Here is a 143934-nt window from a genome sequence, read left to right as displayed (position 1 = left end):
GATAAATTATATTTGATCAATTCTCTCGTCCCTGTTGTTCGTTGTTAAATTACTTTCTCCTATGCCGAATAATATGCAGAGACAACTATAAGTAAACCATTTGTAGACTCAAACAAACTGAGTAATAATTTAACATTTGTTTGAGTGTCCCAAAACCGCATCACTGCCATGATTTTGGGGCAGGACCCTCCACTAAGCAATGTCAGACAGAGAGAAACAGTTATTTTGGTTTATCTCTAGCTCAAAAATTACACACTCCACCTTTAATTAACTGGAATGAACTTCGTGAGCTACACAGGCAGTCATTTGTTCTGTAAATCTTAGAAAGTGAGCTCTTTGTATAAGTAAAAATATAAATACTGTCCTGTAAGCAGCAGTTAATTCTTTAAAGGTATAGCTAAAATAAAATAAAAATTTAAAAAATAAAAATTTCATTTTGGGGGTGAACTATCCCTTTAAGATTCAAATTATTATCAGGGGCCTCAACCATCACTGCTGCTTTGAGGCAGCCACACTAAACATCCACTAGGTGGGGCTAGAGTATAAATATGGATCTAAATTCATTGAAGGAGAGGAAATCTTTGTTGGAAATCTCAGGGCATTGCTGGACATTTTTTATTGGGTCATGAGCCCCAGTGAAATACCGCTATGTTCAGGTAAAAAAAAAAAAAAAAAAATTATATATATAGTGTAACAAAAGATGCAAACCCCAATTGAGACGGAAGATTGCGTTCATGTTATGCACTGAACACTAAAGTAAGAGAAAAAAATCATGACAAAGGAAGATGAAGGAAAAGAGAGTCTTTCTAGGTCATCATGGCAGGAATTTGATCTTTTGTTCTCTTTTGTAACCTCAGGGCCTTAAAATCCTCTGTATGATTTCTACAAGTGCATTTCAACAACAGCACATAAATAAGCCAGAAAGACAGTCTGAATAAACTTGGCTGATTTACTGCCACATTGTCGACTCCAAATATAATGCTATACACTGAACGCTGTATATTTTAAACACACAACCAAAAGAAATCTTGTATACAACAGAGATCCTTTCAGATAGGCTATATAATACATAATCTGACAGATGAAGATAACATCAGCAGCATGATATCAAGTCATTTAAACTTACCTGATATGCCAAAGTCGAATATAGCTAGATTCAGCGTCATGAATTCTGGCGGCTTTAACTTGCTCTTGCGTTTGGCGGTCTGGTATATGACATAACCATTTCCAGTGGCTGACAAGATACCTGTAAAAACATAAGACAAACAGTAATACTGTGAGTTTGACCAGATGCTGTTTTTAAAAGTGTCTTAAGAAAGTCTTGGACCTTAATGAAGGCTTCCTTATACTTTCCATTATATTGAGTCCTTTGCCACCCGGGTGTTGGGGTTGTGTATTTGTTGAAATACAAAGACAGCACATTAAGACTCCTGTTATAACATTTCTGTTATTTGTAGAGAACTAATAAGAGTCAAAGCTTACTGGATATCCCATTTCTCAGTGAAAGGATGAAAAAAGGTCACCATAATGAAAGAGCAGTGTGACAATTAGTCTTTCCTGGTTACAGCCACATACATTCAAATGACACAATGATTTCACTCGAGTTATTAGTTTTTCCTCTCTTTATGACCTAGATTATTTGCTGCAAATATGTTCCTTCTGTATTTATTAAGCCAGAAAAGGCTTTGAAAGTGTCATACATCTTACAGTATGTTCGATTCAGAACACATTCAAGTCCATGAACACATTTTGAACATCAGCTTTCCAAAGTGGAGATCATCATGTGCTCCACATCATTTCAAATCCTGGCCTGTTGCGTCAGCTGACTGATGCACCATTTCCGAGAAGACACTTTATTTCATGTGACTATTCAGTGAACTCTCCTCATATGATCATGAATCAATGTGAACGGATCACACACATTAATATTACTAACAGATACATTGTTTCTCCAGTTTTAGTTCTTAAAGAGACAGTCCATCCATAAATGAAAACACTGTTGTTGTTACATACCAAATGTGAACTAAAAACTGAACTGAAATACTGTAATTGATATTTGTTGATTGTATGTGTTTGAGACTGTTCCCTTAACATGAGTGGAGGAGAACAGACTTGAAAATTGCAGTGAGGAAGAACTATTGATTCAGTCTTTTGATTGAAACACACATCTTTCAGGTCAAATGAGACACAATGTCCCCATGAGGAAAGAGGAAACATCCTTTTGACCATCTCCTTGATAACATAGTTACTGATGGACACCTGTGGAATAAATAATGTTGTGCTGAAGCAAAAATGTATTTTCTAATTATATTTTTCAAAAGCGTATTACATAAAGACACATCAACTTGGCAAAACATCTGAATTGTTTCTAAAAAATGCAATACTATGCAGAACGGACATAGCTAGCATTCTCTTGGAGAGGTCATGTCGGTATTATAAACAATTAAATAATGGACAAAATGTTAAAAATGTTCATCCTGGTTTGGAGAGATATTTAATATAAGTCCAAAAGAATATGCAGCCTTGTACATTTTACATTACAGTTTCATTCATTATTTTGAATTTCATTATTTTTTTATTACACTGTTTATATTTTCATGAAAAGCGTTTAATAAACTAAAACAATTTTTTTCTGCTGCGACGGTGGTCAAAATGTTTTTATAATGTTCCAATATAATATTTTTCTGGTAGGGTAACCAATACTTATACATGTGCCTACAGAGAAACTGACCTGAAAAATGTACCGTGGAGCCACAGTATCCCCAACATGTCATATATTAGTTCTATTAAAATGCACTAGATGACACCGCTCAACACAAACTCTTCTATATGATGGAGGATGTCATCTCAATGACAACATGAGTGGATTGAACATGTCATCCTCGGTGACAACAGCATGGCAATACGGTATCTGTCAGGCTTTGTACATTAAGGGGAAAGCAGGTTTTTACGCGAGTCAATTTTTGGTTCTTGCTTAGAACCAAAGGAATTAAACACAAGAAGGCAAATGCTACATTTATAACCAGGGCTGTTGCTAGAGAAGCGACAGCTTTCGGGGGTCCCCCCTGATATTTCAACCACAATAGCAACCTGCACCGGTGACCCGTATACCCTAGCTACGGCCCTGTTCATAACATGTATTACGTTCACACTGTGAGTCCAATTATTTGTCTATCCTATTGGAATCTGATCTAAATTATTGACTATCCACATTATGTATCGCAACTGTTCAGATCCGATTTGTGTGTCCCATGCCACTTTTTCGTTTCCCAGAATATCTGCATTGGTTTTTATGGCAAAGATGTTGCATTGGTAGGTATGCGCCAAAAACAACAACAACAACCTCAACATGTAAGGGTTTGCAATACAGATGTTGTCTACTTGCCGTGTTGGACTACTGCGCGAGGCAGCGGCAGAAACATAGGAGGCTGGTATGCTGGGGCAGTCGTGGCATAATGGTTAGAAAGTCAAACTGGTAACCTGGAAATTACTGAGGTGCCATTGAGCAAGGCACCTAACCCCCCAATCGCTCCCCGGGCGCCACAGCAAAGATGGCTGCCCACTGCTCCGGGTGTGTGTGTGTATTCACGGTTTGCAGTGTGTGTGTTCACTACTCACTGCTCCTAATGTGTGTACACTAACTTGGATGGGTTAAATGCAGAGGACTGATTCTGAGTATGGGTTACAATACTTGGCCTTCACATGTCACTTTTATTACATGTCTCCACCGGTTTTAAAGCATATCTCTGTTATGTTATCTGTTATGTCTGTCTACTCGTCCGGCACTTTGCAACAACGCAACCTTGTTTCTGCAACAACTTTCAGCATGTTTCCTATAACAACGTCTGATGCATTTTACGTGGCATGAGAAAGCCACAAACCACGGGAAATCCGAACAGAGCAGTCAGACTGAAATGGATTTACAGAAATCCCATTTAAATAGGATTTCAAACCACATATGAATGTAGCTCGAAACGGATTTGTAAAGATCGCATTTCACGTGATTTTTGCCGTTCACACTTGCTAAATATGATCGGATTATCACTCTGATTATTCATAACATCAGAGCACATTAACACACCACAAACAAAACAAATAAGCTGATATGGTAATATATGGAGTTTTAAATAAAAGAGAGGTGTTCATTCTTCAGATACACTTGACTTGCTGGACAATAAGGGCAATAATGAATATTTGAGAGTTAAAGGTCCAAAAACATACAAGATTCTCATTAAAATACACAATAATGAGATTTTTTTCTTTTTTTTTCCGTCTAGGTTTCTCTGTGAATGGTCAAGTGAAATCCAACAATTCATAAAGAAAACAAAGAAGAATCTTTTTTTCTGGTGCACACACATATTTACAAAAACAGTCTCCTTAAATCAATATTCAGTTATGATAGTCTTTGTGCATCATTCATAATCAACAATCAGGGTTTGGACCCATTGCTTTAAAGATTATTAGTTTGTAATATAAAGTTTGTGATCGTTAAGATTTATAATGTTTTTAAAAGTCTCTTATGCTCACCAAGGCTGCATTTACTTGATTACAAATACAAAAAAACAGTAATACTGTTAAATATTATGACAATTTAAAATAACTGTTTTCTATTTTAATATATTTTAAAATATAATTTATTCCTGTGATGCAAAGCTGTATTTTCAGCATCATTACTCTAGTCTTCAGTGTCACATGATCCTTCAGAAATCATTCTAATATGCTAATTTGATACTCAAAAAACATTCATTGTTATTATCAATGTTGAAAACAGTTGTGGACAATTTTTTTTCAGGATTCTTTGATGAATAGAAAGAACTATTGCATTTATTTGAAACAGAATCTTTTGTAACATTATAAATGTCTTTACTGTAACTTTTGATCAATTTAATGCATTGCTGAATAAAAGTATTGAAATAAAACTTTTGAACGACAGTGTATAACGTTCCAAAAGCTTTCTATTTCAGAAAAATGCTGTTGTCTTGAACAACAGCATTGTTCAAATGCTGTTGTCTGTTGTTCTATTCATCAAAGAATCCTGAAAAAAATTATACATAACTGTTTTCAACATTGATAATAATAATAATAATAAACGTTTCTTGACTAGCAAATCAGCATTTTAAGAATGATTTCTGAAGGATCATGTGACACTGAAGACTGGAGTAATGATGCTGAAAATTCAGCTTTGCATTACAGGAATAAATGACTTTTTTTTTTTTATCAAATAATTGCAGCCTTGGTGAGCATAAGAGACTTATTTTAAAAATATAAAAAATCGTACCGATCCCAAACTTTTGAACGGCAGTGTAAGTACAATAACGGCCTCTAAAAATTCCAGACATTCTGCTATAACTTAATTTAAATATTTGAATTCAAATTTATCACTGATCTTATCAATGACAATTCACATGATGCTTGCAAAGAACTCTTCCACATGATCGTCCACATTGTACACTTACCAATGATAAGGATGTAGAACGCCGCCACTATGTCTGCCTCCTTGGACAGCTTGGAGGCGAAGGGATCCCCTCGAAGAAGGTAATGTGGGACGTAGCCCGAGGGGATGGAGGTGTCATTCTCCATTAGGGCCTTACTGAGGAGTGTGATTACTTTCCTGCAGAATAAAAATAAATAAATTAAAGGCTTAAACAGAAAAGTCTTTGAACTCAGTTTAAGACAAGCTGAAGGGCAGTCACATCCAACAGCTTTATGATTCAAAAACCTCATGCCAATGTTCTGACGCTTCAGACTAAGCTCTACAAACTCTGTCATCTCTTATCGGCTACTGGATGTCAAGACACTCCCTTCATATCTGTAATCAATACATGCTGAGTCCCTGCGCACTGCCATGCAAAATGTTCTTGCGGAAGGAAAATAATGAAAGACAACAGAGCATGAAGATTTAAAATAATCACATAAATGATTCTTCAAAAGCCTGATGCCTTTGAGATAGAGGTGAAATAATGGCATAGAGCTAAGATATGAGTCAGACCTGCTAGCATGTCATTTTCAGCAGGTCCTCACCAGGAACTTGAGCGATTTTCAAGGGTTAACGACAGGTTGTCTAATGATGTGCAATTTAGTGCCACATCAGACACGTCTCACTACCATAGATATGTTCTACATACATTTACAGAGATATTACTGAGCATTGCTGTAACTGATGCATGTGTTAATGATTATCATTAACGATTTAGCAAAAGCTTCTCTTTCCTTTTTAGGTCATTTAATTGGACATAGTTCTGGAATAAATGGTGATTTTGTGTTTGTGATATTTGCACCTCCATCTGTCCTACTTACACTAGACATGTGCCGATAGGCTATATGGTAATACAATATATCACGATAATGCACGGTACTGTTATCGTGGACACTTTAAAATACAGTGAATAGTTATTTATTGCGAATTATTCTGATTTTTAGAATGCATTTGAAGAATATTGTTCCATCAACAGTTAAAATGCACAACACCGCTGTATGCTACGTAAAAGAGGCACATGCACTCTGATGCAAACAAGCCCAACACTCAATGTTAAGTCTATTAGGACTACAAAATTGAATTTGGAAATGTTTTGATTCTTTATTATTCTTCAGTAGTAAACATTAGTTAGTTCATTAGTTAACATAAACTGACAATAACAAATACTTCTAAAGCATTTATTAATCTCAGTTAATGTTAGTTTCTGCATTTAATAATACATTATTAAAATCAAAACCTGAGCTAACATTAATCAGTTGTATTTTTTACTAACGTTATCATGTTCATTGTTAATGTTGTTAGTTAATGCATTATTAGCTGAAGTTAACTAATGAGATCTTATTGTAAAGGGTTATCTATTGTTCTTTATAATTCTTAAACACTTTCATCTGTTTGAAACATTGTTTACTTTATACACTTTTTGAGTATTATTATTGTATTTAAATATTCAGTTATTTTTGTTTTAAGTTATTGAACCTGTTATAGTATGACAACACTTTTTTTTGCAACTTATTTCAATATTGTGATAATGTGCATACCATGAAAAAAAACTTCAGCAAATATGCAACATGAAAATTTGACAGTCACATGCCTAACTTACACAAGTTGTCACAGTAAATCACTTCAGAATGCTAATTACTATAACAGCAGGGGGTTCATTACAGACATTTATTTGTCAGTTCCAATGATAACTGTAAAAAAAAAAAAACTGATCTAGATGGAGGAGGTTGACCCCAATTGTCCAGAAAAAAAAAGGTTTTATTTTACAGAAATATTATTTGGTTTGGCATTTTGAGATTATTATATTTATTTTGGTGCTGTGAAATTGATTAATCGCATCTAACATACAAGTTTTTGTTTACATAATATATGTTTGTGTGTGTATATACCGTATGCCAGGGTTCTGTCACTTCTGTCTAGTGTATTTCTTGGTTCTATGGTTTTGTCATGTCTTTGTGTGGTCGCGCGTGCGCTCTCTTGTCTGTATGCCTTGTTACATGTGCGGGGCGTGGTGTTTGGATCCCGGCACATCTGTCCAGTTTGGTTTCGGTTCTGTGTCAGGATCATAGGTCAGGATTCGGACATTCATGCTCTGCGTTTTTGTCCTCTGTTGTGAGCGCACGTAATGGGCTTTCGCTTGTTTTCGCGCGCTCAGTCTTGTCGTGTGAGCGTCACAGCGTGCGGTTTCGAGTTCGCTCGGGCCATACGCTCTCCTTTCTGTATCTGTTGTTGTGTTTTGTGTAGCACGCGGTTCATGTTTTCATCGGCCGCGTGCTTTCATCTCATGTTAAGTCTTGTACTGTGCAGCACACAGCTTGTGTTTTCCACTAGCTGTATGCTTTCATGTTGTCATGTTTTGTGTGAACACGTGGCTTATGAGTGTTCTCATTGGTTAATCGCATCTAATTTTTAATTGCGTTGTGTTCATGTCTCATTTTGTGTGAGCACATGGCTTGTGATTTGTTTTACTGGCCATGTTTTTGTGTTTTTGTCATGTTTGGTGTGAGCACATGGCTTGTCATTTGTTTCCTTGTGCCCTGTGCCCTCCTGTCCATTGTCTAACCCCGCCGACCTTGTTACCTGATTATTGATTAATTTGCCCCACCTGTCCTCCCTCGTTTTACCTGCTTTGTTTGCTCTCCCTATTTATTCTCCCTGTATTGTGCTGATTTTGCAGTCCTGTGCTGGTTCGTTGTCATATGTATGTCGTATGTTTACCCTTGTGTGTTCTTAGTCAAGTCGAGTCGAGTCTTCCCCCTCAGGTTAGTTTTGTTTGTATTTTGTTTTATTTTTTGCTTAATAAAAGCCTTTATTTCTTCTGTGTTTGGGTCCTCGTCTCATTTCCTCAACCACAAACCGTGACACCTTATGTTCACACATTCGTTTTATTCAGATAAAACGGAGGTATTACTTATTGGCCCAAAAAACCTCTTGCAATACAACTTTAATTTAGAAGGATGTCCTGTTACTTTATCCACTACAGTAAAAGACCTGGGTGTTATATTAGACCGCAACCTGTCTTTCGAAAATCATATTTCATGTGTTACAAGAACAGCCCTTTTCCACCTTAGAAACATTGCTAAGCTACGTAACATGCTATCTGTTTCTGATGCAGAAAAGTTAGTTCATGCATTCATGACCTCAAGACTAGATTACTGTAATGCTTTATTAGCTGGTTGTCCTGCATCCTCAATAAACAAGCTACAGTTAGTCCAAAATGCAGCTGCTAGAGTTCTTACTAGGTCAAGGAAATATGATCATATAACACCAATTCTATCATCTCTACACTGGTTACCTATTAAGTTCTGTATAAATTACAAAGTATTACTACTGACCTATAAAGCCCTAAATGGTTTAGCTCCTGGGTATTTAACGGAACTTCTATCGCCCTACAATCCATTGCGCTCTTTAAGATCACTAAATTCGAGGCTTCTGGTCATTCCTAGGATATCTAAGTCCACTAAAGGAGGGAGGGCGTTTTCACATTTAGCTCCTAAACTGTGGAATGGCCTTCCTGATATTGTTCGAGGCTCAGACTCGCTGTCCCAGTTTAAAACTAGATTAAAGACGCATCTCTTTAGCCAAGCATTCGCATAATACTACCTTTTATACTACAGTTGAATCATATCGAATGCATTAATATTATGAACAGCAGCTATGCTAATTATTTCCCATCTGCTTTTCTGCCGTTATCTCGGGACACTAGAGTTCGTCAGTTCCAGTTTGTATCCAGCCTCTCATGGAACCTTCAGATGCCCCAACACCCGTGAAGAGACGACTCAACGCTGGCGATATATTATGCCCTAAATGAATACATGATTAACTAACTGTATTTTTCTATGTACATTTCTGAAATGCACTTTCTGTAAAGCTGCTTTGAGACGATATGTATTGTGAAAAGCGCTATACAAATAAATTTGAATTGAATTTGAATTGAATTGAATTCACTACTAAAGTCCCCATAGACTGCTTAAGTGTTGTCCTTGAGATGTTGACTTTTTTAGAATTTTATTTAACATTGTTAAAATCGTAATTTTGGGAATAAACAAATCAAAGACAAATGTCAATACATTTACATTTTCTTTAGAAGGGGGGTTTGAAGAAGTAGGCTACATCTGGGAACACAATTGCTTTTGTAGAGAAGACCTTTCCCACCAGGTATTTTAGGAGAAAAGCAGAACCAATAGTACAAGAGACACACTTCACAATAACTACTTCCCAGTGCAGTAACATTTGATTTTATAGCCATATTTTGTAAGTCTGGTACCTGCTTCCAATATTGTTTTTCCAGAATGGTGAAGACAAATCAAAATAATGATATTACTAGGCAGAGTGGCAAATAATACCTTCCAAAGCTTTCAAAACAAACCTTTATACAGCTGAAGACATTGAATCTAAAACTGAGAATGAGCTCAAAAGGACACAGTAAAGAATTGAGTTTCCGATCAACACACTGTTAGTCACTTTAACGCTTCTAGTGGATTTATGGATAACAAACATGGCTTAACTTAATGAGCATTCACTACACTCTCTGGTGACACAGCTTTTGAATTCATCTCCCGCGAGATCAGAGATGATGCTGCATCCTGCCACTTCATACTCGAGTTATGAAAATGTGTGAGGTTACTAAACCCTCAGTCTCCTCCCCCAGATAGGTTATCTAAATAATGCAATTTCTAAAAATAGACTTAAGTTCTAAGAGTTGATCACTTGATGCATGCAACAATCATTTCAATGCTGTAGTCAGTTTTTGAGATCCATTCATTTAAAAAAAAAGAAAGAAAGAATAAAAAGAGTCAAATGTGAAATGCCCTAACAAGAGAAGTGTGACTTGCTATCAAAGGAATAACCATTCCTTTGTTGCAGTCATCAAAGTGGGTTGCTATAGATGTGCACATCTGTCTGATTCAATGGCTAGTCCGGCAGCACGTCAAACATTTAATGCTTTTATCAAAGAATATTTCAAGAACATTGAGACATTGTTAACAGATGTTGTTCATTTGATGTCGATGTCTTGCCCCTAAATATATTTCAAACTAATTGTAATGCAACGTAGCCTACTGTATTGAGCATCTCAAAACAGAATGTCTGGGATCCATCTGTTACCAAACCAAAGCTGTCAGTCATCCAATCAGGTTTGTATAATTCTCCTTTATTAATAAACATGCACTATTTACAACTATTACTATTACTATTACAACGAAGAACCCAATATTAAACATGACATTGTACATGAGACTGTATAGCTAATTTGAAAAATAAAAACAAAATATATATATATATATATATATATATATTTAATAATGGTATTATTTTAACAACAATGCTAAGGATTTATTTGCAACTTTTAAAATTATTTAGGGATTTTGTTTCACAACATTATTCAGTCCTCACCTACACACGATTGTAAGCAAATAAATAAACTACAACAGACGCAACATGTGCAGGCAACGTATTAACAAACCCACGGAAAGCGCTCATAATGATGTTTACTGAAAAACAAATGCTTACCTTGCTGTGATTCTTCAACCATCCCGAGGGATTTGAGCACTTTTCTCCCGTCTTGAAATGATCTTAAAATTGAGTTGGCAACTTCTCCATAATCCACGTTTGTAAACCACAGACTGCAACCGGTGTTGTTTCCGTCTGTTATTAAACGCTTCAGTTGAGGTGCTGTCGTCCGTCTCTCTCTCTCTCTCTCTCTCTCTCTCTCTCTCTCTCTCTCTCTCTCTCTCTCTCTCTCTCTCTCTCAGGTTATTCAGATGGAGTGTCTGGTCAAAGTCGCCTCAGAAATCCATAACGCACTGACCACTGACTGTTCTATAAGGTAAAGCTCCGCCCCTTTATGTAATAGATCTGTCAATCAAGCAATCATGTGGTAATAACACACGTAGATAAATCATGCTATGGATTGGACACCAATATATAATAATTTATAGTGTCCATAATCAGAATATTAATGTCATTAATGTAATCATTACATTTCCAATAAATTCATATAGGCCTAATTAATTACAATAACAATGTGTAAGCAATAATTGGAGAACCATAAAATAATACTCATCTAATACAACAGAATAATAAACCCTAACAAGTCTCCTAACATTGTCACTTTTCTCAAAATACATGAAACAATTCTGACATTTACTCTTCAAATTAAGTCTCATGCAAAACCTGTTGGGAACTGAAATCCCCAGGCCAGATTTAAACCTGAACAGAAATGAAACAAGTCATTTTAGTGTAAATTAAACATTCTTTAAGTTTAAACAGTCCTCAAATGATCAACTCTGCTCTTATAGCCACTAGTCTAAGCCAAAGAAAGAGAGTGGTGTTAGAAATCAAGAATGGTGAGAGAACATTGTGCTTGGTGCGTTTTTCGCATTCAAACCAAACTTGGGTCCCCAGCCAGCAAGGTTTAAATCCCATCAGGCTAGCGTGCTTCCCATAATGTTTATGCATTAAGTCAGTAGGCAGAGAGTAGGCGGTCTTTTGTGGCTGTTCTAACACATTCGACCACATGAGCGTCTACAAAAGCAATCCTGTCAAATGCGTTTTCGACTAGGGCTGCGTTCCAGTCCACTTTTAGACACGCGCTTGCGAACTTCCCTAAGCACTTCCCCTCGGGGGAATTCCTGCCGCCATTTTGAAGTGCGTTCCACTTAGTGAAGTGGACAAGGAAAGTTTATGGACAGACCCTCGTTCCCTCGATTTTGACCGAGGGAGCGAGTCTACTTCATATGTACACTTCAGGCACCTATATGTCCCACAATGCAGTACGATTGTGACGTCACCACAGATCTTGTCTAATCACCACCACAACAAACAACTCTATGATATGAATTATATATATATATATATATATATTTATTTAAAACAACCCAAACACACATATATACATTTGGATGCTGCATTAAACAAATTCTTAAAAGGAAAAATATTTTAAATAATAAATCAACTCTATAGCTGATTCCAAGTGATCAAGGGCTTATGCCGCGTTCCAGGCAACCTGTAACCCGTGTTTTTCCACCCTTATATCCGTGAAAGTGCACTGGAACGGCAGTCAAACCTGTGACTTCCCATCCGTGAACTCGTACTAGATTGATGTACTCCCAGTTACGAGTTGGAAAAACACGGGTTACAGGTTGCCTGGAACATTAGGACGTTCCAATTCAGCCCAGTGCAGTTTCCGCCAGTAGTTGGCACTCGTGCAAGGTAAGCAATGACGTCCATCCGTGTGAACGAGATGGAGGGAAGTTAGTGAGTGAAGGGCATGACAATTTTGGACTGGAACGCAGCCTAGGTTACCTCTGGAAGTGGTCGAAAGTGGACAAGCTCAAAACCATTTAGACCCCATTTACATCTGTATTTAGCATCGTCCACTTGTGATCGGATCGACCAAAACGCATCTTAATAGCAGGTGTAAACAGGGCCTAAGCTCTGTTCAGGGACTCATTATTCTGTTTCTGTTTGTCAAATGTCTGTGAAACTTGTTTAGTTTATGTCTCAGTTGTTGAATCTTTTTGTGGACAAATATTTACACGTTAAGACATTTTATACTTGTTAGACATTATACTTTTCACATGATTTCATATTTTATTGATTCTGCTCTTATAGCCGCTAGTCTAAGCCAAAGAAAGAGAGTGATGTTAGAAATCAGGAATGGTGAGAGAACATTGTGCTTGGTGCGTTTTTTGCATTCAAACCAAACTTGGGTCCCCAGCCAGCAAGGTTTAAATCCCATCAGGCTAGCGTGCTTCCCATAATGTTTATGCATTGTCAGTAGGCGGAGAGTAGGCGGTCTTTTGTGGCTGTTCTAACACATTCGACCACATGAGCGTCTACAAAAGCAGCACTATATCCCATGCTGAATGATTTTGCTTAGCTTTACTGCAAACACTTAATTTCAACAATAATTATGTAATGGCTTTGGAATGACAGTTTTCCACCCAACAAGCCCATTGACTGTCAAGACACTCTAGTTTCATTGTTGGTCTTTGCAGAGAGACTTCAAAAGAGAAGACTATTTTGTATGAAACCTGGAGAAGCACCCAGAGCACAAAGCCACAAGACACTGCATGCAGATGTACTTTGTTTTTTGGGTGCATGCAGCATCATGGCACCTGTTCCGCCAAACCGGATCTCGGAGGGTACCTTGGACACTGCTCTGTGCTTCACCGGTGGTGGGGTGGCATTGGGTCTTCCTCTTGTGTGTATCTTGGTGGAACTTGCATTCAGTAGTGCACAAGCTACTGATGCTTTGAAGTGCAGAAGGTCCTTCTTTTCTAAGCCAGACATTCTGTAGAGGTGCCAGGCATTGACAATGGCAACATCCAAGAAGTGGAAGAACACTCGGATGTACCATTGTTTGTTCTTGCGTCTGTGGGGGTGCATTGCCACACACTGATCCATGAGGTCCACTCCGCCCTTGTGCTGATTGTACAGCTTTACAGAATATGGCCTCTCGATGTTGAGCATCCTCTTTTCTTTTTTGCTCCATCTCTAGGCCACATCTATTGGGGACTTGCCAGTGCAGGACAAGGCCATGTGGATCACTGAACTATCTAACCAACATTTGATGGTGATGTTTTGACCATTGCTGACAGCAGAGCAGGCTCCTCTTCCTTCTTTCTTGAGTTGCTTTTCACTCTTTTCTCTTGTGCTCCATGGAGCCTGTTGATCCTTATTGCTCTCACCCACACTTTAAAACCTCAGGGTTTGGTTTTTTTGGGAATATACTGCTTAAGAGACAGTCTGCCCTTGAAGGGAATGATTTGCTCATCTATTGAAATTCTTCAGGATCAACTGCTGAATGGAAGGTTTTCTCAAGAGCATCCAACACTGGTCTAATTTTGAACAGCTTATCAGCATTTCCGGCCTCCTGTGAATAGTTATCAACAAAGTGAATGTACCTCAGAATCTCCTCAAATCTGTTCACTGGCATAGCATTTTCTATCAAATAAACGAAGACCTTCCTCTGACATTTTTGATCTTGGGTATTTGAGGTATGACATGACCATATTTATTCCTAGGAAGGTCTTCATTTCAGCATTTGTCAAGGCCAGATTTTCCTATCCTTTTTGGAGTGCATACAGGTTTGTATTGTGCACAATCTCATCAATCAGATCTTCTGGAAATAGGTGAATACAAATTTTTTATTGGTTCTGTTCCCTGGACATTCACTTTCCACTCTCCTAAAAAAGGAGGCAACTCTCCCTCAAACTGGTTGTCTTTGGCTTTCCAGATAAGTCTGCTTTTGTTTTCTGCCTTTCTCCCTTGACCTCTGTTAGGTGACACATTTTTGGCTCCATCCTTGGCTCCTTCATCCTCATCTCCCTCATCCTCAGCATCCTTAGATCCCTCAGTACCCTCGACTCAACTGTCACTACTGCTAGCATTAGCTAATCCTCCTCTTTCTGGCTGCCATTCCTCTTCACTACCACTAGCATCATCCTCACTTGACTCAGATGGTATTTCCTCCACAATCCTGTGGGCCTTCCTATCATGCCCTGCTCTTGAGCTCTACACATATGCAAATATATATATATATACATTTATTTATAGCCAAAAAATAAAAAGTTACTGCAGATAGCATTTTCAAGAACAACAGTCACAGTAATAGTATGAATTGTAGCTGAAATATAGTGATGCATTATGTCCAATTTAGTGGACAGATGATTAATCAGAGTTTACCACAATCTAAAATCAATACTTGGAAAATTTAACAATGACAATTTTTTTTTATTTTTTTTTACTGTACCTGCATGAGTTTCCTAGAATAGAAGGATCTGACAGATATTCCAGAGGAACTTAGCATTTCTGGCTGGCTGTCAGCCTTCTTGGTTTGGAGTAAAAAAAATCCACATACAAGGGCTTGCCACTGGGTGGCAATGTATAGGATGATGCACAAGAGTCCACTGTAGAGGTTGATGTGCAACTTGCCATAAAAATCCATGCATTTGCAAAAAAAAAAAAAAAAAAAAAAAAAAAAATCTGTAGTGACCACTATGCGTGAAAGGGTTAATCATAAAATATTCTGCATCACTGAAAGTTCATGTCCGTCCAGCTGCTGATAAAACGGAAACAACACATGGCTGCACACTGTGAAATGATGCATATTTCTGAACATGCTCAGGGGATTCAGACCACAGATGCAGCGTCCTGTAAAATTTTACGCAAGCATCGGTCAGTTGCTGCCGTTCCTATTTTAGTTAGACTTATAAATTCACACAACCTTTGCTCTTTTTCCATGTTCAGCCAAAAATGATCTTAGAGCCAATAAAAACATGTTTTTCTCTCGGCTGCCTCTTAATAAACAGATTTTTTTACGTTTCTAGACCATGCACAATGATTAATTTTCAACTGTTAAAAAGGACTGAAATGTTTTTGTTGTCTAGGAGAGCTTTTCCACTGATGAAAGTCTAAAAATGAATGCTAATGCATACACATTTTATATTAAATAATTATATACATTTGTAGATAAAAGCAAAAAGCCAAATAGAAAATGTAAAAGCCTCTTATATCTAGTTATATCTCAGAGGGGAAACAACTCCACACATCCTACTCGAATACCTAACCTATTCACTCCTCTCATGCATTTTCATACTCTTTAAAGCACACATCCTGACATGAGCCCGAAAGGAAAGTTTATCTAATTGAAATTTATATGTTATAAAATGTTGAATGTACAAAATATAAATAGGCTATAAAATGTATTGTCGTTTTTATTTGCTTCCTGACAGCCATAAACCCATTAAGTTTAGAAGAAAGCCCAAAAAATTCAGTTAATATAAGCAATGCACTTTCATAGGATTAGGGTAATAATGGCTTCACATCCAGTTAGTTGATTCAGTGGCTACAGGCTGAGAGGATTTGAAAAAACATATTTGGCACTTAGTGTGTTCAAGTTACTATCTCACTTACATGCATAAATGAAAGCAATGTATGTCATTATATGTGTTAATTTGCATTATAATTGGCTGATGGTTTTATAAGGAAGGCAGTATTACATGAACAGCAATGAAAAGATAGGGAGAAGATCAGAAAGACAGAACGCATGCATGCACTATCAGAGAAAGATGTTGATATTCCCCACTTCAGAGGTCTGATGATCAGATGACTGATTGTTTTGATGATATGGATGAAAATTCCTTGTCGCAGCTGGAATGCAAAAATACATTTAACAGCTTACTGAGATCTTTTCCCTTATTTGGTGCAGGGCCGAAATTCAACTTCAGAGAAACAGCCCCTCATCTGTCAGCATGCACAACCATCTAAAGCCATAATCTACATGCTATACTGTAGTTTAAAAGAAGAGGATGAGTAGATTAACTTTTACCAAAACTAAAGGTAAACGTGGAGGACCACAACGTTCTGTATAAGTGAGATCAAATGCAAATACAGATCTGTCTGACATAATAGATCTGTCTGATCTTAGATCTGTCTGAAACTTAGACGCTTGACATCTCACCTTTGAAATGAGGTGAATGAAACTGAAAAGCTGAGATGACAGGAAACACAAAAACATCTACAGCTGATATCTGAAATCAGTGTTTATCTGTGTCAGTTAATATAGATATATCAGTGTTTATCTAGGCCTATACACTGAAACGTGTGACCCCGCCTTTCAAATACTGTATTATTTGAAAGCATCCATTTTCTTCACAATTCATGTTCATTTATCCAAACACATTGTGTTAGTGAAATGCAATTTAAAGCTTGGTGCAACTGATTATAAAATGTCAGAGCCAGAGGACAGAGTGCTTTTTGTGGAACAAGGTCCATTAGCACCTTTAATAGTGGCTTAGAAAGCCCAAAAACTGTTGGCAGCACATCAGAGAAATGCATTAGCAGATTCACACATATATTACAGTATTTGGAAGTAGTTGGCTGTAACGTCATGACACGTGAAAAGGCAGAATAAAGAGCAGACCTGTAGCATTTCTCCACAAAAAGATGAAAATCACAACAATTTCCATGGGGATAAAAGAGATTCACTCTTTAATGCTCTTTTAAACTTGACTTTCTTCACTAATGGATGAAACACAGAGATATCATTTCATATGTATAGGCTTGAAATAGTAGAACTAATGCACTATTACGCATGATTCCATTTAATCAGTGACTATTAAAAAGTATCTAGAACACAAAAACACATTCTTTGCAATGAAATAAAAAAGTCTGAGAATCCGGGAGGTTTATTTTTATTTTTTTTTAAACCTGGAAATAAATAGAACTGTTGATTTTTTTCAAACAAAGTAAAGTTATGGTGTAACATGAAGAAAAATGAATTACTTTGTACAGACGGTCAGATTTTCTTTCTTCCATTAAATTAAAAGTAGGACAAACCAAATTATGCTGTTATGCTGATAATACATTTATATTAGAAAAACTGAATTAATTTAGAAAAGTCTAGTGGTCTCAGACCTTGGACTGTATTGAATAGTCACTTATCTACCAATTTAAAATGCATGTAATAAGGAATCCTGCCAAAATAATTAACTGATATGGATAAGACCCTGAAACCCAAGTTGCATAAATGAGAAATACGACATAAATAACCAGCCAAAGAACAAGATAACCATACAACATCCTGTGGGTAAAAACAATAAGGCATTTTAGATATTACATATTGTACCTACCTGGCATCTTGTTTAAAAATATAAACTGGCTATTATATGTCATCAAATGTTCATTTTCAAAGTCATTGCAAATAACTAATTATTGTTCAAATCACCAGGCATGATGGCCAGCATTGAATCATTTTATGGAAATAAGCAATAGGTCAGTAGGTTGATGCTTGTATTATACTGCATCTGTATGTGCTTGCTTTAGCATATTGTGTTCTCCACTATTTAAAGACAGATGAATAGAAATTGCAGGACAAGAATCTTCAAGGTCAGCACTGCAGTCCATCTGGCAAAACATTTGAGAGTCTGTGGATGAAAAACCTGTGCTTGCTATGTAATTTCTAACCCCAGTGTGAGGGGTTAATAAGCAAGACCACATGAAAAGGAACTAGGTGTGATGCTCTCTATTGTTTTTTATTTTTTAAAAGCAGTTACCTTTCAGGCACAGACAAAGAATTTCTTTCAAACATTCAATTTTCAGAAGACCATTAAACCTCAAGCCACGTTGTATTTCATTATCAGGTTACCTATAAACCTTCTTCAAAGCATCGCCATGACAGGTGGCTGTGAGGGATAGACTAGTTTTCAAAGGCGAAAGATGTAAAAAGCTCCTATATCACTTATACACTGAACAAAATTATAAACGCAACACTTTTGTTTTTGCCCCCATTTTTCATGAACTGAACTCAAAGATCTAAGACTTTTTCTATGTACACAAAAGGCCTCTAAATCTGTGTTAGTGAGCACTTCTCCTTTGCCGAGATAATCCATCCACCTCACAGGTGTGGCATATCAAGATGCTAGTCTTGATATGATCAGATGCTAGTAACCTGATAAGTTCTATAAGGGCCATTTCTGACGTGGTTTCTCTGTGACTGTGGATTAAGGGCTTTCGAAAGATTTCAAATCACTGTGTTCAATTGTGACTGAAGCACTTTGAGGGTGCAATAATTTCACAATAATGACTACAGATGACTGTGCATTATTCCTTTTATTTCATGCTAATAAAATCACCAAATAAAAAAATAAGTGGACATAAAATTCTGATTTGAGAAATCATTTAATCTTACCCTGAATTGTCCGACAGATGGATTGCTCAAATTCCGAGTGTGGGTTACTTGGCCTTCATGTCACATTTAAAAACGTTTTGTAACTGTGCACCCAGCTTTTGCAGTGATCACTGCCAGAAAGGGTTCATTTTAGTTTACTGACAGCAGAGCTGTGATGTATGATCAGACACTTGTGTAGCAAGAGTGTAGTCAAGCATAATGAATAATGGATGAGCTTAATTCCATTATCCAGTATACAGTACTTAATAAAGTAGTATACAATCATCTCCTATCTATCAGCAACCTTCACTTGTTATAAACGACATAATTTGAAAATCCAATAATGTAATCATATGTTCCTGTTTCTGAGACTTTTAAATTGTGACTAGTTTAAGGGTGCCAGTCAGAAAAAAAAGAAAAACAGAAACAAACAAACAAAGGGCTGAATCCATCACTATGGATGTGATCTTGACTATAGAATTTAAAAAAGGGTTGCACATTACTACACAAATGAATGGACACCATTGATAGTCACAAGTCTGGTTGAAGAAGGCTCTCTAGGAAAGAGCACAAAACAACTCTATGAGAATGACAAGACTCCAGTTAATGAATTGTCAGCTGACTTATAAATGAAACTAGTTTTTCTGCACTTATTTGCCTCATTCTCGGAAACTTGGAATGAAAAAAAAAAAAACTTTTACTTACGATAAATGGCCAATGATCCTTCAGAAATCATTCTAAGATTTGGAGCCCAATAAACTTTTATTATTATTATTATTATCAATGTGGAAAATTATTTTTTGTGGAAACTATAATACATTTTTCAGGATTCTTTGATGCATATAATGTTCAAAAGAACATACTCTATAGCATGTATTTGTTGTTATAAAAAATATTTTTGAATTTTTTTGTAATCTTTGTCACTTTTGAAAATGTAATACATCCTTGGTGGATAATAATAATAAAACAATGTTAATGACTCCAAACTTTTGTATATTCTTATTGTATTATCATATCATATCATATCATATCATATAAATTAATTAATTAACATTAATTAATTACTTATAATGTTAGTTTCTACATAGTTGTGAAGTTGTATCAATTAAGTTAATGTTCCCAATCAAATAACAGTAACTGGTGTAGCTTCACTGATCCAGTGTCAGGAGGCTGCATCAATTATTAAATTAATTTTATTTAAAAAGTTGTTTCTTTAAGGCAATAAGTAGATTTTAGTTGCTAAAGGCACAAAGTTCACATTCTCACAAATTGTGTGCATTACTGTGGTGGCAGCAGTTAAATTACAGGGCTGTCTTTTTTTTTTTTTGGCAAAAGTAAGTGCAAAGCCTGTAGTCTCATAAATAATAGTGCTAGTGTCTGAATAGCTGCAGCTTTTGAAGGGGGAATATTGTAGACCTGACAAAGACACGTGATTAAACATGATCTTGACATCTGACTGGCTTTGATAAAGATCAGTGATGGATTGGACTGAGCATCTCATGTGTTCTGGTAGGACACGTCATGGTGCTGCAGAGAAGATGTACACTGGCTCTGAGCAGCTCAGCAGATGGAAAAGTGTGTCTCTCACAGCATGGATCTCTGCGTATGGATCTTTCTGAGTCCAGCTCTGCTGATTGGAGACTTTCCAAGAGTTCCCTGCCTTTTGTAACTTGTTAAAGTGTATAATTATAACATCTCAAAATGCCCTAATTCTCTGATTGAATTTGTCAATACAAGAGCAAAAAGGCTGTATGCATATGACCTCCAGACATTAAGAATGGATTTGTAGATCTTCTAAAAGGGAAAGATTAATTGGCACTGAGTGAGATGTGAATTTAATCATCATTCTTTTAGTAAAACATTTCAATTCCTTAAGTGAATCACCATCCAATTTGCATGTCCTTATTTACCACCATTATAATCAATGAGGGCTATATAGAATGAATTCTAACAAAATTGCACTTTTATTGATTGAAATTAAAATATGCTTTCATTTCACGTAGTGTTCTAAAATCATCTCAAGCGTAACTGTCACACACACACACACACGCGTATTCATCACTGATGATAAGAAATGTTTCTTGAGCAGCAAATCAGCACATTAGAATAATTTCTGAAGGATCATGTGACACTGGAGTGGAGATGCTGAAAATTCAGCTTTGATCACAGGAATAAACATTTTACAATATATTAAAATAGAAAACAGTTATTTTAAATTGTAATATTTAATAATATTACTATTTATTTTTGAAAAAATAAAGCAGCCTTGGTATAGGCATAAGTACGGAAGAGGATTAGGGCCAGGCAATAATAAAAAAAAATAAAACCATCTCGAGATTAAAGTCATTATAATGCGAGATTAAACTCATTAAATTTCGAGAAAAAAAGTCGAAATACAATCTTGAGAATAAACTCATTAAATATTGAGAATAAAGTCGTTGTGTTTCGAGAAAAAACTCGTTAAATTTCGAGAAAAAAGTCGAAATACAATCTTGAGAATAAACTCATTACATTTCGAGAATAAAGTCGTGTTTCGAGAAAAAAACTCGTTAAATTTCGAGAAAAAAACTCGAAATACAATATTGAGAATAAACTCATTAAATTTCGAGAATAAAGTCGTTGTGTTTCGAGAAAAAAACTCGTTAAATTTCGAGAAAAAAGTCGAAGTAATTGTGAGAATAAACTCCATAGAGGACATGGCAGAGTTAGATCACTTAGTCAATCTATATTTTTGACTTTCTTTCAGTAACAAAGAATAGAACATGGTCTAGGTCGGCTAGGTGTTTTTAGAAGAAAGAATCAGTCCAATTTGCGCGATGTACTCGCTTTTGTCCAACATGAAATTCATCGAGGTTTCGTGGTTTCCCAGGATACCATAAGACGCATTATTAAACTGTTGATCCTCAAGGTGTGGAATTTTGACGAAGGAGACGCTTGAGAAGACGCCAGTACACTTGCGCTGGCCCAAATACACTCTGGCATATGGACAGCTATGATAAATTAAAACCGTACAGCATTGCCATTAATGGCTGTATAGATGGTTACAGTCGTTACATTCTGTGGATGGAGGCGTACACAACCAACAACGATTAATAATGCGTCTTATGGTATCCTGGGAAACCACGAAACCTTGATGAGGTTGATATCAGTAGGCTATGCAATGAACACTACTCGAGTGCGTTATTCTTTACATTTCATTTCGACTTTTTTTCTCGAAACACAATGACTTTATTCTCGAAATTTAATGAGTTTATTCTCAAGATTATATTTCGAGTTTTTTTCTCGAAATTTAACGAGTTTTTTCTTGCAACACAACGACTTTATTCTCGATATTTAATGAGTTTATTCTCGAGATTGTATTTCAACTTTTTTTCTCGAAATTGAACGAGTTTTTTCTCGAAACACAACGACTTTATTCTCGATATTTAATGAGTTTATTCTCAAGATTGTATTTCGACTTTTTTCTCGAAATTTAACGAGTTTTTTCTCGCAACACAACGACTTTATTCTCGATATTTAATGAGTTTATTCTCAAGATTGTATTTCGACTTTTTTCTCGAAATTTAACGAGTTTTTTCTCGCAACACAACGACTTTATTCTCGATATTTAATGAGTTTATTCTCAAGATTGTATTTCGACTTTTTTTCTCGAAATTTAACGAGTTTAATCTCGCATTATAATGACTTTAATCTCGAGATGGTTTTATTTTTTTATTATTGCCTGGCCCTAATCCTCTTCCGTACATAAGAGACTTATCCTTTAAAATCTTTAAAAAAAAAAGAAAAAAAAAAAGAAATCTTACTGACCCCAAAAAGAAAACAATTTCAGATATTTCTGGAGAAAAAACAAAAAGAAAAAAAATCTTGAACAACTAAATAATCACAACAATCTCAGTAAATAAACATTTATTTTGTTTGGAAAATCTCAGCTCATGCAATTCAGTTTTAAATCATGTAAACAAGATCATTTTGATAGATGTTGTATGTGCACAACAGATCTTAAGAAATAAAATAATAAAATGGAATGTGTTCTACCCAATTTCAGACAACACAGATGACAAATTTTTCATGTACTTTCATGGGAGATCCTGTAAAGTTAGAGCATCAGAACATGAACATACTCATTAAACATGAAGAAATGGAAACCAAAAAGATTTGTCTGTTTATTGCTTTAGAGATCAACCTGTCATTCTACTGTATCAGCAACTCCCGCACACTCTCACAGAGACAAACGAACAATCCCTGGTCAGGAATGCTTTTAAAAATGTATTTTCAGCGTAAGGGTTAAGAGGCCCGAGAAATGGACACACTCCAGTGTACCTGAGAGTGTTTTATTGATTGCATAATTCTAGGATCGGAACCAATTCAATAAAATATCAATTTTGGTCAGCAGTACTCACTTCTACTGCACAGTTGTTAATAATGAGGTGAAAAAATACAAAAAATAATCCTCAGAGAGCCACTCATTCCCTCTGTGCCAATAACCTGAGGTGTTCATTGCTCAACATCTATATTTAATCATGCCAGATGTTTTATCTAGCCAACCATCCATGTAGAAACAGCAGTCAGAGAGGTTTATGCCAAAAAAAAGAAAATGGATCTTTCCAATTTCAGCATGGTTTTTGCAAGGGGGCGTAAATGCAGAACAAAACCACCGGTATTCTATGCCATTAAACCGAAGCCTAAATTGCAAAATGGATTTCTGCCATTTGTATGGTGAAATGGCACCGCTTGTCAAAGCCACATTTTCTTGTGTTGGGTGTTTTAAACCAAAACACAAGTACACAATCCCAGTCAATCAGTAGACCATAAAAAATATATCATGCTGTAGATCTAAGTATACACATATATATTTATATATATTTATATTGTATGAGAGCTCCCAGTATTAACACTTGTAAAAATCTTAACAGGCACGATAGTGTTACCCTGGATAGGAATGTTAGAGAAAAAAAACAAACAGAAATCTTCTCCCTTTTGAAACAACAACAGAATACATCATCACTAAGGAACCAAGAGTACGTCATACATTTGATAATCATCTAATGAGGCTAATATAGACAGAATGTTGCTGAGATCATGATAGTTTTCTTTAAAAACTAACCCGTCATAAAAAAAACAAGGAAACAAGATAATCCCCCAACATTTATACAGACTCAGTAGTATTAAATGCATAATCTCCTGCACTTTTCAATAAGTGACCAGAGTGCATATCCAGCACAGTAGTAAAGTAAGGCCTCAATCATTTTTTTGTTGGCAAAAAGAAAAAAAGAGAGGAAAACAACCATATACATATGTCATAATTACACTTTTCTAAACCTAGAAAAAACCTAATGTGCAAATATGTGAATCTTACAATTTGTGGAGTAAGTCAGAGTGTAATGATGACGTGAATGATATCGTCCCTCCATCTGGAGGTCGCTTTCCACTCGTGATGTGACAGCGGAGCCATCAGTCCAGTTCAGGAAGCCAGATTTCATGTTGACTGTACAAGCTTCTTCAGTTTATCTATCTCCATCTGGAAACAAGCACACAAACACTTTAACATGGTGAAGTGCTGTTTGCATTATAAACCTGTTTTAACTCTTTTCCCATCAGCGTTTCAGCACAGGCATTTTTGATCATTTTCACAAACCTTTTATGTACCCAGAATATGTTGTTGTATTCAAAGATTGCAAAGTCCTATACCTCGTCCTGGGTCGACATTTCATTCGTTTACGTTAGGCAGTTTTAATTTATATGCTGTTTAATGTTTGATGATCGCGTTAGCTTACATGTGCGTGAGCAATGCTTCTATCGCTTGTTTCTGCTTCTTCTTCACCCGTGTTTTGATCCAAAGATTCTGTACTATTTCAGATGATGTATAATAGTGCAGCCTACCATATAAAAGTGAAAACATGGATTGCCGGAAAAGTTCGTCAATGGTGGGAAAGCGTTGTGACATAAATTAGTTGATGTTTAACAGCAAGGTGAACATGTACAGTGAGGAAAATAAGTATTTGAACACCCTGCTATTTTGCAAGTTCTCCCACTTGGAAATCATGGAGGGGTCTGAAATTGTCATCGTAGGTGCATGTCCACTGTGAGAGACATAATCTAAAAAAAAAAAATCCAGAAATCACAATGTATGATTTTTTTAACTCTTTATTTGTATGATACAGCTGCAAATAAGTATTTGAACACCTGTCTATCAGCTAGAATTCTGACCCTCAAAGACCTGTTAGTCTGCCTTTAAAATGTCCACCTCCACTCCATTTATTATCCTAAATTAGATGCACCTGTTTGAGGTCGTAAGCTGCATAAAGACACCTGTCCACCCCATACAATCAGTAAGAATCCAACTACTAACATGGCCAAGACCAAAGAGCTGTCCAAAGACACTAGAGACAAAATTGTACACCTCCACAAGGCTGGAAAGGGCTACGGGGAAATTGCCAAGCAGCTTGGTGAAAAAAGGTCCACTGTTGGAGCAATCATTAGAAAATGGAAGAAGCTAAACATGACTGTCAATCTCCCTCGGACTGGGGCTTCATGCAAGATCTCACCTCGTGGGGTCTCAATGATCCTAAGAAAGGTGAGAAATCAGCCCAGAACTACACGGGAGGAGCTGGTCAATGACCTGAAAAGAGCTGGGACCACCGTTTCCAAGGTTACTGTTGGTAATACACTAAGACGTCATGGTTTGAAATCATGCATGGCACGGAAGGTTCCCCTGCTTAAACCAGCACATGTCAAGGCCCGTCTTAAGTTTGCCAATGACCATTTGGATGATCCAGAGGAGTCATGGGAGAAAGTCATGTGGTCAGATGAGACCAAAATAGAACTTTTTGGTCATAATTCCACTAAACGTGTTTGCAGGAAGAAGAATGATGAGTACCATCCCAAGAACACCATCCCTACTGTGAAGCATGGGGGTGGTAGCATCATGCTTTGGGGGTGTTTTTCTGCACATGGGACAGGGCGACTGCACTGTATTAAGGAGAGGATGACCGGGGCCATGTATTGCGAGATTTTGGGGAACAACCTCCTTCCCTCAGTTAGAGCATTGAAGATGGGTCGAGGCTGGGTCTTCCAACATGACAATGACCCGAAGCACACAGCCAGGATAACCAAGGAGTGGCTCTGTAAGAAGCATATCAAGGTTCTGGCGTGGCCTAGCCAGTCTCCAGACCTAAACCCAATAGAGAATCTTTGGAGGGAGCTCAAACTCCGTGTTTCTCAGCGACAGCCCAGAAACCTGACTGATCTAGAGTAGATCTGTGTGGAGGAGTGGGCCAAAATCCCTCCTGCAGTGTGTGCAAACCTGGTGAAAAACTACAGGAAACGTTTGACCTCTGTAATTGCAAACAAAGGCTACTGTACCAAATATTAACATTGATTTTCTCAGGTGTTCAAATACTTATTTGCAGCTGTATCATACAAATAAAGAGTTAAAAAATCATACATTGTGATTTCTGGATTTTTTTTTTTTTTAGATTATGTCTCGCACAGTGGACATGCACCTACGATGACAATTTCAGACCCCTCCATGATTTCCAAGTGGGAGAACTTGCAAAATAGCAGGGTGTTCAAATACTTATTTTCCTCACTGTATGTAACAAAGTCCAACACAAAATATCTATAAAAACATTTAACCAGCAGAAATAAAGTACAGATTACTTCTTTTCCAAAATAATTTTGTTGACTGATGCGTTATACAAAGTAGTCTTCCTTTTAAAGTTGTTAGCTTGTTCAAAGGCTGTTTCAGTTAAGGAAACTTGGACAAAGTGTCATTTCATAATCATTTTATAAAATGTCTAACATTGCATATTAAGCAAACAGATTGCTACAGAACATTTTACAAAGCATCTCTTACAATGATCTTACAAGAAAAAGCTCAATGAATTGCAAACATGTCAATTTTGAAGAACTAAGATTTTACATTTTCTAAAGAAAATGAAAGCTTGCCCATGTCTTTGGTTACTTCAAATGAATTTAAATTCAAATTGTAAGTCTGATTGCTTAAAAAGTAATAGCACACAAACTGTGTGGGATACATAAGGTGGTTAAGAAAAATAATATAAAAAGTATGTAACAAGATGTCGCTATCGAGCAGAAACCTTGTTTCTTCGCATTCCGTCGTTTTTATTTCCTTTCAGAAATCAATACTATTGGTCAGCCTTCATATCTTTCTGTGGGTTTTGCAAAAATGTAAACCAATGAAAAGTATTAAAAAGAACTTGTGACTAAACCTCGTAACTCCGTTGGATCCTCAAACTGTCAGTCAGTTGTGAACAATAACAGGAAAGACCGATTGACCGCGTAACTACAGTACACTTTATAACCTGTAAGTTGATGAAAAAGTAATGCAATTAATCATATGTTATTATACTATGGTGCTGTTGAATGCTTGATTCTGATTGGTTGACGAACAATCAAAGGTGTGCAATTATTTTCAGGGAAACGCATGGCTAAAGTAGATCCAGGCAGGTCTTTACAGTTCCGCATTACAGACCGCATTACAGTTCCATATAACTTCGCCAAATGATTTCAGTTACACACCGACACTGACAAAGCAAATAAATATAGCAAACAATAGGATAAAACCGACAAATTATTTTTTTTAACCGACAAAGAGTTTTTTTTGCCACAAAATTATGTTTTATTATGTATTATGCATTTATTATGGAAAAGCACATCTCTCTTTCTCGCGCTCTCTGTCCCACTCAAACACACATACATACAGTAAGGATACACGTGTGCTGTCAGCGCTGCTCTGACGATTTTATCAGTAGAATATTAGCAACTTAAAATCTAAATGATGTTTCTCACTAGCGAGCGCAGTTTCGCTATTAGTAGAGGCTGGTGCCGAACACTGTTGAGAGACGCACAGACTGAGGTAATTCACATGTGCTTAATCTCTCTCTCTCTCTCTCTCTCTCATAACTGCATTAGTCTACCATCAGTGGCTCAAGTATTTGTTACTAGCTCTAAAATTACATTTTGAAATTAGCAACGAGGCTTTTTCAAAAGAGTTTTATTGACAGAAACCTGACAAATGTCTTGAAATACATCATCTGAACAATGTTTGGAGGCGTGGTAACCATAGTATAAGCAGAATAATTGATTGACTGTTGGATTATTAGAAAAATATTGCACACCCAACGTGTAACGGCCACTCCGCTTCGTGGTCACATTACCACCTCGGGTGTGCATTATTTTTCAAACAATTCAACGGCCCGGAGTCAATTTTTCCTTACATAATATTATAATGACGCATGCAAGTATCTGACTATTTATAAAGCCACAATATCAGCTTTGACAACAAGGTGTTTAATTGTAAAACACAGTGTTTTTTCCATTTCCTGAAAAGTAACGTTTTTGGAGATTTTCACCAGACAGCGGCAAAGAGGTATATAACATTTTAAATCACCTCAATCACCTCTTGCCACAATCGATACCTTGTCCTAATTTGATGCCGTACCCCTTGGTGGCTAGTAGAGGTGGAATTCTGATTCAGTATAGTTAGTTTTGTGGTCAGTAAGTGGAAGAAACGCTCAGCATGAGATTCAGAGCTGAGTCAGACCCTTTGTGTTCACCCTGCTGAGTGTGGAGGCAAACTCATGGTATCCCGCCTACATTTCATTGCCCTCAGAAACCACACTCTTGACATCCATTCACATCAAACTAACCGAATCGGACAAGCCGTAAAGAGAAATTCTGATTTAAAGATCGCTTTACCTGCAGGGCCACCCGCTTGAGTCGCTCATCGTCCAGCTCTTTTCGGAGTTCGTTAAGCTCTCTCCTGCAAAGTTATGAAAGAAGTTACAGAATTACAAAAGAAAACAGAGGTTCTAAACATTAAGGTCGCGGGTGATTTCTATGTACTTTATCTTCACTGAGACGGAATGATCTTCCCAACCCTATCCAGACAGCAGAATCCCTGACAATATTCAAACAGCTGAAAACTCATCTCTTCTGAGAGCACTTATCTTCTTCTATGTTTTCACTACTTCTTGTATCCCTCCCTGTAGCGGTCCCTGTTATCGGCCTTGGCGATATATCGGCCAATATGTAGCATTTTTTTAAATATTGGCATCGGCCGATAAGGTTTTCTGATTGGCCGATGTGTTGGAAGCGGGACTTTTATTTTGACGGCGCTCCGGACTTTTATTTTGACGGGTGGCACTGAGAACACCAGCACCTAATCACACAGCGATCACCAGTGTTGCCAGATGTACGATAATTATCGTATTTGTACAATAATTTTGACCTCTGTACGATGTACGATCAATAATGGAAAAAATCCTATAATGTACGATAATTTCAGAACTGTGTGACCCTTCAAATGATGGTCGTTGTAATCATAGGGTTTCTCATTGATCTAGCTGTTGATTCTACGTCTACCAGGATAAGAACGTATAGAGAGAGGGAGCGAGAGACCTTGCGTGTGTGTGCTAGTGTGCCTCACAACCCCCCTCACAACGATCAATAATGGAAAAAATCCTATAATGTACGATAATTTCAGAACTGTGTGACACTTCAAATGATGGTCGTTGTAATCATAGGGTTTCTCATTGATCTAGCTGTTGATTCTACGTCTACCGGGATAAGAACGTATAGAGAGAGGGAGCGAGAGACCTTGCGTGTGTGTGCTAGTGTGCCTCACAACCCCTAATACGCAGCGTTGCTACTTACGTCTGTTGTGTCTTTAGTAACCCTACAGACAGAATTAGCTCCTTCATCTGAGCCTTCAGGTCATCTAGTTCAGATCCTTTCTCCTCTTCCTTGTCAGGTTTTGGTTTGGGCTCAGGCGTAACATGGATGGATGAAATTGCTTTAGGTGCCGTAGATGGTAAGGACGATGAGACGGACGTCTGCAAGAAAAACAAAAAGTGTCTCAATAGTGTGAAGTAGCAAAATATATATTTTTTTTTTAATGAATGCTTATATGTGTGTTTAGTGGTGTACGCATTTCCTTTTCAAACAATACAACTGTTGCATCCTTTTACTGAAATACCCTTATCTTTTATCTGTTCAAATTTCTAGTTCCCTTATAGTCTGATGTACAAGGATGATTTCACTTGATTTGAGAACTTTAAACAACAGCAGGTGACTTTGAACCAACCAGCTGAGGTGTTTCCAGCTGAGAGGCTGATGTAATTTTCAAAATTGCTAGAAACCCCAGATTAGGAGGAACATTAATCACTACTCCACTTTAAATGTAATGAAATGAAATTGCTAAAAATTAGATATAACCAAACCACAAGAAAAAGTCACACAAACTCACAAGGTGGTCTGAGTTCATTTGTCCAAAGTTTGATTCGCTTATAATTTCCATTAATCAAAATGTTTTTGATTTTTTAAGTTTAAGTTAAGTGCTGTCAAACAATAATGAAAAAACGAAATCGCACATTTATCTGTAATTAATCATGATTAATTGGGAGCTCAAGCATGTTTGTTTTACGCAGCAAGTTTGAGCTTCCGCAAGAACCAATGAGGTTCGTTCTCGCATGTCAAGCAGGTTTGGTTGAGCTTCTGTTTATGTTTGCTGATCAATGTTGTGTAATTGAATAGCTAACCAAAAGATCTGGTCTGATTATCTGTGGCTCCCTGAAAATAATACATTCCATGAAATTACGTTCTCAAGGGATTGTGAACAATCAACAACTCTGATACGATCTCGACTAAATGCCTGGCTCTTTATATGTTCATCATATAAAGCGATCGAGCCTCTTCAGTAAATCTGGACTAAACCACTCAATTCAAATGGATTAGTTTAGCAGATAAATGCCAAATTAGGACAAAGCTGCGGTTTCAATTACATTTCTTTTAGCTTTTATATCTAAGCTTACCTAAAAAGCAGCAATAACGACAAAACATATCACTGATCAAACTACAACCACATTATTTGCCAAAATTAATTTCAATATTATTTTATTCATTTTTTTGGTTTCATTCCAAAAACTACCAGACACCCATTCACGACTACCGTACAATCAATAGTTCTCTTTTTTGACTGAGAGATTTTGACTGAATGACCAAATATGAGAACCATCTGTGTGAAACCAGACAGTGTTTCAGTCCACTTTACATAAGCTTAATGTAAAGAACACTACATACTAAAATACCAAGTCCTCAGGGCTGAAACCTCATTGAAAAAGAAGAGCCAGGCATTCAGTCGAGATCGTATCAAGAGTTGTTGATTGTTCACAAACCCCTGAGAATGTAATTTCATGGGATTTATTATTCTCAAGGAGCCACAGATAATCAGACCAGATCTTTTGGCTAGCTATTCAATTACTTGACTCAGATATTAGAGAAAGGCACATAAGATTCTTGCATTAAAGGGATAGTTCAACCAAAAATGAAAAATTCTGCTTTCATTCTAAACATGTATGTAATTTACAGAATCTTCTTTTTTTGTGTACTATATATTCGAGATAAAAAACAGATTTACCTTAAGCGAATTCTGTGCGGAAGGCACGGGGTCAACTTCATCCACTTCCTCGATTTTCTCAGCTTTCTCGCCAATCTCCTTGCTCGGCTGTAAGGTGTTACAGAGCGTTTTAGAAAAACATGTGAAGAGCAAAGTGCAAATAGTGCTATACTTGACAAGCATCCCATCTGGGCTTTCATTAGCAAAGCTTTTTTTGATCCAGACTGGAGAACTGCATGATCCCTTCTCTATGCCACCCTTCAACATCGCAAAAACTGCTCAAAATAGATGCATAAATCTAAAAACAAATGTTAGTGCTTATGGTAGTATAAAGAGATTTAGCAGATACTGGTTAGAGATTGTGGTTTATGTGACATCTGTGATTTCACCCATGACATTTATTGAACAAAAAAAAAAAAAAAATAATAAAAAAAAAATACTAACACAAACTAGCACAACAATTCTGTGAACCAAGAACTTGAAAATGTATTTATTGAAGATTATAAAACTGTTATGGATGCTGATTGGTTGATATAAATAATTATTTTGTGTTTTTCTTCTATCAAAAATGGCATTTAATGAATTTTCTTAATGAAATAATACAAATTATAGTTCAAATTATCTCCAAGTGGAAGCATGGCACTTAATGAATGTGTTAAACAAAAGAATGTCTTAATGAAATGTTATAATTCAAATGTTTTGCTTAAAAAAATATATACTTTTTATGTCAATTTCTATGACTTTTGCATTAGTATATTACTGAGAGAACAGAGCTCAAGCTTCTACTCACCGATTGGCCTCTGTGAGCAGGCGGTCTTCTCCCAGGCATCTTTGGTCGCTGTGTGGTAGGGTGGGTTAACTTCTCAGAGTTAGAGGAGACATCATCAAAACTCATGAGATTAACTATGGGAATAAGACACACAAAATATTTACTTCAAACGTGAGAACAGTCTTCAGTCACAAAAGTCAAACACGATCCATCTAAGCTGAATTATAATTGAGAAGTTATATTTGAGCCAAAAAATGAGTTTGGAGCCAATTTAAAAGTCATATGAGGTAATAAAGTAAGTTTACACCCTGTCTAGATCAAAACCCAACAGAGCAGGAAATTACAATCATGACTGAGTGATGGGTATATAAAGACTGTCATGTTTGAAAATTTTTCAATCGATCATCTTGGTTTAGCTGTCAGTTTGATATCTTTAAATCTGGCACTTAAAATTCGGATTGTATATGCCCGCCATTAACTACTTAACAATTTTATCACATCAGCCAGCCTCTGAATGGTATCTCAGAGATTACAGACACAAATCACTTGCCCTTGTAAATACTGAAAAAGCAGTGGCCTTATAAAAAGATTTCCATGAAGTGGAAAGACATAACCTGACTTTCTGATTTTCTCTTTCTGAAGGTCTGCTGCATTGAAATGCTCATGGCCTTTCGTGAAGATGCGATTATACCAATTGTGGTGCTACTTTGGTCAACCTTTTAGAAAAAACGCTTTTATTCCAAAACAGTGAATCTGCTCTTTTTGATGTTATCATCTTTCTCGTTGTTTCCTTTTCATCAATTGCCTACTTTGAAGCAATTTTAACACATTTTCCAAGCAAAATATGGTGCCTTAGATAAAAAAAAGTCTTTAAATGCAGTGGCACACTGGAAGACTTTTAATTTTGTCTTCATCACAGTATTACAAATTAATGCCAAAGAACTAATTTAATACAGACAGCTAGACTTAATTGAAACTTGTTATCAGAATAAGCATGAGCCGAGAGTTTAGTTGCACTAATCAGCCAATTAAACACATTTTGATTACCCTGCAGTGAATATAATAGTTTATCAAATGCCTAAAATGTACCTCTAACTAAGATTCCTAAATTACGTCATCAAAAAAAAAAAAGCAATTTAATTATATGAAATATTCTTTTTAAAGCCAATATCTTTTAACAGCCAAAAAGACTATCATCTCCAGCTCAGGAAATGATTAATTTGCGATTACCACAAAGCAGAGACAAAGCATTCCAAGATTCAAAACTTGGTAAACCTTGAGAAATAACTTGCCAAAGACTTCTAAAGATATCCTTAAAAAAATTACACCCAAAAAGCCTACATAAATAATAAACAAGTTCTTCCTTTGCTGTGGCTCCTTGAGAATAATAAATCCCATGAAATTATGTTCTCAAGGGTTTGTGAACAATCAACAACTCTGACACGATCTCGACTGAATGTCTGGCTCTTTATATGTTCATCATATAAAGCGATCGAGCCTCTTCAGTAAATTTGGACTAAACCGCTCAATTCATATGGATTAGATTTACAATCTCTTTATGAACTTTTTGAAGCATCACAGGTAATTTTTAACATGAAACTAAAATCTTTGAAAAGGTGGCTGGTGCAGTATTAAGCACAAGATGGGGTGACAAATGGATAGAAGTAGGGCATGAAATCATGGAGATTACTGAGGATTTAGAACATGCCCTTTCTGTGCAAGAGGAATAATTCTGCTCCCATTTAGTGATCCGCAGTGCTTATCAACAAACAGAGCTAGGATTCACCCACACCACAGCAAAACACACACTGAGCTGAGAAAAAAAAAAAAAACACTGAGAGAGCCATGTTATGATCAATGAATATCAAAACCAGCAAAGAACAACTTACCCGTTTCTGAATTCTTCTCGGCACTGTCCACAACAGTGGATTTTGGCTTGGTTGATACAGGTTCGGTCTCTGACTTTGTTCGTGAGAGGGGAACTTCTCCATTGTGCCTGTGGGATTTAAGAGGCATCACAGTCACACTCTAAATGCAAAGCTATGTTGCCATATAGACCTTATGCCATTATAATAATATTAAATCCTTATATAATATTAAATATTATAATATTTGGGTTAATAATAATAATAAATATTTGGCTTTTCCATATTTCAAATTAATATTTTTATACTTGGGACAAATTATACTTTAATATTTTATATAATACAAATATGAATATAATAATTTTAATATACTTTTTAACACCTGGGAATCTTCTGAAATAAAAAAAAAAGCATTATAATAAAGCTTGTGACACCAACACTTGCTTGGCGGCTGATGATGGAGTGAGAGGCAAGTCAGGTCGTTTTGTGTGGATGGAAGGACGCAGCAGTCCCTTGCTTGGAGGCACAGGCTTTTTCGGGGGGACGATGGGGCCAGCAGGTTTGGCTGGTTTCTCTGGCAAGGGCTTGACAACTTTAAAGACACAAATGACAAAAATATATGTTTTGAGACAATAAATGTCTACCTAATCATTGTTCTAATTTGGCTTATTAATTCATGTATGTCTCTTATAAGCTTCTGATAGTTTAGAGATCATTTATCTAAATGCAGGATATTACTATAAGGTTAATTCTGCAATATTATTAGCCCCCCTCAACTGGTTTTAGCATTTCATATAACTCTCAATCCTTTGAAACATGCTAATTGCATGTCTATTGATACTTGGCACACAATCGCAAAAATCAGTGGAAACCCATGAGAATTATTTAAGTAGTGGTGTAATGCATGTAATGTACTGAACTTCTCCTAATGACATGAGGAACTTTCATGAGCGTTCACACTGACATATATGTCTCAAAGTAGGTCAGGGGAGATTTTGGCAGGATGTTTTCACCACATCGATCTGCTTCCATCTTCTCAAATCGATGCATTTTTTTATGTAATCACACTTTCCAATATTCACATTCACAGTCTATCGTTCAATTTGTAACACTTGGTCTAAATAAGAGAGTCCAGCTTTCAAACACCACAGAGTTAATCAGATATACGTTCCAGTAGAGTGACATTCATATGAATAGAAAGTACTCGGCAGGAAGTCCTTGAGGCAAACACAACAGCAGATCCTCAGACATCCTGGTGCTCAAAGTGCATGACAGTTTTCCTACAAAGTCAACACTTACACAAAGTACTTCATTAACAGTATTCAGAGTGCACACACTAGATGACTTTGATGATGCCCATCCACCTTGAGCTATATTATCAACTTCGTAAATAGGGATGGTCTCGATACAGATTTCCTGCTTCAACTTTATTCCATTTCATTAGCTTTCCATTTAATTTCTATTATTAATTTTCAATATCTGGGTATATTTCAGGTATAATGCACATTTTGCTTATATATGATAGAGCTGCATGATTAAACGTTTCTAACATTCACACAATCTTATTCCTAAATTCAATTCAATTCAAAGCAGCTTTACAGAAAATGCAGGTTTCTACATCAAAGTAATGTTCATGTGTCAAAAACAGTTCTATAATCATCATAAAAAACAAATCATACAGTTAGCTAATATCATGTATTAATTTAGGCAGAAACAATGAGTTCATTAAAGCAATTGATACAACAATTTGGCAGTTGTGCATGTTGCAACGATTTGCCTGTCACTGTGCCAGAACATTCAAACCTGCGTTGTTGCTACCGCTGAGCCAGGGAGAGCAGTGAATTTATAATACGGCTTCACAAACAGCCTTTTCAATCACACAGTATTGTTATTCCTCTATTACAATAATTCAGATTATCATAGAAGTACTGGCTAAAAGTTTATATAAACACTGATGTCTACTTATGGCGCTTTTCCACTACACAGTACCAGCTCGCCTCGACTCGCCTTGGCTTTGTTTGGTTTTCCACTGTGTAAAAGTTGTACCTGTACCTGTACCTGCTTCCAGGTACTTTTTTTCATACCACCTCCGGCGAGGTCCTAAGCGAGCTGAGGCGTTACTAAAATGTGACGTGAAAACACGGCAGACTGCTGATTGGTCAGAGAGAATCGTCACTATTCACTGCGTCATCATTGCACGCGCCAGACAGAGTATCCTGAATAAAAAACAGCAAAAACAAAAATATCCAAAAACAGCATACACTCGATTTCCTCCATTGTCCTGTGTGTGTGTGTCTCGCGTAGAAGATTAAGTCACGGCAGTTTCCTGTGGCGTCGCTATGACGTCCAGGTACTATTGTGGAGGTACTATCTGCAATGGAAAACGGAGCGAAAAGCGAGCCGAGGCGAGGCGAGTCGCGTCGAGTCGAGTTGGTACTGGTAATGGAAAAGCGCCATTAGTGATCAAAATAGAGAAAATCACCTTTTGAAAGTAACTCCCATCAATTTCATCGTTACACAAGTAGGTTGCGACAACCACCTTAAATGTTTTAAATATTAAATTGTTTTATTTTGTCATTGGACGTTCAAAAATGCAGTTTCATCAGAGTAGCAACAACACAACGATAAAACACTGACAGCCAATCAGAATCCTGCAGAATGACATCGTCCACTGGTGTGGATGCTTTACGGTTATTGTTCTTGGTGTGAAGAAAAGTTATTGTTCTTTATGCCCACCCAGACTGATAAATCCTGAAATAGGATTTTTTTTCGATAATATTAGAAATGACTTTAAAGGGATTTCGGGATTTCTTCGCTGTATTCTGGCTTTTTGCTCGCAGGTTTCTCTCTAGAGCTCCCCCTACAGCTTCGGAATAGATATTTGACAACGCTGTTGTAAAAACTCGTTGGCGATTCTCAGACGCCAGAGGCTGGTAGATCAACGACATCAAAGCGGATGGGACATTCTTAAAACGTCTTCTTCATTCGGGTTCGAACAGCGTGAGGGAGCGCAATAATGACAGCATTTTAGCAGATTTCTTTTGGCCTTAAAGCAATTGTTTACATCGCGAGACCTGATATCCGCTCACGGGCACCAGGGGGGTGCGAAACGACCACCATTCAACCCGAAATAAGTAATATAACCATTCCAATGACTCCGAAGCTGTTCAGTTAAGGTAAAAAAGTTACTTAGTTCACCTTTAATGCCACTTTTGATCAATTTAATGAATCCTTGCTGAATAAAAGTATATCTTTTTTTGTAATAAAAATATACTGACCCCAAACTTTTGAATGGTAATGTTTAAAATAATAATCCAAATAATTATAAATTATCAAAATCAACAAAGACGACTACATTGTAAGTGTGGTGATGTCGGGTTCTTGCAGTGCACATAGACAGCTTACGCTTTAGCAATCTAGTTGCATTGAGACTGCTTATCTGCAGTGAAGATTGGGTATGAAAGTGAAATGTCTGAAGGCATGAAAGCAAGAATGATTCTCTCCTCAGGTTACACAGACTCTTAATAGGCGCTCGGCAAATAATTGAATGAATAAAAAGAAAAAAGAACAAATAAGGGCAATGGTGATTTTTGGGTCTGTTAAAATGGGAATAAAACTGAGACCACAGTCAGCAAGGTCAATTTCAATTTGTGGTATAACAGAAACTGGGCAGCGAACCCTCTCTTACCTTTATCTTCAGGCCGTGGCTGCGGTTGCTTCTTGTCCACACTGGGGGCCTCTGGTTTCAGGACTGAGAAACGAAGCATATTGTCTGAGTTAACAATATGTTTTTAGGTACTACAATGCAGATACAGCGGCTCTAGATCCGGCAGATAAAAAAACAAAACGACTTCTGAGACAGGCACTTGAACAGAATAGGAAACATACAGTCTATGACTTGCATTTCCTGTGTGGGTTGGAAAGACAGATGAAATCTTTGCAACCCTCTGCAAGCTTTCTATAAAGCAATTGGTATAATGCGGTCACCTTTGATGCACATTCGCTTTTATTGTTTGCATGTTTCGCAGACAAGAGCTGTGAGGGACTGACTGACTGACTGTTACAGCTGCCTTATCAGACTTCACATCTGCATTGCCAGATCATTTGATTTTGACACTCTAACAATAGTCAACTACAAGTTGTTGCATCAGTCTTAGAGGCCGTTTACACAACACTGTTTTCAACGGCATTATAAACAATGTTATAAATGACAATGTTTTCTAGAAAATGTGTTTATGAATATATAGCTGCCATGAAGTTATATTAAAGCTGTAAATTAAATCAATTCAAATACATTATATTGAATTTAATCAATTTAATAAAATACTGTTAATTATTTTATTAATTTAAAAAAAAAAATATTTTTTTTTTTATACATCTTTTTTTTGTGTGTGATGGTGTCAATAAAAATATGATGATGACACGCATCCGATTTCTTTCCCAGTTGTTTATTCACTTAAGACATAACTGACTGTCTTTATGTAAATACTCGGCAAGACGGTCATTTTGACACATTTTGTGTATATTTGACTGCATTGCGCACACAGAAACCGAGTGGGGATCAGTCTCTTTTCGCAATTTAATGCGCTTTTAATAACAGCAGCTTTTAATAATAGCAGTAGACTGCATTTTACTACAACTTGGACATTAAGTTTAGACTTTTAAGCATGCGGCACAATGATCATTTATCAGGTTTTCATAATCGGTGGAAGCACTCACGTCGCTTCATAAATTTGAGGTTAAACCACTGGAGTCACATGGATTACCTTATTGATGTATTTACTACCTTTCTGGGGCTTGAACGGGGTAGTTGCGTAGGCTGTCAATGGAGGGACAGAAAGCTCTCAGATTTCATTAAAAATATCTTAATTTGTGTTCCGAAGCTGAACGAATGACTTACAGGTTTAGAACGACATGAGGGTGAGTAATTAATGACAGAATTTTCATTTTTGGATGTACTATCCCTTTAAGCTAAAAAATTATGATTTTCAAAATGCATCCGTGAGTGTGTGGGCACGCATGGTCTCTGTGTTCAATGCCATAATTAAATGTGCCAAATTATCTTGCATCACCTCTAATCTTCTCACCATACACCAGCATACTTCTCTGAAAACCACAGAGGAAGCAGCTCAAATCAATATGCCATCTTCCACCAGTTATTATCCACTCACATACTGATGCAGACATATTGGCATGTTCCCTTCAAGTACCACTGTCAAGGCCCATCAAATCATGTCAGCTGCCTGCAGCTAACAACTGAATATCAACTAGCATCTTTTGAATCTTAAAGGTCAATGACAGGCAAAAACAAGCGAAAGATGTTTGAAGACAATGACCTTTAAACTTATCAAAGGGATTTTGTGGCTCTTATCACATATGATTGCGAGAGTTATTGAGCATTATCTCAGCAACCAGAATACGTTTGATGACACTTTAAGCTCTTTTTATACCTCAGAGATCTCACAGCAGCTTGAAATGAAAAGAGAAGAGTAAAGTGATGTAATCAAATTCATGCAATCAGTGAGATGTGAAACGGTATATTAAAAATGTGACATACCTGTGGTTTTGGATGGTGGTGGGGGCTTCTTTGGCTTCTGTGGAGAAACAACAAAATATGAGAATGCGTTGAAAATCAGGGATTTCAAATCTAATTTAAACCTGGAAATAAACTTTTAGGTCTGTGAAAAATGACAATTTGTGACTGCTAATGAGAACTGACAGACTGTCACATGATTTTGCTTCCATTGAAGCACAACATGCTCTTTGCATCATTCTCAAATTATGCTGGAGAACATAGTTTTACCCAAACACAATAGTTCATGGAACTTATAATAATAATAATAATAATAATTTGTTACATTTATATAGGGCTTTTCTGGGTGCTCAAAGCGCTTTACATATGGAAGGGGGAAATCTCCTCAACCACCACCAATGTGCAGTATCCACCTGGATGATTCGACGGCAGCCATATTGCGCCAGAACACCGACACTGCTTACTGGTGGAAGAGAGACAGAGTGATGAAGCCAATCAGTATATATGGGGGAGGCCATGATGGACAGAGGCCAATGGGCAAATTTTGGCCAGGATGCCGGGGTTTAACCCCAACTCTTTTTCCAAAGGACATCCTGGGATTTTTAATGACCATAGAGAGTCAGGTCCTCGGTTTAACGTCTCATCTGTAGGACAGAACTTGAGTGCTGCTGTCATTAAAGTCAGCATGAAATGAAAATTCACCCTCAAGTTTTTTTTTCTTAATGGATGTAATCCACATCTTCCACCAGTTATTATCCACTCAAACACCAACGCAGAAATATTGGCATGTTCCCTTTAAGTACCACTGTCAAGGCCCTTCAAATCATGTCAGCTGCCTATAGCAAATAATCGGACATCAACTAGCATATTTTGAATCTTGAAGGTCACTGACAGGAAAAAAGCGCAAAGAAGTTGTGAAAAAGAACTCAATTCAGTATCCATCCACTACTTTTCTGCATCTTCTTGTGCTTGAGGGGTTTAAAACCACATTAAAATTTGCGCACAGGAATCGATAGGCGTAATCTAAATTTAAATTTTATAACAAATATCTGATTCCTGACCTTGAGTATCCGATTTTAGAACTGGAATCGATTTCCGATTCCCAACCCTAGTCTCTTCACAGGTCAGGCTAACATAACCCATAGCGGCATTACTCTGCATAACATAACTAAAACTGGATCTTAAAAAGCCCAACAACCCAAAATCAGCAGGAACTGAAACATGAAATGGCTGAGGCCTGAAATCCCCCAGCCTCCTCTTTGATGGAGGATTTGATGACTTGTCAGTGCCAATGAATCGGCTGCACTGATTACCAGAATAAAATCACCTCACTTGTATCACAGCATAAGTGAAAGTTCAAACAACAACACAGGCATAGATCAACATTTGCAACTGACATAGATATGTATCGTTTATGAGAAGGTCAGCATGATAACCTCTGTCATGTACATGATTCTGGTGTTCATTCACTAATGCATGAATGCAGATTAAGATGATTATGCAAGTGCTCTGCCACACTTGAATTGATGAATTGTTCACAATAAGACCAGGAACATGTAATAACTAAGTAAACACGGTCAATTTTGATTTAATTTTGACTGTCAAAATTCTGGTTCATAAGTTCAGTTATTCATATGACGTCTACAAAAAACAAAGAAAAACAGCAGCATATATAGTTTCTAGCGCTAGCAAAAAGATGCTTATATGCCACTATGTTCTGGATAATCATCATGAGGGAGAAGAAAGGAAAATCTGAATGGATATCTGGCTTATAAGAATAAAGAGGGATTCAAAACACAGGGCAAGAAATGGCCTTCCAATAATTCAGAGAGACGATGAACAAGAATTTGTAAAAAAAATAAATCAAAACAAAGCCAACTAAATTGGACTGCTCACCTTAAAGTGCCCCTATTATGCAATTTTAAAGATTAAAAGTTTTGTATGGAAGCCCTGAACCACAACGTAAAAAATAAATAAAATAATAATAATAATAATAATAATAATAATAATCCGTAACAATTTCCCCCCCTAAAATTACAAGAATAAAGTCGTGGCGTTTCGAGAATAAAGTCGAAACATTTCAAGATTAAAGTCTAAACATTTCAAGATTAAAGTCCAAACATTTCGAGAACATTTCGCTTGTTAAGTCGAACTGCCTCGGACATGGATCTAAACATAATAGTAGCTTTTTACTTTTATCTGGGCTTTCAACAAAAGGAAATTCTACAGGTGCTAATCTACCAACATGGTATTACCATTTGTTTTAGGACGTTACAAAATATACTGCGCCGGAATAAACTTTACAGGCAAAAACACTTTTCAGACTGGATGGAGGTAGCCAGCTTTATACCTGAGGAAATCAGGGGATCCGGGCAAATGACTGGATACAGAATGCACTTAAAATGTATCCAGAAAGGATTTACAGTGAAGAGGGAGACAGTACGGTTACTGTTATGCCTGGTTCAGATTACACGATTTTAGCCCGATTTTGGCACGACCCGTTTGACGTAGGGTGTCGTGGGGATTAGTAAAGTGTTCTCAATCTCGACCCAGATGGTGGGGTCAATAGGTAACGCCATCTGGGTCGAGAACACCCACCGAGAACAGAAATAATATCAAAATATTTTGACTTTATTCTCGAAATATTTGACTTTATTCTCAAAATATTTCGACTTTATTCTCAAAATATTTCGACTTTATTCTCAAAATAAAAATAATAATATATTTTTACGTTGCAGTTAAGGGCTTCCGTAGTTTTGCATCCAGGGTAATTTTCTCATAACATACATTTTACATCACCTAATTTCTCAAAGAACCTGAAAAATTTTCGTATGAAGATTCTCTCTAAACCCCTCCTTTCTGCGAGCCTACTCAGCTCTGATTTGGTCAGATGGCAGAGTCTGTTGTGATTGCTTGCAGCGCATGTCGGAAATGAAACGGCCATTATTTTATCTGAATTTCAGCTCTGGAGACTTCCTCAGTGTTTGACACACAGCCTTCCAGGCATCAGCTAGGAGCACAATATCCACTTCTTTTAGGAGACAATATATTTTTATTTGAACTGCACTTTGATCTTTAAAACTGTAGTCATTTTACATTCACAAACAGCTATACTACACACTGCATGAAAGGTAATATTCGAAAAAATACAATGGGGCACTTTAACAGTCACACTTATGTTAAACTAAAAAGAGAGAAGTCTCACTGGTCAAATTGGGGGGGAAACTAAAGAAAAATGTGGAGCAAATAAAACAAATGATGGCACCTCTCTGTAAATCAGATGCAGCTTAAATGCCAATTTACTACAGTAATTGCACTGGAGTAAGATCTTAGTGAAGTGAGACAGTAATACATTTGGTTAAATTACCGTCACAGGAAGCTCAAGCAACCTCAACAGCTCACAATTTAGAAGAAATTAGACTTTAGACCGTCTCTAACCAACCCTATCTGTGAAGAAATCTGTTTGGGGCCAAAGAAAAGCAAAACAATTTCCTCTCCCTCAACATCAGAGACATACCTGGAAATCAAGGGCTGAGGGGTTATGTTCAATCACTCACAACAAACAGAGAAAAGCAGTCAAATCCTGCAGATTGGAACTCTTTGTTCAAATGCAAAATTACAAAAAAACTGTTTATTCAAATTTTAATTTCATTAAAAAAAAAAAAATCAATTTCCAGTTCAACACAGAGGCTGATGTGTGTAAACCAGTCAATTTATGCAATATATATACCAAGTTCTATCATGAAACTCTAGATAGCTAAGGCTGATTGGTCCTTATCACAACCTGCTGACAATTACATTGTTAACTACATGGGACAAGCTGACTGGTTTCTGTTGCATCTGTAGCCAATGAGCTTGCTGCTCAACATTTAAATAGTTGGTCAGTGTTTGCCGTAGGCAGCAGCTTGCAATGCGCTTTCAAGGTTCCTCTGAAAACCTCCGCCTTCCCCAGCTCCACCTGTATAGATCTGCTACGGGTAATTTCATAGATGCTAGTCTCTGTACTTGCTAGGGCAGTGCGATTAATCGTATTTCAATTTCGGCATCCATCCAACGATTATGAAAACAAGATAATCAAAGTAAAATGATTATTGTTCCGCTGCTGCATTCAGTCTAGCGCACTTTCCTTTCCTTCAAAGTGGTGTGCTTTCGTTCCTCCCCGAGTCAAACTTAACATCCAAATCAGCCGAATAAGTGAGTGATGTAAAATGCAGTCTACTGTTGCTAAACCGCGGGACGTGCTTGATATTAGACAGTGTTATTAAAAGAGCATGAAGCCGTGAAAGAGTTACATCTATGTTCCCTAGATGGCCTCCTGTGCTCGCGCTCCAAGACGGGGCGGAACCACATGCATAAGCGAAGTACACCGTGGGCTTCAGATAAGCGCCTAAACGGTCAAATAGCCAACACACAAATATGTCGAAATGCCGTTTTGGTAAGTATCTTTGTAAACACAGTCATTTATGCCTTAAGTGAATGTAAACATTTGATAAAGAGTGTTTGAATTGTGTGTGTAACAGTATATTGGATCCGTGCAGCTCTTATTAAAGTGACAGCAGCCAACATTTATGACTCACTCACTGCTCTTGAATGAATAATTCAAATAATAAGGATTCGTCTATATTTAATGTATACAGCAGTGTTATTTTTCATTTGATTTCTTTATTCAATTTCTTTTGTAGGCTATTACTCTATCTGAATACCACTGTGAGTTCATCTTCCTGAAAGTGAAAAACCTTCAGAAAGTTTTTTTGTTCTTATTTTATTGCTGACTGTTTACTTGCCTTCTGTGTTTTGAATTATTTTTACTCGCATTAATTAACCTAGTATTAGTTTTTGCTGAAGTATCGATAACTGTGAACTGACGTTTAAAATTACTTGTATCATGAAATAAGACGTTCTTGTTAAATAATCGTGATTTCAATATTGACCAAAATAATCACGATTATGATTTTTGCCATAATCGAGCAGCCCTAGTACTTGCTCTGCAGTAGCAGCAACAGCTGGAGCGTAGCAGCTCTTCCGCCAACAACAAATACATTAACATTGTCCATCTCAGTTACCATGCTAAACTCTTCCAAAAGTTGCCTTGCCATGATAGTCATTTAAATATAAGGCAATGCATGCAAATACAACTCAATCATAAAATAATTCAAATATTTTTTGATAATATATAAATGCATTATTAATAAATGATTAAAAAAACAATAGATTAAAATGCCCAATATTGTGGTATTACCACAGCTTGCGTACTGTGTTTATTTGAATGCTCTATAATATGAGTCAACAACAATTTACAGAAACTGCCTTTGTGTAAATGCCCTCTGTCCCCTTATTTCCTGATACAGAGATCACGTCTTATCATCTGACAGGATGCTTATAGGATAATGGATTGATCATGGGCTGCCTAGAGTCCGTTGGAGGAATGAACACTTTCACATCTTCATGAACTGCTCGCTGACCTCCACAAGTCATCACATGAGCTTCAGCTCATCACATTCTCACTGCAGTAGCACAAAGACAATCATTCAGGCCAATCAGGTTGAAAATGAAAATGTTTAGAAAAAAGAAAGAAAAACACTTATGCCGAGAGCATATCAAACCATGACCCAAGTCAGTGGAGGGATTCACAGAATTTCTCCAGAAAATGGATGTGGCAGAGAATAACTTTTGCATGCACAAAACTCTGTTTGTTCTCTAGTGATGGTAGCTGGTGCTTTGAACAAATAATGTGCTCCTCACAATAAAAAGGGGGCCTTTTGTTCCACAGTTTGCCAAAAAGAGGTTAAACATGCACCCTCGGGCTAAAGACCTCAGAAGCTAGAATGAAGCTGTGTTTGTGAAACACATGGTGAAGATAAGTGGCTCCAATTGATTTAAATGCTTATTTCAAGCTCAAATCCCCAACAGTGAATCAAGAAAATCACATGTTATTTGATATCGTCGGATATTGTCTGGACTGCTGTTTATTTTTGTTCTTAAAGTCTTTGATCAAAAGGTTTAGTACAGGGGATTCATTGAAAAACAGGGATAGGAGATTTAGCTAAAAAAAAAAAAAAAATCTCTCAATATTTTTGATGACACTCGATATACACTACCAGTCAGAAGTAAAAGGGATAGTTCACCCCAAAATGAAAATTCAAAACCTGTATGAGTTTCTTTCTTCTGTTGAACACAAAAGGAGATATTTTAAAGAATATTGACTTCAATGATAGAAAAAACCCCCCAAAAAAACATGGAAGTCAATGGGTGCCGTCAACTGTCTGGTTACCAACATTCTTTAAAATATCTTCTTTTTGTGTTCAACAACAGAAAGAAGAAGCTCATACAGGTTTGAAACAACATAAGGGTGAGCAAATGGTGAAAAATTCATTTTTGGGTGAACTATCCCTTTAAGACACAATTGACCGAATTCATACTTCTTATGATCTTAAAAACCTTGAGATCAATGGTAAAATGCTTGGATTTAGTTTTGTATAAGATTGTGCCTACATATAAATATCTTAACAATAAAGTAAGTTAAGTAACTTTACGGTGGCATCTTTGGAAAAAGTAAATAATCAGTCACTAAATAATTCCCATACTGCCATTTCTATTATAGTTTTTAATGATTTTATTATAGTAAACACAAAGGATGAGAAGGTGAAGCTGTATTTTGAAATGTAACAAATTGATACGTGACATTTTTCCATTTAAAAAAGAAGTGTATTCCAATAAGCAATTTTCCGACAAAATAATATGCATTGCTTACCTCCTCTGCTTCCTGTTTAGGAGATACTTTAAAGGAGCCTTTGGATGTTAGTGTCTGTATAAACAAAGAAAATAATAACTTTTGATTAGAGATTATTTTAAAAGAAGATTTTACTTAGACTGGTAGTTTTGAGGTAATAACTTTCCTTTCTGCAATCTTTAAATTGCACGTCTGCACTGGGTTGTTCAATTTCCTTTCCGGATAATGAAGACTCCTAAGGTAGACATAAATAACAGCATCAATGAATGTAAATTTACCTCTTTGTCTGTCTCAGGAAGCAGAGCAACAAAGTTGTCTGGAAAAACTCCCTCTCTGCCGTTGATCTCTCCTCTCCACCAGCCCGGCTCTCCTGTGTCCTAAAACATCAAAACCATCAACTACTCTGAACATAAATGGATTATTTCATGAAATACTACACAACAGTTTCTGAATAGTAGCTTAGGGTGCTTTCACACCTGCCTCGTTTAGTTCGGTTGAACCGCACTAGAGTTCGTTTTTGCCCATTGGTGCGGTTCTTTTGGGCAGGTGTGAATGCGGCAATCGCACTTGGGTGCGCACCAAAAGCAGACCAAACAAGCGAGGAGGTCTCGGTACGCTTTCAAATGAACTCTGGAGCGGTTCGTTTGTGGTGAGAACGTGATCCGACCTCGAACAGGACCAACTGCGCATTTTTGGACTAAACCAGTTGCCGTAGTCAGCTGCGCTGTGATTATGGGATGAGGAGAAATGTTTGTTGACAGTTTGCACTTTAAGCATGGCAGCTCACGGACAAACTTGGAGTTGTGAGGAGGTGCGGAGCCTGATAGAAATTTGACCATATGTCCCAACTGTCAAAAACAATTTTAAAGAGAGAAAGGGCACAACATTATTACCTGGATGGATCGTTGGAATTTTTTTTGGATGATGAGAATGTCACTGTTTAGCAACATTAATGCATGCCTCCTCCTGAAGTGACTTGCGATGCGCCTTCGCCGCGTGCAGTGCATTAACACATTATTTTCGAGCCGCATATCGCTTCATTCTCAAATATTATTGTTGGTCTAAAGTGGTGTAGACAAACTATATAATAAAATATGACCAGGGATACAATCAGCCCACGCAGTCGTCTCTCCATAGTAAACAGCGGCGTGTTGTCTGCCGGATTACTTCTTGGAGTTCTGTTGGAATTTTCCCCCACGTTAATTCTGACCAATCGAAGTGCAGTTATGGGAATGCGTTCAAGACACATCTGGCCACAATGTATCATTTTTCCGGACCAAATGAACCGAACTACAGATGTGAAAGCACCCTTAAATACACATCATTATGAATGGAAAATGTAGATATATCCCTTGCCACTAGATGGTGGTCATGTATAAAACATTTTCCAGCTTTGATCTGCTTCCTGCTCAAGGCATTTGACAAACAAAAGGTGAATGTGTGAAACGGTCTCCATGTGTCTTAACTTAAATAAAGCAAACACATCCTCGGGTTTCTAACAGAACAGAAGTCATTAGTATGATATACAACAGCTACATTCTCATATAAACTTTCAAAGTGTCAGCAGATAGCATCAAACACACACACTGGGGAATAGTCTCTGATCACTGTAGAATGATTTCACATCAGAATCCCCATCTGAGGGCTCTGTAATAGCAAAAATTGCATTATAGGTCATATACATGTTTAGATTATTTTCATCTTTGTGTGAACTTTTCCTTTAAATCATTAACAAGGGTGATTTCAATGCATAAGATATCAATATTCTTCATAATTAGTGTATAAATATGTAATTCTAACATGTACCATTGAATATACTTCTCCAGCATAGTTTGCACAAATCTAACCTAACTCACACACCAGACTAAAATACAGTACATGATATAGAATAACTGGTCTAAATGAAGCGATCAGAATTAACTGGTTTGAACGCCTTTGCAAAAGGTGGAGCCCTTCTGCCCAAACTGGTTTACACTGCTCCACGATAACTTAACACTAAAAGTAAAAGTGTTTATTGCCTTTTTATTTACCCATGTTCCTAATGCTGATGCTTTGCATTAAAAATGCTCCTTGATTGTGTGTCGTTTATTTAGAGATCCCTGTGGTTAAGACATTTTATCTGTCTGTTACATACCTTACTCAGTACGTGGATGATGTCACCGTCCTTTAAATCCAACTCATCTTGGTTAGTTGCTTCATAGGGGAAAGTGGCCTTGCAGTATTCTTTTACTACAGAAAGACAAGAAAAATAAAAGAATATACCCATGACATGAGTTACAATGATTTCTTATGTGCCTACAGCAGTCTCTTTACTAAAAACTGGTGTTGTAAAAAGCTGTGGAGTGCCTGAAGTGCCACACTGCCAAGTTATTTGCTCTGCTTGTGTTGTACAGACATCATTTAATGTTTAAAGTAATGGCAGCGCATATTGAAACTTCCCCCGAAGGGATCTATAATGGCTGGTGAAAGCTATCTGTTGGCATTCCTACTTCCCCTTGAGATCTGATGGTGTTCGCATAAGAAAATGCACTTCGCAACTCATTATATATTCATAAAGCACAGGCACTTTCAAAAACAGATAGGTATGCCAATCTATAATTTGGGCTTCTATTTCCCGAGAGGAGGAAAACTCATGTCAACTAGTCATAATCACTGCAGTCGGATTCAGGCATTCATGTCTGGTCCATTTCCATAAATCTCCTATCATTATTTTGATTATCATATACAGCTTTGTGTCAACCTCCCCATGAACTCACCTTTTCCTTTGCTCTCTGCCTCTTTTTCTCCTTTAGGGGGTTCAGGAGAGCTCAAAGGGGTGGGTTTTGTGGCAGATGGTAATGATGGAATTGGCTAAAATGAAGCAGAACCACATATGGATTTACTGACACGGCAGCCACACAAACACATGCAGTTGCACACTGGAAGGTACAGACTGAGACAGATCAGCCATGCCTGGATGAAAGGAATGCTGGGTAAACAACAACCGCTGTTGCCTGTTACATATGTACAGAGTAAATGGGAAAGCATGCCAAATTTAGTCTTGAATTTTGCAGTGCACCTGCGCAAGGACACAAAACCCAATGTTTTTTTTTGTTTGTTTGTTTTTTAGTAAGCAAATAGTGAATAAGAAACCTACAGGTATTTAGTAAATCCTCGGACCGTTACATCACATGATGGCAAGTTATAAATGACCTCTGAGCTCTTGATAATAGAAGTAGTAGAAGATTACTACGTCTATTACTACGCGAGTCATTCAGAACTAATCTGAATGACATAATGGGATGCAAAATGTGATTAAAAAGGGAAAGAGGAAGTATTGGTTAAATGCATTAATGCTGTAAACAGAACTAAATTACTTAAAAATAAAATGGAAGGTAATTTGTGGTGCATTTAACAACTTAAATATGATGTACACTACAGTTCAAAAGTTTGGGATCAGTACGATTAAAAAAAAAGAAGAATACTTGTAGTTAGCAATGATGTAATAAATTGATCAAAAGTGACAGAAATATTTTATAACATGATACATGTCTAAAATATTTCAAATAAATGCAGTTCCTTTGAACTTTCAATTTATAATAGAATCCAGAAAAAAGTATCACTATTTAAAATATTATGCATTACAACTGTTTTCAACATAATATAAAGAAATGTTTCTTGAGCAGCATATCAGAATGATTTCTGATGGATCATGTGACACTGAAGACTGGAATAATGAAGCTGAAAAATCAGCTTTGCCATCACAGGAATAAATTATATTTTAAAATATATTAAAATAGAAAACAGCCATTTTACATTGCAATATTTCATCATATTGCAGTATTATTGTTTTGTTTTTTTTATCAAATAAATGTAGCCTGGGTGAGCATAAGAGAGTTCTTTCAAAAACATTTTATCTTCTGAAAAGAATTATTCCTAAGTGAAAATTCAGCGAGAAATGTAACTAATCGTTATTTATATTAGGTTAATAACACTTTTTAATGCAAAGGACTCTCAAATATAAAGGCAGCTATACATATTCATTTATATAGATCTACTTATAATGTGTGCAGAAAAATAAAAATAAAGTATGATATTATGAAGAAAACATATTATATACACAAAACACATACACAAAAATTCAATAATAAAAATAACTATTTGAACACATTCCTGGACATTATCTGAAAAATACTTTGTATCTTGTTTTCTACAAAACATTTTTATACTCAATATCAGAATATGAGAGAAACATTTTCAAATCAATTTAGATTTACATCTATAGCACTTTTCAAAATATATATAATTTCAAAGAAAATGGACTTTCATTATATCCTAATACATTCAATTTTGCTGGTTTTTTTTTTTTTTTTTTTTTACCAAACCCTATTGTATACTCCCTGATTATACGACATATTGCATGGGACCATTCTGTGATGCTTTTAATTCTTTTTTTAAAAAAGCATGACGCTGGTCGCTGTTTACTGCCATTAAATTGATGAGTGCGAGCGGGAAATGTTTTTTAAATTTCTCCTTTTGTGGTCCCAAAAAAAGAAAGAAGGACATATGGCATTAAAACAACACCATGGTGAGTAAATTATGAAATTTTCATTTTAGGGTTAACTATTCCTTTAACAAAATGCACTTTTCACTTCTAGAAACTAAAAAAAAGTGCTGCATTCCAGCTATTTGCAGATGTAACAAAAGGCCAGACAGGGATATACCGCTCTCAGTTTGAGCTGTGCAGAGCACAAATGATAATAAGAGAACTAATGCATGCCAGAATGCTTCAAAAATCAGCCACCCAAAATAATGAAGTCCAAAAATAGAGGCATATTGCCTAAAAAGGAAGGTCTCACCATGAGACTGTCTGCCTATATGTAATGTCTTGAGCAATCACTGGAAAAACTTGTATAGCAGTTAGACATGTAATTACCCTTCATTGCTCCATTGCTTATGGCTATGGGAATGGGCAGAACACATTTTCATACATGCCAAGACAATGATATAATTTTATATGGCACTATTTTGTGAAAATGAAGCAGTAAGTCAAGTTAGCATTATTTAGTAAATGGATTTCCACTCTAATCCAAAATTATATAACAAACACAATATATGTAACCATTTAAAAGAAAAAAGATGATGTTTTGTTATGGCTAGAAAAGGCGCTGCCATCTTGCTGTACTACAACCTGTGATGTCACAGGGTTAGTTTTCTTGCCTGAGATAAACGGATACAACGGTAGAAAGACAGACAATGAAGGACAGATAGTGAAAGATTAAGACAGAAAGTGTGAAAGGTAGAAACTGGAAAGCCATAGGGCATCAGAAGAAAAAAGGGAGGCCATGATCGCATTGCTCCTGAATATAAAAAATTGGGTTTTACTTTATTTTGATGGTCTCTTTAACACATTAACACATTTTTAACACACAGTATTAGTAGACTGGTAGGGTTAGAATAAGTTGACATGTACTTGCAAAGTTACTTATAGTCAGTAGCATGTCTGCTGGAGGAGCATCACAATAAAGAGTCAGCAGATATTAAGCATACAGTCTACTAATACTCAATACTAATGAGAGTTTTAGTATTCGAAAAACTACACAAGTGTCGAAACTACACTCTCGCGTTTAGGAGTCGGGACATGACGGAATCGGGCCAGCATTGCATCGTAACTAAAGTTGATCATTTTCACTTCTTTTTAACTTATCAGACCGCTACCATTTTGTCTGTTTAAATGGGTAAAAATCGAAGATAACGTCAGTAAACTATGGAGTGCCGCAAGGATCTGTGTTAGGCCCTCTGCTATTCTCAATATATATGCTGCCACTTGGTAATATTATAAGAAAACATGGAATTAATTTCCACTGTTATGCTGATGACACTCAATTATATATTTCATCACGACCAGATGAAAACAATAAATTATCTAAATTGACAGAGTGTGTTAAAGATATAAACGGAGGTATTACTTATTGGTCAAAAAAACTGCCCACAAAACCTCTTACAACTTTAATTTAGAAGGATGTCCTGTTACTTTATCCACTACAGTAAAAGACCTGGGTGTTATATTAGACCGCAACTTGTCTTTCGAAAATCATATTTCATATGTTACAAGAACAGCCTTTTTCCACCTTAGAAACATTGCTAAGCTACGTAACATGCTATCTGTTTCTGATGCAGAAAAGTTAGTTCATGCATTCATGACCTCGAGACTAGATTACTGTAATGCTTTATTAGCTGGTTGTCCTGCATCCTCAATAAACAAGCTACAGTTAGTCCAAAATGCAGCTGCTAGAGTTCTTACTAGGTCAAGGAAATATGATCATATAACACCAATTCTATCATCTCTACATTGGTTACCTATTAAGTTCCGTATCAATTACAAAGTATTACTAATGACCTATAAAGCCCTAAATGATTTAGCTCCTGGGTATTTAACGGAACTTCTATCGCCCTACAATCCATCGTGCTCTTTAAGATCACTAAATTCTTGGCTTCTGGTCATTCCTAGGATATCTAAGTCCAGGAGGGAGGAGGGAGGGCGTTTTCACATTTAGCTCCTAAACTGTGGAATGGCCTTCCTGATATTGTTCGAGGCTCAGACTCGCTGTCCCAGTTTAAAACTAGATTAAAGACGCATCTCTTTAGCCAAGCATTCACATAATACTTACCTTTTATACTACAGTTGAATCAGATTGAATGCATTAATATTATGAACAGCAGATACGCTAATTATTTCCCATCTGCTTTTCTGTTGTTATCTCGGGACGCTAGTCCCGAGGTAAATACAGATCGTCAGCTCCAGTTTGTATCCAGCCTCCCATGGAAACTACAGATGCCCCAACACCCGTGCAGAGACGACTCGATGCCTGTGAAGAGACGACTCGACGCTGGCGATATGTTTATGCCCTAAATTAATACATGATTAACTAACTGTATTTTTCTATGTACATTTCTGAAATGCACTTTCTGTAAAGCTGCTTTGAAACAATATGTATTGTGAAAAGCGCAAAACAAATAAATTTGAATTGAATTGAATTGAATTAAGTCTTATCAGTTTAAACATTCAAGCTGAGAGAGTTTATGGTTTCGGGAAGGGTGGATGTGCACGTGCGCGTGTCATTCAGAACACAAGACAAAATAAGAGTGTTCTTGCAAAACAGAACATGGCAAAATAATCGTTTTTACTCGATTGTACTATTTTGGTGATCGTTGGGAGCCAAAATCGAAAATCGAAATTCAATTAATTGCACAGCCCTATCCATTTTGATCGTGAAAATCGCAATAATAAAAGTTTTCTTTGCTGCAATTATTAGGATCGGAACAGGTCCTGCAGTTTACAGGAAGGAAATACTTTGTCAGGCACAGAACAACACTTACTTTTTCTTTCTTGTCTTCGTTTACATGTCCTCTTTGGGAGACTCTGAGTTTTACAGAGCCCTCTTTGAATATGTCGCCAAAGCCAATGCCTATAATCTTCTTCGGTTGAGCCATGACCCCGTTGCCTGGGTGAGGGGAAGTGGGGCTAGACGGTCCATCTGTGTTATCTGTGAACACACACCTCTGTATGAGTACTGCCACAACAAGCATTACAAAGTTATGATGTCACTTGTGAAGTAAACATTGATAAAATAACTGATATTATTTAAAGGATGAGTTCACAAAAAAATGAGACGACAGAACTGAAAATGAATGAATTGTTCTTATGAGTCTGATCTTTTCAATGAACTGATCTGTTCAAGATTGTAAAACTAACCTGAATCATTTGTTCAGACAGACTGTTCGGTCAGTTGCTCATATAAAGATATTGTATTAAATCAGAAAACTTGGAATAAAACACACAAGTCATATGGACTACTTTTATTATGATGCTTCAGCATACTTTAAGTTTGAATCCCTCAGTGTCCATTCATTGTAATTGAGTGGTAAAGAACAACCCGTAAAATTAGAATTTCTCCTTTTGGGTTGCACAGAAGAAAGAAAATCATACAGATGTGTATCAACAAGAGTAAGTCAATTATGACATTATTACTGTCACTTTTATTTTTTTACCTTTTACCTTAATCACTTTTACCATTTTCAAAGGTGCACAAAGTAAAAACAAAATTTCATATGGGTCATGTTAAGATCACAGGGCCAGTCGAATAGTACCCAGTTTATATTTTTAATCCTCCTATTATCCGTTTTACAATAAACTACGCAACCAGTAAGAGGGAATTTTCACTAAACAGCTAAATTTGGTTGCATATTTCAGTAATTTAAAACAACTGTTTTCGATTTTAATATATTTTAAAATGTCATTTCTTCCTGTGATCCAAAGCTGAATTTTCAGCATCATTACTCCAGTCTTCAGTGTCACATCAGAAATCATTCTAATATGCTGATTTGGTGCTCAAGAAAAATGAAAGCATTTCTTATTATTATCAATATTGCAGATCCATAATATATTTTTTTCCCGGATTCTTTGATGAATATAAAGCTAAAAAAAAAAAACAGCATTTGTTTGAAATATAAATATTTTGTAACATTATAAATGTCTTAACTGCCACTTTTGATCTATTTATTGAATCCTTGCTGATTAAAAGTATTACTTTCTTTCAAAAAAATTCTCACTAACCCCATGTAACAGTCTAACTTTCAGACGGCTTCAGTTGGCCTACTGCCTCAAAACAAAAATCAAGAACAAAAAGTTATGCTGACTGCAGAGGCCTTGACTAGGTCTAAACATCTCAAAAACCACACACACGCACACACACACACGCCGCACACACACGACGCACACACACGCACACACACACACGCACACACACACACGCACACACACGCACACACACGCACACACACACACGCACGCACACACACACACACAAAAACAACAAAGGTTTCTATTGAGTGTTTTCTTGTAAGGACATGTCCTCCCTGAGAATGCATCACATGATTAGCTGAGCGGTACCTGGCTCCTCTGTAACGTCGCTGGTCTCGGTGTCTTCAGCTGAGTCAACTTCTTTGACAAAATTGGAAGGAAAAAGTCCAGACTTCCCATTCATGCTTCCGCTCCACCAGCCCTCCTCAACCTAAAAATCACTCACAGTCAGCACTAATACAGGAACTGTCAAACACTCAATTTCAACAGTGAGTTTCAACTGGTTTCACTTTAGGACCCAGATTTCACATTGAACATCAAGTGACAAACCAACACAGCAGCAAAATTATTTAAAGCACAATTTGTTCAATTCCTCAATTGAAATTCATTATCATCACCCTGCAAAGTCCCAAAAAATGTATAAAATACAAATGGGCCCACATTAAATGTAGCAGGGCTTAAAGTACACTGTAAAAAAAAAAAAATTAAAATAATACAAAGATAATTTTATTATCAACTGACTTTATTAATCAATTAAATGCTGTCTATCTTCTTTTTATTCAGCTACAGCGATAACAGGATGCCTTTGTCCACATTAGGGATTTCCTGGAATGTCATAAGTTATATTACTTCTGTGAGGCATAATTATTACAAGGCAAATTATTACAATAGTAATATTTATGAATTTGTTTAATATTTCTATTTAGCAACAATAATAACCACATATATATATACACATATATATACATACACATACATATATACACATATATATATACACACATATATATACATACACATACACACACATACTGTGCTGGTCAAAAGTTTGGAAACATTACTAATATTTTATGTTTTTGAAATTAGTCTCTTATGCTCATCAAGCCTGCTTTTTTTGACAATAGTTTTCTATTTTAATATACTTTAAAATACAATTTGTTTCCGTGATGCAAAGCTGAATTTTCATCAGCCATTACTCCAGTGTCACATGATCCTTTCATTATAATATGCTGATTTGATACTTAGTTATTATCAATGTTGGAAACTGTTGTGCTGCTTTATTTAATATTTTTTGGAACCTGTGATACTTTTTTCAGGATTAATTGATGAATAAAAAGTAAAAAAAAAAAACAGCATTTATTGAAAATAGAAATATTTTCTACATTATAAATCTTTACTATCACTTCACATCAATTTAATACATACTTGCTGAATAAAATTATGAATTTCTTTCAAAAAAAGAAAGAAAATTGTTTTACTGACCCCAAGCTTTTGAACGGTAGTCGATATTGTTGCAAAAGATTTCTATTTTAAATAAATGCTGTTCTTTTTTTAACTTTTTATTCATCAAAGAATCCTGAAAAAAATATTAAGCACCACTTAACTTTCCAACACTGATAACAAATCAGCATATTAGAATGATTTCTGATCATGTTCATCATGATCGGATGTTCATCGGATCATGTTACACTGAAGACTTAATGTATATTATATTATTATTATAGTATATTATATTTTTATAAATCGCAATTTTAATCATGAAAATCTCAATAAGATTTTTTTCCCAAATCGTGCAGCCCTAAAGTGAAGCATTTACCTTATGTAAGCCTATTAATTTTATTAATTTACTAACTATGCGCAATGATATGGTTACTTGCGTTGTTTTATTTGCATTTAATAAAAGAAATTCTAGACATCTGCCAGCCTATCAGAATAGACCTTTGACTTTTTAACAACCCACTGGTTGAGATCCACTGATATGAATGAATAAAAGAATGTTTGGGGAGAAACTTTTATTAAAACTATAAATATACTACATTTTATTATTACCCCATGAAAAAAAAACTGAGCAAATGGGTAAATGAAATGAGAAATTTGTGAGAAATTAAATTAAAATTAAGGAACATTTTCAGTATCATCATATCTCAAACCACATGTGCAGTGTGTGATTTTCTATAAACAGAATACACAAAAGACAGACGCTGCTGACCTCCTCAGTGATGTCAATGATATCTCCAACCTTCAGTTCCAGCTCGTCTTCATTCAGAGGCACATATTCAAACAGGACCTTGCACTGACGCTTCTTGGGCTCTGTAATGAAAACACATTAAGTCACTCTGGATCTGGCCTGACATGCTCAGCCAATAACAGTAGACATGCAAGGGATACATTTCCCATAGCTACCTGAAGAGGGCTCAATGAGTGACAACCAACCAAAGTCTTTATTGAACCTGAATGCACACATACACTCTCAAACACAAACACCACACCCTCTCCTTGAGATGATTCATGTGCCCTTTAAAGAGAAACGCTGTAAGGGGGAGAATTACAGTGCGCACAATGAACTATAGGCCTACTGTTGTTTAACAACATACCGATTGTTCGGCTGACGAAACCGCTTTCAGAAAACAAAATTCAGTAGACCAAAACTCTACAAATCAGTTTTGAAAGTTTAGAGTTGTGACAATTACAAGATCTAAGAACTTTATACAGTAAAGACTGTAAAGCTGTCCCTCATAGCTCTGTTTCATCAGTGCTAAGTCAACATGGTGTCTAACCTGACTAAGGTCTATTACATGCCAAATTAAGAAACATTAACGGTCACTAGCTGTGTAAAAAGTGCACTTATTCAACAATTATACTACCATTCAAAAGTTTGGAGTCAGTAAGATATATATTTTTTTTTAATGTATGCATTTATTTAGCAAGGATGTAAAGACATTTATAACGAAAAAATAGTGTGTGTGTGTGTGTGGGGGGGGGTCCAATAAATGCTGTTCTTTTCAACTTTCTTTTCATCAAAGAATCTTGAAAAGAAATATCATGGTTTGCAGAAAAATATTAGGCAGTACATCTGTTTTCAACATTTATAATAATAAGAAATGTTTTAAATCAGCATATTAGAATGATTTCTGAAGGATCGTGTGACACTGAAAAATGATGGCTGCTAAAAATTCAGCTTTGACATCACAGGAATAAATTACATTTTAGAATATATTCAAATAAAATAAATAGTAATTTTGAATTGCAATAATATTTCACAATATTACAGTTTTTACTGTATTTTTGATCAAAGAAATGCAGGTGACCATAAGAGACTTCTTTTAAAAATCTTACAGACTCCAAACTTTTGAACAGTAGTGTATACGTTGCTAACTATTGATGAGTAAAACTACATATTTTTAAAACTGACCTTTAAAAGGTTCCTGTTACGTCTGAATGACAATTTGCCGAATTAGTCTTAAGAAAGTGATACATTTGATGAAAAGTAAGTTATTTCATAGTTATTTTTTGTAACATTACAAATGTCTTTTCGGTCACTTTTGATCAATTTAATGCATTCTTACTGAATAAAAGTATTAATTTCTTTAAAAATTCTTACTAACACAAACTTTTGAACAGAAGTGTCCTTTGGAGTATTATGTAAATACTGTAGTATGTGAACATAGTCATCATTCATTATCATGGTATTACTATCTAATTCTATTAATGCACCACAGTACCATTTAGAAGAGGGCCAGTCTGAACATATCTCTATGGTTAGCTCGAAATGAAAGCTACATTGGGCAAAAACTAAACAAAATATCCAATAATTCCTCAAGGGTACAATGCGATGTACCTGCACAGAGGAAGAGAGGAAGCGGAGCGCAACTACATTCCACTGTTATCACCGTTTTAGATGATTTGTTCAGCAGAAGCCTTGAATGTAGGATGGCATCACACTCGCTGTGTTCTGTGATAATGTTCCTATGCAGCTGGAGAGGATCAAGTGGACTTCCTCTAAAATCTGAGACAGACGTACACTCAAGTCTCAGACAGAGGAAATTAAAACAGGCTTCATGAGCCAAAAGGAAAGCTATTGCTGCCCACTACAGGCCAAAGCTGTTATCTGCTAAACTCTTTTTGTGCTAAACTCTAATTCCATTCAAACAAAGACCAAAAACATATAGCAACGAAAGAATTTACCATACGCAGTAAACAATATAAAAATCATATCAGCCAACGGTGACAAATGAATGATAAAAAAGCTATTAAACAATGACACACCAATAGCTAATTAACATTAAAAATGCTGTAAGCCATGATGCTAATTTCCACTAGACCGAATTAGACCACCCCAATACATTGACCACGTGGCCTTCCTCCATAGACATGTCAGTCAACCCGACGTCTGCAAACTCAAATACGTACAAAATGATTTACAGGTAGAGAGCGTTTCTGATTGGACACATTTTATGAAGTGTGGGCCTTTTTTTTTTGCTGTTCACATAGTCTAGACTAGAGCATTCACAGAGACAGGTAGTATGAACATTTTATGTTTGGTATTCTGAACAAAATAGTTTACAGCATCTTTAAGTTAAAGAAATTTTAATATAAAAATAGAAACGCACTCTTTTTTGAGGCACGGGGTTGAGAATGGGGTTGTAAGCCGAGACCTCCGGTCGGGATGCCGTAGGTACTGATCCTCTGAACCAGGCTTGCTACATTATTTGATGGTCGCCGCTGTAATGGAGTCTCATCCTTTGCCTCCTTCACTTCTTTAGCCTCCTTTGGCTCCTCTTTGGACTTTGGCTCATCTTTTTTCACCTGATAAAAAAATTGTTGATATGAATGAATATAGGTGGGTAGTATGACCAAAATCTTACACCATGGTATAAGTAATTTTATTCCTCAATCACAATATATCATCAAAACATAAAAAAACCCTGGAAATTAAATGAAAATACTTAAATGAATATATTAAATAATCATATGGTAAAGCCTTTTTTTAATAATCCAGTGAATAAAACACTGCACAAAGGAAAGGGTAAGTATGGAAGTAAAATAATGTCAAATGTTTTTGAAATAAAAAGCCTGTTGAATTGCACTACTTGAAAAAAAATAGGCATTGCATTAACCATGCTTGCATTTTAATGCATTGTATTTTTAGGGCTTGCATTTTTATGGGCTGAAATTCAACATGGTTGTATATTTAAGCTGTGAATATTTCAATTAAAAACATTTCAAACACATTTTCATTATTAAAAATTCAATAATCCATATTCACCTTTTATATTTCACTTCCAAAATATTCAAACTGTTTTAAAATACAACCTATAATATTCAACAGGCAATTTTCGGTCCATTTTATTTCGCTTTGCAAATTCGCTTCCACAAATTCAGTGGTTCAAATTCGACAGTAAATTCAACATTGACGTCCAGGAACTGCAGGAAAAGCAATAGATTGCCGAGCATACTCTCCATCTGCTGTTAGTCAACCTCACCAGTAAGGTGGTGCAAAAGCGCGTGTTGTTGACGAAGACCAGCAACAGTTAGAGCAAGCCATTCATTCATAAAATGAAAATGATTATGTGTCAGTATATATGCGGAAAAGATGATAAAGACACAAAAGCTGTGTTTATGTTTCATTCAATAACTTCATTGTTACTTTCCCTGTGTAGCCTACATGTTATCAGCTTTCTCTACCATGAACAGGATTATTTATCGGTTTCCCTCAATACCTCATACTCAAGGATTCCCCTTCCGTCGGGACAAAACGCTTAATGTAGCTTATGGACTAATACAGTGATATAAAAGTCCAAACTCGCACCTTATTGGGGATGTAGGCTGTAGGCTACTATATAGGCTAGATGGACTAAGAATATGAACTATATATATATATATATATATATATATATATATATTAGGCTTGGCGCGATAGTCGGTGTTACCGGTGTTACACGGTGTTCAGTCGCAACACCGGTTTCATCACTTGCCCACCGCAGCACCGCAAAAAATTTTTTTTAAAGCAATTACGCAGTATCCATATTTTCTGTCACCAGTTGACTAGCGTTGTATGATCATGCTCAACCATTCAAGCGCGACAAAACAAGAGACCGCGCTGTAAGTCCTGCCTATTACACACGCACACATACATACACACACACACACACACACAGGGACGGACTGGGGCTAAAAAACAGCCCTGGACTTTCTCCCAAATAGGCCCATCATCCGGCCATTCGCCCCTAGCCGTGCGCTACAGACACTATAGCCAGGATGTCCTGATACTATGCCACATACTGTAGCCTATCAGACAAGCAAGTAACATCTCAAAATCAATCATGATAATTGGGGTTGTGTTTATTAATGAAGCCTCAGCCTTCAAATAAAAACAAAAAATGTGTACAATGCCATTACATCTGCATTGAAAATAAAATACAAATAATGAAATGTCACTGCCCACAGAAACTCCAAATTACACAAACTTGTAATTATAAAACATATAGTTACTATATACCAGGGGTCTCCAACCTTTTTGTGGGCTACCTCAAGGGATACAATAATCTAGAAGGGCTACTTGTTTGTTATACTCAAAAATATTTATTATACATATAACATGGTGCTTTTTAACTTTAACTTTACCTTTAACTTTTTTTTTTTTTTTTTTTACTTTTCACCATAATATGCGAAATAATAAAATATTTTGAGATCTGGTTCTGGTTCAGACAGTTTTAAACAATTCCTGAAAAATTATGAAAATATATATTGATTTTTAATTCTCTATAAACCTATAGTATGTGTTATCAAAAACAAATATTTAGTATTAATATAAATGCAAAATAAATAAACTGCCATAACTTCTAAACAAAAACATTACTGCATTACATTTAATAACATTACATTTAATAACAACTTAATGACTTTAATAACATGACTAAAAGCATATAAAAGCATTTTTAATATAAATATATACAGGCACATTTCTGCCAAAAAAAAAGTTTGTTTTACTACAGTTTTACTACAGTAAAGTTGTGGAGTGAAATGTTTTCTAACTGGTTTGTTGTTTCGCCTATTTTTTGCTCTGTTTCATCTGTCTTTTAACTAACTTGAATCACATAGTCATCTGTGGGTTTATAATAGAGAATTCTGCGCTGAATTGAAATGCTTCTCAGTGGATCGCGCAGCTCTGTGTAATAATGTTCGCGTTATCGAGATCAGCCCTGCTTGCTTTGGCCGCGCACAGATCAAACAAGTTTCGTTCCGCTTTTTGAGCGTTTCCCATTTGATGTTTATCAGACGCAACTGCTGTATAGCCTACTATAACTTATAACTATTCAAATATAATGTAAGCAAATTTAAAAGTGCAATAGCTAGGTAAGCCTTATAAAACTATTAAGTCAGTGGCTAGTAGGCCGACTCTTTTTTTTTACACGTAGCATATGAGTGATCGTATTAGTGTCCCTGCTGTTGGCTGTTCATATTGCTTTATTAGACTTTTTTTTTTGTGCCGACGGCCCTCGGTTGGACGGCCGTTCTGGACTTTTTCAGAACGCACAGATTGTCAGTCCGTCCCTGCACACACACACGAAAAAGACGCGCGTCAGTATCGAGTTCTCTTTTCGCCCTTGAACAAGGATTGGTATACCGGTAGCCTAATAATCATGAATGCACTCTCGTGTGCATGAATGAATCTTTTAACACATCTCCGGCGAACTTTTCACGCAAAAGAAAAACTCATAAATCGCAGTGAAATTCATGTGGCGTTTCCTGTTGGAACGAGGTTGTTCGTTAAATTCACACGAGCTCTAAACGAATGCGAGACTGCTGCGATTAGTCAAAATTTATTAATGAAACAAAATCAGAGGGAATAGTTTCTTTAATGTATTTTTTCACCGGTTGGCCGGTCACACGGCTTTCATAGTTTTCAGTTAGGCTAGTGCGGAGATTCCGGGTTTCCCGATAACGATGTATCTAAGCTCTTAAGAGCGTTCTCTATGTGCAAGGTTACGCTCGTCACACGCCGCAATTCCACGCGCGTTTCCCAAAAATGCACTTAACATGAATGCGCGAGAACGCGTTCCTGCTACTTAAGAGTCGCTGTCCATTCGTGAAGTGATGAAATGTAACCTTACATGGTGTATTCTTATTCTTTTTAATAAACGTTTTATGTTTAATATAAGCGTTTGCGTTTTTCAAGAATAATAACGAACCCACCATTCAAACACTGTGGTTGAATCCGAAATCGCGCCCTATAGGGCGTTATTGTTCTCAACATGATCTCAAGCAGTGAAAAATAGAGGACACTGACAACGCGCGGAAAAGACAGGACCAAGCAGGTAATATTTAATATGAAACAAAGTCTCAACTTTCAAATTTGGTCAGTCAAATATAAAATAGGCCTACCGTTTTTTGGCTCTTTAATGTATTGTGACAGATTGCCTCAGTTAAAGCCAAGTTCAAAGTTAATCAATAACTCTTCTGACTGCTTTGTCGCACAAAAATGGTGGAATTTGATTGGTCAGATCGCATGTCAATCAAACTCAATACGAATGATGAATTGACGCCATGTAAAAAAAAAAAAAATACATCACTCTAACACCCCCCACCCCCACGATGAAACCGGTAATACCGGTGTTGTCACAAGTCGATTAACCGGTGGGAGAATATTATCACCGTCACATCTCTAATATATATATATATATATATATATATATATATATATATATATGTACAGTATAGTAGACTATGCCTACGTGTATTAGCTTAAACTGGGAAGAGTCATAGCACTTGCATATTGTTGTCCTCCTATTGTTAGTTTAACTGTAAATCGCTTTGGATAAAAGCGTCTGCTAAATAAATGACTAAATGTAGCCTAATGTAAAATTGGCTTGACATTGGACATTCGCACATTTAGGGACCGTCTCAAAAGTTGCATACAACATTGACATACACGTTTCTAACTTCAATAACAAACTTTAATTTATTTGAATAAATATCAAAAATCCAAAGGGTGCGCATTATGCCTGACACCTCCATGAACACTTTACAGTTGTTTTTATGACTGCAAGTCGTTCTATTCAAATGCTATTGAAGTTAGAAACGTGTATACCAAAGTCGTATACACTTTAGAGACGGTCCCTAAATGTGCGAATGTCCAACGTCAAACCATCTTTATGCCAGTCTATCACTGGGAAACGTTTAGCATTAAACTTTGCGCGTTATTCTGAGTCCATCTGCTTGCCTGCGAGTTTGGTCTTTTACATCACTGTAGTCCATTAAGCCACGTTAAGCGTTGTATATGTCCAGCAGGGGAATCCTGAAGTATTGAGGGAAACCCTAATAGCCTGCATGCAGCACATCGCCACAATATAAAGTTAAGGCAACTAAACAACCAAGAGAAATATATGTCAACCTCAAAAATGTAACATTGGATCTGTATATCCGCATCGGGGAATAACATTAGAATCTTGTTCACGGTAGAGAAAGATGCATGTAGGCTACACAGGAAAAGTAACCATGAAGACACTGAATTTAACATAAAACCGCCGTCATAATAATCACAAATACACTTGCATTGGTGTTAAATGAGTTTTATGAATGAATGGCTTGCTCTAACTGTTGCTGGTCTTCGTCAACAACACGCGCTTTTGCACCTCCTGCTGGTGAGATCGACTAACAGCAGATGGAGAGTATGCTCGGTAATCTATTGCTTTTCCTGCAGTTCCGTTGAATTTACTGTCGAATTTGAACCACTGAATTTGTGGAAGCGAATTTGCAAAGCAAAATAAAACGGACCGAAAATTGCCTGTTGAATATTATAGATTGTATTTTTAAACAGTTTGAATATTTTGGAAGTGAAATATGACAGGTGAATATGGATTATTGAATTTTTAATAATGGAAATGTGTTTGAAATGTTTTTAATTGAAATATTCACAGCTTAAATATACAACCATGTTGAATTTCAGCCCATAAAAATGCAAGCCCTAAAAATACAATGCATTAAAATGCAAGCATGGTTAATGCAATGCCTATTTTTTTTTCAAGTAGTGCAATTCAACAGGCTTTTTGTTTCAAAAACATTTGACATTATTTTACTTCCATAGGTAAGTTTCTGTTTATTTGGAACCTGATGGACGTTGTACCCTTAACAAGTCATTTCTCAGAGAGCATTGGGCCTGGTCACTGGATATCACCTGGATATCTGATTTGGTAAAACAGTTCTAGTTACACGCAAAGTTCACATCAACGACAGCAACAGATATGAGCAGTATTTTATTTATCATCAGCTAATTTCAAAATCAAAGACCACAATGGGAGAGAGAGCGGCATCAGCACTATAAAGATGACTGTGTGTTGAACATCTGCGACTTTCAGTTTAATTTGTGTCAGTTTGCGATTTGGCTTGCTGAAGAGATACTCGACTACTTATCTGCAGCGATGCATGTTGCAGTAGCGCTGTCATATCTGGCTAGAACATGTTATATGGCCTATAACACGCTCTCGCGTGTTTATTTGTTAACATTTTGGGATGAGTAAAATTTACATATGCGATTTCAACAACCAGATGCATTTACACTTTCAGTTAACAGTTTCGTTTGGAATGCGTCTCAGACCACCTCCAGAAGTGGTTTAAGCGATCGGATATAAATCTGTCTCAAAAGCGTTTCGGTAGGCATTTACACCTGGTGTTTTCACCAGAGAGCTATTTGATCAGAGACAATGCATGAAGTGACCAGGTGTAAACAAGCCCATTGATTTGTCTCTGTATAGAGGTGCAAATATATCTACCAAGCAGTGCTGTTTTTCTTGTTTTATAGATGCTGCATTCATTCCAGTTCAGTCAGTCTTTCATTCATTCATATGTATATATGTGTGTGTGTGTGTGTGTGTGTGTGTGTGTGTGTGTGTGTGTGTGTGTGTGTGTGTGTGTGTATGTATGTATGTATGTATGTATGTATGTGTATATATATATATGTGTGTGTGTGTGTGTGTGTGTGTGTGTGTGTGTGTGTGTGTGTGTGTGTGTGTGTGTGTGTGTGTGTGTGTACATATATAAAAATGAATGAATGAATGAATACTGAATAAACTGAACTGAACTGGAATGAATGCAGCATCTATAAAACAAGAAAAGCAGCACCTGTAAGTTCTGTTGATTTTACCATGAATTCTTTGTTAGGTTAAAATTTGCTACTTTAACACAAGTCACGCCCACGTCAGATATAACTTCACAGAAACCACCAACTAGCACCTACACATACACCTTTTTCAAACACATGTAAATTCCCAAACAGCACAGCCTCCCTCACACAATCTGAAAAAGCTGGAGAGAGAGAGAGAGAGAGAGAGAGAGAGAGAGAGAGAGAGCGACAGGCGAGAAACAAAGGAGTGATAAGATCTCCAGCAAAACAGACAGACATGTTCTCACCCTAAGTTTTCAACTCATCTAGTTGAAACTTGCTCTGTGTTTTCCCTTCTCATTGAATGGTATTTCTGCAAGACCATTCTAAAAACATTTATGGATATAGGAGGATTCTTAAGTATAGGCTAACACTTCATACTACTAATAACAAGCACAAAAAATCCCTGACCTGGTAAATCCTATTTAAGATTCAATTCAGCACTGAATTGAGAATGCCTTTTAATTTAAATTGAATTAATTAAGGTAGCAATTAAAATGTAATATCAAATTCAAAGTACGGCTGTCAACAATCCAAGTCATTGAATATTGAGTATCTACCGATAGAAATTCCGTGCCAACTTTTCCTAGCGGTTTGCGCGTGCGCGCACACACACACACACACGTAGATGTAACCATCTGTTACAATGGCAGACATTGTAAACAGACTGTGTGGTCAAAATTATGAATATAGGACTACTGATATAAACTTGAATTTTATCTGTACAGTAAGCAGAATAATTGCAACAAAAAGAAAAAAAAAAGTAGAGATAAACAAGGTTAAAAAAAACCATGAAATTCATGGTGTCAGATTGCCAGACTTTCAGTTAAGTCCGAAGCACGACGTAGCCCATTGAAACGCGCTATGGCAACGGCGTCTCAGATATTCTGAACGGCAGATAAAAGTAAACAGTAAATAAATGACTTGAGTGATCCGTTACAAACACCAGTGTCATAGCTGACGTAAAATAAAGGTTAATAATGGCCTTCTGAAGTGAAGCGATGCGTTCGTGTAAGAAAAATATCCATATTTAAAACATTATCGACTAAAATAACTAGCTTCCGGCAGGCGGCCGTACGCAAGTCGACTTACGCAAAAACGTGAGTCACACAAACACACGAACGCATCGCTTCACTTCAGAAGGCCTTTATTAACCCATGCAGAGTCGTTTCGAGCACTTTTATCACGGATGGATGCGATTTGATGGACTTCCAAAAAAAGATATACTCACTGACTCTCACTATAAAGCTTGGAAGAGCCAAGACATTTTTTAATATAACTCAAAGAAGTATGACAAAGAAGAATGTCATATACACCTAGGATGGCTTCAGGGTGAGTAAAGTACCCTGAAGTATTATTTAATACTATGGTAATCATTCAGTACTATGTAATATATATCAAGGCACAATAGCATTGAAGTGCTGTCACAATAGTATCACTGAATCTCTCCAGTGGGCTTTTCAGCTGGGTTCAGATGGACTCAGACACGGTTTGGGTTGGAGAGACAGGCGTGTGGAGCTTTCCTGTAGGCTCCGGTGCAGAATAGAGAATGCCACAGGCTGCATCCGCTCCAAACTTCCTCTCTGAGATGCTGACAAACAAATTCCTTTTTCTTACTCCCCTCTCCTCAACTAATTTGAGGTCAGCTTTCCCAACCTTTTTAAAGCTCTTGATTTTCTTATAATAAAAAAATAATTAAATACATTTGAATAAATAAATAAAATAATAAGTACTACTACAGAGATTATTTTACTGATGTCTACGTTTATTTCAATAGAATTTATGATGCATGCATCTAGAGCACATGATCTACTGTAACACCCTCATGCAGAAAACAAGTCACTCCTATTTTAGATCATTGATAAAAAATATATATATCAATCATGTCTGGATTAGTATATGTCCTAAATTAAGAACTAACTTACTTTATAAAATAATCCCGGCTGAATAAAAATAAATAATAAAATCTTTACTCAAAATACAAATGTTCCAAATGAAAAAACCCAGCAAATTTACTTTCGACACACAATAAAAGTGCAGTTTGAGTAAAACCTTTATTTAATTCTCTTTAGGTAATGTTTTTTCCTGTAAGTGCCCTTTAAATCCTGTGCTCTGTGATCTGTCTGGTGATTCAGTGAAATGAGCAATCAAATGAAGTGCCACGTTAAGAGAAACTAAATGAACTGAAAACCACCTCAAGACAAAACATTACCAGTAACACGTCTTCCAGACACAACGAGCCCAAGATACGATCTGACAGACGAACTAAAATGAGCTCCTACCTGCTCGCTTTCCATGGTCCTCTCCTAAAACCACCTGAGTGCCGACTATCAAATCTTTCCGGGATCAAAGTTCAGTTCAGGGAGTGAAAGATTACCTCACACCCTCCTAAAGGATCTCCACAAGGAAACCAAAGCAATAATTTCCTGCCTTTGACAACATTTGCCATTACATCCGACTTTAATGTGGGTTTCCTCAAGCTGCCTCAGAAACAACTCAAAACACTACTTAAGACTAAGAGGTACACAAATTGAAGATGAGATTGTAAATGCAATGACACATGCTAAGATTTCAAACGGAATTCAAAACTTGTATTGTAATACCTAAAGATAAACATTTCCTTCCTATTAACTTTAATTTTTGGCCTTGTGCTAACCACAAAGCTTTTTAACCACCATTATTTCCTCACTGTAAAAAGTGAACAGTTGGATCAACTTAAAAAAATTACTTCAATTGGTAACACCTAAAGAAATTAAGTTTTCTCAACTTAAATTATCACGGTTTTCACGATAAAACGTGATAATTTAAGTTGAGAAAACTTAATTTATCACGTTTTATCGTGAAAACCGTGATAATTTAAGTTGAGAAAACTTAATTTCTTTAGGTGTTACCAATTGAAGTAATTTTTTAAGTTGATCCAACTGTTCACTTTTTACAGTGCTTATCACCTCACTTAAAGCCAATATACTATACATTCTTAAAATTACCTTTACAAAGTTGTCCGGGAAAAGGCCTCGTTTCCCATTGAGGTCTCCTTCCATCCATCCATCCTCATCGATTCTTCGCACATTTCTGATCACGTCTCCAAGCCTGAGGGTCAATTCATCTTCGTGGAGGGCTTCATAGTCGTACTCCACCACCACCTCAACTGCACAGAAAGGAACACACTTCAGTCAGTGTGAAACTCATGCTGTGATCAAGCATCTGATAAAAAAAATATCTGTGACATGCTGCCGGAGAAGCACGGATACATAAAGGTGCTTAACAAGCACTTGTACAGAACAACACAAAGGCCTTTTCACATCAAATAGGCGTACAAGCTGATAAAGCAAAACAAATGAAGAAATTAATAGATTATCTGACAAACAAATGCTGGTATATTTGCATTTTATGACACATATACTGAAACTGATATTGTACATTTACAATTTCAAATGTATTGATTGTCCTTAAAGGAACGGCTCACCCACAAATTAAAATGATGTATTAATTTCCCCCCATGCGACTTGGTATTTTCTGTGAAACACATAAGTTGAATTTCTGTAGAACATCTTGGCCAGTGGCCACTTTAAAAGCACCATAAAAGTATCATACATGTAGTCAAAAAGTTATCTACATGAAACATTCATTTGGGGATGAACTGATCCTCTATTTGACCCATTTTGATTTTGAGTTGTCAGAGATACCAGTTAACCTATGATGTTTAGGATCAAGAATATGCCTGCAAAGTGTCGACACTGATGATTTGCGAAATGTGTGTACAACATTGTTTTTTTATTATGACTATAATGTTTGCAAGTTAACTTAAATTTTAGGCAGCTGCACAAACCCAAAATGAAAACCTTTTTTAACGCATTTCATTATGTTAGTGTTTCAGTATGTTACCCTATGAGGGTATTTAGATATTCAGCATAAATATTTAGTTTATAAAAAATTTGTTCTCAAGTTATTTTTTGTAATGTGTGTGAAAAAATAATATTAAAGATTTTTTTGTTTGTCCACAGATTTCTGGTTAATTGTATTAAATCCAATTAGGGTAAATTTTGTGCCTCACCATAACAATCGTACTAAGATTTTTAACCCAAACACAGGGGTTAAAGCGCTATCTAAAGTTCAACATGAACTTGACTAGTCCAATATTCAAAGAGTGTCCTAATATAGTTGGTTCTGACCTTTGAAGACTGAATAAACACATTCCGCACCAAGACCAGCAAAGAACCGTGTGGAAATCTAGGCCTTGCACTTTACAGCCACCATTGTTTGACCTCTTTTTTGAGCAAAAACTTCAAAACGGCTGGGCCACGGGCCAGCAGAGCACAGCCTATAAATAATGTTTTACACAAATATACTAGGTATGTTAATGGGGACAATGAAACAGCAATTTAACTGCAGGAATGACCGTATCCAAGCAAAGCGGTATGGAGTCCATCAAATTTTGAGGACAAACAAAATGACGTCAGAACAATGTGCTTTTCTCCGCTACCTAATCATTACCAAGGACACCCAGACACAAACATCTCCCAGCCATTTCCAGAGTCTTTAAAAAAAGTGTACAGAGTTAGACAATGCATTAAGAAAATCCCTAAATCTGACTGTGAGAGTTGCATGAGTCTGAGAAGAATGTGATCGGCAGCATACGCACACACACAGTACCTCTGTTGACAGAGGTTATTTACACAGCGATGCCAGAGATAGCAGAGACTTCTCATGGAAAACACAGGGAAGAGGTCAGGGTGTCTGACAGGAACTCATCCCTACCTCAGCTGGTTATGTCTAAGCACAGTATTTCTACAAACAATATGTTACAGCTGTAATCATCAAATGAAATACCATGTACAGCCCACATATTCTGAGGAATTCTTTCGGGAGCATCTGTTGAGAGAGGCAAAATAAACCGGTTCAGGCCAACATGATGATGAAGAATCTGTGAAATATGCCCCGTTCACACTGATTTTATCGGAGTAAATGCTGGATGTCAATGTTATCGTTGGGCCGTGTAACTGGCAACAGTTTTGAAAATTTGATCACAAATGAGATGCAATGCTGTTAAATAATAATAATAATAATAATAATAATAATAATAATAATAATAATAATAAGAAGAAGAAGAAGATGATCTGGTTTTGACAAGGAAGCCGTTTTCTTGCTGCTAAAAACATGGCAGGTATATTGCAACAGTGAACAATACATCATATTAAGGCTGTCACAATATCAGATTTTCACTACACAATTATTGTGGCCCGAAGAATCACAATAAAGATATTATGTCCAGAAATTTAAAAATAATAAATAAAATAATCGCTACTTTTGCGTTTTCTCTTTTTAATTTTATAATGGGTGGCAACCAGCATTAAGGAGCAATACAGCCACCTGCTGTTTAAATGTCAACCGGTTCTGGCGCTGGATTAGCTACAATATTATGTCAATACCTGTGTACTGTGACACCCCAACATCATATTGTTTTTTGTGAATTTTGTATATCATGATTAGCGTTGGGAATCTTAGGAACTTATCCGGTTCCGCCTAATGATTCCGGTTCTGATTCCGGTTATTAAATAACTAATTAAAAAAAAATAGTAGCAAGGGGAAAAAAATTGGACAATACTCAACTCAAACAATCCTTTTTGTGTTTATTATTTACTGTCAAATGGATTTAACAGACTGGTAATGTCAACAAATTTAACATACTTTTCTGAAGGAAAATCAACATGTCTGCAGTGCTCTGGGAGAGTCTCTGGGAGACCTCTCCTGGCTTCTTGTATCTCCAGCAGTGGAGAATACCTCTCAGAAGGGGTAGAAGATGCTTGACCACACATGTAAGATCCAGACAGGAGGCACAGAACTCTCTCTCTGCATAAAGCCTATTTATTTACTTTTAAATAGTAATTCAGCTGCATACGAAACACCTACCTAAACCATGGGGACTCAACGGTGGAAAAACGAGTACACCTTTTGCATTAAATATGGTACCAACCCTGTGACACTCTGTGGTCATTTTCCCATTACTTGCTAAAGTAAATGGAGTAAAAGTCTCTTAAAGCTGCAGTCCGCAGTTTTTCCTCTTTGTCGCCATCTCTGTTTGAAATCTGCAATTGCAGTTATTCGCGGAATTATCAACTTTACGTGCGTTGTGCCTCAGTATGGCACAGCGCGGATGAATCCAATGTTTTGAGGAGAATGTGCGGCTGTCAGTCATCGTGTCGGTGTGGATGCTGTCATTCGCAATCACAGATTCTACTTTTTGGAAGTATGACCAACATAAGAATTTTCACCGGAAAATGTCGTCTGAACAAGTAAGTAATATCCATTTTTGTTCTGACCAACTAAGGGGAAAAAAGCATTGCAGTAAATCGCACCGATTAAATCTAACGATCGCTTTTCATATCACGTCAAACCGTGCAAATTATACTTTGTTCTCAAACTGTTAATGGTAACAACATCAGCACTGCATGACTACATTTAATGCCCTTCAGATATTTGCCCTTGTTTTCACATGGGCCGGTTGCAGTCTCTTTTTTTCTCCGAAGTCCGAAGTATTACGCTATTTACAACGGGTGAATCTCCAGTTGTCACTGGTGATTGTCGTTTGAACCTTTCTGGATCCGCCATCAAATTGAAAAGTTTAATTATATCAAGTGCTGTGAGAAAAGGCTATAAATCTCCACCTCCAACATCCTCACACACAATATAGCCTACTATCCGAGACACCTTCTTTATGTGTACAGATGTGACGTAATGACGCAAAGACATGCTCGAATTTCCCTGCTGAAATCCACCAGTACCACTGGAATTAAAAAAATTATTACAAGCTTACCATTTTGAATCGAGCTAAGGCAAGCAGATAGTTTTGAACACTGGCTGGTTATGTACTTGCTCAACAATTTATTTGGGATAATTTTTAACCCAAAAAAGCTACGGACAGCAGCTTTAAGTTCCAGGAGGGGTTGTGGCACATTGCGCGGTTTCCGCACCATGTTTACCATCTAAAACGTAATGTACCATCAAAAACGTAAAGTGTCCCATTTGTCATTTCAGGTTTCAGAAGGGTGCTCGCAAGCGCCCCTTTTGCTGTCAAAATGGGAACTCTATACGCACTTTTGCGAGCTCCACAGCAGGCACAACATCACTCCAGAACCGTTTTCGGAACCAAAACTTCTGAATTTCTCTCGACTCCCGACCTTAATCATGATGACATTACATTTTGTTGTTAGTTTGTATGGCTACCACCTTGGCCAGGTCTCTCTCAATGGGAATTTCATGGTAAAATAATGATTAAAATAAAATAGAAATAAAATAAAAAGATGATAAACAAACTTTTTTTTATTTATTATATTGCAGTATATGGGTAGAGATAAATCAAAAGCTGACATCCACAAAGGGCTTTGATTCTGGAGATTTTATGGCCAAACTGCCAAATGCGATCCCGGCATCAGACCCTAGTAACATTTCCAGGATAGGGAAAGTACTCGCAATGTGTGAATTAATAAAATCCCAATATGTTGGAACAGTTTTCCATATTTTAATAGGATCTGGGTGAAATAAGCTATATAGAAAAGTGAAATCACTCAAAAATTGCATTAACTTCACCTGCATTTTACACATCTAGACTAGGGCTGCACGATTAATCGCAATAAAACCGCACGCGATTTGGCAAAGGCTGCGATATTTTGTGCGCATGAACAGAAGATTGAAACGCTTTGATTAAACATGACTTATAAATACATGACTGCCTTATTCTGTGTAAGAAGGCACATCATCTCACAGAAGGATGCTCAACTGTCGTTATGAAGTGAGTTTGGAGTAAATGCATGTTATTAAATGTTGCATGTTATTAAAAAGAGGTTCATGTTTTGGAAAGATGTTTGACGCGTGTTGTTTTTTCAAATGCACGTTATAAGTGACTCAAACTCACAGTGCTTTCAGATGGAGCAGCGTTTACGGAGCCGTACATCAATGACAAACTGCGCATAAAAAATAATCGCGATTTTTGCGATTTGCGATTTTAAAATCGTGATAAGCCAACTCGATTCAAGTGCGATTACATGTAAATTGTGATTAATCGTGCAGCCCTAATCTAGACTTGAATAGACCATTTCAAAAGAGGCAGGTCACACAAGGTCAAGCACCTTACAGCTCTCTGGGAAGTTTAAACAATAGATAACCAAGTACACGCAAGCCAAGCCTTTTTGAGCGAACGCCAATCCATGTGCGGCTATTTTTCCTCTTAGATGGATCTGTTTTTTGCACTTTGTGAAGGCTGGCTGTCTCACAGTCATTGTCTCATCCTCTTCTTGTTGGTGTATTTTGAAGAAGACAAAGTTACATATAATGTCAAACCACCATAAATTGTAGGTTAGATGGTTTTGCTTCTAATTTAGTCTCGAGTCTGTTTCCAAATCAAAAAAAGGAAAGAAAAATAGAAAGAAGAACTTCCAAATTAACTCACTCCAAAGGCTTCATCGGTGTGTCACTAGACACATGCATCCTTTATTTTGTATGCAGGTCAGTGCAAATACAACAGAAATGCAGAGACTAACTGAGGTCAACTGAAAGTGTCTAGTAAAAAAGCATGGCTGCTTTGTGTAGTAGCTCATGTATCCCATGTTGTAAGGACAGTTTGCTGACTTAGCCTCTCTGTTTTCACCTGCCGAAGCATCCTGATCTAGAGCAGAGCTTTGCAGAAATTGTCATAATGACAAGGCAAGGCACAAATCCAGAGTACGACTTTGCTTTCATTCGCTCTTATTCCCTCTGCAGCCATTCAGAAAGGAAAACAGATTAGGTCATTTACTTCTCTGCTTTCTTATTGCCAAAATGTTTTAAAGCTTTACTCAAAATGCTATTAACAGTTGCCAGTTTGTGAATAACTGCACGAATAAGCCGGGCCAGTGAAATTAAACAAAAAAACTGAAGACAGTAGAAAATAACTTAGGTCTTGAGTCCAAGAAATGATGCCTTAATAATTACTCAAGTTTGATCCAACAAATACAATCTTTGAAATTATCTCTCACACTAATTTCCATAGGTGGAGCTGAAGTATAGGCTAAGCGGCCCCTTGTTTAGTCTAAACTTTGGGAACCGTTACAGATCATAGATGGATCAAAGAGCTGAGAAACACACACAAGCACTATAATGCTTTCAGTGTTCTTGCCATCTTAAAGTAATTGTGGAATTATGTGGAATTAATGAAAATGTCAATAGTATCATCATCTGTAATAAAGAATCTTCACGTTTTTGAGTTCCATGAAAAATAACTGGAATTGGTTTGGAATAAGTTTGGAGGTTTGGAATAAGTAGTATACAATGACAAAAAAAGAAATTCTGGGCGAACTTTTCCTTTATATTACGGTCAGATGTGTAAAAATTTTAATGACGACTTTGCCATTAAAAAAATTATTCAGGTAAGGAGAAAGCATGTCTAAAGGTACACTACATTTAAAAGTTTTCGGTCATTATACGATTAAATAATTAATACTTTTATTCAGCAAGGATGCATTAAATCGATCAAAAGTGATAGTAAAGACTTCTTACAAAAAATATATATATTTCAAATAAATGCTGTTCTTTTGAACTGTCTATTCATCAAAGAATTGCACATAAAATATCATGGTATCATGGTTTCCACAAAAATATTAACCAGACAACTAGCTATTTTCAACATTGATAATAATAAGAATTGTTTCCTAAGCATCAAATCAGCATATTAGGATGATTTCTGAAAGATCATATGACACAGAAGAGGAGCATGTCACAAAAATGTACCGAAACTCAGCATATAAGCAAGGCTACTTACCTCTATATGAGAAATGTAGAAAGCTTGAAATGTCTACTTTTAAACAAACCTATTCAAATAAAATACAAATACTCTGATTATGTGATCTGTATGAAAGGTGCATTTTTCTCTAAAGGCATATCCACTATACTTTGTAACTTTTTTACATTAAGATACATGTGATATGATCTGAAAGCAAAACAACTACACTTTTAACATTAATCAAATCAAGCATTTTTTTTAAATTAATTTTAACAGGTAATTAGAACTAAAACGTGGTAACCATCTACAAATGAAAATGCATTTGTCATTTTAACAGAACTTAGGGGTTGTGATGCTTGAGACGTTGGTCATTCAGTATTGCAGGGGGGAAAAATAACATTTAACTGATAAGATAATAATACTACTACTAATTCTACTACTAATGACAATATAAACAGAGGTGCACATAACTTTTTTGGTCTGGTTCTCATGGTTATATAGCTTTATAGCATGGTCACAATATATACCGTCATACCGCTCAACCCTAATTAGGCCTAGCCTATATATATTAAAAGCTCATTATGGTTTAGTATTCCCCCCAGTATATATTAATATAAACGTGCGATTAGTCGACTAATGGCTTAAATGAATGACAACAAGTTGACTAGACACATTTTTAGTTGGGGGCAGCCCTAAAACACAGTCGCTCATGGCTTATGTGAATGTAAACAACTGGGAAAGAAAACAGATGCGTATCATTATACTGAATCAGTGAATTCGGTCTTAAAGTGACAACAGCCTAATATTCCTGCTGCTGTCTGTGACAATGTTAATCAAACAACAAAATACAAAGAGAAAATCACTTTTGTAGCTGTAACAAATATTCATTTTATTTTAATTTATACAGTGAAGACCATGCAGTGCTATTTTACATTTGACTATTCAAAATACTATTAGACTATTAGAAAAACATAAAGCATTTTATTTATGTTTATTTCATTTTTATCTTTGTTCTATTGTATTTATCTGTGCTTGTAATTTGTTTATTAGCCTATTTTCTATGCAGATTCACTCCCCTACAAAATCACCCCAATCATTCTAGAATTATAATTTTTTTCCAAACAGAGCTATTCAAGTCATCTGGTGATTTTTTTTTTCCATATCATAATATATATTGCAGAAAACAAAATATCACTATGTCAGGTTTTTTTCCGATATCGTCCAGCCCTAGTAACTTCATTACTTATCTATATTATGAAAAATGTTGACTACAACGCTTAGGCCTAAAAGTCAGTCCATGCCTTAAGCTGGCATGTATGCTGTTGTGTGCATACATGTTTTCAACATTGTCTGTAGAACCTCTCATCCGACCTATGTTAAATAAATAAATAAATAAATAAATAAAAACTGGGGTTGGTTACTTAACATTCATGTCAGTACAAATAGGAAGCTCTTGGACCAGATTTTCTGCCTATAGTCAAAAGTCTGATTATGCAAGACTAATTAGTAACAAAATAATGACTTCCTAAATGTAAATTCCTGCTGAAAACATTCTTTATACTGAACATAAATGAAATGTGCATAAAGAGGTTCTATTTTTAAAAAAAAAAACATGTGCTGACAACCTCAAACATCCATAGACAAATTGTTTAGAACATGTTAACTGTAGATGTGAAAGCCAGACGAGTCGTGTGTGTCGTGAACCGAGTGGGAGGTCAGACGTTAAATGGGTCAGTGGTTTTATAAAATAAACTACACTACACAAAAACACACACATACAATCAATATGTGACTGGAGCTTGGAAGAAATAGAGCACCTAATATGGGACACTTCATTTTAATTCAACCTCATAGTGCCCTCAAGCAGTTTGGACTTAGCTAATCAAGACCCTGGCTGACACACACACACACACATAGTGAATAAACTAGTTCTCATTTAAAGATTTGAAATTTACACAGGAGGAAGCAGAATTTAGACCAACCAGAAGGGAAGTTCCTACAGCCCTCCAAGAAATTGTTTTTTTCCAACATTCAAACATGAAAAGGTCAAGTTATAAAGTCCTTTTGACTAACGTGGAATATGGCAACAACAACCACCATCAAGACCTTAAACAACAAGTTATTATTTTTTGTTGAAAGGACAATTTTTTCGGCTCAATTTGCAAGCTAGCAATGCTACTCCTCAAAGTCAAACATGAAGCTGCTTCCTTTTTGATTTCTCCAAGCAAAAAAAATGTGTTTGTCAGAAAATAATACACTGGGGCCAAAGTCTGAGACCACAGCCGAGATTCTCAAGCATGTCAGTCAAACACAAAATCAAATCTAAGATTATTATACATACTTCAGATGTCAACCAGAGTCCTTTATTCAAAATCACTTGGCACAATAACTAGTGCAGTAGTCAGCATGCAGGGAGAGGCTGCTGAGATTCTTTACATTTTTCAACTTTGGGGTTGTTGTTTTTTTGGATGATGTCAGAGCAGTGATTCTCATACAAGGAGAACTGGTTCTATATTGTTTTAGAAAAATATTTAAACAAAATTATTTTCAAGCATCGGTTATTATTAACAGTTCATCACCATCTGAATTCTTCCACTTATGTGGAAAGAACACCATACTGAAGCACTCTTGATAGTGTCTCCTTCACCACTACTGAATAGTGGCACGGCAAATGAAATGAGTGCTTGAGGAACTTAATGTGATGTTATCAGTTCAAATCAGATTAATCATTATCTCACTCACTGAATTGATCATAATGGTTATTGACTGAACTACAACAGTAAGATTTCTGTTAAGAAATTAATACTTTTATTCAGCTAGGAAGCATTAAAATGATCAAAAGTGACAGTAAACATTTACATTTTTACAGAAAAAATCTAGGCTATTTCAAATAAATGTTCTTTTGAACTTTCTATGTAAAAATGTATATACTTTAAGTTAGACAGTTAGTTATAGACAACATTAGGGTGTAACAATACCCTCATGTCACGATTCGATACATATCACAATACAATATTATGGCAATACCAAAAATTAACTGTTGATTAAAATGCTAAATTTAGTATTACATTGGGGGTGGGTATGAATAGACATGGACTTGGTGCAGCGGGTAACCCAATGCACAGCACAATGGTGACATCAGAATAAAAATATTGATGATTCTGAAGCTGAAAATACATAATTATCTTAGACGAATATGCTTTCACTGACTGGCTATATATTTAAAATAATGTAGGCCATTTTTTACTGGTAACATAGGCTTTTGGCATTATAATGACCCACAAATATTCCCCCATTGCATTAATAATACATTATATTCAACATTATATATAGTAGTTTAATATACTACTGACACCAAAAAAACACCAAACTCTGTAAAGATTTTTTTCCCCTTGCACAGTAATTTTCATTTTGGGTGAACTATACACAATACAAATATCAATGATATTGTTGAATATTTGTATTGCGATATATTGTGACACGATATATTGTTACACCCCTAGACAACATAGTTATTTAAAATTGTAATAATATTTTTGCAATTTTACTGTTTTACTGTATTTTTGTGATCAGATAAATGCAACCTTGGTGAACAAAAGAGACTTCTTTCAAAAACATAAAAATAAATATTACCAACCCCTAACTTTTGAACGGTAGTGCAGTTAGTCCTAAAAGATTAGTTGATCTGGAATTGTTAAGTATTAAGTAATCAGAATGGAATCTGACAATTTGAACAAGAATGGCTCAAGTCAATTCTATACAATTCGCATTGCTACATGAGTGTCCTGCTGGCAAAAAGAATGTAGTTGATCTATCATTAAAATCATTGCATTAAGAAATATGCAAACTACAACAGACTTTTAGTACAGACAAAGTAAAAGTCTACTACTCAACTATTATTAGGCCACACTTTAGCTTTTAACAAAATCACTAGACCTGTGAACAATATTCCCACATGAGAGGAAGAAGAACAGATCAGTTTTAAAAATCCCTTTTGAAACCACACATTCACCTATTTTCATTTCGCCTACACTGTCTGCAGTCAAGACCTGACATGACCAAGCGATGTCCACTTGCACCTGCGCAAAGTACACTTATTACTCTAACACACTTCCATACTTCCTGGTGGGTTCAGTTTCCAGTCCTGCGCTTACATAACTTTGTGACAACATGATGAATTACTGACGAGAGAGGGGGGGGCACTCAAGGCCACGAAAGCAACCTGCCTGCCAGCCAGACATTCACTCTAACCTACAGCTGGGAAAACAAATGACCATTATGCCCCATGTAACATCTAAAAACCAAAACATTTCCTTGAACTTTTTCCTTTAAAAGTCAATGCTTCTGTACACACTAAACACTAACAGAAAATGTAAAAGGGACATGTTCAAACACCTCTTCCACTACGGTATCTTAAGTAAGTTGTGTTTGAGATCAAAAACTCTTGCCCTAGAGTGTTATACCAGGAGCTGACTTCACATAAAACCCATAATTCAGACTATAACATGGGTGATGAAGAAAGATCTAAGAAAGTTTTGACCAACAGCCATTTTTACCAGTCATAAAATTTACTTTTGAATGTGCAAATCGCTTCTGGCTACTAACAATACAAGCATGAGTCAAAGTCTTGGTCACCTGACAGAGAAAATAGCCAATAAATTAAAACAAACACACCACTGACTCCCTCACTAAATCTATAAGTACAATAAAAGTAACTGCTAATGAGAATACAGTAAGTTTAATTGGAGTCAACAACCTGAAATCGAGAGGAGTAAAAATGGAAATGAACCTAACTCAAAAGAGGATTTGTAGACAACTCATAACATTTGCACTTTATTCAAACCAGCTGAGTGGTGCTAAAGAGCATGACAGTGCAGAACAGGTAGGCTACTAACCTAACGTTTTCAACTACATTTGTTTACCAAATACCTACTTAACTGCAATAGGGAGGTGCTTCTTATTAGTTTTTATTACTGTTTAGCTGATTCTTATTAGTCGTACTGGTGGTTTTGGATTTGATAATGACACTAGTTATTGTTGTTGTTATTAATAATAGTAGTAACTCTATTAATGGCACAGGAGGTCATGTGATGTAAACATGACGGCGCCCTTAAGGGGGCGACCCGCTTCTTCTTAAATAAAATAGCTTTTCTCGAAAACTGACATGGTCTGGATTTTTCATCTTATGAGTGTACATTATTGTAATGGACCTGTCAAAAGTGCAGTTTATTTATTTAAACGTAAAATTGTATTCATCAATTAAAAAATTACTATGTACACCTTTAAGGGGGCTTCTTTGGAACAGAGCCACAGCAACTTGTACAAACTGCTTTAAAACCAATCAAACAAAGTCAATGCCACTTACATCCGAAAGGTAAACAATAATACTGTAGTGGAAGGGCAGGGATCATTAATCTTGACGCAAACGAATCGAATTTACTGGTTTAGACAAGCCTAGCCAGTTTGCGACACTGGCGCCTAGTCAAATTTTCATTTGATCATAAGTTTTTTTTCCTTTATTCAACTTGGATACAGTTTCATTTTTGTAAATGACGCTGATGTGACTCGTTCGCGCTGTTTCCGTGGAAGCTGAAACGCGACACTGTAACTGATCGAAAATAAGCGAGTTGAACTCACCCATACTGTCCTTCGATACGAGACCGTCTTGATCTGATGTGTACAATCTGCCGTCCTAGCTGATGTTAGCTAGCAGACTGAATGCTAGCAGTAAATCCTTGTGCGTGGAATCGTGTTGTTGAAGTGCTTGTTAGCGAGTTTATTTGCGCTATTAATCCATTCGACTTGGTTTAAATGTCGGCCTGGTGTTAAACTGTGAGGTATGATTCTTAAGAGTACTGTGCAGGAAGTTATCCCGAAGTCTCCACCTTTCTTAGATTTGCCTCCGCGATATTTCAACGGGAGGATCCCGCGAGAAGTCAGGTTTCCTCGCTGGAATACAAGAGGCTGAAGTGTGACATTTTAGTGTAATTTGACTATTCAAGCATAAATGTTAATATCCACGCAAATCTTGCAGTGATTTAACTACATATAAATTAAATGAATAACGTTATATCTGTATATATTATGTACAAGCCTATGTAGGCCTACTCTGCGATTATATGTAGAGCATTGTAAACCAACTGGAAAATATATTTTATTGTATATGAAAAATAATTTTACATAATGTATATTAGCATTTTTTAACATTTAACATGTTTTTGTTTATTATGTCTTAAATATTTTAGTACAAAAAGCAATATGCTACATTTACATTGGGAGTGGGAATAGCAGTCATTTGCAGTCACTTATTATATTTTTGTCAACAGAGTATGTAGGTTTGAAGTAGGCTAGCTGTGAAATCTCGTCTTCGCTCAGTTGAATGTCTCTCTGTGGCTGAATTATTTGCATTAAATTTGGCTATTAAGCTGTTAACTGTAAACTGAAATTGCCTCAATCAAAGCCAATTTCCATAAGCATGTACTTCCCTAAGTTTTTATGGCTTGTTTGAAATTATATCTTCTCTGCTTGTGTCCATGATTGATTACACAACAACCACAAACAATTACATTTACTGTGAAAGCATCAAAATGAAGGGAAAAGAACCATGGTAGTCTGGATCACATTGTGCTTTGGCACTGTTAAATAACAATAGAAAATAACGAAGAAGAAAAAAAATAAGTCAGATTATGTTATCATGTTCGAACTGGATATTTATGAGAAAACTAACCAAAAACCTTAAGAGAAAAATACTCCATCATTTTGTGTTGGGCTTTTAGAGGCTTCCTTCTTTGCAATCTGTCATCAAGAACTGGTTTAAAACTTTTATATATATGACATTTCAGTAAATTATGAATTTCTGTATACTGCTATTATTATTATTCACACACAAATATTGGTTAATGGCAAAAAAAAAAAGCATACAATGACATTTGTAGAGAATTAAAATAATAATAATATAAGAGTTATGGAAAAATATCATGCACTTAAAAACATCTGTGTTCAGAAAAAGCCAAAAGATGGCGTCAACCCACAATTTACATCCATCTAATAAACATCTATCTAGTGGGGTCATAAGGTCCAATGGTTTCCACTAGAAATGGAGCTCCAGAATGAAGTCATGCTTTCCATGTCTTCCCTAATCCCAAGACATAAACATCACTGAAACGTTATGGGTTGTTCCAAAGCACAAATTGTAGATTTATAAATGTCTATTTGATCCTCTCATAAACACAGTTCAGACCTACTATCAGCATTCCAAGACTGTTCAAGGGCAAATGGCCTTAAATAACCTTAATTTATTATTTTATTTTATTTTGCTATTTTACCTTCTGTGGTAGCAATTCTTTGAATATATTCTTGTGGTTTTTGTCTCTCCCTGCTGGGCACTCCATGCAATTGTGTAGACTTGCACAAACAGAAGTTGCCTCTTTTTATACCATTTTCAATCTAACTAAACTTAAATTAATTTTAAACTGCCTTAATATCAACTGGGGAAAAAAAATAGCCCTAGTCTTAGAACTCCCTTAAATCCAACATCAGTTGTAGAAACTGATTTTTATATTAGATCAAATAAGGTTAATGAAATTCTCCTTGTGTCCTCAAAAATGCCTTTTTTTTTTTGCCAGCAGAGGGCAGAATATGAACAATCTACAAAACTAAGACAGAGTGGAATGACACTGTATTTTCTTTTACTTTAATGGTATTCCTTCTTATTTAATCTTTTATTTACTTTCTGTTCTCCAAATGACTTTAAATGTCTTTTTGTTCACATGAAATCAAATGGTGCTATGTGCCAAAATATAAAGCAAACTCTTTATTGATATTCATTGATTGCTGAATGTACAGTCCATTCAGTTTCAGGCAGGTCATAGTTATAACGTTATTTTAAAGATGTTTTTGCACCACAAAGCCTCAAATTGACTTCAACAGATTTGTTTTATGCTAAAAACTTTACACATTTGCATAGATTGGAAAAGAGCAAACCATCAGCTTAGTTATATTATATTATATTATATTATATTATATTATATTATATTATATTTACAAATAACATTTAGGCTATTTTGAGTATTACAGTTCTAATTATTTATGACTGACATGTAAACATTTGGTTGCTTCAGATATATTTGTGAACACTTGAGATACAGATCCTCTCTTTATCCCTTTACATTCTGCAGCAAATGCTGAGTAACAAATAATCTAGTGGCAGCCCACATAAATATATCTAGTAAAATGGAAAAACTTTTAAGTCCACAGTGCGTGTAGAATATAGCGCTATAGGTGGTGTGTGGTACAAATAGCCATATTGTTGTACATTTCAGCATGGATGCACTAATGTTAGTCAGACCGAGGCATTTCTCTTACCCTATCATCTAAGTCAACCCACTTAGAGTGATTTCCCGGGGCAGAAACTGTGTGGCACGTGAGAGCATTTCCCCGTTTCATCCTTTTAGCACTCAGTTGCACGTGTCGGCCTGTCCAGATGGTGCGCTCTTCGTCTGCCTGTGGCCTCTGAGCTCTGCCTGTCTGAGACTGAGACACACTGGAAATGATCTCCTGTCCTTGTGCCAGTGACACAGAAGAGCATTCTGTTTGCATATGTCTGAGGCCTTACAATGAGTGTTTGAATGCGGCACTTTCTTTCAAACAATAATGCAAATGAGACTGGACAGTGTAGCCATAGGCATACAAACAAACATTTCTAGATTGTACATATTCATGGACTCATGTATAGTTTAGTTATATTTTAAAATTGGTAATTTATTATGATTATTTTGTTTATTCTTGAATATATATTGTGCTTGAATATATTTTTAAATGTAATTTATTCCTGTGATGGCAAAGCTGAATTTTCAGCATCATTACTCCAGACTTCAGTGTCACATGATCCTTCAGAAATAATTCTAATATGCTGATTTGCTGCTCAAAAAACATTTCTTATTGATAATGTTGAAAACAGTTGTGCTGCTTCCTTTTTTTTTCTTCTTTTTTTTTGTGTGGAAACCGTGATACACTTTTCAAAAGTTGTTTTTTTAAAGAGATTAATACTTTTAGTCAGCAAGGATCTTATAAATTGTGACAGTTGACATTTATATTGTTACAAAATATTTATATTTAAAATAAATGCTGTTCTTTTGAACTTTATATTAATCAAAGAATCTAATCAAAATATATTAATCAGTTTCATTAACTGTTTTCAAAATTTACACTGTGCACCAAACCATGTTAGAATGACCAACTTGTTTATTGTTTGAAAGTTTGTCTGTATTATGTTTGTTAAAATTTGCAATAATAATAATAATAATAATAATGGATGCAGACAATTCAGCTTTGCATCACAGGAATAAAATACATTTTAAAACATTTACACCATGTTGTCTTGAGAATCAACAAATATTCACATTCAAAAACCCTATCCTGAAGTCCATCAATAGATAAATTAACTGAAAAACCATGGTAGCCGCAGATTAGTGTTTTTTTATGACACACAAAGTCTATTCACCCAGATTGCAAGATCATGTAATCAGTGAAAGGCCAAGTCCATTTACTCACTGGTTAGACAGGAAACCCCTTCTGAGTCATTCAGAAGCATCATACATAGATAGCTCATATGAGTCAATAATCAAGCATTGTAAACCATAAATTACTGCTTTAAATAATTTTACCTTGTAAAGCTGGACATATTAAATGATATTCAGGGAAAAAAAAGTTTTAAATGAAAGTTTATTGAACTTTTAGACAAATTAAAAAATATATATATTTCACAACATAACTGTTTTTACTGTACTATGTTTATCAAATAAATAAATAAATGCAGCTTTGGTGAGCATAAGCGACTTATTACAAAAACATTAAAACAAATTTAAATGTTCCATTTTGACCGATAGCGTAAGGATAAAGTCGCATTGTCCAATTTACTGTAATGATTTGCCTCAATGTGTGCCAAAATGTTAATAATTAATTTTGTGTGGTACACCCGGTACACCTGTGCAACAACTTTTTAGTCTAAAGCCCTGCAGGGTACACTACTGTACACTTTACACTACAGCAGCCTCAGTATCTTCCCGGAAACCGTCTCGGATCAGGCCTGTGATACGGCGAATATGAGCCAGTGGCGAGTTTCGCTCGTGACGCGTGTCGCCAGTTCCCGCCCATCATCCGCAGCTCGTCTTTGCGGCACAGGGAAGAGAATCCGTAACCTGGACAAACAGCAGCCAGACTTCAGTCCACAGATCCATCCATCATCGCTATGGGAATTATAGCGTTCTTCTTCCAAAACGAAGCGCTTATCCCCTACTACTTGAAACCCGTCCACTCCGGGCAACAGACTATAAAAAGGCGTCAGTGGACGAAATTTGTGCACTGAGGGAAGACGCCAGCAAAGGGACAATACCTCACAACAATGTGGGTGTCCTGTTGATGCGGAGATGCTGATGCTCCACCTATGAAGCCGAAAAGTAACAGATGTGGACCTGGGCATATTTAAACAAGAGTGATTCCATTGGGACGATGCCTGGGAAAATGTCTATGACTTGTTCTCTGATGGTAAGTCAAGGATACATTTGTTTTCGCATTATGCTTCTCTTGTCCTCTCGAATATTCTGGCTTTTGTTCTATTTAAAGGGACAGTAGATGTACCTGGTGTCGCACTTGGTGTAATACTACAGTGGTGAGGATGGAGTCCAAACAAAAGATGAAGACAGAATAATAAATCAGTTATTTTTATTTTAGAGATGTTGTCACTGTGGCGCACCTATAAGGCAGCTGAAGATAATAGAGCCTGGATGGCAAATATTGTCATTGTAGCATATTGTTTGTGTGACAGTTTCTTTTTTTAAATCATACATTAGTCAATATTTAAATATTAAATTGCTAAAAAAACAATTCTATGAAATGTTGAATCGTTAAAGGATCAATTAGGGACACAACTTGACCTATTTTAGGAGATATTAAAACGGCAAGTAACGTTATGCATTTTGTGCTTGAGTATACATTTTAAGAGCATTTGGATTTTTGTTGTTCATTATTATGACTTAGCCTATTATTCCTATATATCAGACATTTGCTTTACAGAAAATCCCTACCTAGTTATCACTTAATATCCTTTTTTAATACCCTATCCTAATATTAGGCTATGTATTATACTAAAGAGATCTACATGACTTAACATCCTTATAGTCATGATTTTAATGTAATTTATTTAGTATTTTATATTTTACGAATACCATTTATCATTTTAAAGACATTGGCATGACTTATGTCATTCTATCATAAGCAATGGCTTTATTGTTTTGAAGATACTCTAACATGACTTAATATGCCTAATGTATTGTAAACATTTACATGACTTAATATTCCCATGTAGTATGAAGTCTGTTGAGGTTAATTTGGTATATCACATCAGACTGGCTCATCCATTAGCAAGTCTTTATCAGGGGACCATTAGGCTAAATCCCTTAATGTAGCTCAGTTTTCAAAAATTGGATTTAGTTGTTATCAGTGTGGGCTGATATACATTATTAGCCTCACAACGCCAGAAGGATTAGCAGTTTTCTCTGTCAGTTTAAATCATCCATGCACTGTTGAAAATGTATTTATTGGCATAGATGCAAATGATGCAATGTTTTTGGCAGGTGGCCTGACATTTGCAGGAATATTCCTTGCTCATTCATGCAGACTTATTTGGCTGTTGTCAATTATAAAATAGGCATGAATGGCTCCAGACAGGGAGTGTTTGTTCTTGCTCTGCAGTCTTTAGTTATGATGTGTCGGAGGTGTAACAGGTGCCCTGTTTTTGACGAGCAGAGTCTGGCACATGGAGTCACTATGATATCACATCTGTCCCTGTGTCTGTTCTTGTAGATTTACACCCTATGCTGTCTTGAGAATCAACAAATATTCACATTCAAAAACCCTATCCTGAAGTCCATCCATAGATAAACTAACTGAAAAACCATGGTAACCCCAGATTAGTGTTTTTTATGACACTTTTACATTTGGTCTCTCCACATATCTTTAGTATTTAGTTCATCATTGATTACTCAGTAATTAAAATAATTGTAAAGTTATGTAAAGTCTATTCACCCAGATTGCAAGCTCATGTAATCAGTGAAACGCCAAGTCCATTTATTCACTGGTTAGTCAGGAAACCCCATGAGTCATTCAGAAGCGTCATACATAGATAGCTCATAGAGTCAACAATCAAGCAGTTGTAAATTACTGTAAATTACTGCTTTAAATAATTTAACCTTGTAAAGCTGGACATATTAAATGATATTCAGAAGGTATTTTTACTTGAACTTTTAGACAAAAATAGTTTTTAATAATATGTAATTGTTGTTTTGTATCATATTTAATATATCAGGCTTTTATGCATAATATAGTATTATATAATGAAAATATGGAGTCACACTTGAGGAGGGAAAAAAAAAACACTCAATATTATTCAGAGGCCCAAATTGAGCAAACTTATGTAATTTGCTTTAGTTGCTTATATGTAATATAAGAGGAAATTCTGATAGCTTTTAAGTCAATGAGGTTTTTCAAAACTGTATAACTATCACTTGTCATTCTATATCTCCCAATAATAGGCTATGTCTTATTCAGATTATATTTAAATGCTTAGTTTTATGATTAGCGCTTATGATCAGAAGGCATATTTATTCATTTAGATTTTGTATATTACAGTTTAATCATCTTAATTCAGAGGCCTTAGAATTTCATGCATCAAATATGATACAGTAGGCTTTATGGTCAATATCTTTGATCAGCAGTCAAAATCTTTTGATCATTTGGTTTTCTGATCAGCAGAAGAGAAAAGTAAGTATTACTCTTAATACTCTTGTATATTAGGTTTCATATACAAGTGCCCTTGTTTTTGGGTGGGATGAGAAGGTGGAGTTGTAACATGTCTTACTGTTTTGTACATCATGTCTATCGAAAGCAAGAGTGTGTGAAAAAGTGTTCCTCTTATCTTAGGTTGTTCGTTCCTCTTTTTTCAAAGCCGGTTGAAAGAAAATTTGTGAACTTGAGGCAACAGTGTACTCATTCTTGCTTTAGTAGCACACTAAGCGAATAGACATTGTCCTGTCATCAGTGAAGTTGTCCCCCTCGCTGGCCTACTTCAAACCCTCGTCTGTTCTGGTCCTCTTCTAGAGCTAAGGCCGCTGGGAAAGGACAGCTTTGCCTAATCGCTATTCATGTTCAGTGTGTCCTCCTGAAACAATCCCCATCACCTCACGAAGAGCAACACGTGTATCCGAGCCCAATCGGTCTGGCATCGTCCTGCGGTTCCCAGCGATGTCAGTATGTGTTGGCTGGAGAATATTAATGTCAAGTTTGTTTTGATTCAGCCCTCCCCGTATTAGCAAGGAAATTAGTCTTCTGCGCTTTTATACTTCTTCTGTGCGGTCTGTTCTGTTGTTGAGGAACTGTAATAAAACTCCAGGGGATTCACGATCAGCGGTTAATAGAACTTTGTGTTTAGAAACTGATGATGCAGCGAGGCCCTTGTGTGTTGGATGTTCACGCTTTCCAGGATCATATTTTTTGGTGACTACTTTTGTACTGAGCCCAAGATGCCTGTCGTGGCCAAAGCCCCATTTATGTGCGGAATTAAAATGTGGGCTAGCATCATAAAGAATATTAGGTGCAGTTCACATGCTGTGCAGTCAGCTTTGCTGGATGTGCCGGAGGAAAGAGGGGCACCGTTATGATCGGAATTTGGCTTTCAATGGGGCACGTTCAAGCTGAAGTAACTTAAGAGCGGCTCTGTTTACAGGCTTCTTGTCATTAAAAGTTATTTTTTGAAGGTCACCAGGCTGTGAGAGTGCTGTCAACACATTCCAAGGTTCAATGCTGTTGAAGTGTTTTTGCATGGGTGATTTGCTTCAGACTGTGTAAATGTTATGCAGACTTTTATTGTCAGTGTTTTAGAGAAGAATTATGACTTGCTCACATTTCTGGCTGCTCACATAGCATAACATGCATGGCGGTCCAATTCCACTGCATTTTGATCTCACAATATAAAGTTCTTGAGGTCATCTGGACCTTATAGTATGACATCAATAAAGATATTTCATAATACTCAATACCTAAAAGGTATAGTTAATTGTCATGGTGATCTTTCACTTTTTTGATACAATCAGTCAATCAGATCTTTATTATTAGCCCAATGGACACTTGTTTTGTAGAGCATACTATCTTTGTTTTATCAATTCATTTTCATTGGTTAACAGTCAATACACACATTAAGACTAACAAAAGCAAAGCTCCCCACCTGTCCGGGACAGTGCACATTAGTGTGTTTCATCGCATGGAGTGGCTAAACTTTACAGTTAAGGCCTGATGAAATTGAAAAAAGGAGAACAAAAATGTCTACTTTCCCTTTGGATGAAGTATTTTGAAAATCTTCCCATATCACAAGTGAATTTAAAGGAGATTATCATTGGTCCAAAGAAAAATGCATTAAGCCTAAAGTATACTTCGGCCGTCCGCATTCGGCGTGACGTAATTTTCGTCATCAGGAGGGTCTGTCCGTGTGCAGCCCAGTTTTTGCGCACGCACTGACATTGTGTGCACAACAGCGCATGTGCGAGTGACTTGAACGCTTGAAAACAAAGTCCACTAGATAGTGTGCATGCACCGAACACAAGTTTTTCCGCACTCATGGCCAAAGGAGTATAGCTACTTAAAAGGCTTGTGCACTCAACTGTGTGTGAGATGGAGCGGAATGCAGAAAACATTTTGTCAGATAATCCATTTCACTCAGACGTCGCTACTTCCCATTCTGCTTCATCACAACTTTAAATGACTGTTGGTTCATTTTCTTAAATTAGTGACTCTTCTGAAATGTCAAATTTGTCATGTAGTTGTTAAAAAGACATAAATATGCAGATAGACATCAGAGAAAAAAACTTTCCTTCCCATTACTAGTGGCCTTTATTATTCTATTGTTGACTCTTCTTACAATACAAACCGATGAGACAATGGTCATTCATGCTAAAAGGACAATATTGTGTGTTTCGATTGCTTGTATAGTCATTGTATAACAGTCTTCTTCTTGTTCTTTCATTGTTGTTAGCTTCTGCTGGTCGGTGACGTCTTAACCCACACACTGACCCCCAGCCCGACCACAGAGAAGCCCTTGTCTCCTCGGCACTACCAACACATCGACCCCACCACTGGTAACAAGCTGGTTTGCGACAAGTGTCCGGCAGGCACCTACGTGTCCTCCCACTGCACAGAGGCCAGCATACGGGAATGCAGCCCCTGCCCGGACGGCACCTTCACCCGGGGTGAGAACGGAGTTCAGCAGTGTCACCCCTGTCAGAGAAGCTGCCAAGCCCCTTTTGTTGAGAAAACTCCCTGCACGTCCACCATTGATCGGCTGTGCATGTGTCCGCCAGGTAGCTTCTCCCAGGGTGGAAAGTGTCAGCACCACTCATTATGTCTACCGGGGTGGGGCGTCCGAAAGCGAGGAAGTGAAACAGAGGATGTGCGCTGCCGGCCATGTCAGCGTGGCACCTTCTCCAGCGTGGCATCAGATGCACTGAGGTGCCGAGCTCACTCAGATTGCGCGTCTTTGGGCTTAACGCTACTGATTAAAGGCACAGAGAAGACAGATAGTGTGTGTGGCCCAATGAGTTCAGTCTATGTCCTACTTGGAGAGGCCTCCGTTTCCACGGTTTCCAGCACTGAGTCAGCATATAGAGGTGAGAGTGAAAAAGCTCAATGTAGAGCTATTCCTTACTGATTAGAGTGTGTCGATAGATAGATAGATAGATAGATAGATAGATAGATAGATAGATAGATAGATAGATAGATAGATAGATAGATAGAGAGTGTTTGTTGTAGTGCTTTCATCCCTGGTTTGGTTGTTACTAACAGCTCCCTCTGTTCAACATGATTGCTCAACCCTTTCATCAACTTCCCTAAATTGGTGTTTAAAAACAGCAGTGGTTGTATGTGACGTGAATATATGGTGTCCACCTCAGCAGGGTTTCTTTAGAGGACTTTTTTTAATCCTGTATCATGTAGCTGTTTATGAGATAAAATCCTCCACTTATTGTCTGCTAGGCATTTGAAGCCCTAATTCTATAGCCTACTGTCTGAATAATGTTATTATGATAATACATGCAGCAAAATCATTTATCATCTTTTAATTTACACCTACACTACTGTTCAAAAGGGTTTTAGGGTTGATAAGAGTTTTTAATGGTTTTGAAAGGGGTCTCTTATCATTGCTGCATTTATTTTTGTCACATGATCCTTCCCAAATCATTCTAATATGCTGATTTGGAGGTCAAGAAACATTTCTTCTTATGATCAATGTTAAAACAGTTTTGCTGCTAAATATTGTTGTACAAACCAGAGTCCTGCACGGGTCCGATTTTGTAAATCCCGTTTTCCGACAGCAGCACTAATTAAAATCCGCACCCGACCCGACCCGCAACCGAAATAAAATCAGTTTAGACTATCACATTATAGACACACTTACAAAAATGTTTATTGCCAGGTCATACAGAAGTTATCACACAACCATTAACACAAGGACAACTTCAGCCGAAGCTGTCAAAAGGCCGGTACATTAAGAACATGGCTAACGTTACCACAAAACTGAGTAGCCTAAAATTACATTTTACCAATTGAACAGACACGGCTACAACACTATATCTGCCACGCAATTTCGTCTAGCCTACATCTGACAATTTTGGGTTCAAACACGCCCTGCACACCACACATACTTCGATAGAACTGCTTGGTTTGTTACGACAGTTATCTGCGTGCTTCCTCGGTGATGAAGTTCCACATTTGCGGCTATCCAACACGAAATGCATGCAGCAAAGCCTTTCACAATATTGTTTTCTTCAGAATACTCCATATTTCTCCTACACACTGGACTTGATTTTTGATGACGAATTTGTCGACAACTTTACCATCTCCACTAGCTATTCTTTTCTTCAACTCCTCAGGATCCATCTCGACGACTGCAAGCAGATCGCGCGCGCGGTTATGATGAATTTTTAAAAGTGAAAGTAGGTATAGAGACTCCTGGGAGGGCGTGGGCACTAGAGATGCGCGGTTGGCGGTTACAGCCAATCGGACGGATGACGTGACGAAAAATAATATTTTAATTCAATTTTCAACCCCAAACTTTTGAACAGTAGCGTGTAAAATGTGTTGATGTATAATATGTAAAAAAAAATATATAATAAAAAATTTGAAATCGTAAAAACAATGTTTCACTGAAACAGTAGTAGAAGTATTGACAGTAGTATTATCCCCCTGTTTTACCTTACATTTCCATAAGAGAACAATTTCTGATTCTTCAGATTGCATTGACTAGTTTTTGGGTCAGATCTGAGCAGTTAAGATGAGAAATCCATGTGAGATTATGTTGGCTTGAGCAGCATATATCCACTTTGCTCTCTACACATGCAAGCTTGATGCTGGATTAAAGTTTTAGATACTCTCCCTTCTGGTTTGTTGTCTAGGTTAAGCTCATCTTTAGGTCTGTATTTAATTCTCTCTCTCTGTCTCTGTTTTTGCCTGCTATTAAATGATCCACTCTGCACACAGCAAGTACTGCAGTTTTACCAGCTGCAGAGACTCAGGATGTAGCCGAGCCAGCCCTAAGTAGCACAGAAATGTCCCACGGCGCCGAAGACATTCCCACAACCACAGCTTCCTCCAAGGCTAGTGAGGAGGATCCAGGACTCTTAATCGCTGCAACTCAGGACCTTCCTAAATTGCAACACAAGCTCTCCGTATCACGAGACCCACAGCTTGACAACCAACAGGCTGTGGAAACTCTGTCTGAGGGCAAGGCCCAAGGTTTTGGTTACCGGCCTATCCGCAGGGGTTCGCCGAGGCCTAGCACGCACAAGCACTTTGACATCAATGAGCACCTGCCTTGGATGATAGTCCTGCTGCTTCTGCTGGTGCTGGTAGTGATCGTGGTATGCAGCGTAAAGCGCAGTTCGCGGGTACTGAAGAAGGGTCCAAGACAGGATCCCAGTAGCATCATGGAGAAAGCCATCCACAAGAAGCCTAGCTCTCCAGCACAGACCAAGGAGAGGTGGATCTACTACTCAAATGGACAGGGTGAGTTAAAACCGTGATTCAACAACACAAAAGCATAAAATTACAGAGCAAAATGGTGATTGAAAAAAAAAAAGAGAGATGGAAGGAAACATTATATTTCAATACTTTCATGTTCTCTCTCAAAACTTTCAACAAAGTTTTTCTGATGGAAACAATATGAGGTGGGAGAAATAACTATATTTCAGTGCTTTTTGCGGGTGAATGCAAATATTTTTCTAAAGAACACAAAAGCATTGAAATATAATTTTTCCTCCAATCTCATGTTTTTTTTTTCATCGCCATGTCCTTTTAGGGGGTCTTTTTAAAATAAAATTTCCTTTTTTTTAATCATTTTTATATTAATCATTTTGCACCATTTTTGGTCAAAATGTTTAATAAAAAATGTCATAAAAATACCTGATTAAGATGCCAGTCCAAACAATTTAAAAAATTGACTTAAATTAAAAGAATTGTATTGCCAAAGTATGTTTGTTTCAGACTAGGTGTGAAGAAGTTTCGTAGACCTAGAGATGTTTTTTTATTAAAATCTGAAAATTGAATTGCTTAATTTGAATTCAATTTTATACTAAAGTTATTTAACCTAATAACTTAAAGGTGAAGTGTTTATTTTTTCTATGTTAAAATACTTTCTCCTATCCCAGGTAATCTATAAGTAAATCATTCATAGGTTGATTTTCACAGAAAAGTGTAAATACTGTGGTGGTTTCAAAACATTGCTCTGTTTGTTTGATCCCAACCAGCCCAGTATAGCAACAGTGATTCAACCAATGGCATGATTTTGAGGCATGGCTATTTGTTTGGCTGATCAGTGGCTTTACACACTTCACATTTAACTAGAACTAGATTGTTGAATGGCATAAATAGATTTTTGAAATAGTGTTTATAGCTATATGCTTTGGCTGATGCCAGACACTCACTTTACAATATGAAAAGTGGCACAATGAATTTCCAATGCACTAGAGTATCTGTGGATCTATCATCACATCAGTGCTGTTAATCCCATTTATTCTGCTCTAGAAAACACAATATTGTATTAAGAAATCCAAAAGTAACACAAACAAGACCAATGTCAAGATCACCTCTCTCGTTTTCTGTCAGTCACATGATCATAAAGAACCTGATCTCTTTCTGTTTCTCGTTCTGCTACTTAGATAGCCTTTGGTTTACTTCTCTGGGGTTCCTCTTTTATTATTTATTTCACACTCTGTGCCCCATAACCTGGTTGTTACAATGCATCAGAGGCTGCTAGGTTAGGCTGTTGTGATGGGTAATGGTTTATATTGGGCTCAGATATCTGCCTGTGTTTGACTGCTTCAAACATGAGCAGTTGGAACCAGATTATTCCAGTTCTTTGTGGTTTAGCGTTAGAGGAGTTTATCAGCGGTCATGCCCTTGTGGGAGATGAGAAGATGGACTGAATTATGTGTCTTGAGAGGTGTCTGAATTCAGGGTATAGTCTGCTAGGGACTCATGCTTGAGCAAACCCCTAACCATAAGTATTAGGTATGTAACTCGTTCCACACATTTGTGCTACAGACGTGACTGGTACCTTAAAAGGATAGTACACCAAAAAAATTAACATTTTGTCATCACTTACTCAGCGTCAAGTTGTTACAAACCTATGAGTTTCTTTCCTCTGTTGAACACAAAAAAAAATATTTTAAAGAATGTTAGCTATCAAACAGTTGATGGTAGCCATTGACTTCCATAGTAGGAAAAAATATTATTGAAGTCAATGGCTATTATTAAAGGGTCTGGTTACCAACATTCTTTAAAATATCTTCTTTTGTGTTCAACAGAAGAAAGGAACTTATACAGGTTTGGAACAACATGAGGGTGAATGAATAAATGATTACAACATTTTCATTTTTGGGTAAACTATCCCTTTAAATTGTGTGGTTTGCTGAGAGGAGGTGTGCTATTACTTTTAAAGCATTCACACGTACAATTTATGATAAGATGAACAATACAATGAGTAAAAAAAAAAACATCTAAAGGAATGTAATATCATAGACACTTTTACTTGGGCTATTTTAAATTTAGGCCAGTAAGGAATCATGTAGCATGATTCATTGCAAAAAATGTCCATTGTCTATAGTGTAGTGATGTATAAAGCACAACTCACACAGAAGTCAAACCAAGCAGTTTTGTGTTGGTCAAAACAGAGGATTCACATGACCAAATAAACCTGATGAAAAATGTGCATGGGGAAATCATTCGCCCTTATGCGAAATTCCTAATCACGTGGATTCCTATTGAAATGTCTGGATTTCGCCCATAAAAATTTGCCAAAAAATGATAAATATGTCCACACCTTAACACCCTGGCAACCTAACACAAGATTCAAAAAGTTAATTGCCCTTGAAAATAGTGGGATATCAAGGAAAGGGAAAAACAACAAGGATAAAATGTAAATAAAAAGAAAAAGTTAAACACTTCCACCAGGTACAAAAAAAAACATTTGCACTATTTTTACTGTGGTGTTTTTCTCCCATGCACTCTTAAACGTGAACAATTGCGTTGTTTATTGACTTCTGCGAGCAAATAATTTATTACACGCTAAACTAATATAGTAGAGCCTCCTCGAATCATGTTAGAAAGCACAGGTAACCTTTACACAGCCGGTTGCCTCCACAAACACAACAAAACATTTCCCTAATGCATTCAAGGTGTGTAATTGGGCGGCCTGAAGTGCATGTGCATGTGTGTCCGTTTACTACATTAGTGAAATAATGGCCATAAAGGGCCGCATGGGAAACATATATAAAGATGAAGGAGCGATCGTACAAATAATGAATTCTTTCATTGGAGGTATAACAAAGCACGCATGGCGGAGATCAAAGACGTAGAACCACCCGCATGTACGCCCCATATAACAACCTCTGCAATAGGTGTTATCTATAAAAGCCCACTGCCCAGAATCAGGGTGGGCTGGGGCTTTTATAAGAGACGATTAGGAACTTCATGGGTGAGCCTAACTCTGCCAGCATTTTGTGTAAGAGTCAGGGAAACTCGGGGGAAGCTTGTAGGATCCCCTTGCGAGCAAGCCTCCCCTGGTCTTCATCATTGTTTTGATGGGGAAGTGGTAATTACTGCGGCTGGTATCATGTATGAGGTGTCAGGGATTTATGGGATGGCTGCGTTGCTGTGAGACATTCCGGCAAAGCCACCACAGCGACTCACTAAAAAAGGGGAAGTCCTGACTCCCTTTGAGGATCCCTTTGTTTCCCAGCCAACTTAGACCTGTTGCAGCCGGTTTGCCACCTCATTTGATTCTCATATGAAGACGTTAAGGCTTTGTTCTGTTGTAAACGGCTGTGGCTGATAAGCTTTTGTCCTTGTACATGTAAATGATCCACTGTGTTTCCTCACTTTCACTTAATGCCTTTTGTATTGACAGCTGTTACTATGATGCACATAGGGTGGTCGATCACAAGTGGTCAGCCGTTTACACCTGGTAGTGACACGTGTCTCAAATACGTCTCCTTTAAACACAAAAGGGTGATTTTGTGACTACTTGCATCACTCGCTATGTCAGTGTGTTACTGTATGTATTTTTGAATATTTTTTCAAATATTATTGCATGCATATAGACAACATTTAAAGGTATAGTGTGTTTTAGCATCTAGTGGTGAGGTTGCGAATTGCAACCAACAGAAGTTACGGTGGCCGACAGGAAAATATATTGTCGTTTGAGACAGCAGAGAGTAGCCAGTTAAGCAATGAGGTTTCTTTACAAGATACATTCAGAAATTATATTTACTTAATTATTCAGTAAACGATATGTTATTGCGAATATTATATTATTGTTACTTGTTCATCATTGTGTCAGTGTTTTATTCGCTGACTTTAACTAGCTTCTTTGCACGAAGAACAACATAGTGACGAAACGCGCTCTGTAGAGCAGTTTGTCCGTTAAGGGCTACTGTAGAAACATGATGGCGCAAAAATGGCTATTTTAATGTAAGGGGACCCACGGTGTATTTAGATAGAAATGGCTCATTCTAAGGTAATAAAAACATAACGATTCATTAAGGAAGGTCTTTATACACCACTGAAAACATAGTTATGTATATGATATTGTATTTCTGTCAACAGATCCTCCTAAATATAACACAATGCACCTTTAACATTGAATTAAATGTGAAATTCTGATGGAGAATGACCTTTTCTATAATAAGAATATATTATTTTCTTGTAAAACATATTCCAATCATTTTTGTTTTATTAGAAAAATATATTTTTTTACAGTGTATATAGTCACATAGAGTTCAAGAATAACATTATACTTGCTGACTGAAGCACATACAAGCCTTGAAACATTTGTAAACATGCTGTACATTCAGATAGTGGTGGCACATGTTTTCCCAGCATTCCATAAAAGTTGCCTTCAGGACTAGCAACCTAGTCCATTACGCAGTACAGTCATAGACAAGGGAAAGTATCACGCAACCTATCGACTTTGGCCTAGATTGCTCAGACAGAGCACTCTGTCATGCCGGAGCGACCTCTGGAAACGACAGGCGAGAGGATGGGCAGCCCGCAGGCTTGGCATTTTTAGATCCGCAGTACAGTCAGTGGCACGCTAACCCTCAGAGAGCTTCACTCAATTTGCTACAGATGGATCCCAAATAAGACAGATCTGGCTTACAGATAGATGCGTTAATACCTTCCAGCAGCAGTTGTCCCCCACAGTCATCCTGTTACGCTGAACTCTGTCACGTTCATCTTCAGTAGACACGAATTCAACATGGATTGATCTGTGTTGTTTTATGTTGGGTCCTCTTCATGGAAGATTAAATGATTTATAATTTGTTCTTTGACAAACAAGAGTTTTTCATAAACGATAGAATGCAGTTATTGATATTACCGTATTGGTTACACTTTATATTAAGGTGTCATTGTTACAGTGTAATTATATATTTAAGTACTGAGTAATAATAATTTACTATATGTATTTACTATAGGGTTATTTACTATATTAGGTTTTGGTTGAGGGTTAGTTGCATGTAATTATGCATAATTTACTGTTATTACTATGGTAAGTACATGTAACATATGTAACAAGGACACTGTCAAATAAAGTGTTACCAAAGTATTATTTTGTTTTATTCAACATATTTAATACTTTGAAGGGTTTTTTTTTATTTTTATTTTTTAATACAGCTGTTTAACAGCATTTAACAGTTTACTGTTTACAACTATATGGGTATTAGGGCTGTAGTCAAGACCACCTTTGTCGAGTCCAAGACAAGTCCAAGACCAGGACTAGTCGAGTCCAAGTCAAGACCAAGTCCAAAGAGGTTCGAGTCCAAGACAAGACCGAGTCCAAAAAGGTTTGAGTCCGACAGGAAAAAATAGTCTGCTAAAAAATATAGCCTATAGAAATTAAATCATTATGTAATAATGAAATAATGCATGATTTTAATTTTATTTAAAATAATTGACTAATTCAAAGAACAAAAAAAAAATTATATAGGCCTAAAGGAGCACACACATTCGTTTCGACTGTCTGATCATCCTCACATTCTGTTCCTGTCAATCATACACGCAGTGTCAACCAATTAAACTGCATGAGGGAGGGCCGAGCCAACTCACACACACACACACACTAGAGATGCGGATAAACTGCGGATCGGGCGGATGACGTGATGAAAAATAATATTTTAATTAAATTCGGGCGGGTGGCGGTTGAACCAATCAAATGAAAAAAGTTTGCCACTAAGCAAACCTGCAAGCTATGAGCCCAGCTGTCAGTAGCCTACTATTGGAGGAGGCCTAAATGTCTCGTAGATGAGACTGCCTGGGTTATTTTGTTTCGATATTAGCTATATTTTAAAACAGCCAGTCTGGAGCCTACCACTCGTGGAATAGGCATTTAAAAGAGAGGCATCCAATACATATGGAGTGATATGAATCAGAAATTACATCGGGCAATGTTCAGATGTCATTCAGCAAGATGTTCAGAAGAACGCAAGAGCTAAACTTCTACAAGCTCAATAAAATACACACACACACACACACACACACAAAAAAAAGGTAAGAAAAAAAGTCGGAAAAAATTTGCCCATTAATTAGATGATTAATAAATGAGCCGGCTCATGAAAAAGAGCCGAAATGCCCATCACTAGTTATTAGGTGGCCAGTGTTTCACTTTCCCTCCAATAATATTTTGTTTTAATATCGCGGCGACGTATGTGTGCTTACTGGGAACATAATAAAGACACCTGGACTCGGTCGAGACCAAAAGCCATATTTGGCAAGACCAGTGGCCGAGACCGAGACAAGTCCGAGTCCGAATACCAGCGAGTCCGAGACAAGTCCGAGACCATAGAAAAATGGTCTCGAGTCCGGACTCGAGTCCAAGACCAGACTCGAGTATTACAGCCCTTATGGGTATTTTTTCACTTTTTTAATAGTCTGCTTCTACACAATAATTATCAAGCGGGTATATATAATGAAATACAACTAGATTTTTACATTTTCAAAAAAAAAAAAAATAAGTGGAAAAAAACAGATTGGTGCTTGTCATAAAAAAATCACCTTAGCTTGGAACGCATTGTATTCTGATCCATAGCAGTATTTGTTTAGTATCATTGATATGGCTCGTGTTCTTCATTGTGAATATATGGGATTTTCCCACAGAATTTGGGGGAGGTATATATTGGTGGAGGATATATTCATGATTTATCATTCATGTCTATAGCACACATGGTGCTGGATGAGTTACAGTACTTGCTGGAGTTTAATACTTTGGGGAACATTCAGATCCCTAACCCTAAGTATGACCGTTAACAAACATGACTAATAAGTATCAAGTGGAAATATGCAACATATATGCATATCGTGCAAGTTAAATCATTAAGATTGCGCTCACATTTCTCTGAGGTTCACTCTTAGAAGGATTCCCTAGGAGGTTTGTCACACTACACCAAGTATATAAACACAGGCATCAATCTAGGTCATTCTTATGACCTTATCCATGGGACAGCATGTCCCACAGAAGCCGCTGGTGTACTGTAACCCAAGAGTGCTGCCCTTCTACACTGTATGATGCCATTCGCTAACTGTGTCTGTCTACACTATACTGCGCCAACTGCACATCATGCTGACTGCATTACATTTCCAAGACACATTAATGGTTTTGGATACAGCATATTCAAAAGTCAATGCATACACAACCGTTTAAAAGTTCGGGGTTGGTTTTTGAACAGATGTCTCTTATTGTTAACCAAGGCTGTATTTATTTGATTAAAAATACAGTAATATTGTGAAATATTTTTACAATTTAAAATAACTGTTTCTAATTTAATATTTATTTTAAAAGGTAGTTTATTCCTGTAATAGCAAAGCTGAATTTTCAACATCATTATCATTATCGTCTTCAGTGTCACATGATGCTTCAGAAATCATTCTAGTGTGCTGATTTGGTGCTCAAGAAACATTTCTTATTATTATCAATGTTGAAATCAGTTAAATATATATAATTATTATTTATTTATATAACTTTTATTCATTGACAAATAGAAAGTAAAACAAATTTTTCAAATGGAAATCTTATGTAACCTTGCAAGTATGTTTTTACTAACATTTTTTATCAATACAATGCAACCTTGCTGAATAAAAGTATTAATTTCTTAATGCATACATACTGCCCCCATATTTTAAACTGGACTGTCACTGTATATCAATATATGGCCTGCTGCACTGTAATATATCGAAGGTAATACCATGGTAATGTTGTACTGTACTTCTCTATAAGGTTCAAACTAGAGTATACAGTAGATGAACATAGGATTGACCTTTGCTCTCATTCTATAGGTGTTGACATCTTGAAGCTGGTGGCAGCACAGATTGGCAGTCAGTGGATTGACATGTACAAGTCTCTGGCCAGTGCCAACGAGCGAGAGGTGGCCGCCTTTTCCAACGGCTACTCGGCAGATCACGAGAGGGCGTACGCTGCCCTGCAGCACTGGACCATACGTGACAGTGATGCCAACCTGGCTAAGCTGATCAATGCCCTTCACCGCCAACGCCGCATTGACGTGGTGGACAAGATACGCAGTGTCATGGAAGACAATCCTCAGGTGAGCATCTCTAGGTTGTTTTTTTGCAAAAACATTTTCAGTCACAGACATCATTGTAGATGTGAGCTTTTTACAGTCAGCCATGATTACAGGATGAACAAGTGAGCCATTTTCAGCTGGTCATGTGACCTCAACTTAGCGGCACCCATGAGGCAACATGCTTCATGTAGAATAAAACAACTTTTATAAGGATACTGATACAGCTGGACTCATTTTCTCATGTAAGGTGAGAAAAAAAAACCTATTATTTTAATAATATTTGTATTGTTTTATTGAATATTTTATATAAATATATATTATTATTATTATTATTATTATTATTATTATTATTAATAATATAGAAATATATTTTATTCACATTATAAAAAAAAAAATGAAAAAGAAAGTTGATTAAATGGTTTACATTTTATGTTTGCATTAGCAAACATTTTTCCTGTCATAGTCAAGCCACAAGCTGCTGTATTAGTCAGGCCACGATAATTGATCAAGTTGTCATGTGTATATAGTCTTACATAACACTCACGCCCCAGGTCTAATAACACTCTATTTGGATAATACGTGTGCAGAAGGTTAAACAAGCCACATGAGTGCCTCATGACTCCTGGCTGCATCCCATTAAGCTGCATTACTAACGACAAAGGCCTGACAGGCTACCGGAGATGGAGGATCAGTCAACAACTTTCATTTTAGTGTTTCAAACCTTTCCTGTGTGCAGATTTGATAAAAAGCCACTTTATTTACTCTGTCCTTGTCTCAAGGTCACTGTAGATGGTGAAGTTAAGGCTTTTGGACAAATTTTGATGCCACTGATATAACCAGGATAAACTGAGATAAAACTCGCAGACATATTTATATGCTTGCCTGTCAACGCCACCTCATAATCACCTAATTGCCAGCGCGAGTGTTGACTTTCACTGAACTTGCGTCTGTAAAGGTAGAGCATTTTTACTCGTCCTCATGTTTTTTATGAGTTTAAAGGAATAGCTCGATTTAAATTAAAATTTGAAAATGATTTTTGAATCACTGAATATTATAAAAACATGACAATGAATATTTTTATCAATAACTACTAAGCAAAAATTTGGTCCTAAACTGGCTCACGCCAGTCAAATTTAGTTTTATTTTCCCCAAATTTGCAAACTTATTTAGATCCCCGTTTTTTTTTTTATTATATTTTATTTATTAAACTTTATTTAATTTAAAAGTATATTTAATTGATATGTTTAGAAAAATTGCAAACTGCCACAAAAAAGAAGATATTTGAGAATCATTGAATATTATAAATAGGGCTGTCAAGCAATTACAAATTTTAATCTAATTAAATACATGATGTGCTAATTAATGCAATTGCAATTAATTGCAAATTAAATGCGCATCAAATTTGTCTGAGAAATTACCCCCAAAAGATCATTTAAAGTCATAATTTAGTTAGTGAGAAAAGCATGAAATAGACATTACAAAATTTACATAGTTTTTTGTTTTGTTTTTTTTGTTCAAGATCATTTATTGCACAAAAACCTTTAGGCTACAATGGCCATGAATTATTATTCTTCTTTTCTTTTTTTTTCAGAAGCTGAATCTGAATTGGTATTTATATATATATTTGTTGCATGACTGCATAAATATTTGCATGAGATACATTTTTTTTAATGGGAATTAAAGGGACAGTTCACCCAAAAATTTAAATTCTGTCATCCTTTACTCTCATGTCATTTCAAACCTGTATGACTTTCTGTCTTCTGTGGAACATAAAAGAGGATAATTTGAGAAATGTGTCAATTGTAATCAAAACAGTTTGGTTACCAACATTCTACAAAATATCTTCTTTTATGGTCCATAAATGAAAGAAAGTCATTCAAGTTTGGAAAAACATGAGGGTGAGTAAATGCTGATGGGGCTTTTATTTTTGGGGTGAACCATCTCTTTAAGAGATGTGAACGACAGAACGTAAGAATTACATGGGCCTGGTGAGGGCATTTTCTGTTTCTCTGAGCAAAAACATGCTTACAAGATCTGATATTGAATTAGCAATGCTGATAAAGCAGGGGGGGGTGGAACTTCATTATTAGAAAGAGCTGCATTAATCAGAGCCACGTGTTTCCAGATCAAATCACTTGTATCCCATACTCCACAGTGCCACAGCACGCATAACCTCCCGTCAGGTGAATGAACTGCACATGGTAAGGAAGAGGCAGATGTTAGTGTCAGATTAAATGTGTTAAGGACATTTGGTCACTTCGATGCCCAGAAATGTCTGGAAAGTAAGGAAGGAATATGCTAAATTTAATCAAACGTTTAGTCTCTTGTACTTTTTAATTTCAGATTTATTCTGATTACCTCTGGGATTCTTGTGTTGATAGTTCTTTTACTGCCAACGGAACTGAGAGACGTGCATTTTTATGAGTTACAAAGGATACAAAGTCATACCACTTGTACTCAACATGCAAGCAAACCTCAGATAAGGGCCCTCAGAGGATAAACACACCCAGCGCTCCACTTGTCGTGGACACCAGCCAAACAGCCCCAGAACTTTTAGACGCACTCAGTCTGTCCTGTGCTACTATTTATATACAGCATTTAGACAGGTTTTTCCAAGCCATAAAGAAGGAACAAACAAGTTTTTTTTAAATGTATAATGTTAAAAGTTCCACTAGCAAGCTTTCTATAGTCAGATGTGGACCATGCGCTGTGTTCTGTAGGTGGTCTTGTTGAGTCTGGAGCAGTGTTAGCTGCGGTTAATAAGATCAGTGTGGGAGTGACACACTTTCCACATCTGTGGCTTGTGTCCTGGTGGTTGATGGCACAGCGTTCTTGGCGGCTCCCATGTTGTGGTTTCAGACGTTTGCCAACAGCTTTTCTGCTGGATGTGAATAGAAAAGATATTTGGGTATACGCCCATCCTTCTTCCTGCGACATGCAACTTGTCTGAACAGTAGACTGTGTGCTCAGAATAATGCGTTTGTTGGTATCGTTGACACTAGACCTTAGATATGGAAACGGGGCAGATTCTAGTCAGTTCTAATACAAACAATATGGGTTCTGCAACAAGATAATGCTGATATGTGTACATATATACTGTTTAAAGGTTTGGGATCTTCTTTTTTAAAGAAATGTATACATTTTATTCAGCAAGGATGCATTAAATTGATCAAATATGACTCTTACATTATTAAAAAATATATATTTCAAATAAATGCTGTTGTTTTGAACTTTCTATTCAAAGAATCATGAAAAAAGTATCAGGTTTTCCATAGAAATATTAAGCATTTCAACATTATTAATGATAAGAAATGTTTCTTGAGCACTAAGTCGCCTTGTCATGACAAGAATTAATTACATTTTAAAATGTAATAAAATAGAAAAGTTTTAAATTGTAATAATATTTCACAATATTACTCTTTTTACTGAAGACATCTTAAAAAAAAAATAATACATTGACATTAGTTTCAAGCACACTAGACTACTGTAAAAAGCTCATTCTTAGTATTGTGATTTTACCCCCCCCCCCCACACACACACACCCCCACACACACACTATTTTACAGTACATAATTGTATTTTTTACAGTTATTTTTAATTTTATATTTGTACAATTAATTTGAAGTACACATCATGGTAGTGCTTGTTGACCTTCGCATTACATTACTGAGAATTTTGTGGGGAAACGTTTAATTGGCATGAAAATAATGTCAAATTTTAAAGAAAAAATAAGTCTTTTTTTTTTTTTTTTTACTTTTATGGGGGCATTAAGCTTTTGCAGTTATAGATGGGTAAACATTTGCCAGAAAAGCACACCAGAGAGATGTATCTGTAATTGCCACAGTCATTCTGGTTTCCCTTGTTAAAAATTTCTATTTTTGTATCTTGCATGTGCTGTGGCACACTTACTTCCTTCCTTTCAGCGCCAATAGATGACTTCTGGGACAGGGTGGAGCAGTCTTATCTGTCAGCTTAGTTCTTACTGTTTCAAGGAATATTTCACGCAGTTTGAAAATGCACCCTCATGGTGTATCAAAATTATATGACTTTCTTTCATCCGTGGAAGATAAATCATAAAAACGGGAGAAATATATATATATATATAACAACTTGTATGGACTACAAAAAAACAAAAAAACCTCTGAAGTCATCACTGTGAGTTGTCACATTTAACTAATTTCCCAGAAAAACTCTCAAATATTTGATGTACTTTTGCAATAGCATGAAAAATATCACACGGAAAAAAATGGTCTGTAATGCTGCATTACTCATATATTAACTTTCTTGGCCACTTGTGTTGCCATTTTACTGCTTTATTGGTGGTGTCTTTGAGTTCAGAGCTGTTTTTCTCTATGTGGGGTGACTAATGAATGACTAAATGTGATTTCTCAGCGTGCCACTCAGAGTAATGGTCTGCTTTTCTACGTGCCATTGATTATTCACTGCTTATTCCAAGGGAAACTTTCCTGGAAATGGAGTGGTTTCCCTCTTTCCTACAGTTCAGATCTGCCACTTCTAAAGTTTGAACACCTGCCCAGGCTATTATACGCTTCCCTGAATAGCTTATGTCAGGATTTCCCAACCTGGAAATCACCACAGCTTTTTTAATGGTCCCGCAAAGTCTATTTGATTGTGATTTCAGCTGCTACATTACAATCAAATGATTTCCAGAGAACCCTGTTATTTTAAGCGCTAAGCATCTTTTACTGACCTTTCCTGTCTCTAATGTTACTTGGCAATGGTTGTATTGTATGATTTTTATTTTATGGAAATTTTAGAATTTCTATCAAATGTTAAAAAGTTATTTAACTGAGTTATTTAACTGAGTTATTTAAATATTTTATTTTATGTATTATTTATTTATTTATTTTTACAATGAATATAGCCTTTGATGCAGATAGATAGATAGACAGACAGACAGACAGACAGACAGACAGACAGACAGACAGACAGACAGACAGACAGACAGACAGACAGATAGATAGATAGATAGATAGATAGATAGATAGATAGATAGATAGATAGATAGATAGATAGATAGATAGAATTGTGGATAAGTTCAGTATTCATAGTTTGCTAAAATGGTGGCCACATTGGCCTTTAGTATCCAATACAGACTAAAGAACAGTACTAGATTGTGGTAATAAAATCCGGATTGTACCGACTTGTTGTGAACTCATTCTAGGAAATGCACTATTCATGTTCAAACACATTGGCATAACAAGTATGATTTGTGTGTGGTGGGGGGGGGTTGTGAATGTAACACAGGCTATGTGCTCTGTGGGCAGTGAATTTCTGGCTGTACTTGATCTTTTTCATCTGTCCTCCCATGACGCAAAGGGCAGCAGGGACAGGACTCATGTGGGTGGTCCAGGTCTGCGAAGGCCGAACCCTTTGTACTGACCCGGCCATGGGCACATAGTGATACACTTGTAGAGCCCACACATTAACACAGTCATCGCTGTCTATCAGCAAAGACCCTCATTCTTCCAAATCCATTACTCACATAATAGTTGTTCCAAGAAATCTTTGTTTGTCCTGACAGACTACACTTGTGAGTTCAGAACAGCTTGAAAAGGAATCTCTAAACAAATATGTGTGTGCCAGAATGATTTTCTCATCGCCGTCATTAACATGTACTGTGACACCTCTTTTGCCGTAGGTTGACCTGAACAAGCTAATGACGGCTGTGAATGTAAGCCATTGTCTAAGCCCCAGCCATAAGCCTTTAGAGTCGCCCGGTGTGGTGGTGGAGCAGTCCCCCATGGAGCGCACCAAGGGATTCTTTCCCGACGAATCCGAGCCACTGCTGCGCTGTGACTCCACTTCCAGCAAGGACTCTGCCCTCAGCCGGACGGGCTCTTTTATAACCAAAGGTAAGAGCACGTGGATAAACAAGAACACAGCTAGAACAACACACCAATAAGAGTTGGTGGTAAAAAAAAATCTATAACAGGGGTGTCCAGTCCTGCTCCTGGAGGGCCACTGTCCTGCAGAGTTCAGCTCTGACCCCTACTAAACACACCTGAACCAGCTATTCAAGGTCTAGCCATGCTAGAAACTTCCAGGCAGGTGTGTTGAGGCAAGGTGGAGCTAAACACTGCTGAACACCCCCGATCTATAATAATATAAAAAAAATTATAATAATATTCTATGAATTATTCATATTTAATTGTTTCTCATAATTTAAGTTTAAATTAAAATCTAATACAATTTAAATAAACTTTAACATCATTTAAGTGCCCTGAATTCCTCAAAGATATAAACAGTTTTCCTCAAATATTTCAATGTTGTTTGATGATCTTTATTGTGATGAAAATTAATTTCTTATAGTTTGTAAAAATGGCCTCCTTGTGAAAGCTTTACGTTCCTGCATCATATGTTTAACCGCTTTAAATATGCAAACGATTAAATCATAAGAAATGTTATAATTGATAGGCTATGATACTTTTATTATGTATTAAGTGTTATGCTATTTTATTTTATATTAGATATATTCAGAAATAATAATACATAATAATAATAATAAATTAATTAATTGAATATTATTTAAATAATATATATAATCAGACATAAAAATATATAAAACACAAATATATTATATACATATGATTATATACATGTATACAAGATTTCTTTATTATTATGATTATATTATTTCCATAGATATTATTTTATATAGATAAATCTCTCTCTCTCTCTCTCTCTCTCTCTCTCTCTCTCTATATATATATATATATATATATATATATATATATATATATATATATATATATATAAAATATTCTTGTGATTTAACCATTTAAATTCATGTAAGTAGTTAAATTGAAGTTTAAATTATAATTTAAGTGTCAGGAAAAGGTTTAAACAGGTTTCCCCAAACATGTGAAAGGTATTGTATTTTTTTACAGTATTGCCCCCTTGTGGATACTCTCTGTTCTACCATATATTGTATTCAATATTTTGCACTTTTCTTTTAGTAATTGATCATAAAGAAAGAGTATAATGAATAAGTCGTCAAATATTTGTTGTGTTAATGGCAACGCTGGATTCTTCCGTCCCTCAGAGAAAAAGGACACTGTGCTGCGACAGGTGCGTCTGGACCCCTGTGACCTGCAGCCCATCTTCGATGATATGCTGCACATTCTCAACCCCGAGGAGCTCCATGTCATTGAGGAGATCCCGATGGCGGAGGACAAGCTGGACCGCTTGTTCGAGATCGCCGGGGTGAAGAGTCAAGAAGCAAGCCAGACGCTACTCGACTCGGTCTATAGTCACTTGCCTGACCTCCTTTAGACCTTTACAACATCTCACTAATGTCAGCTACAGAAGCAAAGTGACGGACACACAAATGTGCGCTCACTCCGTTCCATTGTGTCCTTCAGTCACGTGCACGCAATTTTAAAACCTCTGGAATGCTCAGACGGGAGTTCATCTGCACATCAAAAGCTGCTCCTTGCGCTTGCATTAGCGTGAATGAAGCGTTCTTTGGATACAGCTGGTGTCAATGCTATAACCTCTCTTAACATGCAGCATATTCTTGCACACACCTCAGCATGATGTCTAACTCAAAAACTATGTGATGTAAATTATAAACTGGTTTTGTAAATTGTTAAATCAACCATTTAGTCCCTTGACCTTATTTTTATTTTATTTTATTATTGCTACTTTTCAAATTAACACATCCTAATTAAGCAAGGTGTTTTTGCTTTTTTTTTTTGCCTTTTTTTGTTCAAGTATTACTACTGTAGCTTGTTTAGATCATTTGTTGTAACTTTGTTTGTGTTTTATGTGATTTCAAGGGCATTGAAAATCATTCCTACTGGTTATGATAGAAATCATGGCTGTGGATAATGTGCATTCATTATACAACTCTTAAAATAAACTCCCTTCCCATGTGCTTTTCCAATAAAAGAGGACAAAAAACAAGTATGATTGCAAAGTAATTTCACAAAGGCTAGAGTACCACCAAAAAATAATTTCACAATATTTAGATGTAGCATTTCAGTATTCATACTGCAGATATGTGGAACAGAGAGAATGTCTCTGTTAAACTCTGTTAAATCAAGTCACTCTGGTGCTAGATGTCAAACTATGGGATAGATGTTGATTTTATCCTAATAACAGGGTGTTTCAGGTCGCTTGGCCGCTGAACTTAGGTCAGATGATATATAGGTCAAGTTGAAATAGCAGTTCGGAACTCTCCTGGATCTTAGAAGGAGTGTCGGATGAGCTTTTTAGAAACAAACAAGGACAAAATCATGGAGCGGAAAGATATGTATTCTTATGGCTGTTTTAAAGTGTAACACATGTAACCAAGACATTTATTATTATTGTTAATTATCATGTAACCTGAAAAATCAACAGATTAAAGTTTTTGTCATAATTTGTGGTTGTTTTCATGTGGGTTTCTTATGAAGAGTAGTCTTTGTCCATGAGCTGCACTCAGTTTTGAGTGGCAATATATGGCAATAAGTTCATTTTGTGGCTCATAACCTATTACGACATAATCTTGAAGTTTGTGGAGATGTGCACTTTGTGTTAAGCATTCTCCCTCTTGAGCAATTTTCAGGAATTCATATACTGTAGGGTCAATCCCATTTCAGATGGAAAGAGGAAGTCTGTCAGGTTCATAATGATGACTGACAGATGCACACCATGTTGCTAATAGAATGTTACACAAGAAAGTGCCTTTCCTAATTCTTACTTTAGTCTGAAAAGGCATTTTGCATACATGTTCCACTTGCAGGACTCAAGTTCTTATGCTCAAGTTCACAGGAGTGCAAATTAAAAAGTTAAATAAACCAATTTTTCAAACCAAGTTCATTTATTTGAAAACACCTAATTATGATGGTTAACCTATTCATTTCATCAACAAAATAGATTGTGTGAATTTTCAGTTGTAACCTTCGGGACACTTTCATTAAAAAAAAGGAGATAATGAATGAAAGGAAAGGAAAAGAATGCAGTCAGTGCAGGAAATTAATCACTTGTCTGTTTTCTGTTACATTTGCAGTCATACACTTTACAAAAAGGTCTCATTTGTTGACATTAGTTAATACAGTAGATTAACATAAACTAACATTGAGCAATATGTTTTTAAAGCATTTATTAACCTTTGTTAATGAAAATGTTAGTTAACAAATACAACTTTTGATCTAAAAATATATTAGTACACTTATATATGTTGAGATTAGCATGATCTAATATTAATAGGCTAAATGCTGTCGAAGTGTTGTTCATTGTTAGTTCATGTTGGCCTGGTTTAGGACAGGGCTTAGATTAAGCCTTAGTTAAGTTAGGACATTTAAGTACCTTTTATAAATGTGCCTTAGAAAATAAACATTACTAGTGTGCATAGTGGGATGCACACCAGTAATAATAGTTAAATAATGAAACCTTACTCCAAAGTGTTGCCAATTATTTTTACTTGGGTATTAAGCAGTAAGAAAACTTAATAGCTGAAAGACATTACTTGTAAGTGTATTATTGTACTCAGGCATGTTTAGCATTATAAATCTAAAATATACTTTGTCTATCATATGCAGATTTAAGATCTACTCATTGTAACTTAACCTAGTCTTTATTATTGTGATGAGTTTTGAAAAGGTGCACTCATTAAGAAAACTATTGGATAAGAACTGTAAGGGGGAATTTTGTGTAGGTGGATCATATCATATCATCATATCATATAATTTTTAACAGTATGAAAGAATTTTTTTTTTTGCTTGTGGTCATGATCACGTCACTTCTGTTGCATCAGTGTTCATTATGCCTGCGTTTTGTACATATGACACCTGGGGTTATTAGACTCTGATACGTTATACAAGACAGAATTTTCCATTTTACAGAAAAATACAGGATGAATAAAAGAAAATCCATGTTCTGAAGAAATATGCTGGAGTGATTGTAATTTACCTTGAATGTGAAACATGGCCAGTAAAGGTACAATAAACTACACATACTTTTGTTAGAAATCCTGCAGTATATTTAATATTTCTTTAGTTGGTAGTTTATAACAATCAAAAGAAGTCAATGTTTTGCTCTGATTCATTTAGTCACCAAAATACAAAAACATTTAAATTTTTGTCAATGATAATGAAATTTAAAATATGAATGAAGATGATCTTGTTAAAATAAATAATTTTCTCTGTGTTTCACAATTAACATGATCACCGCTAATGACAAACAGGGTACAATGGGACTAAAAGCACATAAGGAACCTTACCAGCTCCTACAAGGGTAAATGCCAACAAAACAATGCATCTGATCCATGAGTATATATAAATAAATAAATAATAATACATTTTATATTATATATATATATTTATTAAGGATGCAACAATACAGTTAGCCCATGGTTCGACACATACATAGTTTTTTTAAGTACGGTTTTCGGTTTGTTCGGTTCTGATGGCTTGGCACATCAGAGTGTTTTTTGTTATTCTAAGCTCAGGCGACAGGAACAGTATTAGGACAAAAATCACTATTTACAAGGCATGGCGGAGTGCTCTGGCTGTTTTCATCCCCAAGGAAAAGGACTCCAGGGAAATTGGCCACTTCTGGAGCATCGCATTGCTCAACGTCAAAAGCAAGATTTGCTTCTACGTCTTAGCAAGAAGAATGACCAACTTCTTGCTGGAGAATGGGTATGTCGACACCAGCTGCCAGAAGGCGGGGGTCCATGACTTCACAGGGTGTGTGTGGAGCACCCTTCAGTAATCTGGGAGCAGATTCAACGGGCGAAGCGGGAAAGATCAGACCTGCACGTCATGTGGCTTGACGTGGTAGCCCACCAGCTCCTCGACTAAGCCACTGAGTTTTTCCTTCAGGAGTTCTCAACCGGATGGCAGCAGCTGGAGGTTGATATCGCCATGGGGTGCTCAATATCCCCCATTCTCTTCGTGTCTGCCTTTGAGATGATCCTCATCGGGGAAAGGCAGGTGGTGGGAGGAGTTAGACAGGCCTTCTGCCAACAGCCCCATGTATACATCAAGGCTGCTGAAGAGAATGGATGAGCTAATGTGGGCAAGAATGAAGATCAAACCTGCCAAGTCCTGAAGCCTTTCTCTCAAGAAGGGAGTTAGAAGTGATCGCACCACCTTCACCGTCGGCGGTGAGAAGATCCCCCTTCTTGCTGACCAGCCCATTAAAAGCCTTGGGCGACATTATACGGCAGAACTTTTTGACAAACCAGCAGGGGAAGCTGTGATGAATGCCAGCTCCCGGGAAAACTTAAGGCCCGGTGCTATCACACCATACTTTACCAGAGGATAATGTGGCCGCTTAAGCTGTCCGAGATCCCGTTATCTAAGCAGGCCGGAAAAGCCAACTCGTTTATCTGAAAATGGCTAGGATTGCCATAATGCCTGTCTGAAACTGGTCTCTTCGGAAGAAACACACTCCAGCTGTGATATATCGCACACCCCTGAATAATAATAATAATAATGGTGAATATAAGCAAGGAAAAATTAGCAAAATATTTACAGATCAGAAAGATATCAGATAAATAAATAACCCAAGAGAAAAAGGGGACGCAATTAATAATAATAATAATGGTGAATATAAGCAAGGAAAAATTAGCAAAATATTTACAGATCAGAAAGAAATCAGATAAATAAATAACCCAAGAGAAAAAGGGGACGCAATTAGTGAAGCCAAAGAAATGAAAAGAACAAAACAAAACTCATTCTAACTTGTAATTAAACCTCTTATAACTAATAAAAATAAATTAAATAAAAGACATCAAATCTTAAGCGTCAAACGCCCTAACTTAACTACTCTAACTAACAAATACAAAACATACAGTGGGTGGCATTCACTTTCTTACCTGGGGAGTTACCTAGGTGTTGTTTTATGTAAGTCACGTGACAACGCCATCAAAAGGCAGAAAGAGAACGTAAAGGAAAAAGTATCAAAACATTTCAAAATTTCAATATTCAAAACGAGATGGCAACTAAAACAACAGGGTTACGACCGTTACTGAAGAATAGAATGAGCTTACAAAGCAGAGCGGCAGGAAAACAAGTTGCCTCCTCGCGTTCTTTTCAGCATCCTTTTAACTGCTGGCAGGAAACTTGATTGGTGATGTCACGCCACTGAGACCAGAGGACCAGAGGACCTCCAAGCCAACAGCAGACCAGAGGAGGAGTGAGCCTAAGAAAATGTCAGAGAGAGAGAGAGAGAGAGAGAGAAGAGAGAGAACCACGCACAACCACAGGGAGTGAGGTAGGTAACACACCACAACAGCTACACTGACGGTGTGTGTCCACTACAGTATGGAAGGCCAAAAGGGCCAAAACGTGTGAAACTGTTGTGTAAACACGTAAGTGATCAAGTATTCCAATGTATAAATGTGACCCTGGACCACAAAACCAGTCAAGTGTATTTTTTTTAAAATTGAGATTTATACAACATCTGTAAGCTGAATAAATATGATTTCCATTGATGTATTGTTTGTTAGGATAGGACAATATTTGACAGATATACAACTAATGGGTGCAAAAAAAATTAAGAAAATTGCGTTTAAAGTTGTCCATTTATGTTCGCGATTGTGCTGCATTCACTCACAAAAATAAATGTTTTATATATTTACGGTAGGAAATTTACTAAATATCTTCATGGAACATGATCGTTACTTAATATCCTAATGATTTTTGGCATAAAAGAAAAATCAATAATTTTGACCCATACAATTTATTGTTGGCTATTGCCACAAATATACACGTGTAACGGAGGCCAGCTAGTAGTTGCTGTGCGTGTAAACCTCACTCCTCTGATCTCAATAGGCTGACTCTCACGCCAGAGACCTGGGTTCAAGGCCCGCACAGAGCGGGGCCAGTAGGACCCGGGTGGAGGGGTTACAATGGTGCCGTGGCCCGGATGGGAGTGAGGTTTAGGGGGGTGAGTGTAACGGAGGCCAGCTAGTAGTTGCTGTGCATATAAACCTCACTCCTCTGATCTCAATAGGTGCTCTGGTGACAGACACTAGAGGCTGCAGTCTTTAGCCTCCTTGTTAGAGCGCCTAACTCTCACGCCGGAGACCTGGGTTCGAGGCCCGCACAGAGCGGGGCGAGTAGGACCCGGGTGGAGGGGTTACACACGTGCTACTTGTGACTGGTTTTGTGATCCAGGGTCACAAATAAGCTTTCCTTCGATTCCTCCGTCCTCCTTTTCTTTCCTTGCAGCCTTCCCTTGCATCCTACAGGGGGTGGAGCTGAGATGCAAGGAAAGGAAGCGGGGAAAGGAAACAAGGATGCACAAATAAGAATTGAGAAGCATAGGATGGAGGACGGAGGAGACAAGGAGGGATATTGAGAAGCACCCTATGTCCATGGTGGTTACAACCCTGGATTTAAGAAGCTAAACATTTAATATTTGACAACTGTTTTACGATGGAAATGTTCCGTGACCGACAGTAATATCCAGTGATGCAAACTACTCAACTTATTTTTTCTTTTTTTTTTCTTTTTTTTCTATGCTATTATGTAGGCTACATGATTCATGTAATTCATTACTGAATGTAACGTTTTGTTTTTTTGATATATTCAATGGATAAGAGTGGGGGAAAAAAAGTTGGTCCCCCAATGTTCCAGACAGACGCCCTGCTACTTCAAACTGTCCTACTAAACATTTGTGTATATACTTTTATGTGTATATACTGTATTTGTGTAAGTAACATAATAATTATTATTTGCTGATGTGTACAATGTATCTAAAGCCAGCGGTTTCTCAGCAGCAACATCTTCAAACTTCTCAAGTGGCTCTGATACTTTATTGAATACATAGTTGACTACTTTATAAACTATAGTCTACTTCATTAAAGGGGTGGTTGATTATGATTTCACTTTTCTAACTTTAGATAGTGTGTAATGTTGCTGTTTGAGCATAAACAACATCTGCACGAGTTACAACAAGTTACAACACTCAAAGCAAAGGGAGGTCTACAACAAACGGCTGGTACACGACACGACATTCCTCCCGGGTTAGTGACATCACCAACCCTAAAATTTACATAAACCCCGCCCCCGGGAACGAGATTTATAGATTATCATGACAGAATATGCTAATCAATGACTAGAAGATAACAACACATAAGCTACATAAATTCATCAACTAAGGGACTGTTCGTTTTTTATTTAAGGGGCCACCGGAGGAGTTTTGAGATCTGTTCTCAAAAAAGACATGACCCTCCCTTCGCCAGCAATAAATTTTTCTATGACCCTCCAAAATGATTGTGAAAAAAGGCATGACCCTCCCCGATAGTTTATTGATTAGCCTTCTGTGGTTTGCGCTTGGCAAAGATGTTCAGATAGCCATTGTTTTTTTTTTTCATTTTTCAGCCATTCTCATCTTAGGGCTGTAACGATAGACCAAACCTACGATTCGGTTCGTATCACGATTTTTGATTTTTGATTTGAAAAAATCATGTTTTCGGTGCTGATGCGGTGTGACTCGTTCAATATTTTGCCACCTATAAAATTAAAAGATTTTTTGTGTCACGTCACATGTGTATTTCACTCATATTAAATATAAAACGCATGTGTAGACTGATTTTTAGCGCAATTTTCCAGCGGACAAAATTGCGATTGTTAACTCATGATTTCTGGTCTGTGCGTCTGTGCGCACCAATCTTGCACTTCTATCTACTCCTCAACCAGACCACCTAGAGACTTCGGGTTTTCGGCATTATGTTAAGGAAGGTCTAATCTCGGGAACGCACAAAAAAAATCCAGGAAAAGATTTACTATCTCTTAGTGTTGTGATCCCATGACGTGAGAAAATTGCGCTAAAACACTCACCGAGTTTTTATTACTTGTTTTCTAATGTCTTGACTCCTTTCTTAAGGGAGTATGGATATATTAACAGATGTTTCAAAATATTGGTATTAAATGCATTTTATGAGAATTTATATTTCAAGTTTTGACTGCAAATGTCACGTCCATAACACTGGAATCGCCCAATTTTAACGAATTTATCCTCAACTAGTTTTTGTGGTGTAGGTCTACGTATTTTATTATGTTAACTTAAATAATACTAGTAATTTAAAGATGTGGTAGCCCTACATCTTACATATCGTGGGGTGGGAGATATTGACAAAAATGAATATCTCGATATTTTTTTCCAATATCTCGATATCGATATTCAGGCGATATTTTTGCCATCCTTCAAATAAATGTGTGCAAACTGGCAAAGAAGGTCCAGTTGGTCTTTTGACTTGCTGCATTTGACCTATTATTGTAGGCTTTAGAAAAAAAACAATAAAGGAGCTAACTAAACAGAATCTGAGGTAGCCCCTACTTTTTCCACTTACAAAAAAAAAAAAAAAAACGGAACTAGGCACCTCTTGCAACAGTGATTATTAAATCAAACAACATTGTTGATGATAAATTAAAAGTAAAAAAAAAATATTTTCAAAACGCTATAAATCCAACCATTTTTTCCCCAAAACGCTATAAATCCATCATTTTTTCCCAAAAATTGATGGTTTGTCTTTTAAAAAAAGTATTTTGTCTTTTATTTTTCGTGTTCATTGGTTCCTATGTTTGGGGAGAGGGTATTTAAGGCTTTCCAGAAGGCCAAGGAGCAACTCGAGATCAGACACCGCAACCGCATGGAGAGGGTGAGGAAGGAGTGGGAGGAGGCCGAGAGCCAGGCCAGGAACCTGCCCAAAGCTGAGAGACAGACACTGATCCAGCACTTCCAGGCTATGGTGGAGTCCCTGGAGGAGGAGGCAGCCAGTGAGAAACAGCAGCTGGTGGAGACTCACCTTGCCCGGGTAGAGGCAATGCTGAACGATCGGCGCCGTCTTGCTCTGGAGAACTACCTAGCCGCCCTGCAGGCTGATCCACCCAGGCCCCACCGTATCCTGCAGGCTCTGAAGAGGTACATGCGTGCCGAGAATAAAGATCGTCAGCACACCATCCGCCATTACCAGCACGTCCTGGCCGTGGACCCTGAGAAGGCCGCCCAGATGAAGTCCCAAGTGATGACCCACCTGCGGGTGATTGAGGAGAGGATGAACCAGAGCCTGTCTCTGCTCTACAAGGTGCCATACGTCGCAGAGGAGATCCAGGATGAGATTGATGAACTTCTGCAGGATCAAAAGGCAGATATGGACCAGTTCCTGTCCTCCATCTCTGAGTCTCAGCCTGATGTCACTGTATCCTCTGAGGAGAGCGTGGAGGTTCCTGCCTTTGAAGGAAAGCCCTTCCGCCCCTTCCAGGTCAACTCTCTGGGCTCACCCGCTGAACCCGAGGGCTCTGGCATGAACAGTCTGGACGGTCTGATTGGAGCAGAGGAAAAAGTCATCAATAGCAAGAGCAAGATCAACGAAAATGTGGTGATTGATGAGACTCTGGATGTTAACGAAGTGATTTTGAAGGGTGTTGATCCTCTGTTCAGTCGTGGATCAGAGAAGGAGACGTTCCGCCCCCTGGTGGATGACTTCAGCTTCGGGAGCAGCGCTCTGATTGGCCTGCTGGTGATTGCGGTGGCCATAGCGACGGTGATTGTGATCAGTCTGGTGCTGCTGAGGAAGAGGCAGTACGGCACCATCAGTCACGGCATTGTGGAGGTTGACCCTATGCTATCTCCAGAAGAGCGTCACCTGAGCAAGATGCAGAACCATGGCTATGAAAACCCCACCTACAAATATCTGGAGCAGATGCAGATTTAGCCATTGTGGGGGCTGTGGAGCTAGAGAGGGGTGAACATACTACTGACCAATATAAAACTGCTCTCAAATCATTTCATGCATTTGAAATGCATACTCTGGTTCATTTAAAGAAAACAACGGTTTATTAATACTACTACTTCTAATACTGCTACTGTTGTACCATGGAGCGCAATTTTATGCTCTTGTAACTTTGTTTTTTTCTTTCAAAGGCAATTTATCAGTGGTTTTAAATCAGGAGAACGTGATTCTGCAAATTTAGCTTGGAATTGATTTTCCGTAAATAAAATTGGAGAGTATTATAATGTTGTTTTAAATGTTAATTTTATAAAGATCTAGCCTATAGTGGTACAGCAAAGACGAAACAGGTCCTGTCTGTTGTATAATCACTCCAGATAGCCACTTCGGATCTCCTCCCACTGTACTTCGCAGGAAAACAGAATCATCCACAGCAAAGGATCTCTCTCTTGCCCGATAATCATGTTGATTTTTCTGCAAATACTGTTTTCTGCGAACAGTTTCATGAATGTTTGGTTTCAGGAAGTCCAACCTGGTGCGAATGTGTCTCTTTAAAAATAAATCAGAAGGTGACTGACCTGTGGTACAATTAGGCGTTGTGCGATATCGCAATAAAAATAAAGATAGTCTATCATCAATGCACATTTGTTCATTAGACAATTTCTTCATACCCAAACATAGGAACCAATGAATGCACATCATGAATTACACATTATCCCAATACACCACAAGGAAAAAACAATATTACGTGACAGTTCTCCATTATGGACGCGAGCGCTCTGAAAGCGGCACTAAAAGACTTTCAAACTTTCACAGAGACCTCAAAACAGAAAGCACAAAGCCTTTCTTTAAAACGTTCGTTTTGTATTAATTGTATCTTAATTTTAATATTTTTTTCATTAACCAATTTCCATTTAATACATAAAAAGTAAATAGGCTAGCAATCACAACATAAGGTGCTTGAACTGGAGATTATATCATCATGAACCGAACCGTAGCCTACTCGCCTCACAGGCCTAAAAAATGTGAAATATATTTACAGAAAGCTGGTTCTAAACATAACCATCCAAAACAAAATAAAACTAGCTTAATAAATGTGCATTTCTCCGGTGCGTTCACTAGCCTACTGCGAAGATCACGAGTCAATAGCCTATCGTCAACTTCATCTTTGCAGCTGACACAGAAATTAATAAACAATTAAAATGTCTTATTGCAATATTTTACATATTCATAATCATTACTTTTGCTGGTTCTTTGAGGCAGCTTTTTAGGTTTATGGCGTTTTGGAAAAGAGCTCTTCACGTACACCGTTTCACCAAGGCACAGCGGCCCTTCAGCACATAAGAACAAAAAGAGAAAAAGCACGAACTTACTAATTACGAAACTTTGATGTGGTTGAACAGGTGAAACAGTCACAAATTCTTCTGCAACTTAACCCTTCTCAGTACGAGTTATAAAGGAAGAGAACAGCATTACAGTTTTCAGCGTGTCCTCCTCTGATTGGTGTGTTGTGACTGAAAAAGTGCGTGCAGGAGCACATGCGTAAAACTTAGGTTAGTAAATTGTCCTTTAGTAAAATGACATATGATAAAATACAAATAATTCATATATCATTTTACAAAACGGTTTTGCGCATACATGTGCTTCTGCGCGCACTATTTCGAATTTACGAATGTGCGTTTTTGACGACGCGAGACCATGGGCTGGGCCACTCGGAGGTTGCTTCCGGGAATAGTAGCCTACTGCCCTACAGTATTAAAAATCGCTACATATAATTGTTTAGAAGGTTAAAGTGTGCGTAATTTGTTTTCTCTTTAACTTCTTTCAGCTCTTTTCATGTTTGGGGGGTCGGATTGGAAAGTTCATTATTTGCTCGTGCTTTAAAGCTTTGCCGGGTAAACATTTCATTGGCATTCTGTTCTGACATGATGCACTTTTTCTGAGCGCGAACTGAAGTGCGCGCGCACTGTCAAACAGCGCCAAACTGGATTGTTGTTGGGTCAGACCCATCTGAAATCGAAGGGGGGCTGATAACACAACATGGAGCTAAATGGAAAAAATAGCACCAAACGAGCCACTTTGAAATGTTGCTGTTTTCATGAATATAAAAGTTGGGTGACCCTCCCCCTAGACTAAAAAAAAGTTGGATGACCCTCCCCTCAACAAAGAATAAAAAGACATGACCCTCCCCTATTTTCCTCCGGTGGCCCCTTCCATAAATACCGAACGGTCCCTAACCATTCAGAAACGTCCTGTTGCATTCTACTGTACATGTTGTCACTTCTTCTTGAGTTTCTCCATCTTTGTCTGTATCCGGTTTGAACATAAAAGGCTAAAAGTTTTAGAAATTTTCAGTGCATGTCTGTGTGAGTGCAAGCTGTTGAAGCTCCGCCCCCTGTGCCAGGAGCAGCAGCTCATTTGCATTTAAAGGAACAGACACAAAACGGTGCGTTTTTGCTCACCCTCAAAAATTGACAATTTTAACATGCTATATAAAAATATCTGTGGGGCATTTTGAGCTAAAACTTCACATAAACACTATGGGGACATCAAAGACTTATTTTACATCTTGTGAAAAGGGCATTATACCACCCCTTTAACAGTTAAACAGTTTTTCTAAAAGTACTTCCTACATTGCAAATATATGTAAACTACATTTTCTGTTACTGGTTTCTGGGAAGAACTGTTCTGAAGTCATTTAAAAAAAAAAAAATCAGGTTACAATTTACAGATTTTATATTTAATTAAGGGTACATTTTAGAATAATATAATGACGTGGTTGGTGGCATGAGATGTACTTTCATATGGGTCTAGAGCAGGGATGGGCAACTTCGGTCCTGGAGGGCCACTGTCCTACAGAGTTTAGCTTCAACCCTAATCAAACACCTGAACAAGCTAATCAAGGTCCTCAGGATTACTAGAAAATTACAGGCAGGTGATTTTTTCAGGGTTGGAGCTAAACTCTGTAGGACAGTGGCCCTCCAGGACCAAAGCTGCCCTTCCCTGGTCTAGAGCAATAGCTTTGTTTGTGTTTTGTGTAATGTATTCTTTCTTTGCCATTTTAAATGAATCAGATTTGCTGCAAAGTTGGTGTCATTAAATGTTTGTTCCTGTTCTATGCTGTCTGGGGAAAAAATAACAAAATAAAATTTTAAATGTTTCTGCTTAACCAATAATAAAATGCCTTTGTATTTAATTTCATGCATGGAATTGTAGACTTTCTTTGTGTGTGTATTTTATTACTTTTCAAAGCTTCAGAATTTGACAATAATGATAAAACAGAAAGAAAGAAAAAAAACAGGATGGATTCTGATTGGCTGTCAATGATTTTTATCATTCATTAACTAAAAAAATCATTCTGAAAGTGATTCCAAAGATATTGTTTCTTTGTGCTTTTAATGTTATAGTTGTGGTTTGGTCTCTGCTATTATTTTATATTTAGAATGTTTTTTTAACTATATCTTTATTGTTATCATTAGTTTTTAGTATAGTATCATCAGTATATTATGAATGGGTCTTTAGTCCTCAACAAATGTGAACAGTCAAACACTTTTTTTATTGCTGAAATTTACCTTTCAAAAACTTCCTGTCAAAATTCCTAGCAAACTCAGTTTTGTATTAAACTCAGCTTTTGTGTATGTTAGAATTCAAGTATCTGGTGTACCTTAATAATGATGTATGGCAGGTTTCTTCAAATTGTCATTTGTCATTGTTTTAAGGAAGTTTTTAGGAGAGAGTGTGATGGAGGTGCCAGATAAATGTCAAAAAAGAATTTGTAATCGGTGTATCGTTTGAAAAACTAGAACAAGGAAATGATAAAGTCAAACAAGTTAAGCAGTTAACCTACAAATTTACTGTTTTTGGTTTCCATGAAGATTGTAAGTTGATCATTTGGCAAATTTTGTCCAACATAATTAGTTCCCTTTTAAGGAAACATCATCGCCTCGTCATGGTGTTGACAGTGGGAATTCCTTCAGCGTATAAGCCACTGTCTGAGTCACGTATAGTAGGCTACACGCCAAGCTATTTGCCTATGAAGACAGGTGAGGTAACAATGTGCGAAATCAATTCTATAAATACCACCTGTGCGAGAGCGTCATCGGCTGCTTGTCTCGCCATCTGGCCTGTTTGGAGACACTGCCTCTCCCTAATTCTCTTCGAGTTATCGTTCTGCCACCTCTAGTATTTTGGGGAGTTGTGGTTCCTAGAAGGGTTTCTACCCTGTCTCCACTCTTAAAAAATATTCATTCATCATCTTGGTTGGTTCCTGGCAGCGAGCTGTTTCAGGACACAGTTTAAATGTCGTGCTTCCCACTATAGTGAAGCCGGAACAAGTTCCATTTCAGTTAGTCTCTTCTGGTCATAGAGGCGTTTTACAGCCGATACTTTCTGGTTCCCAAAAAAGACGGTGGGTTGCGTCCCATTTTAGAACCATACTACTCTTGAACCATAGGCCTACTACTTTGGTGTCCTGAAACAGCTCGCTGGCAGGAACCAACCGAGATGAACACAGAGTGTGATGCACTGTGTGTTCTGACACATTCCTCCCATAACTATCATCAAAATGGCGTGACTTGCGTGACTTGCAGCAGATCTTCTGTTGGCTTGCACCATGCAGGATAGCCTTTGTTGCCCTCATGCATTGATAAGCCTTGGGCGCCCAACAACGTGTCTGACGCCAACCTTTCCTCGGCAGTTACATCTTCAGACAGCTCCAACAGCTCATATGCCATTATGAACATTAAACAGACACTCCAAAAAGTGTTTCCTCCACTGCAATTTCTGTTACTGTTTCATGGAATAAATGTTTCTCAGATGATTAGTCTAAAAATCAGGTTACAATATGACTTTATACTGTATTGTACAATATAATATTGGGTATTGCCTTGTACCTATATTTGAAAAGTTGGGGTCATTTTTCACAAATCAAGTTTTCTTTGAAGTTCACATTTGTTTTCTTTCAGATGTTTTATGTAATTGTTGTCTGGTTGGTTTAATTATAGCCTGGTTTTCTGCTCCATTATTTTAAATTCCAAATGTTTCCAAAACGTACAAATGTTACTTTGAACAAATAATTACCAATAATTAAAGCAACTCATTTAATACTTGTGAATTACTAAGTTAACTTGCTGGGTCAAAATGAAACACTAATAAAAATATTTCTTCTTGCCTTAATTGGACCGAACAGTTTATAAGCAGACTGGAAAGTGGAGGGAAAGAGAATGAGATTGTAATATGTCAGGTCTTCAAATAACTCAAAAACCATCAAATACAGATGTATTTGAATTATCAGTATGAATGATCATACTGCAACATTTTCTTTCTGACAAACCTTTTTAATGACATAATATTATAACGGTCTATATAAATGATCAGATTATATACTTAATATGCAGTTATGTGAATTATTTTACATTTATTTTATTTTATTTTATTTTATTTAATTTTCATTTCTTTTTTCTTTTTTGGAATTGAATTCCAGCCCTATATATTTCCTTGCAGGAAAATCCGCTAGATGGAGCTGTTCTCTCTGGCATCTGATGCTCATATGCATAAAAAGTTGGGGTTGCCTGAGTTGATACAGGAAATCAGCAGTCTAATAAAGAAGTTTAATAAAGTATTTTAATTTATAGAAAAATACCAAACTTAAATGTGTTTTAAACTCTTAGCCTTTAAAATACAAAGTACAAAACAGCATTTTGTATTTCATATATATATATATATATATATATATTTAGGTTATTTGAAGACTATGAGATTTTATCCTTATAACAGGGTGTTTATTGTCATTTACTGTTGAACTTGAGACAAAAAATCTAGGTCAAGATGAAATAGCAGCTGAACTCTTGGATTTTAGGAAGAGTCTTGTGGATGAGCTTTTTGGAAACAAACAAAGCAAATATGTATTCTAATGGCTGTTTTACATGAAACGTATTAATTATCATGAAACCTGAGAAATCAAATGATTAATGTTTTTGTCATAATTTGTGGTTGTTATCATGTGATGTTTTTATGAATAGTTCATTTTATGTCTTAATTTTTTGCTTTGTCCATGAACTTCACTCATTTTTGAGTGAGATAAAAGTATAAAGTTAATTTGAGTTTGTTGGGGAAAAAATGGATAAAAATCACTTACTCTGAGGGAGAATGTTTTCATTAATTGTGCACAATTTTAATGAAAACATTCTCCTTCAGAGTAAGTCATTTTTATCCATTCATGATGGGGAAAAAAATGATCTATTCATTCAACCCGATCACACGGCAATTCGTACGAATTTTACGAAGTGGCTAATTCAGAGAGTAAACGTTTAGCAGCAGTGAGTTATAATGTTTTACTAAGCATGAGGTCCTTAGTTCTTGAGATTTACAGGACAAGCAAGCCAACAATGCCAACTTTTTATTAGTACCAACATGTGAACAGCGTTATCTCCTAACAAGTAGCCTACACATATTTCATCATGATTAGATGCAAACTTTCACGTGGCTGCTAAATCCTGAAGAGAAGCAACACATTCAGCAAATAAACATAAATATAGGCTATGGAGAGAACTCAGAAACGAAAAACTGAAAACGTTACGCCCAAAACACACCCATTACTCTTTAAGAGAATAGGGACAACCCTTTTAGACCATGCGCCGGGCTCGCCGACCATTTTTCCCTCGTTAAATTAGCAAAAGTGGATCGGACACTCATGTGCACTTGTGCCCTGCTCTTTAGACCATGCGCTTAGATCGTTAAAATAGGGCCCTAAGTTTTGATGGGCATGCTGCATTCAAGACTTGGAAGTAAACACCCACTGCTAATATTGGGTATCATTTTCAGCGTCCTTGTCATTACACAAGTGGAATTTTGAAAACTTCTGATGTTGAAAAAAGAGTTTAAATATTTCCCAACAATGTTAAACATTTATGCGTATTACAATTGCTTAATAAGTCTTGGTTGTGGCCAATAAAGTTTAAACCTGAGTTTCCATAATTGACAAAAGATGACTTGCTTTGTTTTGTGTAAACTGAATTATGAATGAATATTTGGTCTTCACGCCGTCGTTCTTATAGGCTGTTCATCATCCTTTTCGATAAAGTGAAAAACAGAGGCCTATACTGTATATTGTCATTTGCAGTGTTGTGTTTTAAATAAAATGAAACATTGTAATGTCTGATAACAAACCAGAAGATCTCGCTCACTGAAGCTTTTACTTTGGCATTACAGCGATCAAAACCACAACAAAAGCAGCATTCTCTACGTGCTTTCTTCAGTATGCGAAAAGCAGAACCTGATTTCACGTCTTTGTTGAACCTGGAACAACATTCCAATCAACCAAACTGATTTGAGGGACACGTTTACAATTTATGTTAAGTTTAGGCATACAACCAGGGTTAGGTGCTTCTGTGTTATTCACTTATCTTGACCCTCTGATTTTAGGGATAACTTAAGGGTAGGGTTTAAATGGTTAGGATTACATTTTCAGACAGGAATATTGTTCAATGTTCAAAACAATTTACCCAGGAACGCATCTAACTCGGCAAAATCAGGACATTCAATGTAGTTGGCACTGTGTCCTCTTTTATTTTCAGTCTCTCTGAAAAGTCAAACTGTGTCTTGTTTAAAAACAAATCCGCAGTAAAATGAAGCGAACAACATAACAGTAGGGTTGCCAACTTCAGAAAAGAAAAATGCGGGACAATCGTGGTTCTTTACAGGAAAATAAGGGACACTCAAAATATTTGTACTGTATCACACAGTATATGTCATTTCAGGTTCACATGTGTTTAAAAGGTTCTCAGACATAAACACATTTGATTTGCTTAACCTATTTATGTACAATTTAATTCTAAAACTAATTTTATGGTCACACAAAAAAGTCACATTACACACAAACTATTTGAAATAGTTCAAAATAATAGCATTTATCTGAAATAGAAAACTTTTGTACCATTATACACTACATTTTTAAGAAATTAAAGAAAGTAATAGCCTACTTTTATTCAGCAAGGATGCATTAAAGTAATCAAAATGATGGTAAAGACATTTATAATGTATAAAGTTTTGTATTTCGGATAAATCTACTTTGAACCTTCTATTCATCAAAGAATCCTGACTTTTTTTTTTTAAACATTAATAATAATCAGAAATGTTTCTTGGGCAGCAAATCACATCAGCATATTATTCCCTCAGGAAGATTTCATGTTTTCTTGCGTGGCTGGATGTTGGACTCATGAACAATAATCACGTTGTTTGAATTTGTTAAAACTGATTTGCCAATATCAAAACCCGGTCGGACAGTGAATGTCACGATCCACACGTAGGAAATAGAGAGAAGATCCAAGTGCAGTATGTATATTTATTAAGGGAAATCCGTTACTCAAATCCAGTCCAGGCAGGGGTCAAAACCAAAGTAGCAATCCAACATAAACAGGCACAAGACAAACGGGCAAGAACAGAACTCGGAAGTGGCGTGATAATACAAGGACTCCGTGACACATACTAAAACAGACAGGGATATATACACAGAGAAATGACAATGCTAATGGGGAATTGGCTGAGTGCAATGATTAGTGACAAGGGACAGCTGAGTGCAATGAAGAAACAAGGATCGTGGGGAATGTAGTTCAGAATGTGACAGACACCGTGGGGAAGGAGGACATCTAGTGGTGACCCAGGGAACACAAACCAGACACTGTGACATAACCCCCCCTCTACGGAGAGGCTACCAGACGCTCCAAGACGTGACAGACAAAACAAGAGTCCAGGCGGGAGGTGGACTGGTGGAGGATCAGGGGGAGGGATGGGGGGCCAGGTCCATGGAGGGAAACGGGGAAAGGGAGTGACAGTTCATTTGGCGGCCAGGGCGGAGACGACAGTCCATCTGGCGGCCAGGGCGGAGACGACAGTCCATCGGGCGACCAGGGTGAAGCAGATGACTCATCCGGTGGCCAGGGCGAAGCAGACTTTCCCTCGAGTGGCCAGGGTGGAGCAGGTCGTGCAGGTGGCCAGGGCTGAAACGACAGTCCATCGGGCGGCTAGGGCGGAGACTCTCCCTCGGGCGGCCAAGGCGGAGACGACCCCTCGGGCGGCCAGGGCGGAGACGACCCCTCGGGCGGCCACGGCACAGGAACAGACACCGGCTCAGGAACAGGTACAGACACCGGCTCAGGAACTGGAACAGACACCGGCTCAGGAACTGGAACAGACACCACCGGCTCAGGAACTGGAACAGACACCGGCTCAGGAACTGGAACAGACACCACCGGCTCAGGAACTGGAACAGACACCACCGGCTCAGGAACAGACACCACCGGCTCGGCGGCGGCCATCTTGTCTGAAGACACAGGCTCGGCAGACGTGACGTGAACAGTCTCGGCGGCGCCCATCTTGTCCGAAGACACAGGCTCGGCAGGTGTGACGTGAACAGGCTCGGCGGCGGCCATCTTGTCGGAAGACACAGGCTCGGCAGACGTGACGTGAACACTCTCGGCGGCAGCCATCTTGTCCGAAGACCCAGGCTCGGCAGGCGTAACGTGAACAGGCTCGGTGGCGGCCATCCTGTCCGAAGACACAGGCTCGGCAGACGTGACGTGAACAGGCTCAGCGGCGGCCATCTTGTCTGAAGACACAGACTCGGCAGACGTGACGTGAACACTCTCGGCGGCGGCCATCCTGTCCGAAGACACAGGCTCAGGAACACTCCTGGGAATTTCCAGGATCTTGAATAGCGTCGAAAAATAATTCAACAGGGTTTCAGCTGCTATGGCAACAGCGGGCTGCTCAGGCACGGCCTCCGGGAAAACAGCGAGCTGCTCGGGTACGACCCCCGGGAAAACAGCGGGCTGTTCCAGGACGACCTCCGGGACGACAGCGGGCTGCTCGGTCACTGCCTCCGGGACAACAGCGTGCTTCACGGGCACGACCTCTGGGATGACAGCGTGCTGCACGGGGACTGCCTCTGGGATGATAGCGGGCTGCACAGGCACGACCTCTGGGAAAACAGCGGGCTGCTCGGGCACGGCCTCCGGGATGTGGTCAGTCTCCGGATTGGCAGACGTGTGTTTCTTCCCCCTTCTCCGTCCGTGACGGCGAGATGGTGGCTCAGATCTGTCTCTCACCCGCTCAGGATCGAAGGGGGGCCAGGGTGAAGAGTGGTGTTGGACTTCCACTCGACCACCTCCTCCTCTGCGACCTCCCCGGGTCCCACGAAAAATGACCAGTCGGGTTCCCTCAAATAATTTTCTCCTCTCCTGTTCGGTGGCTGGGGAAGAGAGGTTTGAATACATACCGCTGGATCTGTGTGTGACGGAGTCCTTCTGTCACGATCCACACGTAGGAAATAGAGAGAAGATCCAAGTGCAGTATGTATATTTATTAAGGGAAATCCGTTACTCAAATCCAGTCCAGGCAGGGGTCAAAACCAAAGTAGCAATCCAACATAAACAGGCACAAGACAAACGGGCAAGAACAGAACTCGGAAGTGGCGTGATAATACAAGGACTCCGTGACACATACTAAAACAGACAGGGTTATATACACAGGGAAATGACAATGCTAATGGGGAATTGGCTGAGTGCAATGATTAGTGACAAGGGACAGCTGAGTGCAATGAAGAAACAAGGATCGTGGGGAATGTAGTTCAGAATGTGACAGACACCGTGGGGAAGGAGGACATCTAGTGGTGACCCAGGGAACACAAACCAGACACTGTGACAGTGAAAGGGATTAGCCGTTAGCGCGAGTCCGGATTGAACCGAGAGCGACCAGACAGCAGAGGATTCTGTTCGCAAATCAAACAATGATTTCTCCCAAAAGAATAATTCTCAAATTAGAGTTTGTTATTCGTATGGTCTGATGCGCGTGAGTGTGGACTGTGATTGGATGATGACCGGTGTCATGATCATTGTCAAGTGTCGTGTTGCTGTTGTTTCAGTCAGTGGTTAGATCACCGTAGCAGTCAATAAACAGGACAAGGGAGGTCCCGTACGGGACATATAAATTAGGCCCAATATACGGGACGTCCCGGATAATTCTGGACAGTTGGCAACCCTACTGAACAGTGTCTTACTGACGTAATCTGACTGGAAGTTCGTTAAAAAAAAGTTTCTTTCTTAATGTTAGGATCACAAGGATGGCAATGCAAAGACTGTTTTTCTACAACTTGCCACTTCAAAACATCTTGTAATATTCAGAGGCATCTCTATCGTTTTGTTGTTGGAGTATTCCTCTGTTTGACACGCGTAAATCGGTTGGCGGGGCTATAGGAGCAATGATGTAGAAGTAGGCGTTGATCTTCTTCTGTAGAGGCGGTCTTTTGGTGCACTATGACATAGTAATGTGACAAAATCCGAAACTAGTTGTTTTCGGAGCTTGGTTTTTGGACTGCTGTTTTTGGACTAACAAGGAAGTTTTAAGTTCTGAAATGTACAGGATATTTTTTCATCAATTCATCAATGGCAATAGGTATATTAGGCTGCTGTCACTTTAAGAACAAATGCGCGGATCAAATACTGACACACATTTGTTTACCACCATTTAAAGGTACAATATGTACGAATTTTGTATCAAAATATCCAAAAACCACTTGCACAGCGTTATCTATTTCTTTCAATTGTGTACTTCCATTATCCTAAATGTTTCCAAGAATTTGTAAATTCAGAGAAATTCACAATTTTAAAAAGTGCTCGTCCTTGTTCACTTGTCGCTGCTTGTACTGCCATAGGTACCATGGCGACAGACGTGGACAACTGCGTAATGCGTAACGTTTAGCGGCACGCTGTTGTTGTTCCGTTCAAACATTATGGACCATGGCAAGCAGATTTGGGGACAAAAGGAGAACTAAAACGAGGATTAATATCAGCGTGGCGTTTTCGAGATGCCGAGAGCTTCACGTCCACGACTAACTTGGACTTGACAGAGCTTCACAACTTGACAGAGCTTCATGAGTCATGACTTGACAGGGTACTTTATTAGACGCTCTTGCATGTACTTTATTAGACAGGTGAGCAAATGTACATAAAACAAATCAATGTTATATAGCCAGAGGCGGACAGAGTACACAGCTTCATTACTTGAGTAAGATACCCCTTGCTAAATTTTACTCAAGTACAAGTAAAAGTACTACAGTCAGATGTCTACTTAAGTAAAAGTACTAAAGTACTTGTTTTTAAAAGTACTTGAGTATCAAGAGTACAAGAGTACATTTTCTAAATATTGCATTACTACTGCCACAGTGCTTACATTGGTAAACACAGCAAACACTTGAAGCGAAAACTATCATTAACTTGTTCAGAAAATTTAAATAGTCTGGCGAGGTGGGGCCACGGGTTGGCACATTCCCGCGATGCGATATTTTTTTTCCCAGGATGGTAGGGGAAGACTCATGAATATTCATTAGGGAAGTCATCCCTGATTGGTCTGATGACCTACCCCCTAACCCCACCCCTAAACCTACCCGTCACTGGGGTTAAGACTAATCAGGGATGACTTCCCTAATGAATATTCATTCAGTCTTCCCCTACCATCCTGGGAAAAAAATATCGCTTCATCCATTGTTTCGTCTCTTATCTAAATCTGACCATGGAGTTGACTTTGGCAGAAAGCTGAAGGTGATTGCTGATAGGCTGTCCCAATCAGTGGCGCCTCCACAATCCAATCACATTTGAGAGGGTTTCCGAGATGTTTCTTTTTTCCTTTTTTTTTTTTTTTAGAAGAAGTAACGGGTACTCACAGTTATGGATAGAAATGTAGTGGAGTAAAGAGTACAATATTTGCCTCTCAAATGTACTTGAGTAAAGTCATGAGTACTCCCCAAAAATGATACTCAAGTAAAGTACAGATCCCTCAAAATTGTACTTAAGTACTGTACTCAAGTAAATGTACTCAGTTACTGTCCGGCTCTGTATATAGCTCAACATGATGTAATGTTAGAATATGATCAGTATGTTACTCTAATGTTGATCTAGCTTACTGCTAGTCTCATATAGCAAACAAACTAACACATAGAATAACATTATAAGTTTCAACACACTCAAATGCTGTTTAGTATGATATGTAACATTAGACCAAATGAAACAGCGCTGCGTTACCTCACAAGCTTAATTCGTCAAATAAACTGACCTGTGTGAGTAGTAATTCAGCACTTGCTGGTAGTTCGGTAGAATTAAATGTCCTTATTCCTTTATATCCGCGGGACTCGCGTGTGGCGCGTGTGGCGCTGTGGTTTCTTATTAGCAATTCAACCTGCTTCATACCATATTCATGTTAAAAAACATGAATGTTTTCACTCATCCATAAACATTATTAGATCCATCAGCATGACAGCAAGTCCAACTGTTTATATGAATACTCCGCACAATGGACATTTTGACACAATTGAGTGTGTATTTGACCATTTAAGCACAATAAGCTGCGAAAGAGAACTGAATTTGGGATCGCATGGTGTTTGAGAGAGGCAGCTTTCTGTGCGCGCAGGCGGCTGGTCTTGTCTTGTACTCTGTACTTTGATGGCACACACGATTGTGACGTGGAAGCAGTGCTGATAAAAGCAGAGATGGACTGCGTCCGAAATCACATTCTCTTTTGAGTAGGTGCTTATTTTTAATAAGTATTATACTTCACAACACTAAAAATTATGTTCTGTATAGTATGAGTGTGTGTAGTATGAGTATAATCTGGGTGTACTACACCATGTTGTCATTATCATGTGACCTATTCACTGCCATTCACAAATCCTTACCTGTGGCCTCAGGGGATGGTAAAATGTCCATCATATGCACACTTCCGAATCTTGCCGGAAATATTCGGTCATCCGGGTACTTTTTGACTACTCTTTTATGAGTACTGTGAATTCGGACATACTTCTTTTGTCACATACTGTTTTTTGCCTACTATAAAGTAGAGAAGTATGCTTTCAGATGCAGTCAACAACTAATTATTAGGAGATAAGAGGGTCCGTGGCTCTACTATTGGAAAAAGTGTAACGGCTAAATTGGATCACTTGTGCCCTGATAACCAATCGCATTACATCCTCGATGTCATTGAATTCTGTTCAGAGTTGCGTAACAGTCAATCACTGTTTGTGGATACCATAGAAATGAATGAGAAGTGGCGTAAACTGAATCATACCTATTGCGCAATTGTCTTTGACTTCTCTTATAAAACAACAATTTTTTGGTGAAAACTCTAAAAATAGATCAATCCAACGATTGTTTAAGAGCAAACATGTATACCCCTATACCCTCGTTCACTCTTACCTACATTAGTTATCTAATATAGTGTCAGAGTTCTCTCACTTCTGTTTGGGTTACATCTTGGGCTGGTGACAGAGCTCTGGCATTCCTGGTTTGTCATGTGTTTGTGTATAGTCTGGTTTGTTGTGAGCACATGGCTTGTCATGTATTTCCTTGTGCCATGTGCTCGCCTGTCAATTGTCTAGCCCCTCCCATCTTGTTACCTGATTATTTATTTATTTGCCCCACCTGCTTTCCTCGTTACCCTCTTTTGTTTGCTTCCATATTTAGTCTCTTTGTGTTTGCAGTACTGTGCTGGTTCGTTGTCTATGTTCCCTCGTGTTTCTAGTTTTTCCAGACGCCTGTCTTGTTTTCCCCCACGGGGAGTTTTTGTTTGTAGTTTTGTTTTGTTTTGTTTTGTTTTGTTTATTACTTAATAAAGATACTTATTTTTCTGCACCTGAATCCTCGCTTCACTATTTACCATTACGTGACATAGTCCACTTGAAAGAGTAAATGAAAATGAGTTTGCGAATACAGACACTGAGTGTATCGGAAGGGCTGCCACTTTTGCATAGTTTATTCTTGCCGTTTAATAATTATTTGAAAATTAGCAAACTGGCAGCTCCAGTAATGAAAGGATTTATCTTGAACTCTATGGAAAGACATGGAAACTAGCATGTATAAACCTTAATTAAACTATTTAATAATCAATTAAGAATTAATTTATACCTGTATTACGCTGTACCCACATTGGACCAGCAGTTTGGAACATGGATGGATGGATGGATGATACAGCTGCGAGCTCCATCTTCTGGCGAAACACGGGAATTCATTCGGCAATGGCCACACAGTGCATTATGGGTATTTTCTAAACATTGAGTCAGTTGTCACTCGTTATTGCAGTGCATTATGGGATTGAATGAGTGCACTCGATAACGTCCTCTATGGTTTCGGACACGACTACAACTGGCTTTCCCTTCAAATAGTGCCCTGTATAATATAATAGGTCATCTGGGTACTTTTTTCCTGCTGTTTTTTGAAGACTATGTTTGGATATTGATATTTTGGAATACTGTTTTTCGCCTACTATATAATAGAGAAGTATTCGATTTCAGACGCAGCACATCTCTGTTTCCAGTGAGTCTGAAGACCTTGAAAAGCTGGTTCAGGTGTGTTTACGTTTGCAGGACAGTGTCTCACCAGGTGCAGGTTATGAGCTATTTTGATAAAATCTTGAAGTTTGTGGAGATGAGCACTTTGATATGAAGACATTCTTCCTCAGAGTAAGTCATGTGTACCCATTCGGCCCACACAGAGCCTTGACATCAACCCAATCGAATACCTTTGTGATTACCTGGAATGGAGATTGAGAGCCAGGCCTTTTCATCCAACATCAGTGCCTGACCTCACAAATGCTCTGCTGGATGAGCAAAAATTTTCACAGAATTCTCACTCCAAAATCTTGTGAAAAGGCTTCTTAGAAAAGTTGATGCTGTTATAGCTGCAAAGGGGGGACCAACTCAATGTCTATGTTATTTAGAATGCAATGTTCCTACAGTCCCTGTTGGTGTAATGCTCAGGTGTTGCAATACTAAAGGCGATGATACACGGGGCAACTTTTTTGAGCAATATTGCTAGACTATCATCACCTTTATAGTGTATGATGATTACTGTCTGACAGGTGCAACCCTTGTTGTTGATTAGATATAAAAGTGTCCTTCCTCATTATTTGCTTATTTTGGTCTGAAAAGGCAGACCAAAACAAAACAGACCAAAACTCCTAATTATGATGGTTATTATTATTCATGATGTATGATTATATTAATATGGTATGCATAACAATTTTGCTCCCCTAAATATATTCATGTATAAATCAGGAAATATTTAAGCTTTAAATCACATTCTCTGAAACTTTACTTGTAACCTTAAAAAGCTAAACAAAAAAACAAGGAATGCAGTCAGTCAGGAAACTGAATAACTTGTCCATTTTCAGTTTTATTTTTGTTTCTCATGATACATTTACCTCTTATCAAAATTAACTTTAAAAAATTCTTATTAGCAGAAAGAATGGCACTGGAGGATATGTTATTCCACTAAGGGATGTTGTTATATATCTATATTCAGGAAGACATACGAAGATTTAAGCTCATACTCACTAAGCTCATTTAAACTAATTTAACTCACTCTAACTTAAGCAAGTCTTTATTATTGTGATGAGTTTTAAAAAGATGCACTCATTATTGAGAAATGCATTACAACTATTGGATAAAAACTGTAATGGGTAATGTTCTGTGGGTGGGTCATTTCAGAAAGGAAACAAAAATGCAGATCTTCAGACAGATTACTTGAGTTTAGGGCATCATATCAGCGTTATTTTCCAGAAGCAAGGTAAGAATGCTAAGTCTGTTCTTTAAAATGTATATCTTTGTAAAGACCACCCATTGGCCCAACGAAGGAATCCAACGTTGTGGGTGAAGGTATAATGTGTGTATGTCTTTTCAGGGCTCCAGTGAAGTTCACTATATTTATTAGAATTTAGTTTCAATATTACTTTAGCTCTACGCTTAATCTGACTCCAATTTCAAATAATAATCAAATTTAGATTGTGTTTCTTATTAGAAAATAATCAGAAATATTGATTATGACTTAATTTAGATCTTTGATTATTCTGAGTGTCCATACTTTCAATTATTCACTCATTAAGGGACCCGATGCCGCACAGAGTCACTGTGGATCTCAGTCTTGCCAGTCTGATCTTGGTCAAAGGGTGCAGGGTTTGCTAATACCTCTTTAGTTGGTTGCCTACTACTCACTCATACAAAAAAGTGTAGTTTATTTAGCCAGTTCTGTACAACTTGCCAGGTCAGTGATAGACAGAAATCAAAAGGTCTTCAGACGACGTGCCTACTGCTCCGTTCAAATATGCGCCTTTAGTTTGACCTATCCTGGACACAGATCTGCGGTAGCACCAGCCTCCTCAAAATTTACTGGTCATAATGATTTCAGGAGAGTCCAGACTAAATCAAATATAAAATTTTATTTGTCAGGTAAAACAAATAACTCATAATCCTACTCTGTCGAGGTGCCGCCCCCCCTTGCTGCCGACACTGTGTGTCTGAACGTTCGTTTTTTATGTGTTTTGTGACTCCTCGGAAGTCTTTTAATTCTGGATTATACGCGTGATTGATCCCTGATGACATGATTATGGTTTTATTCAACAATCATAGCCTACCGTTGTTTGCCTTCTGTGGCTGTGGACATTGATTGTTTGGAAAGCCGCACAACATTCCAGGTGATGAGAGAGCCCGGCCCGCCTCTCATAATGTAGGCTACAGCTGGCATGAGCTTCTTCAGCTGCGGGTTTCTGTACCAGGATTACTGGATCATGATGCCGATCTGACAGATATCAAGCTTAGGGCCAAAGGAAGGAAGAGAGGCAGCAGAGGAGGTGTTAGAAAACCGTCGGCGGGCGCGGATATAAACCTGTTCTACATTCGGTTATTATGGGGAATGTCTGCTCCCTTGTACAGAATGAAGTTCGATTGCATGTTTCGGCAGACCAGTTTGCTCTGTTTTTGAGACGTGGCTGTCCGACAGGATACCTGATTCTCACATATGATGGAAGGTTGCGCACTAAGGTGGACAGAGATCAAGCAAACACAGGTAAGAAGCAAGGTGGAGGTGTTTGCTTGTATGTGAACAACCGGTGGTGTCATACCCAATATGTTACGGTAAAAGAGAGAGTTTGTGACCCGAACAATGAGCTCATTGCAGTAACTTGTTGACCTTACTACCTACCCAGGGAGTTTTCCCATGTCATTATCATGGTGGTGTATATTCCCCCATCGGGTAATGTGCCACTAATGGTGCGTTCAAGTCCTCCTGGGAAGTTCGTACGTACGAGGTGGGAAGTCGTGCTTATAACGGCATGTGCGTTCAAGTCACTTTCGTCGGAGCAAAATGGCGGAGTACTTTCTCTTAATTAATTACACAAAAATACAGTAAGGTTCTTAAACTCTTGTTCTAGAAAGTGAAGAACAAAGAAATGTGCATCAGGTGTACTTTGTATTTTTATGTTTTTAATTTATTTATGAAGCCACTGCCAACACATCGTTACATGTTGCATTGTTATATTATAATAGCCTACTATCATATTCTGTGTTGGCGATTAGCTAACTGAGCTGTTAATAGAAAAGCCTGACAATATCACAGCTAAATACCTTTACGTATTGTGTATTCCGCCATGTTAATCACTGACACGCCCCCAACTCGTAAAGATCGGAGCTTAGAGAAAATCCCGAGCTCCCCACTGGTATTTACGACATTGTGGTGGCGTTCAAGTGCGTTCAACTCGTAAATACGATCTATACGAGATGACTTGAACGCACCATGAGACTATTTCGAGAATCACGCATGACTTACATCGCTCCTTTCCAGACACGCTGGTTATCTTAAACAGGGATTTTAATCACAGCTCTCTCTCTACCACACTGCCGTCTCTTAAACAAATGGTGACGTGTCCTACGAGGGGTGACAAAACTATTGACTTGTTTTATACGAACGTTAAAGACGGCTATGTTGCTAAATTGCTTCCTCCGCTGGGTAAATCGGACCATAACCTGATAACCTTGATGTCTAAATATACTCCGATGATACGGAAACAGCCGATAACGTCAAAGACTGTGCGCATCTGGTCACAGACTGGACTGTGTTCTTTGATGGAGACAGTGATCCGGACAGTATTTCTGACAGTGACTTGTTATATTAATTATTGTGTTGAGTCTATAATTCCTTGTAAACCAATCAAAATCTTTCCCAGTAACAAACCATGGGTCACCAGAGAAGTTAAGGCTGCTATAAATAAGAAGAAAGCTGCTTTTTACAGTGGTGATAAAGAAGAAAGAATTAAAAACGCTCAAAGAGAGTTGAAAGTCATTATCAGACAGGGCAAATTAAAGTATACCTTATAAGGAAAAGGTTGAAGGAAATATGTCCTGCGAAAACAATGCAAGAAGTGCTCAAAATACGAAGTTCAGGCATTGTTCAGAGTAGCATAAGCCCGATAAGGGAGGATGAAAGGAAAAGGAAAGTGTTTTTTTATTTATTTATTTTTTTATGAGGTTAAGTGCTGACAGAAGAGATGAGTTTTCAGTTGTCTTTTGAATGTTGTCAGGAATTCTGCATTCCGAATGAGGGTGGGGAGAGCATTCCACCAGCATGAAACCGTGAATGAGAATGTTCTGGAGAGTGATTTTGTGGCTCTCTGTAATGGTACCACGAGCCGTCGCTCACTGACTGATCGTAGGCTTCTGGTAGGGATGTAGACCCGTAGGAGTGAGTGAAAGTAGGAGGGAGCTGACCCTGTGACACAGTAGATCTGTGAGCAAGCATAAATGCCTTGAACTTGATGCGAGCAGCGAGTGGTAGCCAGTGCAGAGAGTGAACAGAGGAGTGACGTGGGCCCTTTTTGGCTTGTTGAAGCCAAGACGAGCTGCAGCATTCTGAATCATTTGTAGAGGTTTAGTTGCACATGATGGAAGTAGAAGATTTGGCATACATAACATTTAAATGTACACTTCTGTATACAATGACCTTTATCTTGATAATGCTTTTACTTAAAGGGGTCATCGGATGCAAAATTCACTTTTATATGGTGTTTGCATTTAAATGTGTCTTTGCAGTGTGTGGACACAGCACCATTCAATGAAGAAAATCCATTCGCTCTTTTTTTTTTTTATAGTCAAAAAGCCTAAACACTCTCAATAATCAAGCCGTTTGAATTTTCTACGACCACTGACGGTCTGTCTCGTATTAGCATAATTCCGCCCTCAGCCATTTGTATACTGTCCACCCAAGGGTGTAATCTTTCAGAAAAAACTGAAGCTTACCCGGTGGCCGCCATTGATTAGCAGACCCTCACCTGCTGTTAGCATTCCATTGACTCCCATTCACTTTGACAGCGAATAACTTTACATCTTAGGAGTTTAAAGACTCCATTTGTCCATTATTTATTTCTAAAGAAACACGAAAATGTATAAAAGGCTCCATTACCTTGTATCTTACGTTATGGCCCCGTAGAAGCAATTTTTGTAAAAATAGGCTAACAATTCACCCTTCGCAGGGAGCTTGATTGACAGGCGATCTAACCAATCATAATCCGCCATCCTCCATTTTGTCCGACAAAGCAGTCAGGAGAGATAGCAGATTAACATGGGAGGATTTGAACTTGAAAAACGGAATGTACTGACGCCTTTCTGCGGTTTAAAACAACATTCCTTCTTATGTTCATTCATGTTTATTTGATGCTACTGTATAAATGAACTAGAAGGAAGAGATGATCAGTTCACGAGCAGCTTTAACTGATGCTCTACAGCGATCTGTCAGACACATTAAGAGCCACAAAACGGTATCTATCGTTTAAATTTCTTTTAAAAAATGACCAAATTTGAAAGGTAAGACTTTGTTTAATATGTTTAATATCAAAAGTAACCAAAAAGTAACCTGGTATGTCCTGTCTGTCATCGTGTTGTCAGTCTCCTCTCTGCTCCGCGATGTATTTTTCACTGCGTGAGAACATGGTGTGGCGTGAGAGCAGCGTAGCTTGTCGGACATAGCGACAGTAACTAAGGGGGGCGGGTCTTTGCGAAGGGTCAATTGCGTCATAACCACGCGACTCTCTGTCGCACAGTAGATAAATTACCATATGGACAGGAGGAGAAGCTCGCGGGCAATCGGGGGGATGTGGAGGCCAAATGACAAAATAATTAATCAGAATACTTAGCAAAAGTTTCTTCTGCTCCTAGTTCATGGACACCTCCTACTCACACTCCGTCTCTGCAAGTTTCAGAAGGGAATGATTCAGATTTCTCTTGGCACAGCTACTAGAAGACAGACAGGTTGCTCACGTCACATCTACGTCATCAAGCTCAGTTTGAGTCTGCGCAGTACGCTCAGGAAGTGAGTGCTTCTAATTGACTTCACTTTTCTCCGTTGAATCCAAGGGGGTCGCTGTGTCCATTTCTTTTACTGTCTATGTGTCCACCAAGGCAGGTTGCCAAAGCAGCACTTTATTTGTCTGGACAACCCCCATGGAGAGAGGGGTGGGCAGTTGCTCATTATCATTTAAAGAGACATGCACCGAAACGGGTCGCTGTGAACAGAGCTGTTTTTGAGGAGGTAAAAAGTGTGTTGTTTTACACAACCATTGAGGAATTTTAACCAAAGTGTGTTACAAACTTTACATGAAGACCCTAAAGTATCATACCAACTTGTGGAAAATGGGCTGTAACTCTGATTAGGCCGATTGGCATCCGATGACCCCTTTAAAGAGTTCTGTGTGTATGTATAATAAAAGCATAATTGATTTCAGCCCAGGGGATTGCAAAAGTAAGCTACCATAAGGCTATACTCTCATTTTATATATCTTGCATTGAATGTCTGTTTGTTCAAAACATATAAACGAACGTTAGCGTCTTTAAAAGTGCTATCACATATAAAATTGTATACAGTATGAAGTACTATTTTATTTTTTATTTTTTAAATAAAAAATGTTCATGATAATATCATGTTTTTGTACCTATGACACCTATGGCTTTTAGATTCTGATATGTCATATATTTGTTCTGTTTTACAGAAAAATACAGGATGTCTGGATGAATAAAAGAAAATCCACATTTTGAAGAAATATACTAAAGTTACCTTGAGTGTGAAACATGGCCAGTGAAGGTGCAATAAACTAAAACATACTTTTGTTAGAAATCCTGCAGTATATTTTCAGCATAATCAATAATAAGAGATTTTATATTACATTTGATTACATTTAGTTGTCAACGTAACAATCAAAAGAAGCCCCAGTTAAAATATTAGTTAATTTTGTGCAATTTCAATTAAAGTAAATTTTAAACTAAAATGATGAATTAGTGAAAGATATATTTTTTTTAAAATAATTAAATACATTTTTGTCAAATATGGCAGTATTTATTATAAATTATATTTTTTTAAATGTATGTCATGTTTAGTTTCATTGTTATGTTCAATTTCTAGTCATGTTTTTTTTTTTTTGCCTGTGTTCTAGTTCATCATTAGTTGAAATGGTTTTCTGATTAATCCTCACCTCACCACAGTGTTTGATTGTTCTCTGTTTATTAAAGTGGATATATATTTCATTCTGTATCACACATCTCATTCTTGATGGTTAATCTACAGCTCACCTGTGAAAGTCACTCACATGCGATCACAGCAATACCAAAGCACAACGATCCAACGATGTCCCTTCTGACTTTCTTTCTTTCTTTCTTTCTTTTTTTTTTTTTTTGTCAGAGAAGCTGTTGTATTTTGATATATGTGTGATATAGAAGAAAAGACAATTGCAAATTCTGTTTCATGCCAACTTTAAGAACATTTATAATTTCTCAATTTCAGGGAAAATATTAAAATACCTATTAGGAGTCCTCATTGTTATCCTGCTGAACCATGGATGTGTTGTGGACAGTATGGATTTACAGGTAGGGAAATGTTGTTTTTTAAATATCATACAACAATGAAAATCATGAAATAGAATGATGAACTTTCCTGTCTTTTTAAAATATCAAATCTAAGATTATTTTAAGACTTTTATTAAGATACATAGTATGCATTAACACTGTTAGTGTATGTATGTATGTATGTATCCGAACACTGTTGGTGTATGAATGTATTTATGAATGAATGAATGAACGAATGAACGAATGAATGAACGAACGAACGAACAAATGAATGAATGAATGAATTTCAGTATGAGAAAACATGAAAAATTTCATTGAAAGTCTGCAATAATTTTTTTTTTTTCTTCTGTCTTTTTACATCATTTCAGTTTAGCAACACAGATGAGCCAGTACATCATATAAGACGAAGAAGTGCAGGTCTGATTCACAGTTTTGTCCTCTACTCAATACAATGCCCTAATAATAGTTTGGTGTTTTTTGTATAAAAATAAAGATACATTATTTTATTTAATTGGCCATTTGTTTTGAGAGAGTTGCTTAATTGTCATTGTTTTGCTTAGGAGTAAAGGCCTATTGCACACATGGTTATTAAAATCACATTATGTTTCCATATGTATAGATCCAGTTGAATACATTATGGTTGTGGAAATTAATGTACCTGAAAATGTAGTGATCAACAAAATCAGATCTTTTTTGACCGCTGTTACACTTCCATTTCAAGTGGACAACAGCACTGAAATTACAGCTTTGAACATTTCAACAGGTGAGCCTGTTAAAACCATCATCATTCATCAGCTAAAAATCCTTCTGATGTCTATAGTTATAGTTTAACCTACAACTAAAGTTAAAAATTAAAGGGACATGTCATCTTTTTGGGACTTTAGCTTATTCACCATATCCCCCAGAGTTAGATAAGTCCATACATACTTTTTCATCTCCGTGCGTGCTGTAACTCTGTCTGACGCACCCACCGCTAGCCTAGCTTACCACAAAGACTGGAGGTAAACGTCTCCAGCTAGCATACTGCTCCCAATAAGTGACAAAATAATGCCAACATTTTCCTATTTACATGTTGTGATTTGTATAGTCACAGCATGTACAAATAACAAGGACACATGAGACACAGCCATCTTCTAACCGTATACATACTGGGAACTATATTCTCAGAAGGCGAAGCACTGCTACTTGGGCGGAGTGATTTTAAACATACCTATAACATACCTACTGATATCTACTCTGGTAATCATTGTACTCCTCTGCTTTCCAGTGTGTTCATTGAACCAAACTCAGTATCAGTGTAAATGTGAGGGTCTGTTTGTTTGGCCAAATGACACGTGTCACTCATATGAGGCCTGTGATGTCATCACTGATGGATCATGTACATGTATCAATGCTCTTCCAGTGGATGGACAGTTCTGTCAAGGTGAGACACTATCTATTATTGTATAGAGTTTTGTCATAAAGATATTAACAACACATTGATGTTCTTTTAAATTATAAAGCTTAGGCTACATTGAAGGTCATTAAAAAAGCTGACTTTTTTTTATTTTAAGAATTTAATTAATTGTACTAATTGTTCGGCTCAACCTGCTTCTGTTTGTTCTTGCAGTGCTGCCTTCTAAGTACATGGTTGACATTGATGTGAGATTCTTTGACTTGTTCCTGGTGAACTACTTACAGAATCTCGTCAGAAATATCAGCCTGCCTTTGACTCTGAGCAACAGCATAAATATCACAGATATCGACATGACTACTGGTGAGAGCTGAATGTTTGATCATGTCACATACTAAGATGAGTTCAGTATTAGGACAAATTGACAGTTTGAACACAGATTAATAAATCCTATTCTATTACAGTGTGTGGGTTAAATGGAACACAATATGAGTGCAAGTGTGAGGAGCGTCATGTTTGGCCCAATGACACCTGCAGGGCCTATCATGAGTGTGATGAGATTGTGGGAGGCACTTGTGGATGTATTCAAGCTCTCCCTTCAGAGGGTCCGCTTTGCCAGAGAGGTAAGAAATCACATTAGATCACAAATGTACTGATTGTAATTGTAATAACATGACCAGTATGGTTTTACTCAGTGACACTTGACACGTTTTGGTGGTTTAGAAATCTTAACATTATTGCAATAGCTTCTCACTCTTTTTTTTCGTTTTCTTCCAGACATCAATGAATGTGAAGATGCAGTGTCAGTTTGTGGTCAATACTCAGATTGTATTAACATCATTGGGAGTCACATGTGTTCATGCTGGAGTGGATTTAATACCTCCAATAAAGACAGTCCTGTGAGCCGCAACAACTCATGTCAGGGTGAGTATTATCAACTGATTTTGTTTTCTGTTTTTGTCTCATAAAAT

The 143934-nt window shown here is 37.2% G+C and overlaps 5 protein-coding genes across 7 annotated transcripts in view; 3 read left to right on the top strand and 2 right to left on the bottom strand.

Annotated features, from left to right (window-relative positions):
• Positions 1-11165, bottom strand: part of opn5 (opsin 5) — a 16078-nt gene extending 4913 nt beyond the window's left edge. Inside the window, exons 1-3 of the mRNA XM_084090427.1 lie at positions 10988-11165; positions 5457-5611; positions 1127-1246 (exon numbers count right to left, since the gene is read on the bottom strand). Of these exons, the coding sequence (XP_083946553.1) occupies positions 1127-1246; positions 5457-5580 (244 nt within the window). The 5' untranslated portion in view covers positions 5581-5611; positions 10988-11165. The remainder of the gene's footprint in view (positions 1-1126; positions 1247-5456; positions 5612-10987) is intronic.
• An 11877-nt stretch (positions 11166-23042) lies between these two features.
• On the bottom strand, positions 23043-81918 carry cd2ap (CD2-associated protein). 3 transcript variants are annotated; one of them, XM_084090500.1, is made up of 19 exons: positions 81642-81918; positions 69238-69398; positions 59700-59895; positions 57299-57399; positions 55399-55519; positions 53826-53992; positions 49223-49316; positions 48601-48695; positions 46745-46843; positions 46488-46541; positions 39761-39797; positions 37892-37954; positions 34642-34795; positions 34228-34334; positions 32360-32472; positions 31591-31677; positions 29829-30007; positions 28872-28935; positions 23043-24669 (listed from the first exon to the last, which is right to left on the bottom strand). In XM_084090500.1, exons 1-19 carry the CDS (start codon positions 81643-81645, stop codon positions 24628-24630), a joined length of 1938 nt encoding a protein of 645 aa, XP_083946626.1. In that variant the 5' UTR covers positions 81646-81918; the 3' UTR covers positions 23043-24627. The 3 variants fall into 3 exon arrangements, with proteins under 3 accessions (XP_083946626.1, XP_083946627.1, XP_083946628.1); XM_084090501.1 differs by having other exon boundaries at positions 34648-34795; XM_084090502.1 differs by lacking the exon at positions 46745-46843 and adding an exon at positions 46635-46701 and having other exon boundaries at positions 46488-46543.
• A 4088-nt stretch (positions 81919-86006) lies between these two features.
• tnfrsf21 (tumor necrosis factor receptor superfamily, member 21) lies at positions 86007-110561 on the top strand. Its single transcript, XM_084090499.1, has 6 exons — positions 86007-86549; positions 91087-91717; positions 93585-94109; positions 101931-102196; positions 107838-108051; positions 109242-110561. Exons 1-6 carry the CDS (start codon positions 86469-86471, stop codon positions 109469-109471), a joined length of 1947 nt encoding a protein of 648 aa, XP_083946625.1. The 5' UTR covers positions 86007-86468; the 3' UTR covers positions 109472-110561.
• Positions 110562-117716: 7155 nt separating this feature from the next.
• LOC311068343 (amyloid beta precursor like protein 2-like) lies at positions 117717-119155 on the top strand (the record flags this gene model as incomplete). Its single annotated transcript, XM_084090726.1, has 1 exon — positions 117717-119155. The coding sequence occupies one exon, from the start codon at positions 117717-117719 to the stop codon at positions 118851-118853; it is 1137 nt and encodes a 378-aa protein (XP_083946852.1). The 3' UTR covers positions 118854-119155.
• Positions 119156-140720: 21565 nt separating this feature from the next.
• The window catches only part of LOC311068342 (uncharacterized protein), a gene marked incomplete at its 3' end in the record, with an annotated part of 4107 nt that continues 893 nt past the window's right edge, over positions 140721-143934 (top strand). Inside the window, exons 1-8 of the mRNA XM_084090725.1 lie at positions 140721-140812; positions 141509-141591; positions 141939-141987; positions 142190-142333; positions 142838-142993; positions 143180-143326; positions 143428-143586; positions 143741-143887. Coding sequence (XP_083946851.1) covers positions 140800-140812; positions 141509-141591; positions 141939-141987; positions 142190-142333; positions 142838-142993; positions 143180-143326; positions 143428-143586; positions 143741-143887 — 898 coding nt within the window. The 5' untranslated portion in view covers positions 140721-140799. The remainder of the gene's footprint in view (positions 140813-141508; positions 141592-141938; positions 141988-142189; positions 142334-142837; positions 142994-143179; positions 143327-143427; positions 143587-143740; positions 143888-143934) is intronic.

The sequence above is a fragment of the Abramis brama genome (genome assembly GCF_963993115.1).
Source record: "Abramis brama genome assembly, chromosome: 18".
In the NCBI taxonomy this organism is placed as follows: Eukaryota; Metazoa; Chordata; class Actinopteri; order Cypriniformes; family Leuciscidae; genus Abramis; species Abramis brama.
The sequence above is the reverse complement of the archived record's forward strand: the minus strand, read 5'-3'. Positions and strand labels throughout refer to the sequence as shown.

Excerpts from the sequence above, each read along its gene's own strand:
- tnfrsf21 (XM_084090499.1), top strand. The coding sequence starts at position 86,469 with ATGTGGACCTGGGCATATTTAAACAAGAGTGATTCCATTGGGACGATG. Across the intron at positions 86,550-91,086 it reads CTATGACTTGTTCTCTGATG|CTTCTGCTGGTCGGTGACGT; the intron begins GTAAGTCAAGGA and ends CATTGTTGTTAG. Across the intron at positions 94,110-101,930 it reads CTACTACTCAAATGGACAGG|GTGTTGACATCTTGAAGCTG; the intron begins GTGAGTTAAAAC and ends CTCATTCTATAG.
- cd2ap (XM_084090500.1), bottom strand. Across the intron at positions 37,955-39,760 it reads ACCACCATCCAAAACCACAG|TCCTGAAACCAGAGGCCCCC; the intron begins GTATGTCACATT and ends TTCGTTTCTCAG. Across the intron at positions 28,936-29,828 it reads TTACTAAAGACACAACAGAC|GAGAGAGCTTAACGAACTCC; the intron begins GTAAGTAGCAAC and ends ATAACTTTGCAG.